The 131,253-nt window shown below is 43.1% G+C and overlaps 4 protein-coding genes and 89 non-coding genes across 95 annotated transcripts; 46 read left to right on the forward strand and 47 right to left on the reverse strand.

The window, feature by feature from the left end:
• The first annotated feature begins 2,525 nt into the window (after positions 1 to 2,525).
• Positions 2,526 to 16,687, forward strand: slc19a1 (solute carrier family 19 member 1). 2 transcript variants are annotated; one of them, XM_085347861.1, is made up of 6 exons: positions 2,526 to 2,569; positions 3,793 to 4,380; positions 8,135 to 8,915; positions 11,824 to 12,016; positions 12,634 to 12,775; positions 15,051 to 16,687. In XM_085347861.1, the coding sequence occupies exons 2-6, from the start codon at positions 4,096 to 4,098 to the stop codon at positions 15,240 to 15,242; spliced, it is 1,593 nt and encodes a 530-aa protein (XP_085203987.1). In that variant the 5' UTR covers positions 2,526 to 2,569; positions 3,793 to 4,095; the 3' UTR covers positions 15,243 to 16,687. The 2 variants fall into 2 exon arrangements, with proteins under 2 accessions (XP_085203987.1, XP_085203988.1); XM_085347862.1 differs by lacking the exon at positions 2,526 to 2,569 and adding an exon at positions 2,762 to 3,051.
• Positions 16,688 to 22,331: 5,644 nt separating this feature from the next.
• LOC146608873 (lymphocyte function-associated antigen 3-like) lies at positions 22,332 to 29,918 on the reverse strand. The gene is made up of 11 exons (XM_085348068.1): positions 29,693 to 29,918; positions 28,990 to 29,151; positions 28,782 to 28,907; positions 28,497 to 28,657; positions 28,307 to 28,415; positions 28,112 to 28,210; positions 25,761 to 25,781; positions 25,158 to 25,178; positions 24,969 to 24,995; positions 24,814 to 24,870; positions 22,332 to 24,413 (listed from the first exon to the last, which is right to left on the reverse strand). The coding sequence occupies exons 1-11, from the start codon at positions 29,769 to 29,771 to the stop codon at positions 24,388 to 24,390; spliced, it is 888 nt and encodes a 295-aa protein (XP_085204194.1). The 5' UTR covers positions 29,772 to 29,918; the 3' UTR covers positions 22,332 to 24,387.
• Positions 29,919 to 31,766: 1,848 nt separating this feature from the next.
• LOC146608874 (uncharacterized) lies at positions 31,767 to 33,301 on the forward strand. Its single transcript, XM_085348984.1, has 4 exons — positions 31,767 to 32,096; positions 32,200 to 32,265; positions 32,398 to 32,478; positions 32,903 to 33,301. Exons 1-4 carry the CDS (start codon positions 31,767 to 31,769, stop codon positions 33,263 to 33,265), a joined length of 840 nt encoding a protein of 279 aa, XP_085205110.1. The 3' UTR covers positions 33,266 to 33,301.
• Positions 33,302 to 35,049: 1,748 nt separating this feature from the next.
• Positions 35,050 to 35,168, reverse strand: LOC146608875 (5S ribosomal RNA). Its single transcript, XR_014905263.1, has one exon. It is a non-coding gene; the product is annotated as a 5S ribosomal RNA (ribosomal RNA).
• A 360-nt stretch (positions 35,169 to 35,528) lies between these two features.
• Positions 35,529 to 35,647, forward strand: LOC146608876 (5S ribosomal RNA). The gene has a single exon (XR_014905174.1). It is a non-coding gene; the product is annotated as a 5S ribosomal RNA (ribosomal RNA).
• Positions 35,648 to 36,493: 846 nt separating this feature from the next.
• Positions 36,494 to 36,612, reverse strand: LOC146608877 (5S ribosomal RNA). Its single transcript, XR_014905264.1, has one exon. It is a non-coding gene; the product is annotated as a 5S ribosomal RNA (ribosomal RNA).
• Positions 36,613 to 36,972: 360 nt separating this feature from the next.
• Positions 36,973 to 37,091, forward strand: LOC146608878 (5S ribosomal RNA). Its single transcript, XR_014905175.1, has one exon. It is a non-coding gene; the product is annotated as a 5S ribosomal RNA (ribosomal RNA).
• An 846-nt stretch (positions 37,092 to 37,937) lies between these two features.
• On the reverse strand, positions 37,938 to 38,056 carry LOC146608879 (5S ribosomal RNA). Its single transcript, XR_014905153.1, has one exon. It is a non-coding gene; the product is annotated as a 5S ribosomal RNA (ribosomal RNA).
• A 360-nt stretch (positions 38,057 to 38,416) lies between these two features.
• Positions 38,417 to 38,535, forward strand: LOC146608880 (5S ribosomal RNA). The gene has a single exon (XR_014905176.1). It is a non-coding gene; the product is annotated as a 5S ribosomal RNA (ribosomal RNA).
• Positions 38,536 to 39,381: 846 nt separating this feature from the next.
• LOC146608881 (5S ribosomal RNA) lies at positions 39,382 to 39,500 on the reverse strand. The gene has a single exon (XR_014905236.1). It is a non-coding gene; the product is annotated as a 5S ribosomal RNA (ribosomal RNA).
• A 360-nt stretch (positions 39,501 to 39,860) lies between these two features.
• Positions 39,861 to 39,979, forward strand: LOC146608882 (5S ribosomal RNA). The gene has a single exon (XR_014905177.1). It is a non-coding gene; the product is annotated as a 5S ribosomal RNA (ribosomal RNA).
• Positions 39,980 to 40,825: 846 nt separating this feature from the next.
• LOC146608883 (5S ribosomal RNA) lies at positions 40,826 to 40,944 on the reverse strand. The gene has a single exon (XR_014905154.1). It is a non-coding gene; the product is annotated as a 5S ribosomal RNA (ribosomal RNA).
• A 360-nt stretch (positions 40,945 to 41,304) lies between these two features.
• Positions 41,305 to 41,423, forward strand: LOC146608884 (5S ribosomal RNA). Its single transcript, XR_014905178.1, has one exon. It is a non-coding gene; the product is annotated as a 5S ribosomal RNA (ribosomal RNA).
• Positions 41,424 to 42,269: 846 nt separating this feature from the next.
• LOC146608885 (5S ribosomal RNA) lies at positions 42,270 to 42,388 on the reverse strand. The gene has a single exon (XR_014905237.1). It is a non-coding gene; the product is annotated as a 5S ribosomal RNA (ribosomal RNA).
• A 360-nt stretch (positions 42,389 to 42,748) lies between these two features.
• Positions 42,749 to 42,867, forward strand: LOC146608886 (5S ribosomal RNA). The gene has a single exon (XR_014905179.1). It is a non-coding gene; the product is annotated as a 5S ribosomal RNA (ribosomal RNA).
• Positions 42,868 to 43,713: 846 nt separating this feature from the next.
• On the reverse strand, positions 43,714 to 43,832 carry LOC146608887 (5S ribosomal RNA). Its single transcript, XR_014905238.1, has one exon. It is a non-coding gene; the product is annotated as a 5S ribosomal RNA (ribosomal RNA).
• A 360-nt stretch (positions 43,833 to 44,192) lies between these two features.
• Positions 44,193 to 44,311, forward strand: LOC146608888 (5S ribosomal RNA). Its single transcript, XR_014905180.1, has one exon. It is a non-coding gene; the product is annotated as a 5S ribosomal RNA (ribosomal RNA).
• An 846-nt stretch (positions 44,312 to 45,157) lies between these two features.
• On the reverse strand, positions 45,158 to 45,276 carry LOC146608889 (5S ribosomal RNA). Its single transcript, XR_014905239.1, has one exon. It is a non-coding gene; the product is annotated as a 5S ribosomal RNA (ribosomal RNA).
• A 360-nt stretch (positions 45,277 to 45,636) lies between these two features.
• Positions 45,637 to 45,755, forward strand: LOC146608890 (5S ribosomal RNA). The gene has a single exon (XR_014905181.1). It is a non-coding gene; the product is annotated as a 5S ribosomal RNA (ribosomal RNA).
• An 846-nt stretch (positions 45,756 to 46,601) lies between these two features.
• On the reverse strand, positions 46,602 to 46,720 carry LOC146608891 (5S ribosomal RNA). Its single transcript, XR_014905240.1, has one exon. It is a non-coding gene; the product is annotated as a 5S ribosomal RNA (ribosomal RNA).
• A 360-nt stretch (positions 46,721 to 47,080) lies between these two features.
• LOC146608892 (5S ribosomal RNA) lies at positions 47,081 to 47,199 on the forward strand. Its single transcript, XR_014905182.1, has one exon. It is a non-coding gene; the product is annotated as a 5S ribosomal RNA (ribosomal RNA).
• Positions 47,200 to 48,045: 846 nt separating this feature from the next.
• LOC146608893 (5S ribosomal RNA) lies at positions 48,046 to 48,164 on the reverse strand. The gene has a single exon (XR_014905156.1). It is a non-coding gene; the product is annotated as a 5S ribosomal RNA (ribosomal RNA).
• Positions 48,165 to 48,524: 360 nt separating this feature from the next.
• LOC146608894 (5S ribosomal RNA) lies at positions 48,525 to 48,643 on the forward strand. The gene has a single exon (XR_014905183.1). It is a non-coding gene; the product is annotated as a 5S ribosomal RNA (ribosomal RNA).
• An 846-nt stretch (positions 48,644 to 49,489) lies between these two features.
• LOC146608895 (5S ribosomal RNA) lies at positions 49,490 to 49,608 on the reverse strand. Its single transcript, XR_014905241.1, has one exon. It is a non-coding gene; the product is annotated as a 5S ribosomal RNA (ribosomal RNA).
• A 360-nt stretch (positions 49,609 to 49,968) lies between these two features.
• LOC146608896 (5S ribosomal RNA) lies at positions 49,969 to 50,087 on the forward strand. Its single transcript, XR_014905184.1, has one exon. It is a non-coding gene; the product is annotated as a 5S ribosomal RNA (ribosomal RNA).
• Positions 50,088 to 50,933: 846 nt separating this feature from the next.
• Positions 50,934 to 51,052, reverse strand: LOC146608897 (5S ribosomal RNA). Its single transcript, XR_014905242.1, has one exon. It is a non-coding gene; the product is annotated as a 5S ribosomal RNA (ribosomal RNA).
• A 360-nt stretch (positions 51,053 to 51,412) lies between these two features.
• On the forward strand, positions 51,413 to 51,531 carry LOC146608898 (5S ribosomal RNA). Its single transcript, XR_014905185.1, has one exon. It is a non-coding gene; the product is annotated as a 5S ribosomal RNA (ribosomal RNA).
• An 846-nt stretch (positions 51,532 to 52,377) lies between these two features.
• LOC146608899 (5S ribosomal RNA) lies at positions 52,378 to 52,496 on the reverse strand. The gene has a single exon (XR_014905243.1). It is a non-coding gene; the product is annotated as a 5S ribosomal RNA (ribosomal RNA).
• A 360-nt stretch (positions 52,497 to 52,856) lies between these two features.
• On the forward strand, positions 52,857 to 52,975 carry LOC146608900 (5S ribosomal RNA). The gene has a single exon (XR_014905186.1). It is a non-coding gene; the product is annotated as a 5S ribosomal RNA (ribosomal RNA).
• Positions 52,976 to 53,821: 846 nt separating this feature from the next.
• Positions 53,822 to 53,940, reverse strand: LOC146608901 (5S ribosomal RNA). Its single transcript, XR_014905244.1, has one exon. It is a non-coding gene; the product is annotated as a 5S ribosomal RNA (ribosomal RNA).
• Positions 53,941 to 54,300: 360 nt separating this feature from the next.
• Positions 54,301 to 54,419, forward strand: LOC146608902 (5S ribosomal RNA). The gene has a single exon (XR_014905188.1). It is a non-coding gene; the product is annotated as a 5S ribosomal RNA (ribosomal RNA).
• An 846-nt stretch (positions 54,420 to 55,265) lies between these two features.
• Positions 55,266 to 55,384, reverse strand: LOC146608903 (5S ribosomal RNA). Its single transcript, XR_014905245.1, has one exon. It is a non-coding gene; the product is annotated as a 5S ribosomal RNA (ribosomal RNA).
• Positions 55,385 to 55,744: 360 nt separating this feature from the next.
• LOC146608904 (5S ribosomal RNA) lies at positions 55,745 to 55,863 on the forward strand. The gene has a single exon (XR_014905189.1). It is a non-coding gene; the product is annotated as a 5S ribosomal RNA (ribosomal RNA).
• Positions 55,864 to 56,709: 846 nt separating this feature from the next.
• On the reverse strand, positions 56,710 to 56,828 carry LOC146608905 (5S ribosomal RNA). The gene has a single exon (XR_014905157.1). It is a non-coding gene; the product is annotated as a 5S ribosomal RNA (ribosomal RNA).
• A 360-nt stretch (positions 56,829 to 57,188) lies between these two features.
• Positions 57,189 to 57,307, forward strand: LOC146608906 (5S ribosomal RNA). The gene has a single exon (XR_014905190.1). It is a non-coding gene; the product is annotated as a 5S ribosomal RNA (ribosomal RNA).
• An 846-nt stretch (positions 57,308 to 58,153) lies between these two features.
• LOC146608907 (5S ribosomal RNA) lies at positions 58,154 to 58,272 on the reverse strand. Its single transcript, XR_014905246.1, has one exon. It is a non-coding gene; the product is annotated as a 5S ribosomal RNA (ribosomal RNA).
• A 360-nt stretch (positions 58,273 to 58,632) lies between these two features.
• LOC146608908 (5S ribosomal RNA) lies at positions 58,633 to 58,751 on the forward strand. Its single transcript, XR_014905191.1, has one exon. It is a non-coding gene; the product is annotated as a 5S ribosomal RNA (ribosomal RNA).
• An 846-nt stretch (positions 58,752 to 59,597) lies between these two features.
• LOC146608909 (5S ribosomal RNA) lies at positions 59,598 to 59,716 on the reverse strand. Its single transcript, XR_014905247.1, has one exon. It is a non-coding gene; the product is annotated as a 5S ribosomal RNA (ribosomal RNA).
• Positions 59,717 to 60,076: 360 nt separating this feature from the next.
• Positions 60,077 to 60,195, forward strand: LOC146608910 (5S ribosomal RNA). Its single transcript, XR_014905192.1, has one exon. It is a non-coding gene; the product is annotated as a 5S ribosomal RNA (ribosomal RNA).
• An 846-nt stretch (positions 60,196 to 61,041) lies between these two features.
• Positions 61,042 to 61,160, reverse strand: LOC146608911 (5S ribosomal RNA). Its single transcript, XR_014905158.1, has one exon. It is a non-coding gene; the product is annotated as a 5S ribosomal RNA (ribosomal RNA).
• Positions 61,161 to 61,520: 360 nt separating this feature from the next.
• On the forward strand, positions 61,521 to 61,639 carry LOC146608912 (5S ribosomal RNA). Its single transcript, XR_014905193.1, has one exon. It is a non-coding gene; the product is annotated as a 5S ribosomal RNA (ribosomal RNA).
• Positions 61,640 to 62,485: 846 nt separating this feature from the next.
• Positions 62,486 to 62,604, reverse strand: LOC146608913 (5S ribosomal RNA). Its single transcript, XR_014905248.1, has one exon. It is a non-coding gene; the product is annotated as a 5S ribosomal RNA (ribosomal RNA).
• Positions 62,605 to 62,964: 360 nt separating this feature from the next.
• On the forward strand, positions 62,965 to 63,083 carry LOC146608914 (5S ribosomal RNA). Its single transcript, XR_014905194.1, has one exon. It is a non-coding gene; the product is annotated as a 5S ribosomal RNA (ribosomal RNA).
• Positions 63,084 to 63,929: 846 nt separating this feature from the next.
• Positions 63,930 to 64,048, reverse strand: LOC146608915 (5S ribosomal RNA). The gene has a single exon (XR_014905159.1). It is a non-coding gene; the product is annotated as a 5S ribosomal RNA (ribosomal RNA).
• Positions 64,049 to 64,408: 360 nt separating this feature from the next.
• LOC146608916 (5S ribosomal RNA) lies at positions 64,409 to 64,527 on the forward strand. The gene has a single exon (XR_014905195.1). It is a non-coding gene; the product is annotated as a 5S ribosomal RNA (ribosomal RNA).
• An 846-nt stretch (positions 64,528 to 65,373) lies between these two features.
• Positions 65,374 to 65,492, reverse strand: LOC146608917 (5S ribosomal RNA). Its single transcript, XR_014905249.1, has one exon. It is a non-coding gene; the product is annotated as a 5S ribosomal RNA (ribosomal RNA).
• Positions 65,493 to 65,852: 360 nt separating this feature from the next.
• On the forward strand, positions 65,853 to 65,971 carry LOC146608918 (5S ribosomal RNA). Its single transcript, XR_014905196.1, has one exon. It is a non-coding gene; the product is annotated as a 5S ribosomal RNA (ribosomal RNA).
• Positions 65,972 to 66,817: 846 nt separating this feature from the next.
• LOC146608919 (5S ribosomal RNA) lies at positions 66,818 to 66,936 on the reverse strand. Its single transcript, XR_014905160.1, has one exon. It is a non-coding gene; the product is annotated as a 5S ribosomal RNA (ribosomal RNA).
• Positions 66,937 to 67,296: 360 nt separating this feature from the next.
• LOC146608920 (5S ribosomal RNA) lies at positions 67,297 to 67,415 on the forward strand. Its single transcript, XR_014905197.1, has one exon. It is a non-coding gene; the product is annotated as a 5S ribosomal RNA (ribosomal RNA).
• Positions 67,416 to 68,261: 846 nt separating this feature from the next.
• On the reverse strand, positions 68,262 to 68,380 carry LOC146608921 (5S ribosomal RNA). Its single transcript, XR_014905161.1, has one exon. It is a non-coding gene; the product is annotated as a 5S ribosomal RNA (ribosomal RNA).
• Positions 68,381 to 68,740: 360 nt separating this feature from the next.
• On the forward strand, positions 68,741 to 68,859 carry LOC146608922 (5S ribosomal RNA). The gene has a single exon (XR_014905199.1). It is a non-coding gene; the product is annotated as a 5S ribosomal RNA (ribosomal RNA).
• An 846-nt stretch (positions 68,860 to 69,705) lies between these two features.
• On the reverse strand, positions 69,706 to 69,824 carry LOC146608923 (5S ribosomal RNA). The gene has a single exon (XR_014905250.1). It is a non-coding gene; the product is annotated as a 5S ribosomal RNA (ribosomal RNA).
• Positions 69,825 to 70,184: 360 nt separating this feature from the next.
• LOC146608924 (5S ribosomal RNA) lies at positions 70,185 to 70,303 on the forward strand. Its single transcript, XR_014905200.1, has one exon. It is a non-coding gene; the product is annotated as a 5S ribosomal RNA (ribosomal RNA).
• Positions 70,304 to 71,149: 846 nt separating this feature from the next.
• Positions 71,150 to 71,268, reverse strand: LOC146608925 (5S ribosomal RNA). Its single transcript, XR_014905162.1, has one exon. It is a non-coding gene; the product is annotated as a 5S ribosomal RNA (ribosomal RNA).
• Positions 71,269 to 71,628: 360 nt separating this feature from the next.
• On the forward strand, positions 71,629 to 71,747 carry LOC146608926 (5S ribosomal RNA). The gene has a single exon (XR_014905201.1). It is a non-coding gene; the product is annotated as a 5S ribosomal RNA (ribosomal RNA).
• An 846-nt stretch (positions 71,748 to 72,593) lies between these two features.
• LOC146608927 (5S ribosomal RNA) lies at positions 72,594 to 72,712 on the reverse strand. Its single transcript, XR_014905251.1, has one exon. It is a non-coding gene; the product is annotated as a 5S ribosomal RNA (ribosomal RNA).
• A 360-nt stretch (positions 72,713 to 73,072) lies between these two features.
• LOC146608928 (5S ribosomal RNA) lies at positions 73,073 to 73,191 on the forward strand. The gene has a single exon (XR_014905202.1). It is a non-coding gene; the product is annotated as a 5S ribosomal RNA (ribosomal RNA).
• An 846-nt stretch (positions 73,192 to 74,037) lies between these two features.
• On the reverse strand, positions 74,038 to 74,156 carry LOC146608929 (5S ribosomal RNA). The gene has a single exon (XR_014905163.1). It is a non-coding gene; the product is annotated as a 5S ribosomal RNA (ribosomal RNA).
• Positions 74,157 to 74,516: 360 nt separating this feature from the next.
• On the forward strand, positions 74,517 to 74,635 carry LOC146608930 (5S ribosomal RNA). The gene has a single exon (XR_014905203.1). It is a non-coding gene; the product is annotated as a 5S ribosomal RNA (ribosomal RNA).
• Positions 74,636 to 75,481: 846 nt separating this feature from the next.
• Positions 75,482 to 75,600, reverse strand: LOC146608931 (5S ribosomal RNA). Its single transcript, XR_014905252.1, has one exon. It is a non-coding gene; the product is annotated as a 5S ribosomal RNA (ribosomal RNA).
• A 360-nt stretch (positions 75,601 to 75,960) lies between these two features.
• LOC146608932 (5S ribosomal RNA) lies at positions 75,961 to 76,079 on the forward strand. The gene has a single exon (XR_014905204.1). It is a non-coding gene; the product is annotated as a 5S ribosomal RNA (ribosomal RNA).
• An 846-nt stretch (positions 76,080 to 76,925) lies between these two features.
• LOC146608933 (5S ribosomal RNA) lies at positions 76,926 to 77,044 on the reverse strand. The gene has a single exon (XR_014905253.1). It is a non-coding gene; the product is annotated as a 5S ribosomal RNA (ribosomal RNA).
• A 360-nt stretch (positions 77,045 to 77,404) lies between these two features.
• Positions 77,405 to 77,523, forward strand: LOC146608934 (5S ribosomal RNA). Its single transcript, XR_014905205.1, has one exon. It is a non-coding gene; the product is annotated as a 5S ribosomal RNA (ribosomal RNA).
• Positions 77,524 to 78,369: 846 nt separating this feature from the next.
• On the reverse strand, positions 78,370 to 78,488 carry LOC146608935 (5S ribosomal RNA). Its single transcript, XR_014905254.1, has one exon. It is a non-coding gene; the product is annotated as a 5S ribosomal RNA (ribosomal RNA).
• Positions 78,489 to 78,848: 360 nt separating this feature from the next.
• Positions 78,849 to 78,967, forward strand: LOC146608936 (5S ribosomal RNA). The gene has a single exon (XR_014905206.1). It is a non-coding gene; the product is annotated as a 5S ribosomal RNA (ribosomal RNA).
• An 846-nt stretch (positions 78,968 to 79,813) lies between these two features.
• LOC146608937 (5S ribosomal RNA) lies at positions 79,814 to 79,932 on the reverse strand. Its single transcript, XR_014905164.1, has one exon. It is a non-coding gene; the product is annotated as a 5S ribosomal RNA (ribosomal RNA).
• Positions 79,933 to 80,292: 360 nt separating this feature from the next.
• On the forward strand, positions 80,293 to 80,411 carry LOC146608938 (5S ribosomal RNA). Its single transcript, XR_014905207.1, has one exon. It is a non-coding gene; the product is annotated as a 5S ribosomal RNA (ribosomal RNA).
• An 846-nt stretch (positions 80,412 to 81,257) lies between these two features.
• On the reverse strand, positions 81,258 to 81,376 carry LOC146608939 (5S ribosomal RNA). Its single transcript, XR_014905165.1, has one exon. It is a non-coding gene; the product is annotated as a 5S ribosomal RNA (ribosomal RNA).
• Positions 81,377 to 81,736: 360 nt separating this feature from the next.
• On the forward strand, positions 81,737 to 81,855 carry LOC146608940 (5S ribosomal RNA). The gene has a single exon (XR_014905208.1). It is a non-coding gene; the product is annotated as a 5S ribosomal RNA (ribosomal RNA).
• Positions 81,856 to 82,701: 846 nt separating this feature from the next.
• On the reverse strand, positions 82,702 to 82,820 carry LOC146608941 (5S ribosomal RNA). Its single transcript, XR_014905255.1, has one exon. It is a non-coding gene; the product is annotated as a 5S ribosomal RNA (ribosomal RNA).
• Positions 82,821 to 83,180: 360 nt separating this feature from the next.
• Positions 83,181 to 83,299, forward strand: LOC146608942 (5S ribosomal RNA). Its single transcript, XR_014905210.1, has one exon. It is a non-coding gene; the product is annotated as a 5S ribosomal RNA (ribosomal RNA).
• An 846-nt stretch (positions 83,300 to 84,145) lies between these two features.
• On the reverse strand, positions 84,146 to 84,264 carry LOC146608943 (5S ribosomal RNA). The gene has a single exon (XR_014905167.1). It is a non-coding gene; the product is annotated as a 5S ribosomal RNA (ribosomal RNA).
• A 360-nt stretch (positions 84,265 to 84,624) lies between these two features.
• LOC146608944 (5S ribosomal RNA) lies at positions 84,625 to 84,743 on the forward strand. The gene has a single exon (XR_014905211.1). It is a non-coding gene; the product is annotated as a 5S ribosomal RNA (ribosomal RNA).
• An 846-nt stretch (positions 84,744 to 85,589) lies between these two features.
• LOC146608945 (5S ribosomal RNA) lies at positions 85,590 to 85,708 on the reverse strand. The gene has a single exon (XR_014905256.1). It is a non-coding gene; the product is annotated as a 5S ribosomal RNA (ribosomal RNA).
• A 360-nt stretch (positions 85,709 to 86,068) lies between these two features.
• Positions 86,069 to 86,187, forward strand: LOC146608946 (5S ribosomal RNA). Its single transcript, XR_014905212.1, has one exon. It is a non-coding gene; the product is annotated as a 5S ribosomal RNA (ribosomal RNA).
• Positions 86,188 to 87,033: 846 nt separating this feature from the next.
• On the reverse strand, positions 87,034 to 87,152 carry LOC146608947 (5S ribosomal RNA). Its single transcript, XR_014905168.1, has one exon. It is a non-coding gene; the product is annotated as a 5S ribosomal RNA (ribosomal RNA).
• Positions 87,153 to 87,512: 360 nt separating this feature from the next.
• LOC146608948 (5S ribosomal RNA) lies at positions 87,513 to 87,631 on the forward strand. The gene has a single exon (XR_014905213.1). It is a non-coding gene; the product is annotated as a 5S ribosomal RNA (ribosomal RNA).
• An 846-nt stretch (positions 87,632 to 88,477) lies between these two features.
• Positions 88,478 to 88,596, reverse strand: LOC146608949 (5S ribosomal RNA). Its single transcript, XR_014905169.1, has one exon. It is a non-coding gene; the product is annotated as a 5S ribosomal RNA (ribosomal RNA).
• A 360-nt stretch (positions 88,597 to 88,956) lies between these two features.
• Positions 88,957 to 89,075, forward strand: LOC146608950 (5S ribosomal RNA). The gene has a single exon (XR_014905214.1). It is a non-coding gene; the product is annotated as a 5S ribosomal RNA (ribosomal RNA).
• An 846-nt stretch (positions 89,076 to 89,921) lies between these two features.
• Positions 89,922 to 90,040, reverse strand: LOC146608951 (5S ribosomal RNA). Its single transcript, XR_014905257.1, has one exon. It is a non-coding gene; the product is annotated as a 5S ribosomal RNA (ribosomal RNA).
• A 360-nt stretch (positions 90,041 to 90,400) lies between these two features.
• On the forward strand, positions 90,401 to 90,519 carry LOC146608952 (5S ribosomal RNA). Its single transcript, XR_014905215.1, has one exon. It is a non-coding gene; the product is annotated as a 5S ribosomal RNA (ribosomal RNA).
• Positions 90,520 to 91,365: 846 nt separating this feature from the next.
• LOC146608953 (5S ribosomal RNA) lies at positions 91,366 to 91,484 on the reverse strand. The gene has a single exon (XR_014905170.1). It is a non-coding gene; the product is annotated as a 5S ribosomal RNA (ribosomal RNA).
• Positions 91,485 to 91,844: 360 nt separating this feature from the next.
• On the forward strand, positions 91,845 to 91,963 carry LOC146608954 (5S ribosomal RNA). Its single transcript, XR_014905216.1, has one exon. It is a non-coding gene; the product is annotated as a 5S ribosomal RNA (ribosomal RNA).
• An 846-nt stretch (positions 91,964 to 92,809) lies between these two features.
• LOC146608955 (5S ribosomal RNA) lies at positions 92,810 to 92,928 on the reverse strand. The gene has a single exon (XR_014905171.1). It is a non-coding gene; the product is annotated as a 5S ribosomal RNA (ribosomal RNA).
• A 360-nt stretch (positions 92,929 to 93,288) lies between these two features.
• On the forward strand, positions 93,289 to 93,407 carry LOC146608956 (5S ribosomal RNA). Its single transcript, XR_014905217.1, has one exon. It is a non-coding gene; the product is annotated as a 5S ribosomal RNA (ribosomal RNA).
• An 846-nt stretch (positions 93,408 to 94,253) lies between these two features.
• Positions 94,254 to 94,372, reverse strand: LOC146608957 (5S ribosomal RNA). Its single transcript, XR_014905258.1, has one exon. It is a non-coding gene; the product is annotated as a 5S ribosomal RNA (ribosomal RNA).
• Positions 94,373 to 94,732: 360 nt separating this feature from the next.
• On the forward strand, positions 94,733 to 94,851 carry LOC146608958 (5S ribosomal RNA). Its single transcript, XR_014905218.1, has one exon. It is a non-coding gene; the product is annotated as a 5S ribosomal RNA (ribosomal RNA).
• An 846-nt stretch (positions 94,852 to 95,697) lies between these two features.
• LOC146608959 (5S ribosomal RNA) lies at positions 95,698 to 95,816 on the reverse strand. The gene has a single exon (XR_014905259.1). It is a non-coding gene; the product is annotated as a 5S ribosomal RNA (ribosomal RNA).
• A 360-nt stretch (positions 95,817 to 96,176) lies between these two features.
• Positions 96,177 to 96,295, forward strand: LOC146608960 (5S ribosomal RNA). The gene has a single exon (XR_014905219.1). It is a non-coding gene; the product is annotated as a 5S ribosomal RNA (ribosomal RNA).
• An 846-nt stretch (positions 96,296 to 97,141) lies between these two features.
• Positions 97,142 to 97,260, reverse strand: LOC146608961 (5S ribosomal RNA). The gene has a single exon (XR_014905260.1). It is a non-coding gene; the product is annotated as a 5S ribosomal RNA (ribosomal RNA).
• A 360-nt stretch (positions 97,261 to 97,620) lies between these two features.
• On the forward strand, positions 97,621 to 97,739 carry LOC146608962 (5S ribosomal RNA). Its single transcript, XR_014905221.1, has one exon. It is a non-coding gene; the product is annotated as a 5S ribosomal RNA (ribosomal RNA).
• Positions 97,740 to 98,585: 846 nt separating this feature from the next.
• LOC146608963 (5S ribosomal RNA) lies at positions 98,586 to 98,704 on the reverse strand. The gene has a single exon (XR_014905261.1). It is a non-coding gene; the product is annotated as a 5S ribosomal RNA (ribosomal RNA).
• A 3,344-nt stretch (positions 98,705 to 102,048) lies between these two features.
• On the reverse strand, positions 102,049 to 110,217 carry LOC146608964 (low-density lipoprotein receptor-related protein 11-like). Of its 2 annotated transcripts, none has more exons than XM_085348599.1 (9): positions 109,650 to 110,217; positions 108,722 to 108,879; positions 107,035 to 107,176; positions 106,761 to 106,886; positions 106,109 to 106,300; positions 102,609 to 102,776; positions 102,473 to 102,529; positions 102,292 to 102,384; positions 102,049 to 102,203 (listed from the first exon to the last, which is right to left on the reverse strand). In XM_085348599.1, the coding sequence occupies exons 1-9, from the start codon at positions 110,215 to 110,217 to the stop codon at positions 102,049 to 102,051; spliced, it is 1,659 nt and encodes a 552-aa protein (XP_085204725.1). The 2 variants fall into 2 exon arrangements, with proteins under 2 accessions (XP_085204725.1, XP_085204726.1); XM_085348600.1 differs by having other exon boundaries at positions 102,473 to 102,523; positions 102,603 to 102,776.
• Positions 110,218 to 131,253: the final 21,036 nt, after the last annotated feature.

Below are 131,253 nucleotides of genomic sequence, written 5' to 3' on the forward strand. Positions count from 1 at the left end.
TTCCTCTACCTGGATCAAGTCCATGTTCATTTTTACACACAACTGAATTCTGTGTCATTCTGTTTCAAATCAAATTAAATCTACTTGTTACAACTTGTATAAACATTTTATGGTATAAAGTTTGAACATATATAAAAAGTTTTCAAGATATATATTTTTCAAAAAGGCCCATTAAAGCACGTTGAATGTATATATACATGCATATATATACAGGGAGTGCAGAATTATTAGGCAAATGAGTATTTTGTCCACATCATCCTCTTCATGTATGTTGTCTTACTCCAAGCTGTATAGCAGGGGTGTCAAACTCAAATACACAGTGGGCCAAAATTCAAAACTGGAACAAAGTCGCGGGCTAACGTTAATATTTATTGAAAAAAAAATCTTCCTCCAGATATAAGAATGAATCTTTTCTTATGGACTCAAACAAGTTTTGCTGAAAAACTGAATATGGAACAAGCAAAGCTTAATACTAAACAATATATATATAATAGCAGTAGGCCAGCTCTAATAGTAATTGGGTATGGCTTCGTGGGCCAAATGTAATTAGGCTGTGGGCCAAATTTGGCCCGCGGGCCAGAGTTTGACACCTATGCTGTATAGGCTCGAAAGCCTACTACCAATTAAGCATATTAGGTGATGTGCATCTCTGTAATGAGAAGGGGTGTGGTCTAATGACATCAACATCCTATATCAGGTGTGCATAATTATTAGGCAACGTCCTTTCCTTTGGCAAAATGGGTCAAAAGAAGGACTTGACAGGCTCAGAAAAGTCAAAAATAGTGAGATATCTTGCAGAGGGATGCAGCAGTCTCAAAATTGCAAAGCTTCTGAAGCGTGATCATCGAACAATCAAGCGTTTCATTCAAAATAGTCAACAGGGTCGCAAGAAGCGTGTGGAAAAACCAAGGAGCAAAATAACTGCCCATGAACTGAGAAAAGTCAAGCGTGCAGCTGCCAAGATGCCACTTGCCACCAGTTTGGCCATATTTCAGAGCTGCAACATCACTGGAGTGCCCAAAAGCACAAGGTGTGCAATACTCAGAGACATGGCCAAGGTAAGAAAGGCTGAAAGACGACCGCCACTGAACAAGACACACAAGCTGAAACGTCAAGACTGGGCCAAGAAATATCTCAAGACTGGTTTTTCTAAGGTTTTATGGACTGATGAAATGAGAGTGAGTCTTGATGGGCCAGATGGATGGGCCCGTGGCTGGATTGGTAAAGGGCAGAGAGCTCCAGTCCGACTCAGACGCCAGCAAGGTGGAGGTGCAGTACTGGTTTGGGCTGGTATCATCAGAGATGAGCTTGTGGGGCCTTTTCGGGTTGAGGATGGAGTCAAGCTCAACTCCCAGTCCTACTGCCAGTTTCTGGAAGACACCTTCTTCAAGCAGTGGTACAGGAAGAAGTCTGCATCCTTCAAGAAAAACATGATTTCCATGCAGGACAATGCTCCATCACACGCGTCCAAGTACTCCACAGCGTGGCTGCAAGAAAGGGTATAAAAGAAGAAAAACTAATGACATGGCCTCCTTGTTCACCTGATCTGAACCCCATTGAGAACCTGTGGTCCATCATCAAATGTGAGATTTACAAGGAGGGAAAACAGTACACCTCTCTGAACAGTGTCTGGGAGGCTGTGGTTGCTGCTGCACGCAATGTTGATGGTGAACAGATCAAAACACTGACAGAATCCATGGATGGCAGGCTTTTGAGTGTCCTTGCAAAGAAAGGTGGCTATATTGGTCGCTGATTTGTTTTTGTTTTGTTTTTGAATGTCAGAAATGTATATTTGTGAATGTGGAGATGTTATATTGGTTTCACTGGTAAAAATAAATGATTGAAATGGGTATATATTTGTTTTTTGTTAAGTTGCCTAATAATAATGCACAGTAATAGTCACCTGCACACACAGATATCCCCCTAAAATAACTAAAACTAAAAACAAACTAAAAACTACTTCCAAAAACATTCAGCTTTGATATTAATGAGTTTTTTGGGTTCATTGAGAACATGGTTGTTGTTCAATAATAAAATTATTCCTCAAAAATACAACTTGCCTAATAATTCTGCACTCCCTGTAGTGTATAGTATTTTTTTTGTTTCCCAAGAGACGTTTTACTGTATTTGGAATTCGGGGGTGACTACTTATGTAAACATGCCTGGTCCATGACTGGTACAGGCGTAACTGGGACATAATAATGCCCCACTGTACCACTGATCAGTGGGCCTTGATCAGTGGTTGTTGATCACTGATCGGCAGAAGCAACAACTTCACAGCAGATGGCGATGAAGGCAAAGGAAGTTCTGCTCTCTTGTCTCAAGGGTTACCGCAGCTTCACACGGGATACCCTTCCTGGCGAATATGAGATATAAATAAAAATCAGAATTAGAAGAGACTCTTGTGCATGTATAGTACACAATCTACAATTTACGGGTTACTGTTGTATTAAAAATCCAACTCTATTGGCTTTAGTAAGCGACATGGTAGAGATCAAGGCTAAGACTACTTTTCCCAGAAGTCAGAGCGAAAGAAAGAAGGCGCTGCATCTCAAAAGGAACGCACAAGGTATGCCTTGTTCCTCTTCGTATTTACCAGGATTAGAGATATGTAAACTCCGCTTCATTAATGCAAAGTCTGTCTGATGGTGTGACACCAGATAGGTCAGCTAATAGCTTCAAACACTGTCATTTATTAGTGGCAGTGAAGGCGTCACGACGGCACTGTTTTTATGTCCATGTGCTATTAGCCAGTTGGCTAGCAGCCTCAGTTCGGGGTGATTGAGCTACAAACTGAAGTCGGCACGTCTCGGTCGTTGTTCCAGCAGCACAAACAAATCTCCTAAATACAGCCAGGTTTGGCAGCTAACGTAGGAATAAGTCGAGCTAATGTGAAACACTGACATGCTAACACACTTTGCTTCCCTGTGAAGTAGTTGTGTAACTTGTTGTTCCCTAAAATTTGGAAATGAGGCTGAAGTTCAGTCAGGAGAAAGCCAGATCACTCCTGGAGTTGTGCTGATGTATCACGCTAAAATAAATAAATAAGAGGTAAGAAAATTGTTTGGTAAATTTTGCCCAAAGTTTAGCAACATTAGCATATGTTAGGGCTGTTTTTGTTGTGCATCTGCACTTTATTGTTGTCAATGTCTACGCATGGGACAGTGTGAAACGTAATTTCAATTCCACCTGTATTTTCATTAATTTTACAGTTTTGCCTACTGATTGTACCTGATAGAAGCTATAGTTTCTGCTTGCCTACTCAGATGTGACACTGACACAGACTAAGAACTATAGTAGATTGTTTTTGTGGTAAGATGCCTCGTAAACACAGTGTATGGTTATCGCAAAGCACATGAATGAAAAACTTAAGTAGAAAATACAAAAATTAATTATAACTTGGATTTAAACATCGTGGAAGAACTGCTTGTTTTCTTTTTTGTTTTTTAAAAAAAGGCTTTCATGCCCCTCAGGCGTGCAAAAGTTGCACTGCCGTCACTGTTTTGGAAGGCGCAGCAGACCAGCATTGATAAGAGTTATTGATAAGTATGGAGACACACAGGTCAGGTGGATTGCAGTTCTAGGAAGTGTTTTTCAATATCTTCCAATATTCATGGAAACGCACAGAAACATTTGGTTTACTGCAACACGTGAAGAAAACTGTCAAATCAGGGGTGGCAGCGCTTTGCATGAAAATCTTGTTTGTCGCACAGATTAATAGTGAGAGTTAAAGCTAAGACCTGCTGTGTCAGAACAGACTGCGCAGCTCACATGATTGATTTTGTTTTTCAGGTGAACAATGACATTGGACTGAGCGGCTGGAAAGCTTTCTGTCTGACAATGTCAGAGAGAGGAATGGAGCAAAGGTCAACATTTTCTCTTACTCGCCAGCAGCAGCATGTAGCTTTTTAACCAGCTCGTCGGATGGTTCGTTCTCTCCAGTTCAGCCCTCTCTGACACAGAGAGGCAGAGGACTTGAGTTTGTTTTCTTCATAAATTCCAGGTGGAAAGTCGGCAGCTTTTCTTATCGAAAAGAATCCTCGCATGCTGATTTGATAGCGTGAGGGGGGGAAGAAAAAGTTACACGCCTGTGCAATGGTAGCAGAGGACACAGCAGGAAGTGGGGACAGATCAGATGGGGAGAAAGAGATGGATCAGAAAGCATCTGAAGACGCCGAGCGGCAGGAAGACGGGGATGTAGCGATGGCCGCCACTGCCGCAGAGTCTCCCTCTGGAGAGGATGAAGCCAGAGATCCCAGAAAGTGGAAGTGGTCTGTGATTTTCTTGTGTTTCTACGGGTTTATGTCATCCATAAAACCCGGGGAGCCCTTCATCACGCCATATCTGCTGAGCCCTGAGAAGAACTTCACCAGAGAGCAGGTGAGTGATGCACATTTCTCTGCGTAATTTGATGAAAGTTTGTGTTGACTGGTAACCTTCCCATTAGGGCTGGGCCATATCCTATCGTTCACGGTAATACTGGTATAATGTTAGGCAATGATAAGAAAATGAAATATTGCGATAAAATATGGGTAAAACACGCATTTGCAGTGCCTTTGTTTTCACACGCGCATAGCGGAAAAAGCACGGCGACAACAGAGAATGAGAAGGGCGAAAGCGGATGAAACAGATGAACCAGAACTGGTTTGTAAAAATGCTGCAGCTTCAGTGGTGTGGAACTGGTTTAGCTTTCGTCTGTCAGATACACAACAAAGCACATTATTTGGTAGAGCATGCTAGCGGGCCGTCGTTATTACCGAACCGATTTTATGTGCACGGCGCTTGAAAATCTGTTAACAATGTTTTAGTACGACTTTGCTAAGCTAAGAAGCCGCTTGGCTTGATGGATTGTCGGAGCATTACAGCTATCGTAGTCAGGAGCCTCGTGCAATAATACGTACTGTGCTTCAACATAATATTACCGTATTGTGTGTGTATAACCTCTTTTTAAGTTTTGTGTATATTATACATGGTTATGCTGAGGATATGTCGGCCAGTTTCCACTGGAAATGCCTTTTGGTTAAACTGTCAGCAAGGAATTTGCATTTGCACTGTTACATGTTTATATAACTTTAATGCAGATAAAAAACAGCTGCTTGTTTAAGTGAAAATACATTGATGGGGTTTTTTGCACTAATAAAGTTGTGGAGTTGTAAAGTATTTTGCCTCACGTCAATTATATCGTCAGTTATATCGTTATTGCAAATTTTCAAATGTATATTGTGATAAATATTTTTGGCCATATTGCCCATCAACATTACGAGAGACAAGACCTTCCAGTTACAGTCCTGCTTACAGGAGTTTTGCAGAGTTGAAAGTCATGAGCAGTCCAAAAAGTTAACCTCTGAGACTCTAACAAGCTCTGCAGTTAAGCATGTATTGCATAGAGCTGGGCGATATGAGATTTTTTCATATCACGATATGTTTTTTTCATTTCAGGCGATAACGATATCTATCACGATATAAGCCAAATAACTATATTTGTAAGATTTAAATGTGCTGTTGCTCACAAGTAAAATGTGAAATAATCAGCAGCTTGTTTTTATTTAAATATTTATTTCCCATAATAAGTTCAACAGGGTAGATGTACTTAAGGAACATGAGACTTTTTCAGATAAATAAAGGCAAATATTGCAAACTACACAAAAGACAGCCGCTAAAGCGTTTAAGTTTCAAAATAGAACAAACGAAACAGACTAAATTGTCAATTCCACTTAGAAACAAAATATTAATTCTAAAAATAAATCTTAGTTTGTTTTACAGAAGAACAGACAAAACTGACTAACTTTTGTCAATATCAAATAAACTGAGAACTAAAAGGAAATTCTCAATCTCTCCTTGTTGTATAGCTGAGCTTTTCAAACAGTTTTAACAGTTACTTTAGTCTGACAAAAGCCGAATGACGAATTAGCGCTTCCAGTCAGAGACTGAGGCTATGTCCACACGTACACGGGTATTTTTGAAAACGGAGATTTTCCGTTTTCGTTTTAAAAAAATAATCCCGTTCACACGTAAAGGCAGAAATGAAGGAAAACGGTGCTATGAACATGCCAAAGCAGCAGGTGGCGCTAGATTCCTAACCGTGCAGAAATATTGGCCAATCAGAAGTCTAGAAGCCTCGGTGGGAAAAAGTAAACAAAGCTGGGGCATAGAAGCAGAACCGAGTCGTATGTGTGGAGGGACAGTAACTGTGTGTATATGTAAGCATTTAAACACTGCAGAGAGTAGAATTAACAGTATTGTAGAAATTCATTTCACCGAAACAATAACGTGGCGCACAGTGTGACGCATGCACCAGTTCATTGTATTTCCAGACTTGCTTTCGGCACAATTTACAGTGCACGCTACTCTGTTTTTTGTCAGACTTGAAATAGCCGAAATACCTTCACACTACGGAACTTCTATGGCTCTTCCGTTCGACAATCTCTCCGGCGTTGGAACCATCATCTGTTTTCTCTTCGGTCACGCTCGGTTGATTTTTCTAGTCGGCACACTCATTTCCTCCATTACCCGCTGGCTGCTTCCCAAACAAACACACGTGCGGCTTGGCACTTGTGCTGTACGTAACAAGTCACGCGACGTGAAGCTGCGGCTGTGATTGGTTCGGCTCTGCGCTACTTAATTTGGATCGGCCGACCTTTTTTTTTTTTTTTTATTTTTTTTTTTAAGAGGACAAGAGCGGCGAGGTCTATCGCGATAGCTTAATTTCTCTATCGAGTAAAAGTTATATCGCGATAGATATCGTTATCGTTCTATCGCCCAGCTCTAGTATTGCACAATAGAATTAATGAGTTCCATGTGGGGAGTTTGCTGATCCATCTTACTGTGGTCAAAGTTCACATTCCTTCAGAGTGGGTCAGTGCATATGTGGAGTTAGACTTGTTTGTAGAGTGGGATCACTGGAAAGTGATCACTATTCTTGTTTTCCTATTGGCCTGGCCATAAGCACGAGGTGAGCTGCCAATGTGTCGACAGCATGTGGAAAAACACTTCCAAAGACCAGAATAGCAGGTTTACAGCAGAGCTGAACTCCGTGTAGAAATATCTGTTTACCTGTGAGGTTATTTAAGAGCTTTAGTCCATCGATTTTCCTGTTTTTGGGATTCCAGGGAACAAGCAGTTTATCTGTCATCAGTCCCAGTGAAGCTGGCATTTGTGAAACAAACATCAGTGCCAGACAGATGTCGATGCTTTAACCAGTTCCACTGTCATGAAGTCAGCTGTGATAGAAGTCAGTTAAACAGAAGGTGATTGGGGTGAATCTAGGGCTGGGCGATATGGCCTAAAATCCATATCGCGATATAATTTGAAGCACGTGCGGTAACGATATATATCGCGATATATTCTTTTCTTCTCTATAACGTGTTTTCCACACTATAAGGCACACTTAAAATCCTTTAATTTTCCCAAAAATCGAGAGTGTGCCTTATGTATGAATCCTGGTTGTGCTTACTGACCTCGAACCGATTTTTGGCGTGCAGAAATCTGTTAAATGTTTTAGTACAACTTTGGTAAGCCACTGCTTGATTGATGAAGAAACACAAAGGGTTTCTTTATTTTTTTCACATGACTGCACAAAGTCATGTGAAATTTCTCTTTTTCACCCCACTGAAGCCACAGCTGTTATTCATCAGTAAAAAAACCCTCCCCTTTATCTTGTACACTGTTACGACTGTTACTGTGACCAACAGTGTGTATAGTTAAGATAGAGGCTGGTATTTGCAAAATACTAAAGTGATGCAGAATTGTGTTTTGCATCAAAGCTCTTCAGCAACTACTCCGGCAAAAATGCAGAACATTTGCTTGATGAGGATGGTCAGGGGATTTTGAATTATTGGTTGGCCAAAACAAGTAATATTTGCATTTGCATTCGTGATCTTTGTCATATTTTAATTGTATCTTAGTTGTATCCTTACAGATGTGAAGAAGAATGCCAGCAATGTTGGTTTATATTTACAGCTTCGTTGAACTTTCTTTAAACCTTCTTTTAAAAGTAAATAAACTGTATATTTGAAGAAAAGTTGGCACTATTTAGGGTAGAAAGTGCACTGTCAGAAAGGTTCGTGTAAGACTCTAGCTTGATTTTGCTTTTTTTTTTTTTTCCCCACGCCTTATTTGATTGATTTATTTCCAGGTGACCAATGAGATCACTCCAGTGCTGACGTATTCCTACATGGCTGTGCTGGTACCAGCCTTCCTGCTAACGGATCTTCTGCGTTATAAGCCGGTCCTGATCATTCAGGGTGTCAGTCAGGTGGTCATCTGGATCATCCTGCTGCTTGGCGGTACGCTGCTTCAGATGCAGTTCATGGAGTTCTTCTACGGCATCACCATGGCCTGCCGTGTCGCCTACTCCTCCTACATCTTCTCCCTGGTCAACCCGGTCCTCTACCAGCGCGTGGCAGGCTACTCGCGCTCCTCAGTCCTCTTGGGGGTTTTCACCAGCTCTATCCTGGGCCAGCTGTGCATGTCCTTGGGAAACATCACCTTCTACACCCTCAACAGTATCTCTCTGGGGTTTGTCAGCTTTGGTTTGCTGCTCTCACTGTGCCTGCCCTGGCCTAAACGCTCCTTGTTTTTCAACCGGACGAATCAGGAGGAAAAGGAACTGGTAGAAGTAGCCACCAAATCTGAACTGGGCAAAATGAACCCAAAAGATGGAGGGCCATCCTTTGCTGCCCCCCCATGTCCTGCGTCAACCTGGAAGGATTCTGTGTTTATGCAGATGCTTCTGGAGGTTAGAAATGTGCTGAAGAGGCCAAACCTGAGGCTCTGGTCCCTGTGGTGGGTGTTCAACTCCACAGGGTATTACCTGGTGCTCTTCTACGTCCACATCCTGTGGAACAAAGTCTACCCTGCCACTGAGAACAAGAACGTTTACAATGGGGGAGTGGAAGCAGCTTCTACATTGCTCAGTGAGACATTTCCAGACATTTTAAAAAATAGCTTTACACAAATAGTGTTATTGAAATTTAATTTGTTTTGTATCCAGCTTGGTGTTGCTGCAGCTTGCTACATTTAGATACAAAAAATGTAACAACTCGTGCAAAGTATAAACTAAATCTCAGCCATTGTCTAATTTAAAGGCTGGCAGGATGTATTTAGCTTTGCAGTGATAGCATCAAACAACTACTTAATGTAGGACACAATCTGCAGGACTTTTATTTTTTAGGAAGAAAAATCTATGCTAATGACTCTGATAGACCCCCATCTTCATGAGAGACTCGGATCGAAGCAAAAGTGTGATAGGAGATAATTGGGTGTCTTTTTTCCAGGAACCAATTTGAGAGGGTCAGGAAGAGCTGAAGAATGATGATATGTGTTGTTATTTAAGACTAAAGTAAGGACTTGTCCACACATATACAAAAGTAGCTTTTGGAGTTTTAGGCTTTTATTCAAAGCAAATTCACTTTCAGATAGCTGAAAAAGGATGGTTTGGGTCCAGGCTAGATATAAAAGATTGACATAGCCAATGTAATGACACCCAGGCTGGTGTTTTTGCTCACCACATCTAGTGTTTTTTGTAATCAGAGGGTCTAGCTGGGGAGTAGCTCACTAGCTTTGTTAGAAAGATGGTCACATCCTCAAACTTAATTACACTTGTGTATTGAGTCTGTTATGTTCTCTGTGCAAGTGGCCAGTGTTGTTACCAGCATACTGATGTGTGGGGTTCTTGGGTTGCTGTAGTTGGTGAAGTTTCTGTCTTTGAGTCGATCCCAAATGGAGGCAGCAGTAGCATCAGGGAATACTCAAAAGGAAACAATGGTACTGAATGGGCCAATCAATGTGACTGTGCCGTTACTAGGGCTGGGTATCGTCACTGATTTCTAGAATCAATTCGATTCCGATTCACAAGGTCCCGAATCGATTTGATCCACGATTCGATTTGAATCGTGGAAATTTTGCCTCAGTCAGAAATATTCTAATTCTGATCACGTATCAGTACATTTCCATATTTTTACATCTGTAAAAAGCAAGCTGACACTTGCGAGACTTTATCAAAGGTGTGAGCATCACAGCTGATGCCTTTGTGTCAAAGTAATTGAGGATAAAACAGAAAAACATGAAGGTGGTTTTCCTGGCCTGGGATTTTATGAAAATATTCTGCACTAGATCAAAAACGAAAGAAAACCGTTAATCAACATATGAACATTACATGATGCTGCTGAAGTGAAGCAGCATCATGTAGCCCCCCCAGTCATTACTAGGGCTGGGGCACATTATACCGTTCACGTCATAATGTCAGGCAATGATAAGAAAATGAAATATCGCAATAGAATCTGGGTAAAACGTGCATGCGCAATGCCTTTATTTTCATACGCACATGGCAGAAAAAGCATGGCGGCGACAGAGAACGAGAAGGGCAAAAGCGGATCATTGAATGAAACCGATGAACCAGAATTGTTTTTTAAAAACGTGCTACTTCAGTGATGTGCAACTGGTTTCGTTTTTGTCCGTCAGATAGACACCAAAGCACTTTTTTTTGTAGAATATGCAAGCGGGCCGTCCTTACTACCGTATTTTTTGGACTATATAAGACAACCAAAAATGTGATGTCCACATATGTGGACGCCAGGTCCGAGGAGGTTAATGCACATAAAAAACAGCTGCTTGTTTAAGTGAAAATAAATTGATGGGTTTTTTGCACTAATAATGTTGTGGAGTATTTTGTCTCGCATCAGTTATATCGTTATCCCAAATTTTAAAATATATATCGTGATAAATATTTTTGGCCGTATTGCCCTGTCCTAGAATTACATTTCTGGGGTGATGCATCAGTCCTCCCCCAGAGCCATGTTCTGTTGGAAGGTTTTTCTCCTGTTAAAAGGGAGTTTTTCATCCGCAACACCTTAAAGGCCGGTCCGTGAAAATATTGTCGGGCATGAACCGGTCCGTGGCGCGAAAAAGGTTGGGGATCGCTGATATAAAGTGCCCTGAGGTGACTGTTGTTGGGATTTGGTGCTAATATAATAAATACAGTTGAATTGAGCTGTAACCACTTGAAAGCATGCTCTAAAGTTGGGCTTTTAAATATGGGAGTCTGTGGGGACAAACCTCAAGTTTTAAGACCATTAGAGGATCTGTAGTTCTTGGAAATTAGAAGGGTGACAATGAGCATTTGACTTAGGATATCATCTATCAGTGCTTTTGATTGGGTCATATTGTTGGTTGAAAATACTTGACAGTATTGAGTATTATTATTATTATTACAGGGAAACACAGATTCAAGTCTGCTTTCTTTTGAATCTTTTTTTTGGGCAAAATCAGATGAAATGAACTGTTGGATTTCTACCTATGATTCTGATGATTAGCTTTTTGAAATGATCTTTTAAATAATGTTTGTAAAAAAGGTATAGGCTCAAAATGGTTTTCTAAAAGTGTAGTCCTGAAACTGACGTGTGTGTTAACATAAACAGAAGAGCAACTGCAGTAAAGGGTGCGCTCAGCTGTTTGGGAGAAGCTTAATAATTGATTGGCCAGCCCTACTCTGTAAGGGATCACGTCAGCTTTAGACGGCAATAATTGCACTTTAAACAGTTGTAAAGATTAAAGGTAGCAGCTTCGATAATCTGGATGTCATGTGTAAGTAATGAGGTTTGATGACAAAAGTCTGATAATTGAACAGTGATTAGGAGACTTCTGTGCTGCTGCTGATATTTTTATGACAAGAACAGACTAACTTATGTCCAATATGAATAACTTTCATTTTATTGGTGACAGTAGTGCTTAGCCGACTGCTTACTCAGTCCCTCTCTACAGATTACTTGCTCTGTGCTTTAACTTAATCAGTTTAAAGACTATAACCTGTTTATTTTTCTGTAGGTGCTATAGCGTCCTTTACAGCAGGCTTTGTCAAAATTCGGTGGAACATCTGGTCAGAGCTGGTCATTGGTATCATCACAGCGGTGCAGGCCGGTCTGCTGCTTCTTATGAGAACCACAGACGACATCTGGGTCTGCTATGTTTGTTATGTACTCTTCCGAAGCTTCTACCAGTTTCTGGTGCCTATTGCCACGTAAGTGCCAAAAACAATGTATTATTTAAGATGCATCTGCTTACGATGATCTTAGTTGTAACTATGCTGGATTAAAGTTAAGTGCTATAGGAATGTGGCCAAAACTGTGGTGCTTATTATTGGAAGATTTAGGCCAGAAATATTTGGGGGGGAAAAGGATCAGAAGCTAAACCACAGCTGCCAATATCAACTGCCACGAGAAACTTCACTCTGAAACGACTTTTTTCTTCTTCTTTTTTTCAGTCTTTGCTCAAGCAGAATGAAGGATAACGATCTATTATAATGACATAAGCTGACATGTTTTGTGCTGTTGATCGTACAGAATAGGTCCTCTGGTGTACATTTTTTGTTGATGATTTATACCAAGTGATAACAGCATAATAATGAAGAAAATAAATGTAGCCCTCAGCTAAACTCGTAATGAAAACGTTAATGAGATAACACAGCGTTCGATCTGATAAGCCTCAGTACGTTGTGTCTGTCTACACTAGTATTTTATTGCTTTAACTTCATGTAATTTCAAATAACCTAAATACATCTACAGCGAGTAAGAACATACAGCGTATCATACATTTATACAAGACAGTTGCTCATGCTGGATGTTATTGTCTTGCCAGTTTCCAGATTGCATCGTCACTCACCAAGGAGCTCTGCGCTCTTGTGTTTGGTATCAACACCTTCTTTGGGACAGTGCTGAAGACCATTATCAGCCTGATCTTTACTGATAAGAGGGGCCTGGCCTTGGACGTGCACTCTCAGGTAAAACAGTCAAACAGCAGGGATGTTTCACACCAGTTGGATTTGAGAGTCCACATGCAGTAGTATAACTGGAGTTACAGTTGTCAGAAGTTTCGTGCTAATGGTGAATGTATGTAAAGTCCTGATAATTTTGGTCTATTAATATTTTTTTTAACTTAATGACTTGAAAAAAACAAGAATTGGGTGCACACGTTGGAATTTATTTTAAATTTTTTCTAATCCACAAAGGATGAAAAGTGTACGTACAGATTTCAGAAATATACATACACCCCCAATAATATTAGATTAAGTTTTAAATGTCTCTCAGTAAGTTGCACCTTGACCAGAGGTAGCTTTCAGTAAGCTGATCGCTCTTCTTGGCAGACTTGATATAGTTCAGTTAAACTAGTTGGTTTCCTGGAATGGGCGCAGCTTTTAAGTATAGTCCACAGATTTCTTTTCAGTAAGGTCGAGGTCGGGGCTTTGGGATCGTCATTCCAGGAGCTTAATGTTAGGCTGCTTTATCCATTCCAAAACCAGTTTTAATGTGTTTGGGATCATTGTTCTGGTAGAACACCCAACACTGACCAAGTTTCAACCACCTAGCTGTTGATCTGAGGTGAAGTTGAAGAGTTTGGAAGTAGTCCTTCATTATTCCATCCAATTTGTGCAATGTTCCAGTGCCACCGACAGCAAAACAGCCCCAGAGCATAATGCTACCACTACCATGCTTGACAGCTCATACACTGCTCTTAGGTTTTGAAGCCTCGCCTTTACTCCTCCAAACATACCTCTTGCCATTGTGGTCAAAGACCTTTGCAAAGTGGTGAAAAATTAGAATAATTCGTGGTTACATGCAGTTGGAATCTGCAGTTGTTTAGAAATGACTCCAAGAGACCTCCCCAAATTGTGTAACTTGACAATTCTCCCAAGTTGTTTACTGAGTTCATTGTCAAACAAATGCTGCTTATGCTGCATAGATAAACTCCCAGTTATAGTAAATCATGATCATTAATGAGAAGTTGGTAGGTAGCCATGTGAAATTAAGACATTGTAGAAACTTCAACACTTTATTAAAATATTCAAGTGAGGGTATGTCTATATCTGAGTCCGTATGTATAATTTCGACCCTCTGTGGGTTAGAGAAAGTCTAACATAAATTCAAACGTGTTTTCTGAAGATGTATGCTGCACAATCACTCCACCCTGGAAAAGGTTCAATGAAAAGCTCAAAATTATCATGACATTCATGCTCATGATGAGTTTTTGTAAACTTCTTACCACAACTGTATCCCTAATGTGGTCTATTGGTGTAGTTTTATGTTGTGCATCAGGGCTGTCAAACTCAAATACACAGTGGGCCAAAATTCAAAACTGGATCAAAGTCGCGGGCTAACGTTAATATTCATTGAAAAAATCTTCCTCCAAATATAACAAGGAATCTTTTCTTATGGACTCAAACAGTATGGAACAAGCAAAGCTTAATACTAAACAATATATTTAACTTATATAAATGTATATATAACTTAATATTGCACACATGCAAAATCAAAGTTCCAATTAAATAACACATCAGTGGAATTCATTTCTTAAATAAAAACTGTATTTGCAGCCTTCTGAATTAAATGTTATCATTCATCATATTTTCATCATATTCTCCCACCTGCTCCTGTTTTTATTCTTTTAGCCATTTTGGGATCGGTAGCATGGCAGTATTTGCATGGTTGCTATGACTATTGTCAACAGAGGAGAGGGAGCTAATAAGTCCTGTTGTGACTGATGCACCAAAACACCAACAGAGCATTCTGGGAATTGTAGTATTAGCAGTACATGACCTGTGTAATCGCAGCAGGCCAGCTCTAATAGTTTTGTATGGCTTCACGGGCCAAATGCAATTAGGCTGCGGGCCAGAGTTTGACAGCTGTGTTGTACGTTAAAACATCTGGACAGCTCCCTCAGTTGTATGTGGAAGAACCATACACATCCATGGGTGTAACCCACATGCTCAACTCTGCTGCTCAACCCACAGTGTAATCAACCAAGCAAAGACTTCCTTGCTTTTGGGGAAACTTGTTAGGAGACTCGTTTCTGCTCCCTCCTGACAGCTGTCAGTGGCCATATTTCCAAACCATTATTTTGCCATTTAACAGGTTCTTTACTTCATTATCGTATTCAAATGAGAATAGTGTTGTTGTTTTTTTGCCAGTTTAGTGGAAATTGGATTAAAATTTTGTTTGGGCTGGGATCTCATGAGGTGCAGGATAAAAAGCCTCATCCATTGCACATCTCTCTTACAGTTTCTGGTGTACTTCTTTTACTTCACTCTTCTTACTGTCGTCTACTTTGCCTGCGCTGCTGTGGTCATCTGCCGTCACTACCGAAACGAGCGGAGGGGAGGAGTAACCAGGGACCAGCCCACGCCCACGGAGCTCAGCCCTGTGGTGACAAACAAGGAGCTAGAAACTTTGTCTAATGGCAAAAGTGCCTAACCCTAAACACAAGAGGAGAAACGTGTAGTTCCATAACATTGTTAGACCAGTTTTACTAATAAGCTCGTGAGAGTCACTGAGATCAGTGTTTTAGCCCCTTCATACACTCAGGTGGGTTCAGTGATGCCTCTGAGCCTTAATCAGAAGTGCCTCATGTGCAGCGACTCCAAGAGTGCAGCAGCTTGTGTCTGAGGAGAGATTTTCTAGAGTAATTTGCTTTTAAAAAAGTCACTTTGGTGTTTTTGGACATTGCTAAAGCAGCCTGGGACCTTTAATATCACAACCAAGATTTCTTAGAAAACACGAAACAACCTTGTGACATGCTGGAGTGATTCTTTTCTATAGTCAAGGCTCACGAGACACGACCACACTTGTTTTTAACAAAACACTCCTATTGTACTTTGTTACAATTACTGTGTTAGTGGCATTTTTAAAGAACATGTGAGTATGAATGCACCTTAGTTATTGATGATGATTATCACAGTCTGACATCAGTGTTATGGGATCGGTAAGATCTTCACTGCCGATCATTTCAAGCAGCACACTGCAGATTTTGTGCAGTGTACTCTGCTCAATGCAATGTCGTCTGGTGTCTGTTTGTATTGCAGGAGCAGCACCACAGACGATTGCAATAATCTTCATTTGATACAATCATTTCTTTTTTCTTTTTTTAGGACTAATTAACATTTATACACATCTTTACAGAAAATTAAAACCTGTTCTCAATTTCAGTACCTCAGTCAACTGGAGCTGCTCGTGAGTTTGTCGATAAGTTCAGTAAACAACAAACCAAGTAAAATTTGTAAAACCTGATTTTATTTATTTTTGGTCAATGAATGGCTGTTTTTCTTTCTTTGCTTGTGTTTAACATTTAAACATGCTGGGTCAGTGCTGTAGAGCAGTGGCTCTCAAAGCTGGGTCTGTGATTCTTTGGAAAAGCAACATGTCAAGCTTTTTACTTCCACACTTAGTAACTTTGGCTCAATAGAAGAGCGTGTTACATATCAGAAGATTTAAACATTAATAGGAAACTTAATGAGGGGATTCCTTTGAAAGGCTCTCCCCTCTAAATGGCCACTGACCCCAGAGAATTTCAGAGCCCCTGCTCCGGAGAACACTAGAGGCAACAGGAAGTGCAGCGGAAATGTTAAGTAGGTTTTAAAATGACTTTGCTTGATCACTTAAACAGAAGATTGAGTTATTTCTTACAGCAGATGCAATGGTAGTTTGTGTTTACTGCATTGAGTATTCAGTGGGATGATACATTTACTGTATAGATTTGTTCTCTAGCTTCAGTTCAGTGTTAAGTGCATTTTCACTTGTGTTGTAAAATCAGGAGTATCTGCACTGCCATTGTGTCGTTTTAGTGTTTGAAGGCAGAATTTTGTGATTGACATCATTGCTGAAAAATGACTATGAACATGTCTGAGTGCTGTAACAAGGAAATGAGATGTTTGTTTTTTATTCACAAATAAATTACTGAGTGGATAAAAACATGCTGCCTCTGTCTTTTTTTGAGTGCAGTAAACCACATTTACAATTTGACACCATGTGATAGAGCTTTAGTGTCTTTAGTGTTTAGTGTTTTTTTAAAACCTCTTGTTTTATTGTCACAACAATCGCTTGCTCGGATCAGCTGGGGGTAAGTTTGGGCTTTCAAAGCTGTTGCCAACAAGCAAGATGCAGCATTTCCTCTGCTGGACAAACTTTACAACGTCAACACTGACTATGATTGAAAGGCATTTCTCCTCTTTCTACTTTAAAAACGTTCATTCATCTGACATTGTAAATGCTGATACCGATATCATTAAATACAATAGCCAATATATCAGTCTGACTCTAATTTATAACTTTTTGGAGCTAAGATTCGGTTGAGACCGAGCCACTCGGTGGGCAGGAAAGTTGATGGGAAAGCCGAGGGATGCATTTATCAAACGGGGCATTATCTCTGTGACACTATCCTCCTGTGTACGTCTGCAGCAAAAATATAAAATGTAGATGTAACTCAAAAAAATCTCTGTACTGATATGAGTTGATATTTTGTTGATTTTAGGCATTTAAATAGCCGATATTCTTGTAACCAAATTTGCAGATATGAATACAGTCGAGTGTTCAGTTTTAGTTGCTTCTAGTTACACTGTGTTAAATGACCAGATATACAGATGTTTGCTCAGCTGCAGTTGCTGCTCACAGCGTGATCACACAGAGCTCTTTGATTCTTATTTATTTTTTGTACATTTCTTAGCAGGAGGCCACTTATTAACTGGACTGTTTGTACAGCTGGTGTGATGATCCTCCCGTGTGATGAATGTTTAGCCTGAGAATCTGCACATCACCTGGTTTCTGCTTCTCTAAAAGTACAAAATAAATTCTGAAATAAATAATGTTGAAAAGTACACACTGAATCCCCCTTTTTCAAGTGATTATAACACAGTGGATTGTTACTGTAATATGAGTAAACAGGCCCAGATTCACATTTTTTGTGTTACCTTTATACTAAATTCATTGTCATTGTAGAGGCTAAGCCTACGCTTGAAGCCACTGAGGTGGTCGTTAACGGGGGTGACGCGATGTCACTGGTATGCATGAATTAAGTTCACAGTCCAATAACTCCAGCAGTATGTATCTTGTCCTTTTTGGTCTTTATTCCGTATCGACTTAGCATAACAGCGCAACGGTCACAAACTGTTTGCCTTCTCAATGACACACCTGACGCCGATTACGTGCGTCTACCTTAAATACCTTTACATTACATAATCAAAACAGAAAAAGGTGACCTCTAGTGACCACATAAGGTATTAACCCAAGAATGGCTCCTACAGTCATGTTGATGTTTAAAGGAAAGACTGATATTGTAAAAACACCTGGGGACAGATCATGGTCTCGGTAAATCTGCTTTAAGGAGTAAAACATAATCTGGAGCCTCGGGTGATGTTTCTTGGCCTGCTCGCAAAGAAAAATCCTTCTTTTGGAACTATGTATTCATGCGCCATAGTTTTCACATTTCTTTTACATAGTTGCCTTATGTGACACATTTGTGGTTAATTGGGTGAGTAGTTTTCATAGTCTTCGTGTGCTTTTCTTATCTGGTTCATTTATTGTGTCTATGGCCACTACGGAGAGTTTACACTGTACAGCACCGTGCTTCAGATGTGCTGTATTAGTAAAATATGGAGATCGAAGGCACCCTGACTTCAATCATTGGGTGAAAATCTTCTCTCAAAAAAGTTTGTGGATTTATTTATGTTTATTTATTGATGGCCGGATCATGATTCCTCATAACTAAATGAAGTGGTTTCCACATGTAACCGGCTGCTGTTTTCCATTAAATAAAAGCTTAATCAGAAGCTACAAGATGAATTATGTTCCTGTATTAATGAGACCATGTACGTTATTCTCTTGCATTTTTAACAAGGCATCCTGGTTATTCTACAAAGAAACTAGCAAACCGCTGTCATCGGTCAGACTGCACTGATTTGCTGCCCTCAAGTGATGTGTTTTTTTTTAGCAACACAAATTTTGAATTATTACCTTTACCAATAAACTCAGTGATTACTCTGTTTGTGTGTCTTTAAGTACAATTACAACAAAAGCTTATGGATAGCTTTGCGTGAGCAGCAGTGGAAGATGGAGACATTTGCACGTTTCACAAATAATCATCAAAGACAAAAAAATAGAATCATTACCTTGTTACTATGAAGAAAATACAAAGTGATCTACATCCACGTGTCCTTTTGGATCCAGTGATTGCATCGTATAGAGGAAATAATCAGTATTGTGTACAGACTGTTTTTGTTAAAGTGAAAACTGGTAAAAAAAAAAGGTTTTTATTAAACATAGCTCATAAAGACACATATGTTTACATTATTTGCATCCTCACACACTGCAGCTTATACTTGACTTCCAGTTAGTTTGTGCCTGACAAAAGTCTGACAGTACAGCTACAGTACATCCTCCGCACACACAGTAGGTTTGAATGAGACAAAACATTGTTACAAACAGAATTAAAGTTCAGTGAAACACAGAAGATGAGCTAAATAAGATCCACGGTCAAAGAAGGATTAATAGAAATAATAAGACATGTAAATAGAAAACCTGCAACTTCATCCAGGCTTCAATTTTATTAGTAGCACACACACATGCACGAACTGTACAAAGCACTGACTGTTGTTTGACCCTGCGGCCCAAACCAAACAATGGCGTTCCTTTCCCCTCCACACACACTGTCAGTTTAAGGTCCTCCTCACCTCGAATCACAGATCATCCCCCAGCGTTCCTCTTTAACGTGGTTGATGTGTCATTTGGTGTCAGGTATGCAGTCAATCACAGGAAATGGCACTTTGCTGAGTTTCCTACTATTGTTTAAATCTTTACCTCTTTGGAAACTCCTGGAACGAACCTCATGAAGATGTGAGATCTGCTTCAAGCCTGAAAACCTTTATGACTCCTGTTATATCTCATGTATGTGTTATTGTAGGGTCTGCTTTACAATACAACGCCACTTAAGGTGACTGTTGTTGTGATTTGGTGCTGTATAAACAAAGTTAAATTGAATTTTTAAGCTTTTTGGGGCAAGTTAAGTTTTTACATCTAACTACATCTATAGTGTTTTAAAGTAAAAGGAAAAGAAAGAGTTTATCTTCACTGCAACGATGCAGTGCAGAAGATGACCAAAGCTGATTCTTGATCAATATCCGATTATGGTTTCTGTTCAGTTCTTTGCATCAAAAACAATCAGAAAACAGCTTTAACTTCTTACAGTAGCCAAGGTCACATGACTTGTTTGCTTAGGTTTCTGCACAGATACAAACTGTTTAAGTGCATTTGTGTTGTTTGGATCCCACTGCTGCTCAACTTCCACGCCACGTCTGCACTTCCTGATTTTCTGAATCTAATTTTAGAAATCTTTCAGGTCATCTCAGTTCTCACCTGGCTGATATGATATGATAATTGTCTCCTCTTGCAGAACAACAGCAATTTTCTGTAACATGTACATTATTTATAAATAGTTTAACAGCGGTAAAGTATTTATATGATAAAAAATGTTGTTTTTTTACTGTACAATCAAAAATACTTCTACTCTTAAAGGTTTTCAAAAAAAACAGAGCTGGAAATAGGCTGAATGCTGTATGTCCTTGTTAACATTTTCTCTCAGATAGATTTACTGCTGTCAGTGGACAGAAGCTTAACTAGTTTGAAAGCGTCTCACCTTGAGCCTTTTTATGCTTTTGACGAGCAGAGGCGCCGTTATCCCCACAAGCTTCTCCTGTTGTTTCAATGACAGCTTTTTGATACCATGAAAAAACAGGAAAAAAAAGTAAGAATCCCAATGTGGCTGAAATCAAAGAATGATGAGATTAACAGAAAACACCGCACAGTACTGTGGACATTGTGAGACCCCTTCAGATGCTGTAAAAGATGACAGCAGCAGTAAGTGGCTTTTCAGAGTTGATGACGTGCAGCATCAAGGAGTTTGAAACGAATGCTTTGAAAGGAATGTACAGTTTCCACATCATTGATGCTGCCCCAATCCATTTGTCAATCTCATGCTCCACTCTCCCCATATTCGTGAAAAAGACCCCAAAATACTTGAACTACACCATCTGGGGTAGTGACTTGTCCTGGACCCGGACTGGGTACGTCAACCTTTTCCGGCTGAGAATCATGGTCTTGGCCTTGGATGTCCTTTCATTCCCGCCGCTTCACATTGGCGAACAGTGCACTGCTTCAGTGCAAGTAGGAGCCCACCACTCGATGAAGCCAACAGAAACACTGCAAAAAGCAAAGATAAAATCCTAAGGCCACCAAAGTGGAAACCATCCACCACCGGGACACGCCTGTTCTGTACAAAAAAACCCAACCAAACTGTACAGAATAGGCCTTTTCCGATTATTGTCTTCTCAAAGTCCACAAAACAAGTAGACTGCTTGTGCAAACTCCCATGCACTCTGGAATATCCTTGCGGGGATAAAGAGCTGATCCAGTGTTGAAAACAGCATTGTTGCTCCTGTGTCTAAGATTCGGATGGGCTCTGCTCTCTGGCAGACTTTCCTGAAGACGCTGATGAGTGCGATCCCCTTATAGTTCTAGAATACCCTCTGGTCCCCCTTCTTAAACCAGGAAACGCCAATCCAGCCTGCAAGTTAAGGGACACCGCCCCGGAGCTCCTCACAACGTTGCACAGATACGTCAACTAGCACACCCTACAACATTCAGAGCCTTAAGGAACAAATATCCACCCCAGGGACCGTCCACCATCTTGTTCTGGGATTACCGCCACAAGAAGAACAAGTGACTAGTTCCATTATGTCCCAAACATCCAGAACTGGGTCGACCCAAAACAATCAACTCACTGAACTCAGTTTTCTTCTTTTTGTCTGTAGGAATGTTTAGTAAAAAAAACCAAAATGTATAAATGTTTTGCATAAACAGGTTGTGCTTAGAACAATTTTCGGAGACATTCCTAACCACTGGAAGATGGAGGCATCTGCGCATTTCACAAATGAACATCAAAGACAAAAAGCTCCCTGAATCACAATCACGTTAATGCTGTGAAGAACATATAAACTAACCCAGATCCACATCACCTTTTGGATTCAGAGATTCATTTCTTGCATGGTATAGAGGAAATGATCAGAACTGCCAGAAGTGTACAGAGTGATGCATACATGTAAACACTGCAACCTGCATTTTTGTAGGTTTTATTAAACATAGTTCATAAAAACAACACATATATATTTACATTATTTGAGTCCTCAGACACTGAACCACAATAAATACAAATCCAAGGGAATAAAAACAAATATTAGTGCTTGTTGTATGAAGCAATGTGGAAACTTTAGTGTATCTGGAGATTGCTAAAGACCGATGGCAGCAGCACTGCAGCTCATACCTGACTTTCAGCTCGCTACTTGTGCCTGACAAAAGTCTAACGCTACAGCTACAGAACATCCTCTGCACACACAGTAGGTTGGAATGAGACAAAAAAAAAAAAAAAAACTGTAACAAAAATAATTCACTGTAACAGAGAAGACAAGCCAAATAAGATCTATGTTCGAAGATGAATTAATAGAAATAATAAGACACGTAAATAAAAAACCTGCAACTTTGTCCAAGCTTCAATTTTCCCAGAAGCGCACACATATGCATTAACTGTACAAAGCATTGACTGTTGTTTGACCCTGCGGCCCAAACCAAACAATGGCGTCCCTTTTGCCGCCAGAAGCTGCCAGTTTAACATCCTCCCCTCCACACTGCGAGGCTGCACCACACCTGGCTCTTATTATAAATCATCCCCCAGCGTACCTCTTTAACGTGGTCGACGTGCCATTCGGTGTCAGGTATGCAGTCAATCACAGGAAATGGCACTTTGCTGAGTTTCCTGCTATTGTTTAAAATGTTTTTTGCCTCTATGGAAAATCTTGGAGATCTGCTTTAAGCTTGACTCCTGTCACATCTCATTCAAGTTACCTTTTTACATCTAACTACATCTGTAGTGTTTTTAATAGTAAAAGCTAGTAATTAAAATACTTCAGCAGCTTTAAGCAGGACAGAAAACAAAACAATACTTTCATGTCAGATTAAACATCGGATTAAAGTGAACATGAAACACTACATTTATAAAGGCTGATTTACACTGTGGAGCCCTACTCTAATCTGTCATCCTGAAACGTCAGATCAGCCCCACCAACTGTGACTTAACAATCCAAGATGGCGGAAGTGAATGTAAACAGCAGTAAAAACGTAAAACTTATTAATCTGGACTGCCACTGCTGTGATTTCACAGATGAATCCTATAATCATACTCACAGCACTGAACAGGCTCTATCCACGAAGGGGCCACAGCTGTGTTCTTAATAAGCACCCCCCCCGAATGGTTGCATCCTGCTAAGAATCAAAATGAACCCGGTTTCTCTGGTTTTCCCAAATTTCCTACTGGAATGCAAGATTGCTGAGGTAACTGGAAAATGGCTTTAGTATATGTGAACTACTGAGTGACAGAACTGTTTTACAACAACAGTTACAAATATAACTATTTTTCTTACCAATGCACATGGAAATCCTGACGTCCATCAGCATGTCCACAGAGGAAAAAGTCTCCATGTTACGCTCTCCTTCACTTATATTAGGGTTTTGATTTTCCCCACTTCTAGTATGAAGTAATGCACTGACATCATCATCTCACTCACTCCAACGAGTGTAGCAACTTTCCCTCTGATGTTCCTGTTCTACACATCACTCTGTTCCCCCTGCAGAATCTCAGGATTCCTGATGTGTTTGAGATGGGCATGTAGTAACTTATGTTGTAAACTGGTTGGGCGTGTTTGAGGAAAGAAAGACTGTTTTACTGCATAAAACAACGCTTCACATCCTCTGAACATCTGCTCTGCCAGCTGATTGTGTGCCGTGTGTCTGCATCCAACCAAAGGAGGAAAAATCAAAGACAACGGGGACAGTGTCAGACTGAAGCTTCTCGTCCTTGTAAATCACTAGTCCACCTAACTCCAACAAGCTCTGCTCATTTATAAAGTGCTCTACAAACCCGAACAATACGGCTAACTGGTGGAGTCCCATATTTCAGTGCAGCTAGCCAATAATGAACGACCACTTCGTGCTGAAGAGACAGAGAGTGAAAGGGGACAATACATCCTTGGTACTTTAACATAAAACTCACTACAACATAAACTAATGTAAGTCTATTAGCACCAACCAACCACATAACATCACTTTCCATACTGGCACAAGATGGCACTAAAAACCTTATACACATATTATTATTAAATCCAGCTTCATAGCCATTTTTTAAAAGTGGGACTCGATGCTGTAAATCAGCCTGTATACATGTAGCACTTCCTGTCCGCTTTAAATGTGTTCACAGTAACAATGCAGGGCACACGAAGAACAAAGCGGAGTCTTCTTCTGATGGAAATGACTTCAAAATATTACATGATTCATTCATTTCAAGTCTCTAGACAAATTAAAACAACAACCAAGTAAAACTCGTTTTACTGGTGTGTGGTTTGGAGCCTCCCCCGGCGAACGTCCATTGTACGTCTGCACTTCTTGACATTCTTAAACATTTTCAGTTTCTGTTTGGATCTTTCAGATCATCTCAGTTTCCGCCTGACCCGTCCTTACTTGATGTTTAGCCGTTGGTCATTGGCGTCTCCTCTGACAGATTTCAAAAAGAAGACAAAGAAGAAAAAAGTTACACACAGCTGTTAAAAACCTGAAGGCCTTATAAATATGGCCAAAGTTTTAAATTAAATTAAACGCCGATTCAGGTGCCCGCAACTCTCAGCTCTGTATCATGTGACTAAACCATACATTTGTGAGAGGAGGACGAAAAGATGAAAGGTGGCTCACATGGAGCAGAAAAGGAAGTGAGAAAGGAAATGAACTGAGGGACAGTATATGATGAATAAGTATTTTTAAAGCTGTGAGTCAGTCGAAGCAGCTTCCACAGAGTCCAAGATCAAACCACAGAGCTGGAGATATGCTAAACACGTCCTTTATAAACTCTATACCCAGAGCGATTTACTGCTGTTTAAGTAGTTTGAGACAGTTTTACCTTCAGTTTGTTCATCGTTTCGTTGTTGAGCAGTGGTGCCGTTAGCTGCAGGAGCTCCTGTTATTTTAATGACAGAAATATACACATCAGCTTTTTAATCCCACACAAAGCCCCACTGTGAACATAAAAAAATACAATTTTGGGCTGAAACTTACTCTGATGTTCATCACTCCTCCAGAAATCTGAAGTGGATGAAAAACCCCAAAAACAAAACATAAAGAACAATGACATTAACAAGAAACAGCACACAGAAGAACCACGGGTGTTTCTGAGTTCTACTTTCTAATAGACACTGATTTAAAAAAAAAAAAAAAAAAAAGGGCTATAAATGATTTGTTACTGACCTCCTTCCCACGGCATGGACTCTGCAGAGAGAATTACAGCAAAGGACAGTTAAAGACACCAGTTTTTGTTTTATTGTTCGTGGTCATCACTGAGCTGCCAACACTTTGATATTTATATCATAAAAAAGGACAATATTTTCTTTACGATGCTGTTATTATGCTGCATTTCACTGCCTGATCAGAGAATCTGATTTTGAACTAAAAATACATCCACGTTCACTAAAACGCTGCAGCATTTCTTGAAGCCAGTCAGTTCTGTTAAAGCTTCAGCTGTGATGGTTTCAACATTAGAGCTGAAACTGAAGAGAAATGCTCCTTCAGTCACGTTCTGAGATCATTTATGTACAACACAAACTGTTTGCACGTCTCTCCATGTTGTTCGTGTTACCAAGATCCACCACGGGCACGTGGTTTGTAAAACTAACGCTCCAGTCTAAAGATGAATCACATGTCATGTATTCTTAAACTGACTGAAAATATCAGATAGCATTCACAACTAATTCACCATTTTAAAATAGAGAGTAACTGACAAAGCAAATCAAGTAAATGTTTACTTTTCAGCTTCAGATTTGTTTAGGAAGCACTTTGTTTTAGACTTCTTACCTTTTTCAAAAAACCACATTCCTGGAAGAAATCAAAAGAAAATTACAACATTAGATTAGCGATCCACCAGAAATGAAACTCAAATACAACCTCAAATAGACTTAAACGAAAAACCCTTATTCTGAAAGATCTGGGACAAACCCTACACTCACTAGCGACTTAATTTGTTACTCGCTAATATCGGGTTGAATCCCCTTTTGCCAAATGCACTAATTAATCAATCACCAGCAAATGTGAGCCCCTCTTTAAAATCAGAGGTTTTGACGGTGTGTCGGTCTGGAGCATTCAGGTGTCTTCCACCTGAACAAATTCACTCCAGTCAGACGTGAAATTCCAAAAAACCCAAGAGCTACATCTCAGACTCTACTGGTCTCAATTAGCAAAACACTGAACGCGTGTGTGTTGTTTGTATGAAAGTGTCTTCATTCTAAATGAACATGGCAGCGGGGATTAGGTTTGTAAAACTGCATCTGAATAAACCACAAGACATCAGAAAAACATACTTTGGATGGTTGGACTGAAGTGGACATGTTCGGCCATTAAGCACAGCACCACATTTGGTGAAAATTAAGCAAAGCAGATCAGCACACAAACCTCAACTGTCATCACGATAGTGGAAGAGTGATGGTTTGAGGTGGTTTTGTAGCCACATGATCTGGGTACCTTGTGGTTATCGAGTCGACAATGAACTCCTCTGTATACCAAAGTATTCTAGAGTCAAATGTGAGGCCATCTGTTGCCTTCAAAACTGTCTGAAAATTTTAATGGCACAAATTCAACAAGTTGCTGGAAACATTCAAGCATAATTTGGTTGTGAGAGGTTATTTGACTTGCTGTTATCTTCAGCTGGAAGCAGTCTGAGCACTGACAACAATGAGACATTTAGACACATAGAGCTCTGAAAACTTGAAAATCCAAGTAGATTACCAGCTTGTGAAAGACTCATCTGGCACCAATAACCACATCAAAGTCACTTTAGTCACCTTTCTTTCTCATTCAGCAGCCACCTTTGCCATATGTGTATATATAACGAGCAGCTGAGGAGGTGAACATGTGTATATGCTTTGTTTAAGCTCGATGCCAGCAATGCGTTTAAATAAATTACTACAGAGCATCTTTCCTAACATGTTGCATTAGCTTGTCTTTTAACAGCAAGCTGTAAGCATTAGCAAGCTGAGGAGACTGTTGTAGTTTTGAATTACATTGAGGTTCATTTCATGGTCAAGGTCATTTTTTAAAATATTCTGCTGGAATCTGAGTAGGGATGGGTACCGGTATCTGGTGCCATTATGGCATAAATGGTAGTAACCAGACCGAAAAGTAGCGCACATTTTGGTGCTTTATTTCTGTGCTTTTTCCCCCCCTGAGCTGTGATACACTTCAGATTCTAGCCAATCGTTTTACGTTTCCGAGGATAGTAGGCGGGGCCAGGTACGTACGTTCTTTTAGAGCAGAGCTACAGATTAAAAATGCCCAAGGCGAAGCTGTCAAAGTCTGGCTGTACTTCACAGCAAAAGATGCAAACTCAGCAGCAACAAGTGCTTTAAGCTGATACTGTGATACTGTCAAAGGAGGTAACACCTCGAATCCGATGAAACACCTGGCGACGCATAGCGTTTTTTTAAAAAGCCGAGAAATGCGCCGTATTTGATAGCTTGCTGCGAGACCTCACACCGAGCACATCTACTGCAGGTGTGGTGCCTGTTATCGGATTCGGAGTTAGCAACATCCCCTAAGAACCCGAAGAGGAGAGTCCTGGCCCCTAGCCCTGCCAGTGTAGCAGAAATGATGAGGATGATGATGCAGCAGCAGCCGTTCTTCTCTGCGTGAGTAGCTTAATGTTGTTCGTGTGTAATTTACGTTGAGTAGGCTAACCACGTTATTACATTAATGCAGTAAGGTGAACTAGCAAACATCATCATAGCTACATGCGGCTGTCTTCTTGTTTGATGGCAGATACTCCCTTCAACCTGGCCAAAAAGGCTAAAATGACCAAAGAAAAAGTGGAAAACAGCTGAACATGAGAGGTTTTTGGACAAAGTTTGTGTTTTTTCCATTGTTTAAGCTTCCAGCCAAGAGTGATACCATATATGCCCCATAGCTGCAGAAAAGGCTAACATTGTTATCTTTTTACAAAAAAAAACAGCTGAACATGAGAGGTTTTTGGACAAAGTTTGTGTTCTCCATTCTTTAAGCACCAGCACCGTTTCAAAAGTACTGGTTTGGTACTGGTATCGGATAAAACCTAAACACTACCCACCCCTACATCTGAGCCTATGAGTTTGGGGGACAGGGGGAATCACAATACTGAATATCAATATGCTGATAAAAGACTGTATTTATTTTGTCACCTGTTTTCCATTTATGAAAGGCAACCAGCAGTGTGACGACAACCAGCAGCACGATGAGCACTGTAAGTCCCATGTAAATGTTTGGACCTCCTCCAGGTGCTGTAAAATAATGACAGCAGCAGTAAGTGGCTTTTCAACGTTGATGACCTGTAGCATTAATAAGTTTGAAAGGAGTGTTTTACAGAAATAACTCACGAGATATCACAGAGAATGAGTCTGAAGAGATGGTGATCGGTTCACTTCTCTCCCGGCTGATTGGGTTTTCTATCTCACAGCTCAACTCATAACTGATTGAACTGTTCACCTGGAAATGCAGTGAAATTGTTAATATAATTGAAACCACAGAGAAGAAGTCTTCGCACCTTCTAAAGTCTACTTAAAATACCTTATGAACAGTATATTGTTTCCCAGATGAAACATGCTTCCCAGTATCATCTGACATCCACGTGTAGCTGACTGGAGTGGCTCTGGCTGTGGTTCCTTCACAGATCAACTCACATTTGCTCTCATCACAGGATTTGTTAACACTGGGTACAGGGACGGGAGCTGTTGTTAGAAAAGGAAACAGGAAAATTCATCATGTGATTCACTTTCATTAGTTTTGATGTAACATACTAAACACTTTCAGTTTTACTTGATAAGCTGAACACAGTTTGATTTATCCACTTACAGAGGACGACGAGGCTAACTGGAGTGAGTCGCCTGTTGTTGATCTCGGGTGTGTAGCTGTTGCTGTCATTATGTAACAGACCGCTGATCGTCATCACACCAGTGGAAGTGTCCAGGTGGCCACGATCTTCAAACATATATGATACTGTTACCTTTAACTCATCACTGATAATCAAAGATGGGACCACTGCACCACTAACACAGCTTACCACGAAACTGACGATAGCCTGTTGCATTCGTATCTCCTGTCTCCCACTCCATGGCTTTGTTAGAACCTTCTTTCCATGAGATTTGTGTGATGGGGCCAGACACAGAGTTGGCAGGTGGTTTTAGGACAGCTTCTCCTCCCACTTTTCCATAGACTGTAGTATCTGCCCAGATAAATGATCAGATTAAAAACTTTAAAGTTTATATTAGTGACTGGTCACATATTCAATAATGAAGATCAAACTGTTCTTTAGGAAAAAGTGACTAATTCTTTAAAGTAGTGTGAAAGTTTCATTCTGAATAAAGCTAAACTGCACACATACAACACGTTTCTATAAAAGTGCTTTGGCATTTCAAACATGCATCGTGCTGCTGTCTGTCTCATTGTATGCTAACTAATCCTGACTTATTTATCACCTGTTGTTTGACACATGCTGTTACAGCTGTAGCTTCCAGTTCACCTCCTCTATTCTGGAGTCCATAAGGACTCAGTCCTGGTGTGCTAGCTTTTGTTGACTGTAAGAAACTGGCTGAAAACACTATGTGAACGCCGGTTTGCACTGGGTGGGGTCACAAACAGGGAAAATCACTAAACTACGATTCAGCTTTCATAAAAACACCCACCCACTCCGCAAAAACACAATTTTCACTATGTGCTACAAAACGAGCTGCTTTAAGGATCCTTCAAGAGGACAGCAGACTTACCCGCATGTACTGAAGGAGACACGGCAGCTAGGACACACAAACAGCCGAGCGACACGATTAGCGTCTCTGAATGCCACATCTTCGTCACTTAAACGGTCATAAACAACGAAAACTCCAGGCTGGAAGTACCGAGAAACATGCCAGATAAACTCAAAGTCAAAAACTAAACGCACAGTAGTTCAGACGAGCTAGCCTAAACGGTTAAGCTAGCATAAACACCGAACAGCGCAGGGCGGAAAAAAACGATGAAATGAAAGCAGGGTGGGAGTCCCCACCGGAACCCGGACATGCCTCTGTAACTAACACCCAAACGTGGTTATATTGTTGGATAATCACCATAAAGCGTTTGATACCAATAAAACTAACTTTAAACGAGGTTAAGCAAAGTTAAAGTACTTTTTAGAAAGTAAATGGAAAGTTAAAAAAAAAACAAAAAAACAAACGTAGTTTTTCTCCCCCTGGCGACAATAATGTGTTACTGCAACCTAAGAAAAAGCTCCCCTCAATCTTATTTACGTCTTCAGAGATATGCATCCTGTGGTTATGAGATAAAAACTCATATTGCAGCACACTTACTAGTGACCAACATTTCTCATACCCACTCCAGTCAACTCTGATAAAGAGGAGTAATGCTTCCCTTTGCTGTACTACAGGTATTTGTTTTTTAATCTCAGGTCTTATTAAATTCAGAAAAGTGCTTTATTTAAATTACAGCATTCACTTTATTTACTTTGACTGTTGATTGTACAATATAAATGCTCTTTTGTGTCCCAGTGTCTTTTCTGTCATCGTTGTATTTTACTCAGTTGTATATAGTATTTGTATTTGTATTCTATTTTTATCTTATTGTATATTTATTTTATTGTATTCTACTGTATATAGTATTTTATTCTATTCTGTACAGTTGTGTACTGTATTTATTCTTATTGTATTCTAATTTTTGCCTCATAACTTTTGCACTGTCCACTTCCTGCTGTGACAAAACAAATTTCCCACGTGTGGGACTAATAAAGGTTATCTTATCTTATCTTATCTTATCTTATCTTATCTTATCTTAACCACTGAAATTAAAGTTAAAATAACTTCCCAAATAAATGGCAAAAGACATTTCATTTCATATAAGTAAAGAAGAATTAACAGTGAACCGAAAGACAAAAAGTAAATCTTAAAAATGCTGTCAAAAGTCAAATGAAAATATAACCAAGTAGATTGCACCCAAAAGAGTTTTCAAATAGTTTTTTCTTTCAATGTTTTAGGTTCTAGTGGTTATCACAAACACAATGAAATCCCTATGTGGTTCCTACCTGTTTTAATGAATCCTGGTGATAAAGAAAGGAGCTTTTCAAAAGGATGAAACTGAAACAGACTACACACGTTTCCTGAAAGAGTGGACACTGTAGTAATTATTTTAATCCTTTTGAAATATAACAGAGGGACTAGGGTGAAAATCAATATTTAACCACATTTCAGTGGTTGAGCTGTCAGTTTGTCCATTATTAGCAGTGTAAACTTGTCACACACACTGACTGGGAGCCCCTGTCAGAGAAAAGTGAAGGTATCACAAAGCTTCCTGCAGTATTTCCATCTGATCCTTAACCTCCTAAGACCCGAACTCTTCCATGGCATGTATTTTTAATTTGTCTTTGATATTTGGGCTGATTGGGACCTCATGAATGTAAAAACAAAGAATCACCAGATTTTTTTTACCCGATATTTGTTTCTAAGAAAAATACCGTAAGAGCCACATATGAAGACATTCATTTTAAATTTTGATAAAACAGAAGCAGTATAATGTCCTCGCAAGGGGATATCAGGCCCTTGTGGAGCTAAATTTAATATTTTGGTCTAGACAACCCAAAATGTGATTTATTTTAATAAATTAAAATACTTTAAACAAAACACAATCACATAATAATAATAATAATAATAATAATAATAATAATAATAATAATAATAATTTAAAAAAAAAACAGCGCGTATCGATGTTGATGACGCTAGACGTAGATCGAATGCTGATTGGTTGAAACACTGAGTTGACCCGGGAAAGAGAAAAGCTTCACGGAAGTGGACAAAAATGCAGGCGCTCGAAAGTTTCGAGGAACAGTTAGCTGAACAAATTGCGTTACACCACAACCTTTATGACCCTGGACACAAGTATTACAAGAACCCGCACGTTAGCATCAAGTCGTGGCAAGAAATAGCAGCCGCCCTCCAGACAGAGCCGGACAAATGCCGCGAGAAGTGGAAGCAACTTCGGGACAGGTATGTTCGGGCCAAGAAAAAGTTCAACAGCAAAAGCAGCCAGCCAGCGAGACCAGCGAGAACCCCTCCGCTGCTGAAGTCCCTGTCGTGGCTGGACGGGTACGTGAAACACAGGAATGCCGTGACGAGGTACACAATAGAGGTACGAGACGCAATAACTTCCAGCTGTGCAGAAAAATAAATAAATAAAAATAAACAAACTATAAGAAGGTTTGGGTTTTTTACAGTTCATGTGTCCTTAATAGAGTCCCGAAGACTTCTCATCCTCCCCCGCAGGGCCGGCCCAGGTGCTGGAAGACATGGCTAACCCTGTAAGTGTTCCTGTTTGTGTGTGATGTTTTGATGCCCTTCACCTGTATGTTTAGCTATGTACAGTCATAGCGGAAGTGTTTGGTGGTGTTACTGAATCTCAGTATTTTTACACTGGTGCTTTTTTCCTTTAGTATCCCGATAAATCCCAGAGTTCAGCTGCAGCATCCCCTGGACCGTCACCACACAACAGCAGCCAGGGAGGCGAAATACAAGTAAGAGCTTTTACAGGACTAGCCTGACTGGCACAGACATGTGTGGTTCATCTATTATGCTATTTTAAATATATTTGTTATAGCACTGTGTATAATCAGATGACAAAAACTTGGTTGCTTATAAACACTTAACAGAACCATATTTACATATGGAAAAAATGGGAATATACACATACACAAATGGAGAATGTAACATTACATTGACAAGGTGATGATGAAATAAACATAATATATGTGGAAATTAAAAGAATTATTTTTTGGAAAAAGTTATTAATAATTGCCTCATGTCAGATATGTTTCTGCAAATTCATCTTCACCCACTGAGGAGGAGATGTGGTCCATACAATGCAGTCATTATGGTAAGGTTAATAACTGCTTGATGATGCTTCCTTGACTAGTAATTTCCCATTCTGTTTCGTTGCAGTTGATGGAGTCGACTCTGCCGAGCCCCTCCAGGTCCGAGGGCAGCCCGACGCGGCGCTGCATCACCCCGACCCCACAAAGCCGGCCTAATAAAAGGAAGGAACACGATGAGGACCACGCCACCACCTCCATAAAAGACCTGCTAACGGACTGCTCCAAAATGGCAGCATTACGTGACATGTGTGCTGTGCAAGGGGATGAGCTGGACGAATCGCACTACTTTGGAATCGTGGTCGCAAAGGGGCTGCGGACATTGCCGGACAAAATGCGGGCAGATGCCATGGCACAGGTGATGGCGCTGTTGAGCAACTTCCGTCAACAAGCTTTCGAGCTGCAAACAACAAATGACAACAAGAAAACCTGATGACACGTCTTTGTTGTTCTTTTTTTTCATCCATTCTTACGCGTTGTTCTTAATATCATAAAATCTTTGCTTCCATCTTCTGCTTTTGTCTGTGAGGCTCGTAGAGAGAAGCTGAGAGTTTCTCTGACAGCATGCTGTGAAGTGTGCGCTCGCTACACTGTTGCTGACAGTTTCAGGACATTTTTATAGTTGTCAAGTGTTTAGTTTATACGTGTGCACATACATCCGCCAAGTCCCACAATAGCCTTATTACAAAAATACAGGAATTAGTATAGCACAAATGTATATATTATATGTTTATATTAAATATGTAGTGTATATTTATAAAATCTTTGAACTTTTATTTATAATTATGTGCTTTGTTTGTCTGGTACACTAGAAGACTGACTTTGATTTAGGAACTAATACTGTGACGATGATGAGAAGCAAGACAAGAGTTACCAGGATGTCGCAGCTCTTTGTAGTTTGCATAGACAACGGGAAAGAGCACTGTTACTACACTGTACACACCATAACACTGGCAAGTGTATCTTGATCATGGTCACTGGTGTTTTGCCACAGCGCCAGTCCGATAATAGCTGACTGCTCTGGCCCAACAAGTCGTCTTTAATGTCGAGACTTTGTTGAATGTACGTTTAAAGCCTAATGAAAATCAGGGTAGTATTGCTCGTATAAAGAAATTAGCTTCCCACTTTTCCTTTCAAGAAACTACAGAAAACAATTTGTTTACTGCAAAATTTTTAAATTTGAAACAGCCCGATTTCTTAGTAATTAGAGCAGTAATTTAACATGTGCACATCTCTGTGAAATTGCTAATGATTTATGTCTCATAATGTGAGAGCTAGCAGACAGCTGTTAGAAAAAGGAGAACAATGCACAGCTTATTTCTTTCTTTTTTTTTAAATCTGAAAAAGCAACAGGAACAGTTCAATTCCATTCATAAACCTATTGTTAATAGTGTGATTACATATCCTAAATTAATAGCAAAATACTGTTCTGCCTTTTACAATGAACTGTTCAAATCCAGCCAGTCATCTACATATAATGTAATGAATATTAAGATTTGTAGGAATCACTCAGCTGAATGGAAGAGTAGATGTGATGCTTTTCTCACTCTGGGAGAAACAAGAATAGCCATTTTGAAACTGAAGTCCCTAAAACTTCTTGTTTTAAAGTCTCGAATTATTACAGTTATTAGATATCGGTGTCGTTTCTGGATTCTGTTGTTTGAGACTACAAAGTCAAGTTTGCAGTTAAAACCCATGAGGCCTGCTGTTAAAATAGCTTTATTAAGCTGGTTTTAGTCTTGCAGTAGTCTGGATAGTAGCGTCACGGCCATACCAGCCTGTTCTCATCTGATCTCTGAAGCTAAGCAGGGGCGGTCCTGCATAGTAGCGTCACCTTCACCTTGCTCCGTGTTAGAAACTCCATGATATCGTGTTCCCTGCTCAGGGTAGCACACTGATGCGCATTTATTCAGTACTCTTCAGGACCGCAGTCGGCAGCCAATAAGAGTTCAAACTGGTTGCACATGGGTGTCAGGTTGACACTGCGCCCGCTGCAAACTACAAGGTTAACAAGTTCCTCTCGACTGAGGCCACAGAGATTTTGTACATTTACAGAATAAATAAGTTTGTGTATTTCCTAAATATTTGGTTGTTGTTGTTTTTTTGTTTTGCACAAAAGCGAAATGCAATGAGGAGCGTTGTCATGAAGCTTTTCCTGAAGCTGCCTCCACTGAGTGAGCAGCGGCGCCCTCTGCAGTTTGTGTGTGGAAGTGCAAAAGCTTACAGCACCTGGTATTCCCAGGCGGTGTCCCATCCAAGTACTGACCAGGCCCGACCCTGCTTAGCTTCCGAGATCAGACGAGATCGGGCGTGTTCAGGGTGGTATGGCCGTAAGCGAGAGAAGCCCGCTATAAAAGACCTTTTATACTTGGCAAATGTCACGCACTTTAAAATATAGTATTGTGCTAAGCTTCACATGTTACAGGGAAAACATGCAAACCTTTTTTGCGAACTGCAGCTTCAACGCTGAGCTGCAAAAATGCTTTTCCCGCGGTAACGTCACCATAATAACACATGTTCGTTTCTCACAGCACAGTGTTAAAGTGACACAGAGCACACAGTGTGTTAGGACCATTTGGAAGTGCAACATTTTTGTGCTTTGGACAATTCAACTTATATACAGGACATTAAAAAAACGTAAGCATGACTGTGTCATCACAGCATGTATAAAGAGGCTGTTTGTGAAGCAGTCCCTCGCTTACGGCCACGCCACCCTGAACACGCCCGATCTCGTCTGATCTCGGAAGCCAAGCTGGGTCGGGCCTGGTCAGTACTTGGATGGGAGACCCCCTGGGAATACCAGGTGCCGTAAGCTTTTGCACTTCAACACACAAATGACAGTTTAAATGTTGAAACGGATGTGAGGCACTCTTTAAGCTCATTTTCCAATAGGATGGTTAGTGAGTGTTGCGCAAAGAGCTCTTCCGCTCATGTAGTAATGTCAAATTCTTCAAGCGTTACATCAATATCACTGTACATGCACAGAGCACCTGTAGATGTTTTTGTGCAAAGACTCACAATTGTTTATGACGTGAATATTGCAGCATTAAGTATGCATTATAACTGTGTTGTCATGTGCAGCTATTAAAAAAAGTAGAAACTAATCAATATCCTTCACTCTAAATTGTTTTTTAAATCCCAATAAATGGGTTACAGTATGTACATGACCCCCGTTGTCGAGGAAGCCTCTCACTTATGGCCATACCAGCCTGTTCTCATCTGATCTCTGAAGCTAAGCAGGGGCGGTCCTGCATAGTAGCGTCACCTTCACCTTGCTCCGTGTTAGAAACTCCATGATATCGTGTTCCCTGCTCAGGGTAGCACACTGATGCGCATTTATTCAGTACTCTTCGGGACCGCAGTCGGCAGCCAATAAGAGTTCAAACTGGTTGCACATGGGTGTCAGGCTGACACTGCGCCCGCTGCAAACTACAAGGTTAACAAGTTCCTCTCGACTGAGGCCAGACGGACTAGCCACAGAGATTTTGTACATTTACAGAATAAATAAGTTTGTGTATTTCCTAAATATTTGGTTGTTGTTGTTTTTTTGTTTTGCACAAAAGCGAAATGCAATGAGGAGCGTTGTCATGAAGCTTTTCCTGAAGCTGCCTCCACTGAGTGAGCAGCGGCGCCCTCTGCAGTTTGTGTGTGGAAGTGCAAAAGCTTACAGCACCTGGTATTCCCAGGCGGTGTCCCATCCAAGTACTGACCAGGCCCGACCCTGCTTAGCTTCCGAGATCAGACGAGATCGGGCGTGTTCAGGGTGGTATGGCCGTAAGCGAGAGAAGCCCGCTATAAAAGACCTTTTATACTTGGCAAATGTCACGCACTTTAAAATATAGTATTGTGCTAAGCTTCACATGTTACAGGGAAAACATGCAAACCTTTTTTGCGAACTGCAGCTTCAACGCTGAGCTGCAAAAATGCTTTTCCCGCGGTAACGTCACCATAATAACACATGTTCGTTTCTCACAGCACAGTGTTAAAGTGACACAGAGCACACAGTGTGTTAGGACCATTTGGAAGTGCAACATTTTTGTGCTTTGGACAATTCAACTTATATACAGGACATTAAAAAAACGTAAGCATGACTGTGTCATCACAGCATGTATAAAGAGGCTGTTTGTGAAGCAGTCCCTCGCTTACGGCCACGCCACCCTGAACACGCCCGATCTCGTCTGATCTCGGAAGCCAAGCTGGGTCGGGCCTGGTCAGTACTTGGATGGGAGACCCCCTGGGAATACCAGGTGCCGTAAGCTTTTGCACTTCAACACACAAATGACAGTTTAAATGTTGAAACGGATGTGAGGCACTCTTTAAGCTCATTTTCCAATAGGATGGTTAGTGAGTGTTGCGCAAAGAGCTCTTCCGCTCATGTAGTAATGTCAAATTCTTCAAGCGTTACATCAATATCACTGTACATGCACAGAGCAACTGTAGATGTTTTTGTGCAAAGACTCACAATTGTTTATGACGTGAATATTGCAGCATTAAGTATGCATTATAACTGTGTTGCCATGTGCAGCTATTAAAAAAAGTAGAAACTAATCAATATCCTTCACTCTAAATTGTTTTTTAAATCCCAATAAATGGGTTACAGTATGTACATGACCCCCGTTGTCGAGGAAGCCTCTCACTTATGGCCATACCAGCCTGTTCTCATCTGATCTCTGAAGCTAAGCAGGGGCGGTCCTGCATAGTAGCGTCACCTTCACCTTGCTCCGTGTTAGAAACTCCATGCTATCGTGTTCCCTGCTCAGGGTAGCACACTGATGCGCATTTATTCAGTACTCTTCGGGACCGCAGTCGGCAGCCAATAAGAGTTCAAACTGGTTGCACATGGGTGTCAGGTTGACACTGCGCCCGCTGCAAACTACAAGGTTAACAAGTTCCTCTCGACTGAGGCCAGACGGACTAGCCACAGAGATTTTGTACATTTACAGAATAAATAAGTTTGTGTATTTCCTAAATATTTGGTTGTTGTTGTTTTTTTGTTTTGCACAAAAGCGAAATGCAATGAGGAGCGTTGTCATGAAGCTTTTCCTGAAGCTGCCTCCACTGAGTGAGCAGCGGCGCCCTCTGCAGTTTGTGTGTGGAAGTGCAAAAGCTTACAGCACCTGGTATTCCCAGGCGGTCTCCCATCCAAGTACTGACCAGGGCCGACCCTGCTTAGCTTCCGAGATCAGACGAGATCGGGCGTGTTCAGGGTGGTATGGCCGTAAGCGAGAGAAGCCCGCTATAAAAGACCTTTTATACTTGGCAAATGTCACGCACTTTAAAATATAGTATTGTGCTAAGCTTCACATGTTACAGGGAAAACATGCAAACCTTTTTTGCGAACTGCAGCTTCAACGCTGAGCTGCAAAAATGCTTTTCCCGCGGTAACGTCACCATAATAACACATGTTCGTTTCTCACAGCACAGTGTTAAAGTGACACAGAGCACACAGTGTGTTAGGACCATTTGGAAGTGCAACATTTTTGTGCTTTGGACAATTCAACTTATATACAGGACATTAAAAAAACGTAAGCATGACTGTGTCATCACAGCATGTATAAAGAGGCTGTTTGTGAAGCAGTCCCTCGCTTACGGCCACGCCACCCTGAACACGCCCGATCTCGTCTGATCTCGGAAGCCAAGCTGGGTCGGGCCTGGTCAGTACTTGGATGGGAGACCCCCTGGGAATACCAGGTGCCGTAAGCTTTTGCACTTCAACACACAAATGACAGTTTAAATGTTGAAACGGATGTGAGGCACTCTTTAAGCTCATTTTCCAATAGGATGGTTAGTGAGTGTTGCGCAAAGAGCTCTTCCGCTCATGTAGTAATGTCAAATTCTTCAAGCGTTACATCAATATCACTGTACATGCACAGAGCACCTGTAGATGTTTTTGTGCAAAGACTCACAATTGTTTATGACGTGAATATTGCAGCATTAAGTATGCATTATAACTGTGTTGTCATGTGCAGCTATTAAAAAAAGTAGAAACTAATCAATATCCTTCACTCTAAATTGTTTTTTAAATCCCAATAAATGGGTTACAGTATGTACATGACCCCCGTTGTCGAGGAAGCCTCTCACTTATGGCCATACCAGCCTGTTCTCATCTGATCTCTGAAGCTAAGCAGGGGCGGTCCTGCATAGTAGCGTCACCTTCACCTTGCTCCGTGTTAGAAACTCCATGATATCGTGTTCCCTGCTCAGGGTAGCACACTGATGCGCATTTATTCAGTACTCTTCGGGACCGCAGTCGGCAGCCAATAAGAGTTCAAACTGGTTGCACATGGGTGTCAGGCTGACACTGCGCCCGCTGCAAACTACAAGGTTAACAAGTTCCTCTCGACTGAGGCCAGACGGACTAGCCACAGAGATTTTGTACATTTACAGAATAAATAAGTTTGTGTATTTCCTAAATATTTGGTTGTTGTTGTTTTTTTGTTTTGCACAAAAGCGAAATGCAATGAGGAGCGTTGTCATGAAGCTTTTCCTGAAGCTGCCTCCACTGAGTGAGCAGCGGCGCCCTCTGCAGTTTGTGTGTGGAAGTGCAAAAGCTTACAGCACCTGGTATTCCCAGGCGGTCTCCCATCCAAGTACTGACCAGGCCCGACCCTGCTTAGCTTCCGAGATCAGACGAGATCGGGCGTGTTCAGGGTGGTATGGCCGTAAGCGAGAGAAGCCCGCTATAAAAGACCTTTTATACTTGGCAAATGTCACGCACTTTAAAATATAGTATTGTGCTAAGCTTCACATGTTACAGGGAAAACATGCAAACCTTTTTTGCGAACTGCAGCTTCAACGCTGAGCTGCAAAAATGCTTTTCCCGCGGTAACGTCACCATAATAACACATGTTCGTTTCTCACAGCACAGTGTTAAAGTGACACAGAGCACACAGTGTGTTAGGACCATTTGGAAGTGCAACATTTTTGTGCTTTGGACAATTCAACTTATATACAGGACATTAAAAAAACGTAAGCATGACTGTGTCATCACAGCATGTATAAAGAGGCTGTTTGTGAAGCAGTCCCTCGCTTACGGCCACGCCACCCTGAACACGCCCGATCTCGTCTGATCTCGGAAGCCAAGCTGGGTCGGGCCTGGTCAGTACTTGGATGGGAGACCCCCTGGGAATACCAGGTGCCGTAAGCTTTTGCACTTCAACACACAAATGACAGTTTAAATGTTGAAACGGATGTGAGGCACTCTTTAAGCTCATTTTCCAATAGGATGGTTAGTGAGTGTTGCGCAAAGAGCTCTTCCGCTCATGTAGTAATGTCAAATTCTTCAAGCGTTACATCAATATCACTGTACATGCACAGAGCAACTGTAGATGTTTTTGTGCAAAGACTCACAATTGTTTATGACGTGAATATTGCAGCATTAAGTATGCATTATAACTGTGTTGCCATGTGCAGCTATTAAAAAAAGTAGAAACTAATCAATATCCTTCACTCTAAATTGTTTTTTAAATCCCAATAAATGGGTTACAGTATGTACATGAACCCCGTTGTCGAGGAAGCCTCTCACTTATGGCCATACCAGCCTGTTCTCATCTGATCTCTGAAGCTAAGCAGGGGCGGTCCTGCATAGTAGCGTCACCTTCACCTTGCTCCGTGTTAGAAACTCCATGATATCGTGTTCCCTGCTCAGGGTAGCACACTGATGCGCATTTATTCAGTACTCTTCGGGACCGCAGTCGGCAGCCAATAAGAGTTCAAACTGGTTGCACATGGGTGTCAGGCTGACACTGCGCCCGCTGCAAACTACAAGGTTAACAAGTTCCTCTCGACTGAGGCCAGACGGACTAGCCACAGAGATTTTGTACATTTACAGAATAAATAAGTTTGTGTATTTCCTAAATATTTGGTTGTTGTTGTTTTTTTGTTTTGCACAAAAGCGAAATGCAATGAGGAGCGTTGTCATGAAGCTTTTCCTGAAGCTGCCTCCACTGAGTGAGCAGCGGCGCCCTCTGCAGTTTGTGTGTGGAAGTGCAAAAGCTTACAGCACCTGGTATTCCCAGGCGGTCTCCCATCCAAGTACTGACCAGGGCCGACCCTGCTTAGCTTCCGAGATCAGACGAGATCGGGCGTGTTCAGGGTGGTATGGCCGTAAGCGAGAGAAGCCCGCTATAAAAGACCTTTTATACTTGGCAAATGTCACGCACTTTAAAATATAGTATTGTGCTAAGCTTCACATGTTACAGGGAAAACATGCAAACCTTTTTTGCGAACTGCAGCTTCAACGCTGAGCTGCAAAAATGCTTTTCCCGCGGTAACGTCACCATAATAACACATGTTCGTTTCTCACAGCACAGTGTTAAAGTGACACAGAGCACACAGTGTGTTAGGACCATTTGGAAGTGCAACATTTTTGTGCTTTGGACAATTCAACTTATATACAGGACATTAAAAAAACGTAAGCATGACTGTGTCATCACAGCATGTATAAAGAGGCTGTTTGTGAAGCAGTCCCTCGCTTACGGCCACGCCACCCTGAACACGCCCGATCTCGTCTGATCTCGGAAGCCAAGCTGGGTCGGGCCTGGTCAGTACTTGGATGGGAGACCCCCTGGGAATACCAGGTGCCGTAAGCTTTTGCACTTCAACACACAAATGACAGTTTAAATGTTGAAACGGATGTGAGGCACTCTTTAAGCTCATTTTCCAATAGGATGGTTAGTGAGTGTTGCGCAAAGAGCTCTTCCGCTCATGTAGTAATGTCAAATTCTTCAAGCGTTACATCAATATCACTGTACATGCACAGAGCACCTGTAGATGTTTTTGTGCAAAGACTCACAATTGTTTATGACGTGAATATTGCAGCATTAAGTATGCATTATAACTGTGTTGTCATGTGCAGCTATTAAAAAAAGTAGAAACTAATCAATATCCTTCACTCTAAATTGTTTTTTAAATCCCAATAAATGGGTTACAGTATCTACATGAACCCCGTTGTCGAGGAAGCCTCTCACTTATGGCCATACCAGCCTGTTCTCATCTGATCTCTGAAGCTAAGCAGGGGCGGTCCTGCATAGTAGCGTCACCTTCACCTTGCTCCGTGTTAGAAACTCCATGCTATCGTGTTCCCTGCTCAGGGTAGCACACTGATGCGCATTTATTCAGTACTCTTCGGGACCGCAGTCGGCAGCCAATAAGAGTTCAAACTGGTTGCACATGGGTGTCAGGCTGACACTGCGCCCGCTGCAAACTACAAGGTTAACAAGTTCCTCTCGACTGAGGCCAGACGGACTAGCCACAGAGATTTTGTACATTTACAGAATAAATAAGTTTGTGTATTTCCTAAATATTTGGTTGTTGTTGTTTTTTTGTTTTGCACAAAAGCGAAATGCAATGAGGAGCGTTGTCATGAAGCTTTTCCTGAAGCTGCCTCCACTGAGTGAGCAGCGGCGCCCTCTGCAGTTTGTGTGTGGAAGTGCAAAAGCTTACAGCACCTGGTATTCCCAGGCGGTCTCCCATCCAAGTACTGACCAGGCCCGACCCTGCTTAGCTTCCGAGATCAGACGAGATCGGGCGTGTTCAGGGTGGTATGGCCGTAAGCGAGAGAAGCCCGCTATAAAAGACCTTTTATACTTGGCAAATGTCACGCACTTTAAAATATAGTATTGTGCTAAGCTTCACATGTTACAGGGAAAACATGCAAACCTTTTTTGCGAACTGCAGCTTCAACGCTGAGCTGCAAAAATGCTTTTCCCGCGGTAACGTCACCATAATAACACATGTTCGTTTCTCACAGCACAGTGTTAAAGTGACACAGAGCACACAGTGTGTTAGGACCATTTGGAAGTGCAACATTTTTGTGCTTTGGACAATTCAACTTATATACAGGACATTAAAAAAACGTAAGCATGACTGTGTCATCACAGCATGTATAAAGAGGCTGTTTGTGAAGCAGTCCCTCGCTTACGGCCACGCCACCCTGAACACGCCCGATCTCGTCTGATCTCGGAAGCCAAGCTGGGTCGGGCCTGGTCAGTACTTGGATGGGAGACCCCCTGGGAATACCAGGTGCCGTAAGCTTTTGCACTTCAACACACAAATGACAGTTTAAATGTTGAAACGGATGTGAGGCACTCTTTAAGCTCATTTTCCAATAGGATGGTTAGTGAGTGTTGCGCAAAGAGCTCTTCCGCTCATGTAGTAATGTCAAATTCTTCAAGCGTTACATCAATATCACTGTACATGCACAGAGCACCTGTAGATGTTTTTGTGCAAAGACTCACAATTGTTTATGACGTGAATATTGCAGCATTAAGTATGCATTATAACTGTGTTGTCATGTGCAGCTATTAAAAAAAGTAGAAACTAATCAATATCCTTCACTCTAAATTGTTTTTTAAATCCCAATAAATGGGTTACAGTATGTACATGACCCCCGTTGTCGAGGAAGCCTCTCACTTATGGCCATACCAGCCTGTTCTCATCTGATCTCTGAAGCTAAGCAGGGGCGGTCCTGCATAGTAGCGTCACCTTCACCTTGCTCCGTGTTAGAAACTCCATGATATCGTGTTCCCTGCTCAGGGTAGCACACTGATGCGCATTTATTCAGTACTCTTCGGGACCGCAGTCGGCAGCCAATAAGAGTTCAAACTGGTTGCACATGGGTGTCAGGCTGACACTGCGCCCGCTGCAAACTACAAGGTTAACAAGTTCCTCTCGACTGAGGCCAGACGGACTAGCCACAGAGATTTTGTACATTTACAGAATAAATAAGTTTGTGTATTTCCTAAATATTTGGTTGTTGTTGTTTTTTTGTTTTGCACAAAAGCGAAATGCAATGAGGAGCGTTGTCATGAAGCTTTTCCTGAAGCTGCCTCCACTGAGTGAGCAGCGGCGCCCTCTGCAGTTTGTGTGTGGAAGTGCAAAAGCTTACAGCACCTGGTATTCCCAGGCGGTCTCCCATCCAAGTACTGACCAGGCCCGACCCTGCTTAGCTTCCGAGATCAGACGAGATCGGGCGTGTTCAGGGTGGTATGGCCGTAAGCGAGAGAAGCCCGCTATAAAAGACCTTTTATACTTGGCAAATGTCACGCACTTTAAAATATAGTATTGTGCTAAGCTTCACATGTTACAGGGAAAACATGCAAACCTTTTTTGCGAACTGCAGCTTCAACGCTGAGCTGCAAAAATGCTTTTCCCGCGGTAACGTCACCATAATAACACATGTTCGTTTCTCACAGCACAGTGTTAAAGTGACACAGAGCACACAGTGTGTTAGGACCATTTGGAAGTGCAACATTTTTGTGCTTTGGACAATTCAACTTATATACAGGACATTAAAAAAACGTAAGCATGACTGTGTCATCACAGCATGTATAAAGAGGCTGTTTGTGAAGCAGTCCCTCGCTTACGGCCACGCCACCCTGAACACGCCCGATCTCGTCTGATCTCGGAAGCCAAGCTGGGTCGGGCCTGGTCAGTACTTGGATGGGAGACCCCCTGGGAATACCAGGTGCCGTAAGCTTTTGCACTTCAACACACAAATGACAGTTTAAATGTTGAAACGGATGTGAGGCACTCTTTAAGCTCATTTTCCAATAGGATGGTTAGTGAGTGTTGCGCAAAGAGCTCTTCCGCTCATGTAGTAATGTCAAATTCTTCAAGCGTTACATCAATATCACTGTACATGCACAGAGCAACTGTAGATGTTTTTGTGCAAAGACTCACAATTGTTTATGACGTGAATATTGCAGCATTAAGTATGCATTATAACTGTGTTGCCATGTGCAGCTATTAAAAAAAGTAGAAACTAATCAATATCCTTCACTCTAAATTGTTTTTTAAATCCCAATAAATGGGTTACAGTATGTACATGACCCCCGTTGTCGAGGAAGCCTCTCACTTATGGCCATACCAGCCTGTTCTCATCTGATCTCTGAAGCTAAGCAGGGGCGGTCCTGCATAGTAGCGTCACCTTCACCTTGCTCCGTGTTAGAAACTCCATGATATCGTGTTCCCTGCTCAGGGTAGCACACTGATGCGCATTTATTCAGTACTCTTCGGGACCGCAGTCGGCAGCCAATAAGAGTTCAAACTGGTTGCACATGGGTGTCAGGCTGACACTGCGCCCGCTGCAAACTACAAGGTTAACAAGTTCCTCTCGACTGAGGCCAGACGGACTAGCCACAGAGATTTTGTACATTTACAGAATAAATAAGTTTGTGTATTTCCTAAATATTTGGTTGTTGTTGTTTTTTTGTTTTGCACAAAAGCGAAATGCAATGAGGAGCGTTGTCATGAAGCTTTTCCTGAAGCTGCCTCCACTGAGTGAGCAGCGGCGCCCTCTGCAGTTTGTGTGTGGAAGTGCAAAAGCTTACAGCACCTGGTATTCCCAGGCGGTCTCCCATCCAAGTACTGACCAGGCCCGACCCTGCTTAGCTTCCGAGATCAGACGAGATCGGGCGTGTTCAGGGTGGTATGGCCGTAAGCGAGAGAAGCCCGCTATAAAAGACCTTTTATACTTGGCAAATGTCACGCACTTTAAAATATAGTATTGTGCTAAGCTTCACATGTTACAGGGAAAACATGCAAACCTTTTTTGCGAACTGCAGCTTCAACGCTGAGCTGCAAAAATGCTTTTCCCGCGGTAACGTCACCATAATAACACATGTTCGTTTCTCACAGCACAGTGTTAAAGTGACACAGAGCACACAGTGTGTTAGGACCATTTGGAAGTGCAACATTTTTGTGCTTTGGACAATTCAACTTATATACAGGACATTAAAAAAACGTAAGCATGACTGTGTCATCACAGCATGTATAAAGAGGCTGTTTGTGAAGCAGTCCCTCGCTTACGGCCACGCCACCCTGAACACGCCCGATCTCGTCTGATCTCGGAAGCCAAGCTGGGTCGGGCCTGGTCAGTACTTGGATGGGAGACCCCCTGGGAATACCAGGTGCCGTAAGCTTTTGCACTTCAACACACAAATGACAGTTTAAATGTTGAAACGGATGTGAGGCACTCTTTAAGCTCATTTTCCAATAGGATGGTTAGTGAGTGTTGCGCAAAGAGCTCTTCCGCTCATGTAGTAATGTCAAATTCTTCAAGCGTTACATCAATATCACTGTACATGCACAGAGCACCTGTAGATGTTTTTGTGCAAAGACTCACAATTGTTTATGACGTGAATATTGCAGCATTAAGTATGCATTATAACTGTGTTGTCATGTGCAGCTATTAAAAAAAGTAGAAACTAATCAATATCCTTCACTCTAAATTGTTTTTTAAATCCCAATAAATGGGTTACAGTATGTACATGACCCCCGTTGTCGAGGAAGCCTCTCACTTATGGCCATACCAGCCTGTTCTCATCTGATCTCTGAAGCTAAGCAGGGGCGGTCCTGCATAGTAGCGTCACCTTCACCTTGCTCCGTGTTAGAAACTCCATGATATCGTGTTCCCTGCTCAGGGTAGCACACTGATGCGCATTTATTCAGTACTCTTCGGGACCGCAGTCGGCAGCCAATAAGAGTTCAAACTGGTTGCACATGGGTGTCAGGCTGACACTGCGCCCGCTGCAAACTACAAGGTTAACAAGTTCCTCTCGACTGAGGCCAGACGGACTAGCCACAGAGATTTTGTACATTTACAGAATAAATAAGTTTGTGTATTTCCTAAATATTTGGTTGTTGTTGTTTTTTTGTTTTGCACAAAAGCGAAATGCAATGAGGAGCGTTGTCATGAAGCTTTTCCTGAAGCTGCCTCCACTGAGTGAGCAGCGGCGCCCTCTGCAGTTTGTGTGTGGAAGTGCAAAAGCTTACAGCACCTGGTATTCCCAGGCGGTCTCCCATCCAAGTACTGACCAGGCCCGACCCTGCTTAGCTTCCGAGATCAGACGAGATCGGGCGTGTTCAGGGTGGTATGGCCGTAAGCGAGAGAAGCCCGCTATAAAAGACCTTTTATACTTGGCAAATGTCACGCACTTTAAAATATAGTATTGTGCTAAGCTTCACATGTTACAGGGAAAACATGCAAACCTTTTTTGCGAACTGCAGCTTCAACGCTGAGCTGCAAAAATGCTTTTCCCGCGGTAACGTCACCATAATAACACATGTTCGTTTCTCACAGCACAGTGTTAAAGTGACACAGAGCACACAGTGTGTTAGGACCATTTGGAAGTGCAACATTTTTGTGCTTTGGACAATTCAACTTATATACAGGACATTAAAAAAACGTAAGCATGACTGTGTCATCACAGCATGTATAAAGAGGCTGTTTGTGAAGCAGTCCCTCGCTTACGGCCACGCCACCCTGAACACGCCCGATCTCGTCTGATCTCGGAAGCCAAGCTGGGTCGGGCCTGGTCAGTACTTGGATGGGAGACCCCCTGGGAATACCAGGTGCCGTAAGCTTTTGCACTTCAACACACAAATGACAGTTTAAATGTTGAAACGGATGTGAGGCACTCTTTAAGCTCATTTTCCAATAGGATGGTTAGTGAGTGTTGCGCAAAGAGCTCTTCCGCTCATGTAGTAATGTCAAATTCTTCAAGCGTTACATCAATATCACTGTACATGCACAGAGCAACTGTAGATGTTTTTGTGCAAAGACTCACAATTGTTTATGACGTGAATATTGCAGCATTAAGTATGCATTATAACTGTGTTGCCATGTGCAGCTATTAAAAAAAGTAGAAACTAATCAATATCCTTCACTCTAAATTGTTTTTTAAATCCCAATAAATGGGTTACAGTATGTACATGAACCCCGTTGTCGAGGAAGCCTCTCACTTATGGCCATACCAGCCTGTTCTCATCTGATCTCTGAAGCTAAGCAGGGGCGGTCCTGCATAGTAGCGTCACCTTCACCTTGCTCCGTGTTAGAAACTCCATGATATCGTGTTCCCTGCTCAGGGTAGCACACTGATGCGCATTTATTCAGTACTCTTCGGGACCGCAGTCGGCAGCCAATAAGAGTTCAAACTGGTTGCACATGGGTGTCAGGCTGACACTGCGCCCGCTGCAAACTACAAGGTTAACAAGTTCCTCTCGACTGAGGCCAGACGGACTAGCCACAGAGATTTTGTACATTTACAGAATAAATAAGTTTGTGTATTTCCTAAATATTTGGTTGTTGTTGTTTTTTTGTTTTGCACAAAAGCGAAATGCAATGAGGAGCGTTGTCATGAAGCTTTTCCTGAAGCTGCCTCCACTGAGTGAGCAGCGGCGCCCTCTGCAGTTTGTGTGTGGAAGTGCAAAAGCTTACAGCACCTGGTATTCCCAGGCGGTCTCCCATCCAAGTACTGACCAGGGCCGACCCTGCTTAGCTTCCGAGATCAGACGAGATCGGGCGTGTTCAGGGTGGTATGGCCGTAAGCGAGAGAAGCCCGCTATAAAAGACCTTTTATACTTGGCAAATGTCACGCACTTTAAAATATAGTATTGTGCTAAGCTTCACATGTTACAGGGAAAACATGCAAACCTTTTTTGCGAACTGCAGCTTCAACGCTGAGCTGCAAAAATGCTTTTCCCGCGGTAACGTCACCATAATAACACATGTTCGTTTCTCACAGCACAGTGTTAAAGTGACACAGAGCACACAGTGTGTTAGGACCATTTGGAAGTGCAACATTTTTGTGCTTTGGACAATTCAACTTATATACAGGACATTAAAAAAACGTAAGCATGACTGTGTCATCACAGCATGTATAAAGAGGCTGTTTGTGAAGCAGTCCCTCGCTTACGGCCACGCCACCCTGAACACGCCCGATCTCGTCTGATCTCGGAAGCCAAGCTGGGTCGGGCCTGGTCAGTACTTGGATGGGAGACCCCCTGGGAATACCAGGTGCCGTAAGCTTTTGCACTTCAACACACAAATGACAGTTTAAATGTTGAAACGGATGTGAGGCACTCTTTAAGCTCATTTTCCAATAGGATGGTTAGTGAGTGTTGCGCAAAGAGCTCTTCCGCTCATGTAGTAATGTCAAATTCTTCAAGCGTTACATCAATATCACTGTACATGCACAGAGCACCTGTAGATGTTTTTGTGCAAAGACTCACAATTGTTTATGACGTGAATATTGCAGCATTAAGTATGCATTATAACTGTGTTGTCATGTGCAGCTATTAAAAAAAGTAGAAACTAATCAATATCCTTCACTCTAAATTGTTTTTTAAATCCCAATAAATGGGTTACAGTATCTACATGAACCCCGTTGTCGAGGAAGCCTCTCACTTATGGCCATACCAGCCTGTTCTCATCTGATCTCTGAAGCTAAGCAGGGGCGGTCCTGCATAGTAGCGTCACCTTCACCTTGCTCCGTGTTAGAAACTCCATGCTATCGTGTTCCCTGCTCAGGGTAGCACACTGATGCGCATTTATTCAGTACTCTTCGGGACCGCAGTCGGCAGCCAATAAGAGTTCAAACTGGTTGCACATGGGTGTCAGGCTGACACTGCGCCCGCTGCAAACTACAAGGTTAACAAGTTCCTCTCGACTGAGGCCAGACGGACTAGCCACAGAGATTTTGTACATTTACAGAATAAATAAGTTTGTGTATTTCCTAAATATTTGGTTGTTGTTGTTTTTTTGTTTTGCACAAAAGCGAAATGCAATGAGGAGCGTTGTCATGAAGCTTTTCCTGAAGCTGCCTCCACTGAGTGAGCAGCGGCGCCCTCTGCAGTTTGTGTGTGGAAGTGCAAAAGCTTACAGCACCTGGTATTCCCAGGCGGTCTCCCATCCAAGTACTGACCAGGCCCGACCCTGCTTAGCTTCCGAGATCAGACGAGATCGGGCGTGTTCAGGGTGGTATGGCCGTAAGCGAGAGAAGCCCGCTATAAAAGACCTTTTATACTTGGCAAATGTCACGCACTTTAAAATATAGTATTGTGCTAAGCTTCACATGTTACAGGGAAAACATGCAAACCTTTTTTGCGAACTGCAGCTTCAACGCTGAGCTGCAAAAATGCTTTTCCCGCGGTAACGTCACCATAATAACACATGTTCGTTTCTCACAGCACAGTGTTAAAGTGACACAGAGCACACAGTGTGTTAGGACCATTTGGAAGTGCAACATTTTTGTGCTTTGGACAATTCAACTTATATACAGGACATTAAAAAAACGTAAGCATGACTGTGTCATCACAGCATGTATAAAGAGGCTGTTTGTGAAGCAGTCCCTCGCTTACGGCCACGCCACCCTGAACACGCCCGATCTCGTCTGATCTCGGAAGCCAAGCTGGGTCGGGCCTGGTCAGTACTTGGATGGGAGACCCCCTGGGAATACCAGGTGCCGTAAGCTTTTGCACTTCAACACACAAATGACAGTTTAAATGTTGAAACGGATGTGAGGCACTCTTTAAGCTCATTTTCCAATAGGATGGTTAGTGAGTGTTGCGCAAAGAGCTCTTCCGCTCATGTAGTAATGTCAAATTCTTCAAGCGTTACATCAATATCACTGTACATGCACAGAGCACCTGTAGATGTTTTTGTGCAAAGACTCACAATTGTTTATGACGTGAATATTGCAGCATTAAGTATGCATTATAACTGTGTTGTCATGTGCAGCTATTAAAAAAAGTAGAAACTAATCAATATCCTTCACTCTAAATTGTTTTTTAAATCCCAATAAATGGGTTACAGTATGTACATGACCCCCGTTGTCGAGGAAGCCTCTCACTTATGGCCATACCAGCCTGTTCTCATCTGATCTCTGAAGCTAAGCAGGGGCGGTCCTGCATAGTAGCGTCACCTTCACCTTGCTCCGTGTTAGAAACTCCATGATATCGTGTTCCCTGCTCAGGGTAGCACACTGATGCGCATTTATTCAGTACTCTTCGGGACCGCAGTCGGCAGCCAATAAGAGTTCAAACTGGTTGCACATGGGTGTCAGGCTGACACTGCGCCCGCTGCAAACTACAAGGTTAACAAGTTCCTCTCGACTGAGGCCAGACGGACTAGCCACAGAGATTTTGTACATTTACAGAATAAATAAGTTTGTGTATTTCCTAAATATTTGGTTGTTGTTGTTTTTTTGTTTTGCACAAAAGCGAAATGCAATGAGGAGCGTTGTCATGAAGCTTTTCCTGAAGCTGCCTCCACTGAGTGAGCAGCGGCGCCCTCTGCAGTTTGTGTGTGGAAGTGCAAAAGCTTACAGCACCTGGTATTCCCAGGCGGTCTCCCATCCAAGTACTGACCAGGCCCGACCCTGCTTAGCTTCCGAGATCAGACGAGATCGGGCGTGTTCAGGGTGGTATGGCCGTAAGCGAGAGAAGCCCGCTATAAAAGACCTTTTATACTTGGCAAATGTCACGCACTTTAAAATATAGTATTGTGCTAAGCTTCACATGTTACAGGGAAAACATGCAAACCTTTTTTGCGAACTGCAGCTTCAACGCTGAGCTGCAAAAATGCTTTTCCCGCGGTAACGTCACCATAATAACACATGTTCGTTTCTCACAGCACAGTGTTAAAGTGACACAGAGCACACAGTGTGTTAGGACCATTTGGAAGTGCAACATTTTTGTGCTTTGGACAATTCAACTTATATACAGGACATTAAAAAAACGTAAGCATGACTGTGTCATCACAGCATGTATAAAGAGGCTGTTTGTGAAGCAGTCCCTCGCTTACGGCCACGCCACCCTGAACACGCCCGATCTCGTCTGATCTCGGAAGCCAAGCTGGGTCGGGCCTGGTCAGTACTTGGATGGGAGACCCCCTGGGAATACCAGGTGCCGTAAGCTTTTGCACTTCAACACACAAATGACAGTTTAAATGTTGAAACGGATGTGAGGCACTCTTTAAGCTCATTTTCCAATAGGATGGTTAGTGAGTGTTGCGCAAAGAGCTCTTCCGCTCATGTAGTAATGTCAAATTCTTCAAGCGTTACATCAATATCACTGTACATGCACAGAGCAACTGTAGATGTTTTTGTGCAAAGACTCACAATTGTTTATGACGTGAATATTGCAGCATTAAGTATGCATTATAACTGTGTTGCCATGTGCAGCTATTAAAAAAAGTAGAAACTAATCAATATCCTTCACTCTAAATTGTTTTTTAAATCCCAATAAATGGGTTACAGTATGTACATGACCCCCGTTGTCGAGGAAGCCTCTCACTTATGGCCATACCAGCCTGTTCTCATCTGATCTCTGAAGCTAAGCAGGGGCGGTCCTGCATAGTAGCGTCACCTTCACCTTGCTCCGTGTTAGAAACTCCATGATATCGTGTTCCCTGCTCAGGGTAGCACACTGATGCGCATTTATTCAGTACTCTTCGGGACCGCAGTCGGCAGCCAATAAGAGTTCAAACTGGTTGCACATGGGTGTCAGGCTGACACTGCGCCCGCTGCAAACTACAAGGTTAACAAGTTCCTCTCGACTGAGGCCAGACGGACTAGCCACAGAGATTTTGTACATTTACAGAATAAATAAGTTTGTGTATTTCCTAAATATTTGGTTGTTGTTGTTTTTTTGTTTTGCACAAAAGCGAAATGCAATGAGGAGCGTTGTCATGAAGCTTTTCCTGAAGCTGCCTCCACTGAGTGAGCAGCGGCGCCCTCTGCAGTTTGTGTGTGGAAGTGCAAAAGCTTACAGCACCTGGTATTCCCAGGCGGTCTCCCATCCAAGTACTGACCAGGCCCGACCCTGCTTAGCTTCCGAGATCAGACGAGATCGGGCGTGTTCAGGGTGGTATGGCCGTAAGCGAGAGAAGCCCGCTATAAAAGACCTTTTATACTTGGCAAATGTCACGCACTTTAAAATATAGTATTGTGCTAAGCTTCACATGTTACAGGGAAAACATGCAAACCTTTTTTGCGAACTGCAGCTTCAACGCTGAGCTGCAAAAATGCTTTTCCCGCGGTAACGTCACCATAATAACACATGTTCGTTTCTCACAGCACAGTGTTAAAGTGACACAGAGCACACAGTGTGTTAGGACCATTTGGAAGTGCAACATTTTTGTGCTTTGGACAATTCAACTTATATACAGGACATTAAAAAAACGTAAGCATGACTGTGTCATCACAGCATGTATAAAGAGGCTGTTTGTGAAGCAGTCCCTCGCTTACGGCCACGCCACCCTGAACACGCCCGATCTCGTCTGATCTCGGAAGCCAAGCTGGGTCGGGCCTGGTCAGTACTTGGATGGGAGACCCCCTGGGAATACCAGGTGCCGTAAGCTTTTGCACTTCAACACACAAATGACAGTTTAAATGTTGAAACGGATGTGAGGCACTCTTTAAGCTCATTTTCCAATAGGATGGTTAGTGAGTGTTGCGCAAAGAGCTCTTCCGCTCATGTAGTAATGTCAAATTCTTCAAGCGTTACATCAATATCACTGTACATGCACAGAGCACCTGTAGATGTTTTTGTGCAAAGACTCACAATTGTTTATGACGTGAATATTGCAGCATTAAGTATGCATTATAACTGTGTTGTCATGTGCAGCTATTAAAAAAAGTAGAAACTAATCAATATCCTTCACTCTAAATTGTTTTTTAAATCCCAATAAATGGGTTACAGTATCTACATGAACCCCGTTGTCGAGGAAGCCTCTCACTTATGGCCATACCAGCCTGTTCTCATCTGATCTCTGAAGCTAAGCAGGGGCGGTCCTGCATAGTAGCGTCACCTTCACCTTGCTCCGTGTTAGAAACTCCATGCTATCGTGTTCCCTGCTCAGGGTAGCACACTGATGCGCATTTATTCAGTACTCTTCGGGACCGCAGTCGGCAGCCAATAAGAGTTCAAACTGGTTGCACATGGGTGTCAGGCTGACACTGCGCCCGCTGCAAACTACAAGGTTAACAAGTTCCTCTCGACTGAGGCCAGACGGACTAGCCACAGAGATTTTGTACATTTACAGAATAAATAAGTTTGTGTATTTCCTAAATATTTGGTTGTTGTTGTTTTTTTGTTTTGCACAAAAGCGAAATGCAATGAGGAGCGTTGTCATGAAGCTTTTCCTGAAGCTGCCTCCACTGAGTGAGCAGCGGCGCCCTCTGCAGTTTGTGTGTGGAAGTGCAAAAGCTTACAGCACCTGGTATTCCCAGGCGGTCTCCCATCCAAGTACTGACCAGGCCCGACCCTGCTTAGCTTCCGAGATCAGACGAGATCGGGCGTGTTCAGGGTGGTATGGCCGTAAGCGAGAGAAGCCCGCTATAAAAGACCTTTTATACTTGGCAAATGTCACGCACTTTAAAATATAGTATTGTGCTAAGCTTCACATGTTACAGGGAAAACATGCAAACCTTTTTTGCGAACTGCAGCTTCAACGCTGAGCTGCAAAAATGCTTTTCCCGCGGTAACGTCACCATAATAACACATGTTCGTTTCTCACAGCACAGTGTTAAAGTGACACAGAGCACACAGTGTGTTAGGACCATTTGGAAGTGCAACATTTTTGTGCTTTGGACAATTCAACTTATATACAGGACATTAAAAAAACGTAAGCATGACTGTGTCATCACAGCATGTATAAAGAGGCTGTTTGTGAAGCAGTCCCTCGCTTACGGCCACGCCACCCTGAACACGCCCGATCTCGTCTGATCTCGGAAGCCAAGCTGGGTCGGGCCTGGTCAGTACTTGGATGGGAGACCCCCTGGGAATACCAGGTGCCGTAAGCTTTTGCACTTCAACACACAAATGACAGTTTAAATGTTGAAACGGATGTGAGGCACTCTTTAAGCTCATTTTCCAATAGGATGGTTAGTGAGTGTTGCGCAAAGAGCTCTTCCGCTCATGTAGTAATGTCAAATTCTTCAAGCGTTACATCAATATCACTGTACATGCACAGAGCACCTGTAGATGTTTTTGTGCAAAGACTCACAATTGTTTATGACGTGAATATTGCAGCATTAAGTATGCATTATAACTGTGTTGTCATGTGCAGCTATTAAAAAAAGTAGAAACTAATCAATATCCTTCACTCTAAATTGTTTTTTAAATCCCAATAAATGGGTTACAGTATGTACATGACCCCCGTTGTCGAGGAAGCCTCTCACTTATGGCCATACCAGCCTGTTCTCATCTGATCTCTGAAGCTAAGCAGGGGCGGTCCTGCATAGTAGCGTCACCTTCACCTTGCTCCGTGTTAGAAACTCCATGATATCGTGTTCCCTGCTCAGGGTAGCACACTGATGCGCATTTATTCAGTACTCTTCGGGACCGCAGTCGGCAGCCAATAAGAGTTCAAACTGGTTGCACATGGGTGTCAGGCTGACACTGCGCCCGCTGCAAACTACAAGGTTAACAAGTTCCTCTCGACTGAGGCCAGACGGACTAGCCACAGAGATTTTGTACATTTACAGAATAAATAAGTTTGTGTATTTCCTAAATATTTGGTTGTTGTTGTTTTTTTGTTTTGCACAAAAGCGAAATGCAATGAGGAGCGTTGTCATGAAGCTTTTCCTGAAGCTGCCTCCACTGAGTGAGCAGCGGCGCCCTCTGCAGTTTGTGTGTGGAAGTGCAAAAGCTTACAGCACCTGGTATTCCCAGGCGGTCTCCCATCCAAGTACTGACCAGGCCCGACCCTGCTTAGCTTCCGAGATCAGACGAGATCGGGCGTGTTCAGGGTGGTATGGCCGTAAGCGAGAGAAGCCCGCTATAAAAGACCTTTTATACTTGGCAAATGTCACGCACTTTAAAATATAGTATTGTGCTAAGCTTCACATGTTACAGGGAAAACATGCAAACCTTTTTTGCGAACTGCAGCTTCAACGCTGAGCTGCAAAAATGCTTTTCCCGCGGTAACGTCACCATAATAACACATGTTCGTTTCTCACAGCACAGTGTTAAAGTGACACAGAGCACACAGTGTGTTAGGACCATTTGGAAGTGCAACATTTTTGTGCTTTGGACAATTCAACTTATATACAGGACATTAAAAAAACGTAAGCATGACTGTGTCATCACAGCATGTATAAAGAGGCTGTTTGTGAAGCAGTCCCTCGCTTACGGCCACGCCACCCTGAACACGCCCGATCTCGTCTGATCTCGGAAGCCAAGCTGGGTCGGGCCTGGTCAGTACTTGGATGGGAGACCCCCTGGGAATACCAGGTGCCGTAAGCTTTTGCACTTCAACACACAAATGACAGTTTAAATGTTGAAACGGATGTGAGGCACTCTTTAAGCTCATTTTCCAATAGGATGGTTAGTGAGTGTTGCGCAAAGAGCTCTTCCGCTCATGTAGTAATGTCAAATTCTTCAAGCGTTACATCAATATCACTGTACATGCACAGAGCAACTGTAGATGTTTTTGTGCAAAGACTCACAATTGTTTATGACGTGAATATTGCAGCATTAAGTATGCATTATAACTGTGTTGCCATGTGCAGCTATTAAAAAAAGTAGAAACTAATCAATATCCTTCACTCTAAATTGTTTTTTAAATCCCAATAAATGGGTTACAGTATGTACATGACCCCCGTTGTCGAGGAAGCCTCTCACTTATGGCCATACCAGCCTGTTCTCATCTGATCTCTGAAGCTAAGCAGGGGCGGTCCTGCATAGTAGCGTCACCTTCACCTTGCTCCGTGTTAGAAACTCCATGATATCGTGTTCCCTGCTCAGGGTAGCACACTGATGCGCATTTATTCAGTACTCTTCGGGACCGCAGTCGGCAGCCAATAAGAGTTCAAACTGGTTGCACATGGGTGTCAGGCTGACACTGCGCCCGCTGCAAACTACAAGGTTAACAAGTTCCTCTCGACTGAGGCCAGACGGACTAGCCACAGAGATTTTGTACATTTACAGAATAAATAAGTTTGTGTATTTCCTAAATATTTGGTTGTTGTTGTTTTTTTGTTTTGCACAAAAGCGAAATGCAATGAGGAGCGTTGTCATGAAGCTTTTCCTGAAGCTGCCTCCACTGAGTGAGCAGCGGCGCCCTCTGCAGTTTGTGTGTGGAAGTGCAAAAGCTTACAGCACCTGGTATTCCCAGGCGGTCTCCCATCCAAGTACTGACCAGGGCCGACCCTGCTTAGCTTCCGAGATCAGACGAGATCGGGCGTGTTCAGGGTGGTATGGCCGTAAGCGAGAGAAGCCCGCTATAAAAGACCTTTTATACTTGGCAAATGTCACGCACTTTAAAATATAGTATTGTGCTAAGCTTCACATGTTACAGGGAAAACATGCAAACCTTTTTTGCGAACTGCAGCTTCAACGCTGAGCTGCAAAAATGCTTTTCCCGCGGTAACGTCACCATAATAACACATGTTCGTTTCTCACAGCACAGTGTTAAAGTGACACAGAGCACACAGTGTGTTAGGACCATTTGGAAGTGCAACATTTTTGTGCTTTGGACAATTCAACTTATATACAGGACATTAAAAAAACGTAAGCATGACTGTGTCATCACAGCATGTATAAAGAGGCTGTTTGTGAAGCAGTCCCTCGCTTACGGCCACGCCACCCTGAACACGCCCGATCTCGTCTGATCTCGGAAGCCAAGCTGGGTCGGGCCTGGTCAGTACTTGGATGGGAGACCCCCTGGGAATACCAGGTGCCGTAAGCTTTTGCACTTCAACACACAAATGACAGTTTAAATGTTGAAACGGATGTGAGGCACTCTTTAAGCTCATTTTCCAATAGGATGGTTAGTGAGTGTTGCGCAAAGAGCTCTTCCGCTCATGTAGTAATGTCAAATTCTTCAAGCGTTACATCAATATCACTGTACATGCACAGAGCACCTGTAGATGTTTTTGTGCAAAGACTCACAATTGTTTATGACGTGAATATTGCAGCATTAAGTATGCATTATAACTGTGTTGTCATGTGCAGCTATTAAAAAAAGTAGAAACTAATCAATATCCTTCACTCTAAATTGTTTTTTAAATCCCAATAAATGGGTTACAGTATGTACATGACCCCCGTTGTCGAGGAAGCCTCTCACTTATGGCCATACCAGCCTGTTCTCATCTGATCTCTGAAGCTAAGCAGGGGCGGTCCTGCATAGTAGCGTCACCTTCACCTTGCTCCGTGTTAGAAACTCCATGATATCGTGTTCCCTGCTCAGGGTAGCACACTGATGCGCATTTATTCAGTACTCTTCGGGACCGCAGTCGGCAGCCAATAAGAGTTCAAACTGGTTGCACATGGGTGTCAGGCTGACACTGCGCCCGCTGCAAACTACAAGGTTAACAAGTTCCTCTCGACTGAGGCCAGACGGACTAGCCACAGAGATTTTGTACATTTACAGAATAAATAAGTTTGTGTATTTCCTAAATATTTGGTTGTTGTTGTTTTTTTGTTTTGCACAAAAGCGAAATGCAATGAGGAGCGTTGTCATGAAGCTTTTCCTGAAGCTGCCTCCACTGAGTGAGCAGCGGCGCCCTCTGCAGTTTGTGTGTGGAAGTGCAAAAGCTTACAGCACCTGGTATTCCCAGGCGGTCTCCCATCCAAGTACTGACCAGGCCCGACCCTGCTTAGCTTCCGAGATCAGACGAGATCGGGCGTGTTCAGGGTGGTATGGCCGTAAGCGAGAGAAGCCCGCTATAAAAGACCTTTTATACTTGGCAAATGTCACGCACTTTAAAATATAGTATTGTGCTAAGCTTCACATGTTACAGGGAAAACATGCAAACCTTTTTTGCGAACTGCAGCTTCAACGCTGAGCTGCAAAAATGCTTTTCCCGCGGTAACGTCACCATAATAACACATGTTCGTTTCTCACAGCACAGTGTTAAAGTGACACAGAGCACACAGTGTGTTAGGACCATTTGGAAGTGCAACATTTTTGTGCTTTGGACAATTCAACTTATATACAGGACATTAAAAAAACGTAAGCATGACTGTGTCATCACAGCATGTATAAAGAGGCTGTTTGTGAAGCAGTCCCTCGCTTACGGCCACGCCACCCTGAACACGCCCGATCTCGTCTGATCTCGGAAGCCAAGCTGGGTCGGGCCTGGTCAGTACTTGGATGGGAGACCCCCTGGGAATACCAGGTGCCGTAAGCTTTTGCACTTCAACACACAAATGACAGTTTAAATGTTGAAACGGATGTGAGGCACTCTTTAAGCTCATTTTCCAATAGGATGGTTAGTGAGTGTTGCGCAAAGAGCTCTTCCGCTCATGTAGTAATGTCAAATTCTTCAAGCGTTACATCAATATCACTGTACATGCACAGAGCACCTGTAGATGTTTTTGTGCAAAGACTCACAATTGTTTATGACGTGAATATTGCAGCATTAAGTATGCATTATAACTGTGTTGTCATGTGCAGCTATTAAAAAAAGTAGAAACTAATCAATATCCTTCACTCTAAATTGTTTTTTAAATCCCAATAAATGGGTTACAGTATGTACATGACCCCCGTTGTCGAGGAAGCCTCTCACTTATGGCCATACCAGCCTGTTCTCATCTGATCTCTGAAGCTAAGCAGGGGCGGTCCTGCATAGTAGCGTCACCTTCACCTTGCTCCGTGTTAGAAACTCCATGATATCGTGTTCCCTGCTCAGGGTAGCACACTGATGCGCATTTATTCAGTACTCTTCGGGACCGCAGTCGGCAGCCAATAAGAGTTCAAACTGGTTGCACATGGGTGTCAGGCTGACACTGCGCCCGCTGCAAACTACAAGGTTAACAAGTTCCTCTCGACTGAGGCCAGACGGACTAGCCACAGAGATTTTGTACATTTACAGAATAAATAAGTTTGTGTATTTCCTAAATATTTGGTTGTTGTTGTTTTTTTGTTTTGCACAAAAGCGAAATGCAATGAGGAGCGTTGTCATGAAGCTTTTCCTGAAGCTGCCTCCACTGAGTGAGCAGCGGCGCCCTCTGCAGTTTGTGTGTGGAAGTGCAAAAGCTTACAGCACCTGGTATTCCCAGGCGGTCTCCCATCCAAGTACTGACCAGGCCCGACCCTGCTTAGCTTCCGAGATCAGACGAGATCGGGCGTGTTCAGGGTGGTATGGCCGTAAGCGAGAGAAGCCCGCTATAAAAGACCTTTTATACTTGGCAAATGTCACGCACTTTAAAATATAGTATTGTGCTAAGCTTCACATGTTACAGGGAAAACATGCAAACCTTTTTTGCGAACTGCAGCTTCAACGCTGAGCTGCAAAAATGCTTTTCCCGCGGTAACGTCACCATAATAACACATGTTCGTTTCTCACAGCACAGTGTTAAAGTGACACAGAGCACACAGTGTGTTAGGACCATTTGGAAGTGCAACATTTTTGTGCTTTGGACAATTCAACTTATATACAGGACATTAAAAAAACGTAAGCATGACTGTGTCATCACAGCATGTATAAAGAGGCTGTTTGTGAAGCAGTCCCTCGCTTACGGCCACGCCACCCTGAACACGCCCGATCTCGTCTGATCTCGGAAGCCAAGCTGGGTCGGGCCTGGTCAGTACTTGGATGGGAGACCCCCTGGGAATACCAGGTGCCGTAAGCTTTTGCACTTCAACACACAAATGACAGTTTAAATGTTGAAACGGATGTGAGGCACTCTTTAAGCTCATTTTCCAATAGGATGGTTAGTGAGTGTTGCGCAAAGAGCTCTTCCGCTCATGTAGTAATGTCAAATTCTTCAAGCGTTACATCAATATCACTGTACATGCACAGAGCAACTGTAGATGTTTTTGTGCAAAGACTCACAATTGTTTATGACGTGAATATTGCAGCATTAAGTATGCATTATAACTGTGTTGCCATGTGCAGCTATTAAAAAAAGTAGAAACTAATCAATATCCTTCACTCTAAATTGTTTTTTAAATCCCAATAAATGGGTTACAGTATGTACATGACCCCCGTTGTCGAGGAAGCCTCTCACTTATGGCCATACCAGCCTGTTCTCATCTGATCTCTGAAGCTAAGCAGGGGCGGTCCTGCATAGTAGCGTCACCTTCACCTTGCTCCGTGTTAGAAACTCCATGATATCGTGTTCCCTGCTCAGGGTAGCACACTGATGCGCATTTATTCAGTACTCTTCGGGACCGCAGTCGGCAGCCAATAAGAGTTCAAACTGGTTGCACATGGGTGTCAGGCTGACACTGCGCCCGCTGCAAACTACAAGGTTAACAAGTTCCTCTCGACTGAGGCCAGACGGACTAGCCACAGAGATTTTGTACATTTACAGAATAAATAAGTTTGTGTATTTCCTAAATATTTGGTTGTTGTTGTTTTTTTGTTTTGCACAAAAGCGAAATGCAATGAGGAGCGTTGTCATGAAGCTTTTCCTGAAGCTGCCTCCACTGAGTGAGCAGCGGCGCCCTCTGCAGTTTGTGTGTGGAAGTGCAAAAGCTTACAGCACCTGGTATTCCCAGGCGGTCTCCCATCCAAGTACTGACCAGGGCCGACCCTGCTTAGCTTCCGAGATCAGACGAGATCGGGCGTGTTCAGGGTGGTATGGCCGTAAGCGAGAGAAGCCCGCTATAAAAGACCTTTTATACTTGGCAAATGTCACGCACTTTAAAATATAGTATTGTGCTAAGCTTCACATGTTACAGGGAAAACATGCAAACCTTTTTTGCGAACTGCAGCTTCAACGCTGAGCTGCAAAAATGCTTTTCCCGCGGTAACGTCACCATAATAACACATGTTCGTTTCTCACAGCACAGTGTTAAAGTGACACAGAGCACACAGTGTGTTAGGACCATTTGGAAGTGCAACATTTTTGTGCTTTGGACAATTCAACTTATATACAGGACATTAAAAAAACGTAAGCATGACTGTGTCATCACAGCATGTATAAAGAGGCTGTTTGTGAAGCAGTCCCTCGCTTACGGCCACGCCACCCTGAACACGCCCGATCTCGTCTGATCTCGGAAGCCAAGCTGGGTCGGGCCTGGTCAGTACTTGGATGGGAGACCCCCTGGGAATACCAGGTGCCGTAAGCTTTTGCACTTCAACACACAAATGACAGTTTAAATGTTGAAACGGATGTGAGGCACTCTTTAAGCTCATTTTCCAATAGGATGGTTAGTGAGTGTTGCGCAAAGAGCTCTTCCGCTCATGTAGTAATGTCAAATTCTTCAAGCGTTACATCAATATCACTGTACATGCACAGAGCACCTGTAGATGTTTTTGTGCAAAGACTCACAATTGTTTATGACGTGAATATTGCAGCATTAAGTATGCATTATAACTGTGTTGTCATGTGCAGCTATTAAAAAAAGTAGAAACTAATCAATATCCTTCACTCTAAATTGTTTTTTAAATCCCAATAAATGGGTTACAGTATGTACATGACCCCCGTTGTCGAGGAAGCCTCTCACTTATGGCCATACCAGCCTGTTCTCATCTGATCTCTGAAGCTAAGCAGGGGCGGTCCTGCATAGTAGCGTCACCTTCACCTTGCTCCGTGTTAGAAACTCCATGATATCGTGTTCCCTGCTCAGGGTAGCACACTGATGCGCATTTATTCAGTACTCTTCGGGACCGCAGTCGGCAGCCAATAAGAGTTCAAACTGGTTGCACATGGGTGTCAGGCTGACACTGCGCCCGCTGCAAACTACAAGGTTAACAAGTTCCTCTCGACTGAGGCCAGACGGACTAGCCACAGAGATTTTGTACATTTACAGAATAAATAAGTTTGTGTATTTCCTAAATATTTGGTTGTTGTTGTTTTTTTGTTTTGCACAAAAGCGAAATGCAATGAGGAGCGTTGTCATGAAGCTTTTCCTGAAGCTGCCTCCACTGAGTGAGCAGCGGCGCCCTCTGCAGTTTGTGTGTGGAAGTGCAAAAGCTTACAGCACCTGGTATTCCCAGGCGGTCTCCCATCCAAGTACTGACCAGGCCCGACCCTGCTTAGCTTCCGAGATCAGACGAGATCGGGCGTGTTCAGGGTGGTATGGCCGTAAGCGAGAGAAGCCCGCTATAAAAGACCTTTTATACTTGGCAAATGTCACGCACTTTAAAATATAGTATTGTGCTAAGCTTCACATGTTACAGGGAAAACATGCAAACCTTTTTTGCGAACTGCAGCTTCAACGCTGAGCTGCAAAAATGCTTTTCCCGCGGTAACGTCACCATAATAACACATGTTCGTTTCTCACAGCACAGTGTTAAAGTGACACAGAGCACACAGTGTGTTAGGACCATTTGGAAGTGCAACATTTTTGTGCTTTGGACAATTCAACTTATATACAGGACATTAAAAAAACGTAAGCATGACTGTGTCATCACAGCATGTATAAAGAGGCTGTTTGTGAAGCAGTCCCTCGCTTACGGCCACGCCACCCTGAACACGCCCGATCTCGTCTGATCTCGGAAGCCAAGCTGGGTCGGGCCTGGTCAGTACTTGGATGGGAGACCCCCTGGGAATACCAGGTGCCGTAAGCTTTTGCACTTCAACACACAAATGACAGTTTAAATGTTGAAACGGATGTGAGGCACTCTTTAAGCTCATTTTCCAATAGGATGGTTAGTGAGTGTTGCGCAAAGAGCTCTTCCGCTCATGTAGTAATGTCAAATTCTTCAAGCGTTACATCAATATCACTGTACATGCACAGAGCACCTGTAGATGTTTTTGTGCAAAGACTCACAATTGTTTATGACGTGAATATTGCAGCATTAAGTATGCATTATAACTGTGTTGCCATGTGCAGCTATTAAAAAAAGTAGAAACTAATCAATATCCTTCACTCTAAATTGTTTTTTAAATCCCAATAAATGGGTTACAGTATGTACATGACCCCCGTTGTCGAGGAAGCCTCTCACTTATGGCCATACCAGCCTGTTCTCATCTGATCTCTGAAGCTAAGCAGGGGCGGTCCTGCATAGTAGCGTCACCTTCACCTTGCTCCGTGTTAGAAACTCCATGATATCGTGTTCCCTGCTCAGGGTAGCACACTGATGCGCATTTATTCAGTACTCTTCGGGACCGCAGTCGGCAGCCAATAAGAGTTCAAACTGGTTGCACATGGGTGTCAGGCTGACACTGCGCCCGCTGCAAACTACAAGGTTAACAAGTTCCTCTCGACTGAGGCCAGACGGACTAGCCACAGAGATTTTGTACATTTACAGAATAAATAAGTTTGTGTATTTCCTAAATATTTGGTTGTTGTTGTTTTTTTGTTTTGCACAAAAGCGAAATGCAATGAGGAGCGTTGTCATGAAGCTTTTCCTGAAGCTGCCTCCACTGAGTGAGCAGCGGCGCCCTCTGCAGTTTGTGTGTGGAAGTGCAAAAGCTTACAGCACCTGGTATTCCCAGGCGGTCTCCCATCCAAGTACTGACCAGGGCCGACCCTGCTTAGCTTCCGAGATCAGACGAGATCGGGCGTGTTCAGGGTGGTATGGCCGTAAGCGAGAGAAGCCCGCTATAAAAGACCTTTTATACTTGGCAAATGTCACGCACTTTAAAATATAGTATTGTGCTAAGCTTCACATGTTACAGGGAAAACATGCAAACCTTTTTTGCGAACTGCAGCTTCAACGCTGAGCTGCAAAAATGCTTTTCCCGCGGTAACGTCACCATAATAACACATGTTCGTTTCTCACAGCACAGTGTTAAAGTGACACAGAGCACACAGTGTGTTAGGACCATTTGGAAGTGCAACATTTTTGTGCTTTGGACAATTCAACTTATATACAGGACATTAAAAAAACGTAAGCATGACTGTGTCATCACAGCATGTATAAAGAGGCTGTTTGTGAAGCAGTCCCTCGCTTACGGCCACGCCACCCTGAACACGCCCGATCTCGTCTGATCTCGGAAGCCAAGCTGGGTCGGGCCTGGTCAGTACTTGGATGGGAGACCCCCTGGGAATACCAGGTGCCGTAAGCTTTTGCACTTCAACACACAAATGACAGTTTAAATGTTGAAACGGATGTGAGGCACTCTTTAAGCTCATTTTCCAATAGGATGGTTAGTGAGTGTTGCGCAAAGAGCTCTTCCGCTCATGTAGTAATGTCAAATTCTTCAAGCGTTACATCAATATCACTGTACATGCACAGAGCACCTGTAGATGTTTTTGTGCAAAGACTCACAATTGTTTATGACGTGAATATTGCAGCATTAAGTATGCATTATAACTGTGTTGTCATGTGCAGCTATTAAAAAAAGTAGAAACTAATCAATATCCTTCACTCTAAATTGTTTTTTAAATCCCAATAAATGGGTTACAGTATGTACATGACCCCCGTTGTCGAGGAAGCCTCTCACTTATGGCCATACCAGCCTGTTCTCATCTGATCTCTGAAGCTAAGCAGGGGCGGTCCTGCATAGTAGCGTCACCTTCACCTTGCTCCGTGTTAGAAACTCCATGATATCGTGTTCCCTGCTCAGGGTAGCACACTGATGCGCATTTATTCAGTACTCTTCGGGACCGCAGTCGGCAGCCAATAAGAGTTCAAACTGGTTGCACATGGGTGTCAGGCTGACACTGCGCCCGCTGCAAACTACAAGGTTAACAAGTTCCTCTCGACTGAGGCCAGACGGACTAGCCACAGAGATTTTGTACATTTACAGAATAAATAAGTTTGTGTATTTCCTAAATATTTGGTTGTTGTTGTTTTTTTGTTTTGCACAAAAGCGAAATGCAATGAGGAGCGTTGTCATGAAGCTTTTCCTGAAGCTGCCTCCACTGAGTGAGCAGCGGCGCCCTCTGCAGTTTGTGTGTGGAAGTGCAAAAGCTTACAGCACCTGGTATTCCCAGGCGGTCTCCCATCCAAGTACTGACCAGGCCCGACCCTGCTTAGCTTCCGAGATCAGACGAGATCGGGCGTGTTCAGGGTGGTATGGCCGTAAGCGAGAGAAGCCCGCTATAAAAGACCTTTTATACTTGGCAAATGTCACGCACTTTAAAATATAGTATTGTGCTAAGCTTCACATGTTACAGGGAAAACATGCAAACCTTTTTTGCGAACTGCAGCTTCAACGCTGAGCTGCAAAAATGCTTTTCCCGCGGTAACGTCACCATAATAACACATGTTCGTTTCTCACAGCACAGTGTTAAAGTGACACAGAGCACACAGTGTGTTAGGACCATTTGGAAGTGCAACATTTTTGTGCTTTGGACAATTCAACTTATATACAGGACATTAAAAAAACGTAAGCATGACTGTGTCATCACAGCATGTATAAAGAGGCTGTTTGTGAAGCAGTCCCTCGCTTACGGCCACGCCACCCTGAACACGCCCGATCTCGTCTGATCTCGGAAGCCAAGCTGGGTCGGGCCTGGTCAGTACTTGGATGGGAGACCCCCTGGGAATACCAGGTGCCGTAAGCTTTTGCACTTCAACACACAAATGACAGTTTAAATGTTGAAACGGATGTGAGGCACTCTTTAAGCTCATTTTCCAATAGGATGGTTAGTGAGTGTTGCGCAAAGAGCTCTTCCGCTCATGTAGTAATGTCAAATTCTTCAAGCGTTACATCAATATCACTGTACATGCACAGAGCAACTGTAGATGTTTTTGTGCAAAGACTCACAATTGTTTATGACGTGAATATTGCAGCATTAAGTATGCATTATAACTGTGTTGCCATGTGCAGCTATTAAAAAAAGTAGAAACTAATCAATATCCTTCACTCTAAATTGTTTTTTAAATCCCAATAAATGGGTTACAGTATGTACATGACCCCCGTTGTCGAGGAAGCCTCTCACTTATGGCCATACCAGCCTGTTCTCATCTGATCTCTGAAGCTAAGCAGGGGCGGTCCTGCATAGTAGCGTCACCTTCACCTTGCTCCGTGTTAGAAACTCCATGATATCGTGTTCCCTGCTCAGGGTAGCACACTGATGCGCATTTATTCAGTACTCTTCGGGACCGCAGTCGGCAGCCAATAAGAGTTCAAACTGGTTGCACATGGGTGTCAGGCTGACACTGCGCCCGCTGCAAACTACAAGGTTAACAAGTTCCTCTCGACTGAGGCCAGACGGACTAGCCACAGAGATTTTGTACATTTACAGAATAAATAAGTTTGTGTATTTCCTAAATATTTGGTTGTTGTTGTTTTTTTGTTTTGCACAAAAGCGAAATGCAATGAGGAGCGTTGTCATGAAGCTTTTCCTGAAGCTGCCTCCACTGAGTGAGCAGCGGCGCCCTCTGCAGTTTGTGTGTGGAAGTGCAAAAGCTTACAGCACCTGGTATTCCCAGGCGGTCTCCCATCCAAGTACTGACCAGGGCCGACCCTGCTTAGCTTCCGAGATCAGACGAGATCGGGCGTGTTCAGGGTGGTATGGCCGTAAGCGAGAGAAGCCCGCTATAAAAGACCTTTTATACTTGGCAAATGTCACGCACTTTAAAATATAGTATTGTGCTAAGCTTCACATGTTACAGGGAAAACATGCAAACCTTTTTTGCGAACTGCAGCTTCAACGCTGAGCTGCAAAAATGCTTTTCCCGCGGTAACGTCACCATAATAACACATGTTCGTTTCTCACAGCACAGTGTTAAAGTGACACAGAGCACACAGTGTGTTAGGACCATTTGGAAGTGCAACATTTTTGTGCTTTGGACAATTCAACTTATATACAGGACATTAAAAAAACGTAAGCATGACTGTGTCATCACAGCATGTATAAAGAGGCTGTTTGTGAAGCAGTCCCTCGCTTACGGCCACGCCACCCTGAACACGCCCGATCTCGTCTGATCTCGGAAGCCAAGCTGGGTCGGGCCTGGTCAGTACTTGGATGGGAGACCCCCTGGGAATACCAGGTGCCGTAAGCTTTTGCACTTCAACACACAAATGACAGTTTAAATGTTGAAACGGATGTGAGGCACTCTTTAAGCTCATTTTCCAATAGGATGGTTAGTGAGTGTTGCGCAAAGAGCTCTTCCGCTCATCTAGTAATGTCAAATTCTTCAAGCGTTACATCAATATCACTGTACATGCACAGAGCAACTGTAGATGTTTTTGTGCAAAGACTCACAATTGTTTATGACGTGAATATTGCAGCATTAAGTATGCATTATAACTGTGTTGTCATGTGCAGCTATTAAAAAAAGTAGAAACTAATCAATATCCTTCACTCTAAATTGTTTTTTAAATCCCAATAAATGGGTTACAGTATGTACATGACCCCCGTTGTCGAGGAAGCCTCTCACTTATGGCCATACCAGCCTGTTCTCATCTGATCTCTGAAGCTAAGCAGGGGCGGTCCTGCATAGTAGCGTCACCTTCACCTTGCTCCGTGTTAGAAACTCCATGATATCGTGTTCCCTGCTCAGGGTAGCACACTGATGCGCATTTATTCAGTACTCTTCGGGACCGCAGTCGGCAGCCAATAAGAGTTCAAACTGGTTGCACATGGGTGTCAGGCTGACACTGCGCCCGCTGCAAACTACAAGGTTAACAAGTTCCTCTCGACTGAGGCCAGACGGACTAGCCACAGAGATTTTGTACATTTACAGAATAAATAAGTTTGTGTATTTCCTAAATATTTGGTTGTTGTTGTTTTTTTGTTTTGCACAAAAGCGAAATGCAATGAGGAGCGTTGTCATGAAGCTTTTCCTGAAGCTGCCTCCACTGAGTGAGCAGCGGCGCCCTCTGCAGTTTGTGTGTGGAAGTGCAAAAGCTTACAGCACCTGGTATTCCCAGGCGGTCTCCCATCCAAGTACTGACCAGGGCCGACCCTGCTTAGCTTCCGAGATCAGACGAGATCGGGCGTGTTCAGGGTGGTATGGCCGTAAGCGAGAGAAGCCCGCTATAAAAGACCTTTTATACTTGGCAAATGTCACGCACTTTAAAATATAGTATTGTGCTAAGCTTCACATGTTACAGGGAAAACATGCAAACCTTTTTTGCGAACTGCAGCTTCAACGCTGAGCTGCAAAAATGCTTTTCCCGCGGTAACGTCACCATAATAACACATGTTCGTTTCTCACAGCACAGTGTTAAAGTGACACAGAGCACACAGTGTGTTAGGACCATTTGGAAGTGCAACATTTTTGTGCTTTGGACAATTCAACTTATATACAGGACATTAAAAAAACGTAAGCATGACTGTGTCATCACAGCATGTATAAAGAGGCTGTTTGTGAAGCAGTCCCTCGCTTACGGCCACGCCACCCTGAACACGCCCGATCTCGTCTGATCTCGGAAGCCAAGCTGGGTCGGGCCTGGTCAGTACTTGGATGGGAGACCCCCTGGGAATACCAGGTGCCGTAAGCTTTTGCACTTCAACACACAAATGACAGTTTAAATGTTGAAACGGATGTGAGGCACTCTTTAAGCTCATTTTCCAATAGGATGGTTAGTGAGTGTTGCGCAAAGAGCTCTTCCGCTCATGTAGTAATGTCAAATTCTTCAAGCGTTACATCAATATCACTGTACATGCACAGAGCAACTGTAGATGTTTTTGTGCAAAGACTCACAATTGTTTATGACGTGAATATTGCAGCATTAAGTATGCATTATAACTGTGTTGTCATGTGCAGCTATTAAAAAAAGTAGAAACTAATCAATATCCTTCACTCTAAATTGTTTTTTAAATCCCAATAAATGGGTTACAGTATGTACATGAACCCCGTTGTCGAGGAAGCCTCACACTTATGGCCATACCAGCCTGTTCTCATCTGATCTCTGAAGCTGAGCAGGGGCGGTCCTGCATAGTAGCGTCACCTTCACCTTGCTCCGTGTTAGAAACTCCATGATATCGTGTTCCCTGCTCAGGGTAGCACACTGATGCGCATTTATTCAGTACTCTTCGGGACCGCAGTCGGCAGCCAATAAGAGTTCAAACTGGTTGCACATGGGTGTCAGGTTGACACTGCGCCCGCTGCAAACTACAAGGTTAACAAGTTCCTCTCGACTGAGGCCAGACGGACTAGCCACAGAGATTTTGTACATTTACAGAATAAATAAGTTTGTGTATTTCCTAAATATTTGGTTGTTGTTGTTTTTTTGTTTTGCACAAAAGCGAAATGCAATGAGGAGCGTTGTCATGAAGCTTTTCCTGAAGCTGCCTCCACTGAGTGAGCAGCGGCGCCCTCTGCAGTTTGTGTGTGGAAGTGCAAAAGCTTACAGCACCTGGTATTCCCAGGCGGTCTCCCATCCAAGTACTGACCAGGCCCGACCCTGCTTAGCTTCCGAGATCAGACGAGATCGGGCGTGTTCAGGGTGGTATGGCCGTAAGCGAGAGAAGCCCGCTATAAAAGACCTTTTATACTTGGCAAATGTCACGCACTTTAAAATATAGTATTGTGCTAAGCTTCACATGTTACAGGGAAAACATGCAAACCTTTTTTGCGAACTGCAGCTTCAACGCTGAGCTGCAAAAATGCTTTTCCCGCGGTAACGTCACCATAATAACACATGTTCGTTTCTCACAGCACAGTGTTAAAGTGACACAGAGCACACAGTGTGTTAGGACCATTTGGAAGTGCAACATTTTTGTGCTTTGGACAATTCAACTTATATACAGGACATTAAAAAAACGTAAGCATGACTGTGTCATCACAGCATGTATAAAGAGGCTGTTTGTGAAGCAGTCCCTCGCTTACGGCCACGCCACCCTGAACACGCCCGATCTCGTCTGATCTCGGAAGCCAAGCTGGGTCGGGCCTGGTCAGTACTTGGATGGGAGACCCCCTGGGAATACCAGGTGCCGTAAGCTTTTGCACTTCAACACACAAATGACAGTTTAAATGTTGAAACGGATGTGAGGCACTCTTTAAGCTCATTTTCCAATAGGATGGTTAGTGAGTGTTGCGCAAAGAGCTCTTCCGCTCATGTAGTAATGTCAAATTCTTCAAGCGTTACATCAATATCACTGTACATGCACAGAGCACCTGTAGATGTTTTTGTGCAAAGACTCACAATTGTTTATGACGTGAATATTGCAGCATTAAGTATGCATTATAACTGTGTTGTCATGTGCAGCTATTAAAAAAAGTAGAAACTAATCAATATCCTTCACTCTAAATTGTTTTTTAAATCCCAATAAATGGGTTACAGTATGTACATGACCCCCGTTGTCGAGGAAGCCTCTCACTTATGGCCATACCAGCCTGTTCTCATCTGATCTCTGAAGCTAAGCAGGGGCGGTCCTGCATAGTAGCGTCACCTTCACCTTGCTCCGTGTTAGAAACTCCATGATATCGTGTTCCCTGCTCAGGGTAGCACACTGATGCGCATTTATTCAGTACTCTTCGGGACCGCAGTCGGCAGCCAATAAGAGTTCAAACTGGTTGCACATGGGTGTCAGGCTGACACTGCGCCCGCTGCAAACTACAAGGTTAACAAGTTCCTCTCGACTGAGGCCAGACGGACTAGCCACAGAGATTTTGTACATTTACAGAATAAATAAGTTTGTGTATTTCCTAAATATTTGGTTGTTGTTGTTTTTTTGTTTTGCACAAAAGCGAAATGCAATGAGGAGCGTTGTCATGAAGCTTTTCCTGAAGCTGCCTCCACTGAGTGAGCAGCGGCGCCCTCTGCAGTTTGTGTGTGGAAGTGCAAAAGCTTACAGCACCTGGTATTCCCAGGCGGTCTCCCATCCAAGTACTGACCAGGGCCGACCCTGCTTAGCTTCCGAGATCAGACGAGATCGGGCGTGTTCAGGGTGGTATGGCCGTAAGCGAGAGAAGCCCGCTATAAAAGACCTTTTATACTTGGCAAATGTCACGCACTTTAAAATATAGTATTGTGCTAAGCTTCACATGTTACAGGGAAAACATGCAAACCTTTTTTGCGAACTGCAGCTTCAACGCTGAGCTGCAAAAATGCTTTTCCCGCGGTAACGTCACCATAATAACACATGTTCGTTTCTCACAGCACAGTGTTAAAGTGACACAGAGCACACAGTGTGTTAGGACCATTTGGAAGTGCAACATTTTTGTGCTTTGGACAATTCAACTTATATACAGGACATTAAAAAAACGTAAGCATGACTGTGTCATCACAGCATGTATAAAGAGGCTGTTTGTGAAGCAGTCCCTCGCTTACGGCCACGCCACCCTGAACACGCCCGATCTCGTCTGATCTCGGAAGCCAAGCTGGGTCGGGCCTGGTCAGTACTTGGATGGGAGACCCCCTGGGAATACCAGGTGCCGTAAGCTTTTGCACTTCAACACACAAATGACAGTTTAAATGTTGAAACGGATGTGAGGCACTCTTTAAGCTCATTTTCCAATAGGATGGTTAGTGAGTGTTGCGCAAAGAGCTCTTCCGCTCATGTAGTAATGTCAAATTCTTCAAGCGTTACATCAATATCACTGTACATGCACAGAGCACCTGTAGATGTTTTTGTGCAAAGACTCACAATTGTTTATGACGTGAATATTGCAGCATTAAGTATGCATTATAACTGTGTTGTCATGTGCAGCTATTAAAAAAAGTAGAAACTAATCAATATCCTTCACTCTAAATTGTTTTTTAAATCCCAATAAATGGGTTACAGTATGTACATGACCCCCGTTGTCGAGGAAGCCTCTCACTTATGGCCATACCAGCCTGTTCTCATCTGATCTCTGAAGCTAAGCAGGGGCGGTCCTGCATAGTAGCGTCACCTTCACCTTGCTCCGTGTTAGAAACTCCATGATATCGTGTTCCCTGCTCAGGGTAGCACACTGATGCGCATTTATTCAGTACTCTTCGGGACCGCAGTCGGCAGCCAATAAGAGTTCAAACTGGTTGCACATGGGTGTCAGGCTGACACTGCGCCCGCTGCAAACTACAAGGTTAACAAGTTCCTCTCGACTGAGGCCAGACGGACTAGCCACAGAGATTTTGTACATTTACAGAATAAATAAGTTTGTGTATTTCCTAAATATTTGGTTGTTGTTGTTTTTTTGTTTTGCACAAAAGCGAAATGCAATGAGGAGCGTTGTCATGAAGCTTTTCCTGAAGCTGCCTCCACTGAGTGAGCAGCGGCGCCCTCTGCAGTTTGTGTGTGGAAGTGCAAAAGCTTACAGCACCTGGTATTCCCAGGCGGTCTCCCATCCAAGTACTGACCAGGCCCGACCCTGCTTAGCTTCCGAGATCAGACGAGATCGGGCGTGTTCAGGGTGGTATGGCCGTAAGCGAGAGAAGCCCGCTATAAAAGACCTTTTATACTTGGCAAATGTCACGCACTTTAAAATATAGTATTGTGCTAAGCTTCACATGTTACAGGGAAAACATGCAAACCTTTTTTGCGAACTGCAGCTTCAACGCTGAGCTGCAAAAATGCTTTTCCCGCGGTAACGTCACCATAATAACACATGTTCGTTTCTCACAGCACAGTGTTAAAGTGACACAGAGCACACAGTGTGTTAGGACCATTTGGAAGTGCAACATTTTTGTGCTTTGGACAATTCAACTTATATACAGGACATTAAAAAAACGTAAGCATGACTGTGTCATCACAGCATGTATAAAGAGGCTGTTTGTGAAGCAGTCCCTCGCTTACGGCCACGCCACCCTGAACACGCCCGATCTCGTCTGATCTCGGAAGCCAAGCTGGGTCGGGCCTGGTCAGTACTTGGATGGGAGACCCCCTGGGAATACCAGGTGCCGTAAGCTTTTGCACTTCAACACACAAATGACAGTTTAAATGTTGAAACGGATGTGAGGCACTCTTTAAGCTCATTTTCCAATAGGATGGTTAGTGAGTGTTGCGCAAAGAGCTCTTCCGCTCATGTAGTAATGTCAAATTCTTCAAGCGTTACATCAATATCACTGTACATGCACAGAGCACCTGTAGATGTTTTTGTGCAAAGACTCACAATTGTTTATGACGTGAATATTGCAGCATTAAGTATGCATTATAACTGTGTTGTCATGTGCAGCTATTAAAAAAAGTAGAAACTAATCAATATCCTTCACTCTAAATTGTTTTTTAAATCCCAATAAATGGGTTACAGTATCTACATGAACCCCGTTGTCGAGGAAGCCTCTCACTTATGGCCATACCAGCCTGTTCTCATCTGATCTCTGAAGCTAAGCAGGGGCGGTCCTGCATAGTAGCGTCACCTTCACCTTGCTCCGTGTTAGAAACTCCATGCTATCGTGTTCCCTGCTCAGGGTAGCACACTGATGCGCATTTATTCAGTACTCTTCGGGACCGCAGTCGGCAGCCAATAAGAGTTCAAACTGGTTGCACATGGGTGTCAGGCTGACACTGCGCCCGCTGCAAACTACAAGGTTAACAAGTTCCTCTCGACTGAGGCCAGACGGACTAGCCACAGAGATTTTGTACATTTACAGAATAAATAAGTTTGTGTATTTCCTAAATATTTGGTTGTTGTTGTTTTTTTGTTTTGCACAAAAGCGAAATGCAATGAGGAGCGTTGTCATGAAGCTTTTCCTGAAGCTGCCTCCACTGAGTGAGCAGCGGCGCCCTCTGCAGTTTGTGTGTGGAAGTGCAAAAGCTTACAGCACCTGGTATTCCCAGGCGGTCTCCCATCCAAGTACTGACCAGGGCCGACCCTGCTTAGCTTCCGAGATCAGACGAGATCGGGCGTGTTCAGGGTGGTATGGCCGTAAGCGAGAGAAGCCCGCTATAAAAGACCTTTTATACTTGGCAAATGTCACGCACTTTAAAATATAGTATTGTGCTAAGCTTCACATGTTACAGGGAAAACATGCAAACCTTTTTTGCGAACTGCAGCTTCAACGCTGAGCTGCAAAAATGCTTTTCCCGCGGTAACGTCACCATAATAACACATGTTCGTTTCTCACAGCACAGTGTTAAAGTGACACAGAGCACACAGTGTGTTAGGACCATTTGGAAGTGCAACATTTTTGTGCTTTGGACAATTCAACTTATATACAGGACATTAAAAAAACGTAAGCATGACTGTGTCATCACAGCATGTATAAAGAGGCTGTTTGTGAAGCAGTCCCTCGCTTACGGCCACGCCACCCTGAACACGCCCGATCTCGTCTGATCTCGGAAGCCAAGCTGGGTCGGGCCTGGTCAGTACTTGGATGGGAGACCCCCTGGGAATACCAGGTGCCGTAAGCTTTTGCACTTCAACACACAAATGACAGTTTAAATGTTGAAACGGATGTGAGGCACTCTTTAAGCTCATTTTCCAATAGGATGGTTAGTGAGTGTTGCGCAAAGAGCTCTTCCGCTCATGTAGTAATGTCAAATTCTTCAAGCGTTACATCAATATCACTGTACATGCACAGAGCAACTGTAGATGTTTTTGTGCAAAGACTCACAATTGTTTATGACGTGAATATTGCAGCATTAAGTATGCATTATAACTGTGTTGTCATGTGCAGCTATTAAAAAAAGTAGAAACTAATCAATATCCTTCACTCTAAATTGTTTTTTAAATCCCAATAAATGGGTTACAGTATGTACATGAACCCCGTTGTCGAGGAAGCCTCACACTTATGGCCATACCAGCCTGTTCTCATCTGATCTCTGAAGCTGAGCAGGGGCGGTCCTGCATAGTAGCGTCACCTTCACCTTGCTCCGTGTTAGAAACTCCATGATATCGTGTTCCCTGCTCAGGGTAGCACACTGATGCGCATTTATTCAGTACTCTTCGGGACCGCAGTCGGCAGCCAATAAGAGTTCAAACTGGTTGCACATGGGTGTCAGGTTGACACTGCGCCCGCTGCAAACTACAAGGTTAACAAGTTCCTCTCGACTGAGGCCAGACGGACTAGCCACAGAGATTTTGTACATTTACAGAATAAATAAGTTTGTGTATTTCCTAAATATTTGGTTGTTGTTGTTTTTTTGTTTTGCACAAAAGCGAAATGCAATGAGGAGCGTTGTCATGAAGCTTTTCCTGAAGCTGCCTCCACTGAGTGAGCAGCGGCGCCCTCTGCAGTTTGTGTGTGGAAGTGCAAAAGCTTACAGCACCTGGTATTCCCAGGCGGTCTCCCATCCAAGTACTGACCAGGCCCGACCCTGCTTAGCTTCCGAGATCAGACGAGATCGGGCGTGTTCAGGGTGGTATGGCCGTAAGCGAGAGAAGCCCGCTATAAAAGACCTTTTATACTTGGCAAATGTCACGCACTTTAAAATATAGTATTGTGCTAAGCTTCACATGTTACAGGGAAAACATGCAAACCTTTTTTGCGAACTGCAGCTTCAACGCTGAGCTGCAAAAATGCTTTTCCCGCGGTAACGTCACCATAATAACACATGTTCGTTTCTCACAGCACAGTGTTAAAGTGACACAGAGCACACAGTGTGTTAGGACCATTTGGAAGTGCAACATTTTTGTGCTTTGGACAATTCAACTTATATACAGGACATTAAAAAAACGTAAGCATGACTGTGTCATCACAGCATGTATAAAGAGGCTGTTTGTGAAGCAGTCCCTCGCTTACGGCCACGCCACCCTGAACACGCCCGATCTCGTCTGATCTCGGAAGCCAAGCTGGGTCGGGCCTGGTCAGTACTTGGATGGGAGACCCCCTGGGAATACCAGGTGCCGTAAGCTTTTGCACTTCAACACACAAATGACAGTTTAAATGTTGAAACGGATGTGAGGCACTCTTTAAGCTCATTTTCCAATAGGATGGTTAGTGAGTGTTGCGCAAAGAGCTCTTCCGCTCATGTAGTAATGTCAAATTCTTCAAGCGTTACATCAATATCACTGTACATGCACAGAGCACCTGTAGATGTTTTTGTGCAAAGACTCACAATTGTTTATGACGTGAATATTGCAGCATTAAGTATGCATTATAACTGTGTTGTCATGTGCAGCTATTAAAAAAAGTAGAAACTAATCAATATCCTTCACTCTAAATTGTTTTTTAAATCCCAATAAATGGGTTACAGTATGTACATGACCCCCGTTGTCGAGGAAGCCTCTCACTTATGGCCATACCAGCCTGTTCTCATCTGATCTCTGAAGCTAAGCAGGGGCGGTCCTGCATAGTAGCGTCACCTTCACCTTGCTCCGTGTTAGAAACTCCATGATATCGTGTTCCCTGCTCAGGGTAGCACACTGATGCGCATTTATTCAGTACTCTTCGGGACCGCAGTCGGCAGCCAATAAGAGTTCAAACTGGTTGCACATGGGTGTCAGGCTGACACTGCGCCCGCTGCAAACTACAAGGTTAACAAGTTCCTCTCGACTGAGGCCAGACGGACTAGCCACAGAGATTTTGTACATTTACAGAATAAATAAGTTTGTGTATTTCCTAAATATTTGGTTGTTGTTGTTTTTTTGTTTTGCACAAAAGCGAAATGCAATGAGGAGCGTTGTCATGAAGCTTTTCCTGAAGCTGCCTCCACTGAGTGAGCAGCGGCGCCCTCTGCAGTTTGTGTGTGGAAGTGCAAAAGCTTACAGCACCTGGTATTCCCAGGCGGTCTCCCATCCAAGTACTGACCAGGCCCGACCCTGCTTAGCTTCCGAGATCAGACGAGATCGGGCGTGTTCAGGGTGGTATGGCCGTAAGCGAGAGAAGCCCGCTATAAAAGACCTTTTATACTTGGCAAATGTCACGCACTTTAAAATATAGTATTGTGCTAAGCTTCACATGTTACAGGGAAAACATGCAAACCTTTTTTGCGAACTGCAGCTTCAACGCTGAGCTGCAAAAATGCTTTTCCCGCGGTAACGTCACCATAATAACACATGTTCGTTTCTCACAGCACAGTGTTAAAGTGACACAGAGCACACAGTGTGTTAGGACCATTTGGAAGTGCAACATTTTTGTGCTTTGGACAATTCAACTTATATACAGGACATTAAAAAAACGTAAGCATGACTGTGTCATCACAGCATGTATAAAGAGGCTGTTTGTGAAGCAGTCCCTCGCTTACGGCCACGCCACCCTGAACACGCCCGATCTCGTCTGATCTCGGAAGCCAAGCTGGGTCGGGCCTGGTCAGTACTTGGATGGGAGACCCCCTGGGAATACCAGGTGCCGTAAGCTTTTGCACTTCAACACACAAATGACAGTTTAAATGTTGAAACGGATGTGAGGCACTCTTTAAGCTCATTTTCCAATAGGATGGTTAGTGAGTGTTGCGCAAAGAGCTCTTCCGCTCATGTAGTAATGTCAAATTCTTCAAGCGTTACATCAATATCACTGTACATGCACAGAGCACCTGTAGATGTTTTTGTGCAAAGACTCACAATTGTTTATGACGTGAATATTGCAGCATTAAGTATGCATTATAACTGTGTTGTCATGTGCAGCTATTAAAAAAAGTAGAAACTAATCAATATCCTTCACTCTAAATTGTTTTTTAAATCCCAATAAATGGGTTACAGTATCTACATGAACCCCGTTGTCGAGGAAGCCTCTCACTTATGGCCATACCAGCCTGTTCTCATCTGATCTCTGAAGCTAAGCAGGGGCGGTCCTGCATAGTAGCGTCACCTTCACCTTGCTCCGTGTTAGAAACTCCATGCTATCGTGTTCCCTGCTCAGGGTAGCACACTGATGCGCATTTATTCAGTACTCTTCGGGACCGCAGTCGGCAGCCAATAAGAGTTCAAACTGGTTGCACATGGGTGTCAGGCTGACACTGCGCCCGCTGCAAACTACAAGGTTAACAAGTTCCTCTCGACTGAGGCCAGACGGACTAGCCACAGAGATTTTGTACATTTACAGAATAAATAAGTTTGTGTATTTCCTAAATATTTGGTTGTTGTTGTTTTTTTGTTTTGCACAAAAGCGAAATGCAATGAGGAGCGTTGTCATGAAGCTTTTCCTGAAGCTGCCTCCACTGAGTGAGCAGCGGCGCCCTCTGCAGTTTGTGTGTGGAAGTGCAAAAGCTTACAGCACCTGGTATTCCCAGGCGGTCTCCCATCCAAGTACTGACCAGGCCCGACCCTGCTTAGCTTCCGAGATCAGACGAGATCGGGCGTGTTCAGGGTGGTATGGCCGTAAGCGAGAGAAGCCCGCTATAAAAGACCTTTTATACTTGGCAAATGTCACGCACTTTAAAATATAGTATTGTGCTAAGCTTCACATGTTACAGGGAAAACATGCAAACCTTTTTTGCGAACTGCAGCTTCAACGCTGAGCTGCAAAAATGCTTTTCCCGCGGTAACGTCACCATAATAACACATGTTCGTTTCTCACAGCACAGTGTTAAAGTGACACAGAGCACACAGTGTGTTAGGACCATTTGGAAGTGCAACATTTTTGTGCTTTGGACAATTCAACTTATATACAGGACATTAAAAAAACGTAAGCATGACTGTGTCATCACAGCATGTATAAAGAGGCTGTTTGTGAAGCAGTCCCTCGCTTACGGCCACGCCACCCTGAACACGCCCGATCTCGTCTGATCTCGGAAGCCAAGCTGGGTCGGGCCTGGTCAGTACTTGGATGGGAGACCCCCTGGGAATACCAGGTGCCGTAAGCTTTTGCACTTCAACACACAAATGACAGTTTAAATGTTGAAACGGATGTGAGGCACTCTTTAAGCTCATTTTCCAATAGGATGGTTAGTGAGTGTTGCGCAAAGAGCTCTTCCGCTCATCTAGTAATGTCAAATTCTTCAAGCGTTACATCAATATCACTGTACATGCACAGAGCAACTGTAGATGTTTTTGTGCAAAGACTCACAATTGTTTATGACGTGAATATTGCAGCATTAAGTATGCATTATAACTGTGTTGTCATGTGCAGCTATTAAAAAAAGTAGAAACTAATCAATATCCTTCACTCTAAATTGTTTTTTAAATCCCAATAAATGGGTTACAGTATGTACATGACCCCCGTTGTCGAGGAAGCCTCTCACTTATGGCCATACCAGCCTGTTCTCATCTGATCTCTGAAGCTAAGCAGGGGCGGTCCTGCATAGTAGCGTCACCTTCACCTTGCTCCGTGTTAGAAACTCCATGATATCGTGTTCCCTGCTCAGGGTAGCACACTGATGCGCATTTATTCAGTACTCTTCGGGACCGCAGTCGGCAGCCAATAAGAGTTCAAACTGGTTGCACATGGGTGTCAGGCTGACACTGCGCCCGCTGCAAACTACAAGGTTAACAAGTTCCTCTCGACTGAGGCCAGACGGACTAGCCACAGAGATTTTGTACATTTACAGAATAAATAAGTTTGTGTATTTCCTAAATATTTGGTTGTTGTTGTTTTTTTGTTTTGCACAAAAGCGAAATGCAATGAGGAGCGTTGTCATGAAGCTTTTCCTGAAGCTGCCTCCACTGAGTGAGCAGCGGCGCCCTCTGCAGTTTGTGTGTGGAAGTGCAAAAGCTTACAGCACCTGGTATTCCCAGGCGGTCTCCCATCCAAGTACTGACCAGGGCCGACCCTGCTTAGCTTCCGAGATCAGACGAGATCGGGCGTGTTCAGGGTGGTATGGCCGTAAGCGAGAGAAGCCCGCTATAAAAGACCTTTTATACTTGGCAAATGTCACGCACTTTAAAATATAGTATTGTGCTAAGCTTCACATGTTACAGGGAAAACATGCAAACCTTTTTTGCGAACTGCAGCTTCAACGCTGAGCTGCAAAAATGCTTTTCCCGCGGTAACGTCACCATAATAACACATTTTCGTTTCTCACAGCACAGTGTTAAAGTGACACAGAGCACACAGTGTGTTAGGACCATTTGGAAGTGCAACATTTTTGTGCTTTGGACAATTCAACTTATATACAGGACATTAAAAAAACGTAAGCATGACTGTGTCATCACAGCATGTATAAAGAGGCTGTTTGTGAAGCAGTCCCTCGCTTACGGCCACGCCACCCTGAACACGCCCGATCTCGTCTGATCTCGGAAGCCAAGCTGGGTCGGGCCTGGTCAGTACTTGGATGGGAGACCCCCTGGGAATACCAGGTGCCGTAAGCTTTTGCACTTCAACACACAAATGACAGTTTAAATGTTGAAACGGATGTGAGGCACTCTTTAAGCTCATTTTCCAATAGGATGGTTAGTGAGTGTTGCGCAAAGAGCTCTTCCGCTCATGTAGTAATGTCAAATTCTTCAAGCGTTACATCAATATCACTGTACATGCACAGAGCACCTGTAGATGTTTTTGTGCAAAGACTCACAATTGTTTATGACGTGAATATTGCAGCATTAAGTATGCATTATAACTGTGTTGTCATGTGCAGCTATTAAAAAAAGTAGAAACTAATCAATATCCTTCACTCTAAATTGTTTTTTAAATCCCAATAAATGGGTTACAGTATCTACATGAACCCCGTTGTCGAGGAAGCCTCTCACTTATGGCCATACCAGCCTGTTCTCATCTGATCTCTGAAGCTAAGCAGGGGCGGTCCTGCATAGTAGCGTCACCTTCACCTTGCTCCGTGTTAGAAACTCCATGATATCGTGTTCCCTGCTCAGGGTAGCACACTGATGCGCATTTATTCAGTACTCTTCGGGACCGCAGTCGGCAGCCAATAAGAGTTCAAACTGGTTGCACATGGGTGTCAGGCTGACACTGCGCCCGCTGCAAACTACAAGGTTAACAAGTTCCTCTCGACTGAGGCCAGACGGACTAGCCACAGAGATTTTGTACATTTACAGAATAAATAAGTTTGTGTATTTCCTAAATATTTGGTTGTTGTTGTTTTTTTGTTTTGCACAAAAGCGAAATGCAATGAGGAGCGTTGTCATGAAGCTTTTCCTGAAGCTGCCTCCACTGAGTGAGCAGCGGCGCCCTCTGCAGTTTGTGTGTGGAAGTGCAAAAGCTTACAGCACCTGGTATTCCCAGGCGGTCTCCCATCCAAGTACTGACCAGGGCCGACCCTGCTTAGCTTCCGAGATCAGACGAGATCGGGCGTGTTCAGGGTGGTATGGCCGTAAGCGAGAGAAGCCCGCTATAAAAGACCTTTTATACTTGGCAAATGTCACGCACTTTAAAATATAGTATTGTGCTAAGCTTCACATGTTACAGGGAAAACATGCAAACCTTTTTTGCGAACTGCAGCTTCAACGCTGAGCTGCAAAAATGCTTTTCCCGCGGTAACGTCACCATAATAACACATTTTCGTTTCTCACAGCACAGTGTTAAAGTGACACAGAGCACACAGTGTGTTAGGACCATTTGGAAGTGCAACATTTTTGTGCTTTGGACAATTCAACTTATATACAGGACATTAAAAAAACGTAAGCATGACTGTGTCATCACAGCATGTATAAAGAGGCTGTTTGTGAAGCAGTCCCTCGCTTACGGCCACGCCACCCTGAACACGCCCGATCTCGTCTGATCTCGGAAGCCAAGCTGGGTCGGGCCTGGTCAGTACTTGGATGGGAGACCCCCTGGGAATACCAGGTGCCGTAAGCTTTTGCACTTCAACACACAAATGACAGTTTAAATGTTGAAACGGATGTGAGGCACTCTTTAAGCTCATTTTCCAATAGGATGGTTAGTGAGTGTTGCGCAAAGAGCTCTTCCGCTCATGTAGTAATGTCAAATTCTTCAAGCGTTACATCAATATCACTGTACATGCACAGAGCACCTGTAGATGTTTTTGTGCAAAGACTCACAATTGTTTATGACGTGAATATTGCAGCATTAAGTATGCATTATAACTGTGTTGTCATGTGCAGCTATTAAAAAAAGTAGAAACTAATCAATATCCTTCACTCTAAATTGTTTTTTAAATCCCAATAAATGGGTTACAGTATCTACATGAACCCCGTTGTCGAGGAAGCCTCTCACTTATGGCCATACCAGCCTGTTCTCATCTGATCTCTGAAGCTAAGCAGGGGCGGTCCTGCATAGTAGCGTCACCTTCACCTTGCTCCGTGTTAGAAACTCCATGATATCGTGTTCCCTGCTCAGGGTAGCACACTGATGCGCATTTATTCAGTACTCTTCGGGACCGCAGTCGGCAGCCAATAAGAGTTCAAACTGGTTGCACATGGGTGTCAGGCTGACACTGCGCCCGCTGCAAACTACAAGGTTAACAAGTTCCTCTCGACTGAGGCCAGACGGACTAGCCACAGAGATTTTGTACATTTACAGAATAAATAAGTTTGTGTATTTCCTAAATATTTGGTTGTTGTTGTTTTTTTGTTTTGCACAAAAGCGAAATGCAATGAGGAGCGTTGTCATGAAGCTTTTCCTGAAGCTGCCTCCACTGAGTGAGCAGCGGCGCCCTCTGCAGTTTGTGTGTGGAAGTGCAAAAGCTTACAGCACCTGGTATTCCCAGGCGGTCTCCCATCCAAGTACTGACCAGGCCCGACCCTGCTTAGCTTCCGAGATCAGACGAGATCGGGCGTGTTCAGGGTGGTATGGCCGTAAGCGAGAGAAGCCCGCTATAAAAGACCTTTTATACTTGGCAAATGTCACGCACTTTAAAATATAGTATTGTGCTAAGCTTCACATGTTACAGGGAAAACATGCAAACCTTTTTTGCGAACTGCAGCTTCAACGCTGAGCTGCAAAAATGCTTTTCCCGCGGTAACGTCACCATAATAACACATGTTCGTTTCTCACAGCACAGTGTTAAAGTGACACAGAGCACACAGTGTGTTAGGACCATTTGGAAGTGCAACATTTTTGTGCTTTGGACAATTCAACTTATATACAGGACATTAAAAAAACGTAAGCATGACTGTGTCATCACAGCATGTATAAAGAGGCTGTTTGTGAAGCAGTCCCTCGCTTACGGCCACGCCACCCTGAACACGCCCGATCTCGTCTGATCTCGGAAGCCAAGCTGGGTCGGGCCTGGTCAGTACTTGGATGGGAGACCCCCTGGGAATACCAGGTGCCGTAAGCTTTTGCACTTCAACACACAAATGACAGTTTAAATGTTGAAACGGATGTGAGGCACTCTTTAAGCTCATTTTCCAATAGGATGGTTAGTGAGTGTTGCGCAAAGAGCTCTTCCGCTCATGTAGTAATGTCAAATTCTTCAAGCGTTACATCAATATCACTGTACATGCACAGAGCACCTGTAGATGTTTTTGTGCAAAGACTCACAATTGTTTATGACGTGAATATTGCAGCATTAAGTATGCATTATAACTGTGTTGTCATGTGCAGCTATTAAAAAAAGTAGAAACTAATCAATATCCTTCACTCTAAATTGTTTTTTAAATCCCAATAAATGGGTTACAGTATCTACATGAACCCCGTTGTCGAGGAAGCCTCTCACTTATGGCCATACCAGCCTGTTCTCATCTGATCTCTGAAGCTAAGCAGGGGCGGTCCTGCATAGTAGCGTCACCTTCACCTTGCTCCGTGTTAGAAACTCCATGCTATCGTGTTCCCTGCTCAGGGTAGCACACTGATGCGCATTTATTCAGTACTCTTCGGGACCGCAGTCGGCAGCCAATAAGAGTTCAAACTGGTTGCACATGGGTGTCAGGCTGACACTGCGCCCGCTGCAAACTACAAGGTTAACAAGTTCCTCTCGACTGAGGCCAGACGGACTAGCCACAGAGATTTTGTACATTTACAGAATAAATAAGTTTGTGTATTTCCTAAATATTTGGTTGTTGTTGTTTTTTTGTTTTGCACAAAAGCGAAATGCAATGAGGAGCGTTGTCATGAAGCTTTTCCTGAAGCTGCCTCCACTGAGTGAGCAGCGGCGCCCTCTGCAGTTTGTGTGTGGAAGTGCAAAAGCTTACAGCACCTGGTATTCCCAGGCGGTCTCCCATCCAAGTACTGACCAGGGCCGACCCTGCTTAGCTTCCGAGATCAGACGAGATCGGGCGTGTTCAGGGTGGTATGGCCGTAAGCGAGAGAAGCCCGCTATAAAAGACCTTTTATACTTGGCAAATGTCACGCACTTTAAAATATAGTATTGTGCTAAGCTTCACATGTTACAGGGAAAACATGCAAACCTTTTTTGCGAACTGCAGCTTCAACGCTGAGCTGCAAAAATGCTTTTCCCGCGGTAACGTCACCATAATAACACATGTTCGTTTCTCACAGCACAGTGTTAAAGTGACACAGAGCACACAGTGTGTTAGGACCATTTGGAAGTGCAACATTTTTGTGCTTTGGACAATTCAACTTATATACAGGACATTAAAAAAACGTAAGCATGACTGTGTCATCACAGCATGTATAAAGAGGCTGTTTGTGAAGCAGTCCCTCGCTTACGGCCACGCCACCCTGAACACGCCCGATCTCGTCTGATCTCGGAAGCCAAGCTGGGTCGGGCCTGGTCAGTACTTGGATGGGAGACCCCCTGGGAATACCAGGTGCCGTAAGCTTTTGCACTTCAACACACAAATGACAGTTTAAATGTTGAAACGGATGTGAGGCACTCTTTAAGCTCATTTTCCAATAGGATGGTTAGTGAGTGTTGCGCAAAGAGCTCTTCCGCTCATCTAGTAATGTCAAATTCTTCAAGCGTTACATCAATATCACTGTACATGCACAGAGCAACTGTAGATGTTTTTGTGCAAAGACTCACAATTGTTTATGACGTGAATATTGCAGCATTAAGTATGCATTATAACTGTGTTGTCATGTGCAGCTATTAAAAAAAGTAGAAACTAATCAATATCCTTCACTCTAAATTGTTTTTTAAATCCCAATAAATGGGTTACAGTATGTACATGACCCCCGTTGTCGAGGAAGCCTCTCACTTATGGCCATACCAGCCTGTTCTCATCTGATCTCTGAAGCTAAGCAGGGGCGGTCCTGCATAGTAGCGTCACCTTCACCTTGCTCCGTGTTAGAAACTCCATGATATCGTGTTCCCTGCTCAGGGTAGCACACTGATGCGCATTTATTCAGTACTCTTCGGGACCGCAGTCGGCAGCCAATAAGAGTTCAAACTGGTTGCACATGGGTGTCAGGCTGACACTGCGCCCGCTGCAAACTACAAGGTTAACAAGTTCCTCTCGACTGAGGCCAGACGGACTAGCCACAGAGATTTTGTACATTTACAGAATAAATAAGTTTGTGTATTTCCTAAATATTTGGTTGTTGTTGTTTTTTTGTTTTGCACAAAAGCGAAATGCAATGAGGAGCGTTGTCATGAAGCTTTTCCTGAAGCTGCCTCCACTGAGTGAGCAGCGGCGCCCTCTGCAGTTTGTGTGTGGAAGTGCAAAAGCTTACAGCACCTGGTATTCCCAGGCGGTCTCCCATCCAAGTACTGACCAGGCCCGACCCTGCTTAGCTTCCGAGATCAGACGAGATCGGGCGTGTTCAGGGTGGTATGGCCGTAAGCGAGAGAAGCCCGCTATAAAAGACCTTTTATACTTGGCAAATGTCACGCACTTTAAAATATAGTATTGTGCTAAGCTTCACATGTTACAGGGAAAACATGCAAACCTTTTTTGCGAACTGCAGCTTCAACGCTGAGCTGCAAAAATGCTTTTCCCGCGGTAACGTCACCATAATAACACATGTTCGTTTCTCACAGCACAGTGTTAAAGTGACACAGAGCACACAGTGTGTTAGGACCATTTGGAAGTGCAACATTTTTGTGCTTTGGACAATTCAACTTATATACAGGACATTAAAAAAACGTAAGCATGACTGTGTCATCACAGCATGTATAAAGAGGCTGTTTGTGAAGCAGTCCCTCGCTTACGGCCACGCCACCCTGAACACGCCCGATCTCGTCTGATCTCGGAAGCCAAGCTGGGTCGGGCCTGGTCAGTACTTGGATGGGAGACCCCCTGGGAATACCAGGTGCCGTAAGCTTTTGCACTTCAACACACAAATGACAGTTTAAATGTTGAAACGGATGTGAGGCACTCTTTAAGCTCATTTTCCAATAGGATGGTTAGTGAGTGTTGCGCAAAGAGCTCTTCCGCTCATGTAGTAATGTCAAATTCTTCAAGCGTTACATCAATATCACTGTACATGCACAGAGCAACTGTAGATGTTTTTGTGCAAAGACTCACAATTGTTTATGACGTGAATATTGCAGCATTAAGTATGCATTATAACTGTGTTGTCATGTGCAGCTATTAAAAAAAGTAGAAACTAATCAATATCCTTCACTCTAAATTGTTTTTTAAATCCCAATAAATGGGTTACAGTATGTACATGAACCCCGTTGTCGAGGAAGCCTCACACTTATGGCCATACCAGCCTGTTCTCATCTGATCTCTGAAGCTGAGCAGGGGCGGTCCTGCATAGTAGCGTCACCTTCACCTTGCTCCGTGTTAGAAACTCCATGATATCGTGTTCCCTGCTCAGGGTAGCACACTGATGCGCATTTATTCAGTACTCTTCGGGACCGCAGTCGGCAGCCAATAAGAGTTCAAACTGGTTGCACATGGGTGTCAGGTTGACACTGCGCCCGCTGCAAACTACAAGGTTAACAAGTTCCTCTCGACTGAGGCCAGACGGACTAGCCACAGAGATTTTGTACATTTACAGAATAAATAAGTTTGTGTATTTCCTAAATATTTGGTTGTTGTTGTTTTTTTGTTTTGCACAAAAGCGAAATGCAATGAGGAGCGTTGTCATGAAGCTTTTCCTGAAGCTGCCTCCACTGAGTGAGCAGCGGCGCCCTCTGCAGTTTGTGTGTGGAAGTGCAAAAGCTTACAGCACCTGGTATTCCCAGGCGGTCTCCCATCCAAGTACTGACCAGGGCCGACCCTGCTTAGCTTCCGAGATCAGACGAGATCGGGCGTGTTCAGGGTGGTATGGCCGTAAGCGAGAGAAGCCCGCTATAAAAGACCTTTTATACTTGGCAAATGTCACGCACTTTAAAATATAGTATTGTGCTAAGCTTCACATGTTACAGGGAAAACATGCAAACCTTTTTTGCGAACTGCAGCTTCAACGCTGAGCTGCAAAAATGCTTTTCCCGCGGTAACGTCACCATAATAACACATGTTCGTTTCTCACAGCACAGTGTTAAAGTGACACAGAGCACACAGTGTGTTAGGACCATTTGGAAGTGCAACATTTTTGTGCTTTGGACAATTCAACTTATATACAGGACATTAAAAAAACGTAAGCATGACTGTGTCATCACAGCATGTATAAAGAGGCTGTTTGTGAAGCAGTCCCTCGCTTACGGCCACGCCACCCTGAACACGCCCGATCTCGTCTGATCTCGGAAGCCAAGCTGGGTCGGGCCTGGTCAGTACTTGGATGGGAGACCCCCTGGGAATACCAGGTGCCGTAAGCTTTTGCACTTCAACACACAAATGACAGTTTAAATGTTGAAACGGATGTGAGGCACTCTTTAAGCTCATTTTCCAATAGGATGGTTAGTGAGTGTTGCGCAAAGAGCTCTTCCGCTCATGTAGTAATGTCAAATTCTTCAAGCGTTACATCAATATCACTGTACATGCACAGAGCACCTGTAGATGTTTTTGTGCAAAGACTCACAATTGTTTATGACGTGAATATTGCAGCATTAAGTATGCATTATAACTGTGTTGTCATGTGCAGCTATTAAAAAAAGTAGAAACTAATCAATATCCTTCACTCTAAATTGTTTTTTAAATCCCAATAAATGGGTTACAGTATGTACATGAACCCCGTTGTCGAGGAAGCCTCTCACTTATGGCCATACCAGCCTGTTCTCATCTGATCTCTGAAGCTAAGCAGGGGCGGTCCTGCATAGTAGCGTCACCTTCACCTTGCTCCGTGTTAGAAACTCCATGCTATCGTGTTCCCTGCTCAGGGTAGCACACTGATGCGCATTTATTCAGTACTCTTCGGGACCGCAGTCGGCAGCCAATAAGAGTTCAAACTGGTTGCACATGGGTGTCAGGCTGACACTGCGCCCGCTGCAAACTACAAGGTTAACAAGTTCCTCTCGACTGAGGCCAGACGGACTAGCCACAGAGATTTTGTACATTTACAGAATAAATAAGTTTGTGTATTTCCTAAATATTTGGTTGTTGTTGTTTTTTTGTTTTGCACAAAAGCGAAATGCAATGAGGAGCGTTGTCATGAAGCTTTTCCTGAAGCTGCCTCCACTGAGTGAGCAGCGGCGCCCTCTGCAGTTTGTGTGTGGAAGTGCAAAAGCTTACAGCACCTGGTATTCCCAGGCGGTCTCCCATCCAAGTACTGACCAGGGCCGACCCTGCTTAGCTTCCGAGATCAGACGAGATCGGGCGTGTTCAGGGTGGTATGGCCGTAAGCGAGAGAAGCCCGCTATAAAAGACCTTTTATACTTGGCAAATGTCACGCACTTTAAAATATAGTATTGTGCTAAGCTTCACATGTTACAGGGAAAACATGCAAACCTTTTTTGCGAACTGCAGCTTCAACGCTGAGCTGCAAAAATGCTTTTCCCGCGGTAACGTCACCATAATAACACATGTTCGTTTCTCACAGCACAGTGTTAAAGTGACACAGAGCACACAGTGTGTTAGGACCATTTGGAAGTGCAACATTTTTGTGCTTTGGACAATTCAACTTATATACAGGACATTAAAAAAACGTAAGCATGACTGTGTCATCACAGCATGTATAAAGAGGCTGTTTGTGAAGCAGTCCCTCGCTTACGGCCACGCCACCCTGAACACGCCCGATCTCGTCTGATCTCGGAAGCCAAGCTGGGTCGGGCCTGGTCAGTACTTGGATGGGAGACCCCCTGGGAATACCAGGTGCCGTAAGCTTTTGCACTTCAACACACAAATGACAGTTTAAATGTTGAAACGGATGTGAGGCACTCTTTAAGCTCATTTTCCAATAGGATGGTTAGTGAGTGTTGCGCAAAGAGCTCTTCCGCTCATCTAGTAATGTCAAATTCTTCAAGCGTTACATCAATATCACTGTACATGCACAGAGCACCTGTAGATGTTTTTGTGCAAAGACTCACAATTGTTTATGACGTGAATATTGCAGCATTAAGTATGCATTATAACTGTGTTGTCATGTGCAGCTATTAAAAAAAGTAGAAACTAATCAATATCCTTCACTCTAAATTGTTTTTTAAATCCCAATAAATGGGTTACAGTATCTACATGAACCCCGTTGTCGAGGAAGCCTCTCACTTATGGCCATACCAGCCTGTTCTCATCTGATCTCTGAAGCTAAGCAGGGGCGGTCCTGCATAGTAGCGTCACCTTCACCTTGCTCCGTGTTAGAAACTCCATGCTATCGTGTTCCCTGCTCAGGGTAGCACACTGATGCGCATTTATTCAGTACTCTTCGGGACCGCAGTCGGCAGCCAATAAGAGTTCAAACTGGTTGCACATGGGTGTCAGGCTGACACTGCGCCCGCTGCAAACTACAAGGTTAACAAGTTCCTCTCGACTGAGGCCAGACGGACTAGCCACAGAGATTTTGTACATTTACAGAATAAATAAGTTTGTGTATTTCCTAAATATTTGGTTGTTGTTGTTTTTTTGTTTTGCACAAAAGCGAAATGCAATGAGGAGCGTTGTCATGAAGCTTTTCCTGAAGCTGCCTCCACTGAGTGAGCAGCGGCGCCCTCTGCAGTTTGTGTGTGGAAGTGCAAAAGCTTACAGCACCTGGTATTCCCAGGCGGTCTCCCATCCAAGTACTGACCAGGCCCGACCCTGCTTAGCTTCCGAGATCAGACGAGATCGGGCGTGTTCAGGGTGGTATGGCCGTAAGCGAGAGAAGCCCGCTATAAAAGACCTTTTATACTTGGCAAATGTCACGCACTTTAAAATATAGTATTGTGCTAAGCTTCACATGTTACAGGGAAAACATGCAAACCTTTTTTGCGAACTGCAGCTTCAACGCTGAGCTGCAAAAATGCTTTTCCCGCGGTAACGTCACCATAATAACACATGTTCGTTTCTCACAGCACAGTGTTAAAGTGACACAGAGCACACAGTGTGTTAGGACCATTTGGAAGTGCAACATTTTTGTGCTTTGGACAATTCAACTTATATACAGGACATTAAAAAAACGTAAGCATGACTGTGTCATCACAGCATGTATAAAGAGGCTGTTTGTGAAGCAGTCCCTCGCTTACGGCCACGCCACCCTGAACACGCCCGATCTCGTCTGATCTCGGAAGCCAAGCTGGGTCGGGCCTGGTCAGTACTTGGATGGGAGACCCCCTGGGAATACCAGGTGCCGTAAGCTTTTGCACTTCAACACACAAATGACAGTTTAAATGTTGAAACGGATGTGAGGCACTCTTTAAGCTCATTTTCCAATAGGATGGTTAGTGAGTGTTGCGCAAAGAGCTCTTCCGCTCATGTAGTAATGTCAAATTCTTCAAGCGTTACATCAATATCACTGTACATGCACAGAGCAACTGTAGATGTTTTTGTGCAAAGACTCACAATTGTTTATGACGTGAATATTGCAGCATTAAGTATGCATTATAACTGTGTTGTCATGTGCAGCTATTAAAAAAAGTAGAAACTAATCAATATCCTTCACTCTAAATTGTTTTTTAAATCCCAATAAATGGGTTACAGTATGTACATGACCCCCGTTGTCGAGGAAGCCTCTCACTTATGGCCATACCAGCCTGTTCTCATCTGATCTCTGAAGCTAAGCAGGGGCGGTCCTGCATAGTAGCGTCACCTTCACCTTGCTCCGTGTTAGAAACTCCATGATATCGTGTTCCCTGCTCAGGGTAGCACACTGATGCGCATTTATTCAGTACTCTTCGGGACCGCAGTCGGCAGCCAATAAGAGTTCAAACTGGTTGCACATGGGTGTCAGGCTGACACTGCGCCCGCTGCAAACTACAAGGTTAACAAGTTCCTCTCGACTGAGGCCAGACGGACTAGCCACAGAGATTTTGTACATTTACAGAATAAATAAGTTTGTGTATTTCCTAAATATTTGGTTGTTGTTGTTTTTTTGTTTTGCACAAAAGCGAAATGCAATGAGGAGCGTTGTCATGAAGCTTTTCCTGAAGCTGCCTCCACTGAGTGAGCAGCGGCGCCCTCTGCAGTTTGTGTGTGGAAGTGCAAAAGCTTACAGCACCTGGTATTCCCAGGCGGTCTCCCATCCAAGTACTGACCAGGGCCGACCCTGCTTAGCTTCCGAGATCAGACGAGATCGGGCGTGTTCAGGGTGGTATGGCCGTAAGCGAGAGAAGCCCGCTATAAAAGACCTTTTATACTTGGCAAATGTCACGCACTTTAAAATATAGTATTGTGCTAAGCTTCACATGTTACAGGGAAAACATGCAAACCTTTTTTGCGAACTGCAGCTTCAACGCTGAGCTGCAAAAATGCTTTTCCCGCGGTAACGTCACCATAATAACACATGTTCGTTTCTCACAGCACAGTGTTAAAGTGACACAGAGCACACAGTGTGTTAGGACCATTTGGAAGTGCAACATTTTTGTGCTTTGGACAATTCAACTTATATACAGGACATTAAAAAAACGTAAGCATGACTGTGTCATCACAGCATGTATAAAGAGGCTGTTTGTGAAGCAGTCCCTCGCTTACGGCCACGCCACCCTGAACACGCCCGATCTCGTCTGATCTCGGAAGCCAAGCTGGGTCGGGCCTGGTCAGTACTTGGATGGGAGACCCCCTGGGAATACCAGGTGCCGTAAGCTTTTGCACTTCAACACACAAATGACAGTTTAAATGTTGAAACGGATGTGAGGCACTCTTTAAGCTCATTTTCCAATAGGATGGTTAGTGAGTGTTGCGCAAAGAGCTCTTCCGCTCATGTAGTAATGTCAAATTCTTCAAGCGTTACATCAATATCACTGTACATGCACAGAGCAACTGTAGATGTTTTTGTGCAAAGACTCACAATTGTTTATGACGTGAATATTGCAGCATTAAGTATGCATTATAACTGTGTTGTCATGTGCAGCTATTAAAAAAAGTAGAAACTAATCAATATCCTTCACTCTAAATTGTTTTTTAAATCCCAATAAATGGGTTACAGTATGTACATGACCCCCGTTGTCGAGGAAGCCTCTCACTTATGGCCATACCAGCCTGTTCTCATCTGATCTCTGAAGCTAAGCAGGGGCGGTCCTGCATAGTAGCGTCACCTTCACCTTGCTCCGTGTTAGAAACTCCATGATATCGTGTTCCCTGCTCAGGGTAGCACACTGATGCGCATTTATTCAGTACTCTTCGGGACCGCAGTCGGCAGCCAATAAGAGTTCAAACTGGTTGCACATGGGTGTCAGGCTGACACTGCGCCCGCTGCAAACTACAAGGTTAACAAGTTCCTCTCGACTGAGGCCAGACGGACTAGCCACAGAGATTTTGTACATTTACAGAATAAATAAGTTTGTGTATTTCCTAAATATTTGGTTGTTGTTGTTTTTTTGTTTTGCACAAAAGCGAAATGCAATGAGGAGCGTTGTCATGAAGCTTTTCCTGAAGCTGCCTCCACTGAGTGAGCAGCGGCGCCCTCTGCAGTTTGTGTGTGGAAGTGCAAAAGCTTACAGCACCTGGTATTCCCAGGCGGTCTCCCATCCAAGTACTGACCAGGGCCGACCCTGCTTAGCTTCCGAGATCAGACGAGATCGGGCGTGTTCAGGGTGGTATGGCCGTAAGCGAGAGAAGCCCGCTATAAAAGACCTTTTATACTTGGCAAATGTCACGCACTTTAAAATATAGTATTGTGCTAAGCTTCACATGTTACAGGGAAAACATGCAAACCTTTTTTGCGAACTGCAGCTTCAACGCTGAGCTGCAAAAATGCTTTTCCCGCGGTAACGTCACCATAATAACACATGTTCGTTTCTCACAGCACAGTGTTAAAGTGACACAGAGCACACAGTGTGTTAGGACCATTTGGAAGTGCAACATTTTTGTGCTTTGGACAATTCAACTTATATACAGGACATTAAAAAAACGTAAGCATGACTGTGTCATCACAGCATGTATAAAGAGGCTGTTTGTGAAGCAGTCCCTCGCTTACGGCCACGCCACCCTGAACACGCCCGATCTCGTCTGATCTCGGAAGCCAAGCTGGGTCGGGCCTGGTCAGTACTTGGATGGGAGACCCCCTGGGAATACCAGGTGCCGTAAGCTTTTGCACTTCAACACACAAATGACAGTTTAAATGTTGAAACGGATGTGAGGCACTCTTTAAGCTCATTTTCCAATAGGATGGTTAGTGAGTGTTGCGCAAAGAGCTCTTCCGCTCATGTAGTAATGTCAAATTCTTCAAGCGTTACATCAATATCACTGTACATGCACAGAGCACCTGTAGATGTTTTTGTGCAAAGACTCACAATTGTTTATGACGTGAATATTGCAGCATTAAGTATGCATTATAACTGTGTTGTCATGTGCAGCTATTAAAAAAAGTAGAAACTAATCAATATCCTTCACTCTAAATTGTTTTTTAAATCCCAATAAATGGGTTACAGTATCTACATGAACCCCGTTGTCGAGGAAGCCTCTCACTTATGGCCATACCAGCCTGTTCTCATCTGATCTCTGAAGCTAAGCAGGGGCGGTCCTGCATAGTAGCGTCACCTTCACCTTGCTCCGTGTTAGAAACTCCATGCTATCGTGTTCCCTGCTCAGGGTAGCACACTGATGCGCATTTATTCAGTACTCTTCGGGACCGCAGTCGGCAGCCAATAAGAGTTCAAACTGGTTGCACATGGGTGTCAGGCTGACACTGCGCCCGCTGCAAACTACAAGGTTAACAAGTTCCTCTCGACTGAGGCCAGACGGACTAGCCACAGAGATTTTGTACATTTACAGAATAAATAAGTTTGTGTATTTCCTAAATATTTGGTTGTTGTTGTTTTTTTGTTTTGCACAAAAGCGAAATGCAATGAGGAGCGTTGTCATGAAGCTTTTCCTGAAGCTGCCTCCACTGAGTGAGCAGCGGCGCCCTCTGCAGTTTGTGTGTGGAAGTGCAAAAGCTTACAGCACCTGGTATTCCCAGGCGGTCTCCCATCCAAGTACTGACCAGGCCCGACCCTGCTTAGCTTCCGAGATCAGACGAGATCGGGCGTGTTCAGGGTGGTATGGCCGTAAGCGAGAGAAGCCCGCTATAAAAGACCTTTTATACTTGGCAAATGTCACGCACTTTAAAATATAGTATTGTGCTAAGCTTCACATGTTACAGGGAAAACATGCAAACCTTTTTTGCGAACTGCAGCTTCAACGCTGAGCTGCAAAAATGCTTTTCCCGCGGTAACGTCACCATAATAACACATGTTCGTTTCTCACAGCACAGTGTTAAAGTGACACAGAGCACACAGTGTGTTAGGACCATTTGGAAGTGCAACATTTTTGTGCTTTGGACAATTCAACTTATATACAGGACATTAAAAAAACGTAAGCATGACTGTGTCATCACAGCATGTATAAAGAGGCTGTTTGTGAAGCAGTCCCTCGCTTACGGCCACGCCACCCTGAACACGCCCGATCTCGTCTGATCTCGGAAGCCAAGCTGGGTCGGGCCTGGTCAGTACTTGGATGGGAGACCCCCTGGGAATACCAGGTGCCGTAAGCTTTTGCACTTCAACACACAAATGACAGTTTAAATGTTGAAACGGATGTGAGGCACTCTTTAAGCTCATTTTCCAATAGGATGGTTAGTGAGTGTTGCGCAAAGAGCTCTTCCGCTCATGTAGTAATGTCAAATTCTTCAAGCGTTACATCAATATCACTGTACATGCACAGAGCAACTGTAGATGTTTTTGTGCAAAGACTCACAATTGTTTATGACGTGAATATTGCAGCATTAAGTATGCATTATAACTGTGTTGTCATGTGCAGCTATTAAAAAAAGTAGAAACTAATCAATATCCTTCACTCTAAATTGTTTTTTAAATCCCAATAAATGGGTTACAGTATGTACATGACCCCCGTTGTCGAGGAAGCCTCTCACTTATGGCCATACCAGCCTGTTCTCATCTGATCTCTGAAGCTAAGCAGGGGCGGTCCTGCATAGTAGCGTCACCTTCACCTTGCTCCGTGTTAGAAACTCCATGATATCGTGTTCCCTGCTCAGGGTAGCACACTGATGCGCATTTATTCAGTACTCTTCGGGACCGCAGTCGGCAGCCAATAAGAGTTCAAACTGGTTGCACATGGGTGTCAGGCTGACACTGCGCCCGCTGCAAACTACAAGGTTAACAAGTTCCTCTCGACTGAGGCCAGACGGACTAGCCACAGAGATTTTGTACATTTACAGAATAAATAAGTTTGTGTATTTCCTAAATATTTGGTTGTTGTTGTTTTTTTGTTTTGCACAAAAGCGAAATGCAATGAGGAGCGTTGTCATGAAGCTTTTCCTGAAGCTGCCTCCACTGAGTGAGCAGCGGCGCCCTCTGCAGTTTGTGTGTGGAAGTGCAAAAGCTTACAGCACCTGGTATTCCCAGGCGGTCTCCCATCCAAGTACTGACCAGGCCCGACCCTGCTTAGCTTCCGAGATCAGACGAGATCGGGCGTGTTCAGGGTGGTATGGCCGTAAGCGAGAGAAGCCCGCTATAAAAGACCTTTTATACTTGGCAAATGTCACGCACTTTAAAATATAGTATTGTGCTAAGCTTCACATGTTACAGGGAAAACATGCAAACCTTTTTTGCGAACTGCAGCTTCAACGCTGAGCTGCAAAAATGCTTTTCCCGCGGTAACGTCACCATAATAACACATTTTCGTTTCTCACAGCACAGTGTTAAAGTGACACAGAGCACACAGTGTGTTAGGACCATTTGGAAGTGCAACATTTTTGTGCTTTGGACAATTCAACTTATATACAGGACATTAAAAAAACGTAAGCATGACTGTGTCATCACAGCATGTATAAAGAGGCTGTTTGTGAAGCAGTCCCTCGCTTACGGCCACGCCACCCTGAACACGCCCGATCTCGTCTGATCTCGGAAGCCAAGCTGGGTCGGGCCTGGTCAGTACTTGGATGGGAGACCCCCTGGGAATACCAGGTGCCGTAAGCTTTTGCACTTCAACACACAAATGACAGTTTAAATGTTGAAACGGATGTGAGGCACTCTTTAAGCTCATTTTCCAATAGGATGGTTAGTGAGTGTTGCGCAAAGAGCTCTTCCGCTCATGTAGTAATGTCAAATTCTTCAAGCGTTACATCAATATCACTGTACATGCACAGAGCACCTGTAGATGTTTTTGTGCAAAGACTCACAATTGTTTATGACGTGAATATTGCAGCATTAAGTATGCATTATAACTGTGTTGTCATGTGCAGCTATTAAAAAAAGTAGAAACTAATCAATATCCTTCACTCTAAATTGTTTTTTAAATCCCAATAAATGGGTTACAGTATCTACATGAACCCCGTTGTCGAGGAAGCCTCTCACTTATGGCCATACCAGCCTGTTCTCATCTGATCTCTGAAGCTAAGCAGGGGCGGTCCTGCATAGTAGCGTCACCTTCACCTTGCTCCGTGTTAGAAACTCCATGCTATCGTGTTCCCTGCTCAGGGTAGCACACTGATGCGCATTTATTCAGTACTCTTCGGGACCGCAGTCGGCAGCCAATAAGAGTTCAAACTGGTTGCACATGGGTGTCAGGCTGACACTGCGCCCGCTGCAAACTACAAGGTTAACAAGTTCCTCTCGACTGAGGCCAGACGGACTAGCCACAGAGATTTTGTACATTTACAGAATAAATAAGTTTGTGTATTTCCTAAATATTTGGTTGTTGTTGTTTTTTTGTTTTGCACAAAAGCGAAATGCAATGAGGAGCGTTGTCATGAAGCTTTTCCTGAAGCTGCCTCCACTGAGTGAGCAGCGGCGCCCTCTGCAGTTTGTGTGTGGAAGTGCAAAAGCTTACAGCACCTGGTATTCCCAGGCGGTCTCCCATCCAAGTACTGACCAGGCCCGACCCTGCTTAGCTTCCGAGATCAGACGAGATCGGGCGTGTTCAGGGTGGTATGGCCGTAAGCGAGAGAAGCCCGCTATAAAAGACCTTTTATACTTGGCAAATGTCACGCACTTTAAAATATAGTATTGTGCTAAGCTTCACATGTTACAGGGAAAACATGCAAACCTTTTTTGCGAACTGCAGCTTCAACGCTGAGCTGCAAAAATGCTTTTCCCGCGGTAACGTCACCATAATAACACATGTTCGTTTCTCACAGCACAGTGTTAAAGTGACACAGAGCACACAGTGTGTTAGGACCATTTGGAAGTGCAACATTTTTGTGCTTTGGACAATTCAACTTATATACAGGACATTAAAAAAACGTAAGCATGACTGTGTCATCACAGCATGTATAAAGAGGCTGTTTGTGAAGCAGTCCCTCGCTTACGGCCACGCCACCCTGAACACGCCCGATCTCGTCTGATCTCGGAAGCCAAGCTGGGTCGGGCCTGGTCAGTACTTGGATGGGAGACCCCCTGGGAATACCAGGTGCCGTAAGCTTTTGCACTTCAACACACAAATGACAGTTTAAATGTTGAAACGGATGTGAGGCACTCTTTAAGCTCATTTTCCAATAGGATGGTTAGTGAGTGTTGCGCAAAGAGCTCTTCCGCTCATGTAGTAATGTCAAATTCTTCAAGCGTTACATCAATATCACTGTACATGCACAGAGCACCTGTAGATGTTTTTGTGCAAAGACTCACAATTGTTTATGACGTGAATATTGCAGCATTAAGTATGCATTATAACTGTGTTGTCATGTGCAGCTATTAAAAAAAGTAGAAACTAATCAATATCCTTCACTCTAAATTGTTTTTTAAATCCCAATAAATGGGTTACAGTATGTACATGACCCCCGTTGTCGAGGAAGCCTCTCACTTATGGCCATACCAGCCTGTTCTCATCTGATCTCTGAAGCTGAGCAGGGGCGGTCCTGCATAGTAGCGTCACCTTCACCTTGCTCCGTGTTAGAAACTCCATGCTATCGTGTTCCCTGCTCAGGGTAGCACACTGATGCGCATTTATTCAGTACTCTTCGGGACCGCAGTCGGCAGCCAATAAGAGTTCAAACTGGTTGCACATGGGTGTCAGGTTGACACTGCGCCCGCTGCAAACTACAAGGTTAACAAGTTCCTCTCGACTGAGGCCAGACGGACTAGCCACAGAGATTTTGTACATTTACAGAATAAATAAGTTTGTGTATTTCCTAAATATTTGGTTGTTGTTGTTTTTTTGTTTTGCACAAAAGCGAAATGCAATGAGGAGCGTTGTCATGAAGCTTTTCCTGAAGCTGCCTCCACTGAGTGAGCAGCGGCGCCCTCTGCAGTTTGTGTGTGGAAGTGCAAAAGCTTACAGCACCTGGTATTCCCAGGCGGTCTCCCATCCAAGTACTGACCAGGCCCGACCCTGCTTAGCTTCCGAGATCAGACGAGATCGGGCGTGTTCAGGGTGGTATGGCCGTAAGCGAGAGAAGCCCGCTATAAAAGACCTTTTATACTTGGCAAATGTCACGCACTTTAAAATATAGTATTGTGCTAAGCTTCACATGTTACAGGGAAAACATGCAAACCTTTTTTGCGAACTGCAGCTTCAACGCTGAGCTGCAAAAATGCTTTTCCCGCGGTAACGTCACCATAATAACACATGTTCGTTTCTCACAGCACAGTGTTAAAGTGACACAGAGCACACAGTGTGTTAGTCAAATTCTTCAAGCGTTACATCAATATCTCTGTACATGCACAGAGCACCTGTAGATGTTTTTGTGTAAAGACTCACAAAGAGCCTTTTGTTATTGAATCTGTTTTGTACAAGTCTTATTTGCACTTGCTAGACACAGTGTTAGGTACACCTTACTAATCCTGGGTTTTCCTTCAGAGATAACTTAATTCTTTGGATTCAACGAGGTGCTGGAAACACTAATCAAAGATTTTAAACTGATAGCATCGCACGGTCACGCATCCATGGTGTGAATCACCTGTTTCACCACATATCAAAGGTGTTCTATTGGATTAGGAACTGGTGACTATTGAGGACATGCAAATCATGTTCAAGAAACCAGTTTGAGATGATTTGTGACACGGTGTGTTATTCTGCTTGAAGGAGGTGGTTCAAAGGGATGAAGATGATCACAAACCATATTCGGGTATGCTGTGGTGTTTGAATAGAAGAACCTTAATAGAAGAAAACATCTTCAACATCATTACGCCACCACCAGCAGCCTGAAGCTTTGATACGAGGCAGGATAGAGCCATGCTTTCATTCAAATGTGACGGCAGTAATCAAGACTCATCACATCTATTCAATACGATTTATTCATACAGCGCCAAATCACAACAACAGTTGCCTCAAGGCACTTTATATTGTAAGGTAGACCCTACAATATTACATAAAGCACTGGTGAGCATCAGGTATGCTTTTAGAGTATTCTATTGACTAATTGTGATGAGTCTCTGCCAACTGTAGCATCAGTTTTCTGTTCTTAGCTGACAGTAGTGGCACCCAGAATGGTCTGCTGATATAGTCCATTTGCTTCAATGTGTGATTCAGAGATACCGGGGGTGTAATGAGTGGTTATTGGAGTTGCTATTGCCTTCTTTTCAGGTCAAAGCAGTCTGGCCATTCTCTGATATCACAATGCATTTCTACCCAGAGAATTGCTGCTCACTGGATAGTTTGTTTTTCAGACCATTCTCTAAACCCTAGAGATGGTGGTTTGGGGAAACTCCCAGATCAGCAGTTCCTGAAATACTTGGATGAGCCCATCAGTCACCAGCAAACATGCTACATTCAAAGTCACTTTAATGGCCTTTCTTCCCCGTTGTGATGCTCAGTTTGAACCTCAGAAGTGTTGTCCTGACCACATCAAAATTCCTAAATCCACTGAGTTGCTTGCAGTGATTGGCTGATTTGCAATAAGGAGCAGCTGAACAGGTGTACCTAATAACGGAGCAGATGAGTGAGTAAGTTGGTACTAAATCTAGAATCAGTTCCATGTACAGCCACAATAGAAGACACAAAATGGCTGGGCATACCTCGATAGAAAAAAAAGATTAACAGATTCAGCCTTCAAGTTCTCTTCTCCATCAACAGTCGAGTCACTATACTTGTTGAAATATATGCTGATTCTCTAAAAGAACCAAGGTGGAACTGGCTCGGCACACCATCAGTAAAAAAGACAGGGCTGTGATAGAAATCCAGTTTTCTTCACGCCAAACCCTACACTGCGACAAAGTAATGAAAAGTTGGTTGTAAAGCAAAATGATTTTAAACGATTTTTTCTTGACACGATGGACTAAATGTTTGATTATCAAAATTCCAGAAATACAAGAGGGAGAGACGAATCTCTACAGATATGATGATCATCTCTAAATAAAATCGTTTTGGCAAATCCTGTTGTTAACATATATAACCCCGGTACTTTTTAATTATATAATAAACTTTAATATGTTACATGAAAGACAGCACTTTGGGGGAATACATTTATCAAAATAAATATATATATAGATATATGGAATACACTCCAATTATGTTGCCTTATTAGAGAAAAATACGCAACAAAATCATACAGGACTAGAAATTCACCAAAAGACTTTGCTATAGTTTTATATGATTCTGGCAAACTTTAAAGGAAACATATCATAATTTCCAGCCGCATAATATAACATTTTTGACTTAGCAAGAGTAGCTTCATATGATTCATAGTTCAAAATAATGCTTATTATTTTTATTTGGCATACTTGGCTTTAAAACAGACTATGCTTAAATTCAGGGGACTAAAGGTCAGCAGAAAAGCTCATGAGCAAAGCTTCGAGTGTTTAATTTTTCATTAAAAAAATAATGTTCATTAAACTTCACACTTTACCAAACTCACTCACACCCCACCTACTGTGACTCTATGCTCTACAGTCTGAGAAACACTGCTTTATTTTTCTGTTTATGCAAATATTTTATTACAGGCTGTGTTGAATATTTTGGCTGCCTGACCTTTGGGGACAAATTAAGTACACTCTGTTTTTCTGAATAGCTACAGGCCATAAACAGAAGGTTTGACAGGTGGGTTGGGTTTCTGTCCTCAGACCCATGAATGTCCGTGTGGCTGATGTGACCAAATTTGGAATATCTGCTCTCACTGACATCCTAAAGAACCAGCAGGAAGAAAAAAGGACCTGAAACAGCATTTAACAGAGTCTGAAGCCTTCTCGCTCACATATGCTGACCACATGATTAGACTCTGATTATGTTTGACATGAACATCCACCATTGCAAAAGTGTGTATATGTGTTTATGTACATGAAAAAAATCAGGTCCTATAGGACTGTAACAGGCACTCGATGCTTTTTGTGTCTGCCTTACGGCAATTTAATGGGATTAAAACACACAGCAAAAATATGGCACATTAAAGTCGCACAGAGGCAGAAATAGCGCATGTTTTGTGCAGTAAAATGAACATGTTTGTCTCAAAGTAACCAGTGTTTAATTAATCAGTTGTAATAGATAAGACAAGTGTCTATTTTAGTATCTGTATCAGAAGTAAAGGAGAAACGCTGATATTCCATCAGTGATTTTCTTAGGACACAAGTATGAATTCACAAGCATCTCAGTATGTTCGCTGAATCTATCAGCAGCTGATATACAGTGCCAGTCAGAGGGGATCGGTGTGGAGGCGTTCGGCAACGTTCACGGCAGCAGAGCTTTGGATCTTTCTAACAGGAAACGAGGATAAATTAAGAGACATCGAAGAAATGCAGAGTGCAAATTCAGAACGTCCTGGATCGGGCTCTGATGGTTCTTTTCTCGGGTCTCTGATTGGCTACAGGTACATGCCATTAATGAGGTAATCTGACTCCTCTGTAGTGAGGGGACGCGCTTTCTTCAGTTTGTGGCGGACGAGCCTGAGACGACAGCTGATCATGAGCAGCAGCAGGGCAGTGATGATTAGGCCAAGTGCCAGAGGAAGGATGGCACCTGGAGAAAGAAATGCGCCCCATTCAGAAAAGGTCATCGGATAGAGAGGGAAGAGCCACAAAAAGCAGACAGAAGCTCTGGGTCTCACCTGACTCTGGGACTGGGTGTCCTCCCATGACTGGAAATGGTTTGGAGATGGGGGCGTCACTCACTGCTTGGCTCTGGGTGGCTTTAGGGGAAGCTTAAAAAATAAAACCGCTTAGATGAGAAAACGGCTGACTCACAACACTGAATTATTGACATGTGTTTGATTCTTTGGATGAATATACCTATCTCAGTCTGCTTGGTGACTGGAGGAGCCACACTGGCAGGTCTGAAAGCTGGACCTAAAAGGTGTTCGTACATAATAAAGTCAATCTTACTACAAAATAAATCAATCAAAATGAATGTAAGGTGGGCTCTCACTTTTTTGTATGCATTCACTGACACAGTCCAACTCCTGGAGGAAGTTGTTGTGGTTTCCCTGGCAGCCTCCATACAGGAAGTGTTTGCACTCTCCCACATTTTGGTCGTAGTACCACCGTGGGAAGGTGCCTTTACAGGGTCCCACAACTGGAGCAGCAGCACATGGGTCTAAAGGAACAAGACACGGCCTTTATATTTAACACATTTAAATGATTCTTGCACAGCAATGACACCTGTTCAGAGACAGTAGTAAAAAAGCAATATCCTCTTTAGTGGCCAGCATGGGGAGACTCCTCCGGCTGGCAGAAGACTTCCAGTTGTGTAGAAGTCAGTGGTAACAGTCCTATGTGCCCTTGATCTGTGACCTCAGTAAACAATTTTATGGGCTCAGTCACCAGCTTCAGATCATAATGAATACAACAAAATGAGTTTATTTTGGAATGTATGCTAATTATTAGAGACAGGAAGGCTAACAGTAGTGTCCTCAGTTTCACTGTGCTGATCCCTCATTTGTCACATCGAGTTGAAAAAAATCAACAGCTCAAAGTTGAACACTCAGGTCGAGGCAGGAAGATGAAGTACATATTTAATACAGCTTTTCGTAGCTGGTGTTACAATTTTAATATCAAACTCTTCAACATTTGTCCTACAAATGGATTCAGGTAAATTGATTTTAGCATTGAATAATCAATATTAAATACTATTATGTAATAAAGAGATACTGTTACAGTATTAAACATACTGCCATATTAATAGAATGGCACACCACTCGAATAACCCTGACTTGACATCTTTGGGTGAATTCGGAAACAGCGAAAATGACTGTATCTGACTATTTTCAGTGTATTTTCTACTTAAACAACTTAATACTGACATATTAATAATTAAGCATAGAGGGGCACTACTACTGTTCACTGAGCCTCATCAGAAATGGTCTCAGTGCTAAGGTAGCTGTGAAGAAGCCATTCTTAAGGAAGGGAAACAGGGAGAAAAGGCTGATGTATCCCATATTACACAGAAACTGGGATAAAAGTCAGTGGCAACATTTCTGATGGAGTGATAAATCCAAAATGAAAGTATTTAGATTCAGTCTTTTTACTGCCAATTCAATAAAAGCGTAGCTTGACAGAAAAACACACAATGGAACACCATCAGTTATGACTTGGTCTTCACAGTGCCCGGACCTCAACATCATTGAAGCAGCGTGGGATTATCTTGACAGAGAACAGAACAAAAGAGGGTCAACATCCAAAAAATAGCTTTGGATGTCCTTCATGAAGCTTAGAGAACTACTCCTGAAGACTATTTACAGAAATTACAATAAAGTTTATCTAAGGGAGTTTGAGCTGTGTAGAAGAATAAAGGTACGAACTCTGTTTTGCTTTATATACTGTATTTCCATGTGTGCATGCATTTCTTGTTTTTCTAGCAAAAGATAAAGAAATGAAGGGTGACCAAAAGACTGCTGTTGACAATCTGCAGCTTTTCTATGTTTGATATCGGACATCAAACAAGCTTGGCTGTAGGACTGTTGCTTGGACTTTGTGTCTAAATAAAGAGATAAAGTGATACGGACATCTAAGATTACTTCGAGCCCTTCTACCAGCGACTTAAGATATCATCCAATGTCATCATCCACCTTGAGTGCAAAGGTCAAAGCCCTCTACACAACAGTGGATTAACTATTTTTCCTTTTGACTTTGAGCACTAAACAATGAGGTATCATCTTAGTTTCCTAAGAACTTGGACGTGCATTTGTCAAATGAAGAAAAGACTCCTGAGAATCCACCTTGAGCACAAAATATCTATAGTAAAACAGCAGTGTGGTCAGTGACATTCAGGGATCGGATGGCAGAGCGGACAGAGGAGCTTTGTTCCAGCACTCAGAGTGGATGCAGGCAAAGAGCTGCTTTCCCAGGGACCGCAGAGTGGCCCTGTGGCTTTGCCAGCATTTTGAGCTCCGTGCCATGACTCAGTGGCTGCCTACAGGCTCCATCTGCTTCAGTACCCAGACACACCAAACCCTCTTGGTCTCTTCACAAAGGGGATTCTGCACCAATGACACAAATTCCTGTATCCTACATTTTCATATTCTTCTGTTTCTCCTTTCCTAAACAGACTGCAATGAAGAAATGCTCCAAAGTGTGACTAAAGTGCTTTAAACACAGTTAACATCACCATTTTATATTAATTGCCTAAATCTGTCTAATAATGCGATAGCTGAGTACACTGTAGACATGGGCTTTCATCTATAAAGGTTTTGGCTGCACACTGTCTCAGTCGTGGCGTTGCCTCGTTGGAGGCTGGGACTACGCCATAAAACGACCTCTGTGATAACACATGCCAACCTATTTCTTCAGAAAATAGGTTGTACTTTATATTTCCTCCAAAATAAGCTTTATAGTCCATATGCTTTTTATTTCAGTGTCTAGCCCTGGACAACAAAGGTTGCCTTCCTTTCTGCTGTCCATGCTGCTAAGAATAGCTTCTTTATTTTGCTAAAAAAAAAAAAGCTTCATTATTGTAAAAATAGAAAGAAAAGAAATAACTATTAGTATTTTGTTGACCCTGCTTGCTTTACAGGTGAACTAATAACTTCAGCATCACTTTTAAGAACAGGCTAGCAGTTGGCCAATCAAACTTGGCTTACATACTGTTTTACTGGAGCCAGACCGCTGGCTGTGACAAACGACTGGCTCTAGTTTTAGTGCAGACGTCCAGCCCAACCAGTATTAATGCTAAATATTCCTGAAACTCTTAACTAATTACTAACATGAACTCTGTACAGATGTTGTGTTAACAGTTGATTAATTTTTGCTTTAATGGAATTTCTTATGTTGGACTTGCGGCACCATCTTGTGGTTTACAGTGGTTATCATGATGGAGCGAACCCTGTCCCTATTTCAACTTCACTTTATATCTCTGCATCTTGTACAAAGGCTCCTTTTAAATAAGTGTTTTTCCAAGTACCTTGGAGCATGAACACCACCAGAGACGTTATAGGAGAGAGCCAAGGCACTCAAAGAACCCCGAATAGAAATTTATGGGAGAACTACGGCCTTCCTTGAGAGCCAATCAACAGGCAGTCTGGTGATTTATGAGCCAATTGAATTGTACTGAGGCATGTCCGCAAAAGACTTTCACAGTATGTTAACCGTGTGCTGGCAGGCATATCTGAACGTCATAGTAAAGATGTAGGAAAGCATCCTTATCATTGGTCTGGTGGGGTGAACCAAGATGTCGATCATGTTGGCACTGTGGACTGAGCCATCAATCAAGCCACACTCCTGTGAAACTTTGAGTTGGTGCTGCCGAAGTACAAGTTGTGGGAGAAAACATCTTTTTAAACCTCACTTTAATTTAAGTGCTTTTAAAAAAATCTTATCTGAGTAGTGATTCTATATTTGCTGCTTTTATATCCCCGAGAACATTAAAATGACAATTTTAAGATGCCTTCAGAGTGGTTTTACATGCTTTTACAAGGACTTTGACCTCTCTACCTTGACTGACTGAAGCTTCCTGCTCACTGGCACTTTGAGAAGGAGCCGCCTTGCTTGTGTCTTGCGGTGTGATGGTCTTTCTGGCTCCAGTCGGGAGCATGGAGTCGTCTTCAGCTTTCTTTGTCTGAGCGACAGGCCGCTGAGGGCTGGGCAGGTCCACAGCGTGGGTCACTGACTTTCGGCTGCCATCGACTAGAAAAAAACAAAAGAAGCCATCGCTTAAGGGAAGGTATGTTTATGGATTTTTGCTAGCATTTATATTGATGAAATGACTCAAATAATTTCAGCCTTACAAAAGACTTCTATTATCCACTCATCACATAAATATAATAACAGCTATTTTACTCACTGGTTGTAAATTTGATCTTTTAAGACAGCTGTACATTAGCATAACACATACTTTTTACAGGTTAATTGACCAACGGCTGTCTTTTTAGTCATGCTGGCTTCAGCTGAAACCTGAGTGAGTTCGGGCTTGTTCAGAAGCACACTGCCATATAAGAAAGTGTCGTTCTTGATTTATAAGAGAAAAGAGTTTTGTACTGAAATTAATTAATTTTATCTAGTATGCATAATCATTAAAAACTTTAATAGAAATGAAAATTGGATTCGTCTTCCAGCTCCAACAAAGTGAGTACTAGGTGTTTCCTACAGTTTGGGCAGAAGTCTTCGTCTGAGCGGTCTGGACAGTGCTGCTTCCCATCGCAGGCATAGGTGATGTCAATACAGCAACCGTCATCACACTTAAATTGGTAGTTTGAGCAGTGACCGGTACATACTGTGGGCACAGATAAGAATACAGTAACTACACATCTTCTCTCTTAAATGGTAAAGGAATATGTCACAAGTCACGCACCCTTTAGCGGTAATCAGTGCAGCACAAAGGAAGTTGCAGAACATAGATGGAAGTTTTGGTGATTCATTACCTTCTGCTTGGTGTTTTGGAGCCAGTACGGTGACAGAGATGTTATCGGAGCTCTTCTGTCCCGCAGTGTCAGTGACTGTCATCTGAAACGTGTAGACTCCTTCCTGGAGGCCACTGATCTTCAGCAAACCTGGATGTGTTGACTTTAGAGCACAAACAAAAAATACATCTCTGAAGCAATCAACTTCTAGACTTTTGTTTTGCCAAATTAAAAAAACACCTAGTGAGGACTTCTGTAAAACCGCACTGGGTTTTAAACATGTAGCAGTATATGCATCATGGATCATACATCCATCCTACTTACTTCTCTGACAGACTGGCTCAGCTCCACTGGCACAAGAACAGATACAGGAAATGTTCCATACCACATGCAATCAATCCTAGCAATGCACCACATCTGTGTAGCAGAGAAAATCTACTCTCTCATGCTAACGCTTTATTTTATCTTTGCACAATCACAACACTTACAGTCATACTGACGCCATCTGATCTTTACTATGCTGTTTATATTACATGTTTTTTTTGGCTTCCTACATGTTTTTAGCATTTTGCATTTTTGAATTGGACATATTTTTTGTTGTTAGATCTTACAACATTACATATTAAATGTAATTATTTCACTTTATTGAATTTATTTTTATTTGATTTTGACAAAATTTATTTTCTACTTTTCTACTTTAAGCTAATAAGGTCTACGTAAGGTCTATCTATTATCTTATCAATAAAAATCTGTACCAGGGCAGGATATACAATACATATACATAGTAATAAGTGTTGTGTTGTTTCTCCTTAGCCTTGATGATTTTGATTTTGTGTGTTATTTTTAGCTGCAGAGTTTTGTATCTGACATCATTTGATATTTCTGTACTATTGTTATTTTTATGCCATTGTGCTGCAGTCAGAATCACTCTCCCCCCCCCCCCCCCCCCCCAAGCATTAAAAGCAAAATTAGCAGAGCAGAATAACCTATAAAATGCTGAGACTGGACATCTTCTGACAGCATCACCCACTAGTTTATCTTCCAATTGTTTCATTTTCCCCATACCTAGGTTCTTAGATTTCATATTAGATTATACTGCAGAGATTTTTAGACCAAATAATATTTTCCATAACTTGGCCCATGAGTTTTATATTATATTACATTATATTATATTACATTATATTATATTACTGTTGCCATACATAATTTTTAAGAGTTGTGCAACCTGCTATGAACAGAGAGTTGCTCTGTAATGAGCACTGTGTCAACATGGTTCTGTACTTTCCTGCCAATTGTTTTCATTGGGAGCTATTTTCTGTTAAAGGTAGAAAATACAGAAAATTAGTGGTTTTAATATTTACATAAGAACAGGAAAAGCTGTGCAGGGTGTTTAAAATCTCTTTAATGTTATAACCACAGGACAGTGTCTTGTATTGCTGCTTACCTAAGGGCAGTTTAGAAATAATAAGCTCTTTATTTGTGTTGATCTCTGCACACAAGCCACTCTGTTGACTTAACTAATGAAAATACCCAAACGCATTTAGCTTTCTGGGTATTCATATTGCAAATGAAAACATCAGAGACACCTGAAGGAGAGAACAATAGAGATGTATATATGTGGATCTTTAGTCTAATCCTTTGTCACCACCATAGTTAGAGGCTTTCATCTACACCTGTATAGACTGTATTGACTAAGGCACATGCTGACCTTCATATTGATGGCTGTGTCTCCTTTAATCAGACTCCACTCATAGCGGCGGATCCCGTGGTCGTCCACGCTGTCACGGCCATCCAGCACAGCCCAATCTGTGGGCAGCTGGATAACCACATCCTGTCCAGCGTCACTGCGAGGAGGCTCATCCACGTCTGCAACATCAAGCACAGGTAGATGGAAAGTGTCCTCTACATGCCTCTTTATTTACTCTCTTCATCCAATTTTCACATTAAATCATGTTTGATTCTATCGCAGGCTAAAACATGATTAGATATTTTTTGTTTTTTATTCACATATATCCTTTTAATTCCATTGCTCATGCCCAAAGCCCCTCACAAAAACATCTGCTTCTATTCTCAGGAGGGCAAGGCTACAAACCTATGAGGCAAATCATTAATCCTCTCTACTGCATTATCTGGATAAGAAGCAGGTGCTAAAGGCTGGTTCTGCTGTTAAAGTCAGTTTCTGTCAGCTGTTACAAAGCTGACAGAAAAGTTTTTATCCTGTTTTAACAGCAGGGTTTCCTGGTGGGATTAAATAAAAAAATACAGTAAAGTGACAGAAAATTACCCAAATAAGGTTTTTGCCACAAACCTGAGGAAAATTAATAAATTACTTTTGGTATCTTAGCTTATAACACCTCATATAGAAGATTACAAAAGCCCATCCAATATGATCATCGGTGATCTAATTATAACATCATAATTCAAGAAATAATTGCTGTCATAACAGGAAAAACATCCTAATGAATAATAACTTTTTCAGCAACCATTAGCAAACATGCTATTTTCTATTGCTCCATCAATTTTACTTAAACATACATGAAGGCATGGACATCCTATCATTTTCTAAATAACCTATCAGTTATAAAACAGTTCTTAACCCAGTAACTAACACTGCGTGTGTCTGCAGGGTCTCCCACCTGCATCATCCTCATCAGGAGCTTCTTCTCCGGGCCTCCGGGCTGAGTCGCTAGATGAAACAGGGAGGTGTCCCTGCGTTGTGTTGGGAGTCCGGCTGTATGTCGTGAAGCCTTTCTGAGCCGAGAAGGCGCACACATTCTTACTCCTGTAGGTGCAGTTAAACAGGTAGCAGCGGAGACTGTCCCCGGGCTGCCTTTGGTCCTCGTGAAGCACCGCAACTGTGCAGTGAGGCTGGGAGCAGCAGGCGTGCACACAGTCCTTCCTGGTGTACACCCTGTCCGGGGCCAGCAGGAAGGTGGCTCCTTGCTCGATGGAGTCCTTGGCCCGGATGATGCGATCCCCCGCGGCACTGAAGTCGCCCACGCAGGAGTCCATCACTTCACCTGTCCTGTAGGTCTGGTCCTGCTGCAGCTGTTTGCGGAATTCCTCCAAGAGCTCCTCCACCCCGGATATTTTGGATTTCAAGTCCGATATAGGCGAAGATCGAGCGTCGATGCTGCCAAAGGTGAGCAGCAGCAGCAGCCCTACACAGGCGAGCAGCAGCCGGGGATGCTGAAGCAGAGCCATGTTGTTGATCACACAGTCAGACGGCGTCTCCCTCTGCCTCCGGCTGGCCTTCCGCTCATGAAACTCCTTCCCGGCACAGACGGCCTTCCTACATTAAATATATCCCTGTTAATATCGTTTAACGCCACTGCTAGGCTGAACAACCAGCTGTAACCGTAGAGCCGCGGAGCTTACAGTTCGTCCTTCGACTGTGCTGGAAATCTGCTGTTGTCATGGTGAGGGGGAGTCGGCGATGGCTGCTGACGTCACGGGGATGAATAAACAGGACGAAAAGCAGCTCACCTGTTAACTGCTCTCATCCACCGGCGGGGGCTGTTTGAGTCAGTGTCGTATATTTTTAATTAATCTATCATGTTAAAATAGTTTTAAAATCTAAAAATCTTTTAAAATCTTAACTAATGATGATTTGAATAAAATAAAAGACATAACATATAAATAAATTCAACAAATACATGGAAATAAGACTTCCCATCTCTCCTAAACATTGATTAAATCTTTACTATCCCATACTGCAATACCTGCATTTATTTATTTTATATTTTTGCTCATTAAAATTTTAATTGAATTATGAATGTAACTGTTAGATTTTATATTTTCATGAGTTTTTCCTTTGTTGAATTATCAAGTGCTACTAGACTCTCCCTGATATTATTAATAGTGAGTGATAGTAAGTGTAGCCTTGTTATGGATTGTTGGAAATAGTATTTGTATTCTGTACTTAGTCTGTGGGGGGGGGGGGGGGGGGGGGGGATCACACAAGATTTAAGGCCAACTTCAAATTATACCTGTTAACTTTTTAAATATCTTTAATTCTACAGTCTGGTGTTTATTTGCTTTCCTATATTTGCATATCTGTGTATAAACCTAGTTTAATAGGCAGTGCTTGGTAGCAATGTCCCCTTCAAAACTGTTTATTAACATATTACGATGACTACTTTGTACCTTATTGCATAATATTAGATAATTTAATCCAAACCAATGCATTGTGCAATAGAGTTTTGGTATTTTAACTGTTCCTAAAATGAGATCCAAGTGTGCTCCTCAGGGTGCTACTAAGATAAGATAAGATAACCTTTATTAGTCCCACACGTGGGAAATTTGTTTTGTCACAGCAGGAAGTGGACAGTGCAAAAGTTATGAGGCAAAAATTAGAATACAATAAGAATAAATACAGTACACAACTGTACAGAATAGAATAAAATAAAATACTATATACAGTAGAATAAAATAAAATAAATATACAATAAGATAAAAATAGAATACAAAAACAAATACTATATACAACTGAGTAAAAATACAACGATGACAGAAAGGATTATTGCACTTAGTATTATTGCATATGTATGGATGTGTGTGCTTGATCAGTTAAAGTCTTTATTATGGAGTCTGACAGCAGTGGGGAGGAAAGACCTGCGAAATCTCTCCGTCCCACACCGTGGGTGCCGCAGTCTCCCACTGAAGGAGCTGCTCAGTGCTGTCACAGTCTGCTGCATGGGGTGGGAGATGTTGTCCATCAGGGATGACAGCTTAGCCGCCGTTCTCCTGTCACTCACCACCTCCACTGGGTCCAGAGGGCATCCTAGAACAGAGCTGGCCCTTCGGATCACCCTGTTCAGTCTCTTCCTGTCCCCAGCAGAGATGCTGCCGCCCCAGCAGACCACGCCATAAAAGATAGCAGAAGCCACAACAGAGTCATAGAATTTCTTCAGGAGTGGGCCCTCCACTCCAAACGACCTGAGTCTCCGCAGCAGGTACAGCCTGCTCTGCCCTTTCCTGTAGAGGGCGTCTGAGTTATGAGTCCAGTCCAGTCTATTGTTCAGATGAACACCAAGGTACCTGTAGCTGTCCACAGCCTCAATGTCCATACCTTGGATGTTCAGTGGTTACTAGTTACTGTGTTGCTGTTATTTGGAACAAGCTGCCGAAATAGCATTGAAAGAGTTTTATTCTCACAGTCTTACAGTTAACGATGCTCTCCGAGTGTGTGTTAAGTTTTGTTTTCATTTCATTCAAGCTAACAGTAGCCATTGTCGGGCTACAGTTTATTTCTTTTGTTAATCTTTTAATAACATTGAGTTAACATGTAATAAACTATTCTATAAAGATAAAATTGACACTGGCATACGAAGGCCATAAAAACATGCAAAGCTTTGAAAATGATCTCTGTAACATATTAAGTAGTGGAGTAAACATACAATAATGGTGAAATGTAAGGTAAACACAATACGGAAATAAGCAGAGAAATACAGGGAGTAATAATACTACTAATAATAATGGATTGGATTTATATAGCGCTTTTCATGGATCCATGGATTCTGTCCGTGTTTTGATCTGTTCACCATCAACATTGCGTGCAGCAGCAACCACAGCCTCCCAGACACTGTTCAGAGAGGTGTACTGTTTTCCCTCCTTGTAAATCTCACATTTGATGATGGACCACAGGTTCTCAATGGGGTTCAGATCAGGTGAACAAGGTGGCCATGTCATTAGTTTTTCTTCTTTTATACCCTTTCTTGCCAGCCACGCTGTGGAGTACTTGGACGCGTGTGATGGAGCATTGTCCTGCATGAAAATCATGTTTTTCTTGAAGGATGCAGACTTCTTCCTGTACCATTGCTTGAAGAAGGTGTCTTCCAGAAACTGGCAGTAGGACTGGGAGTTGAGCTTGACTCCCAGTCCTACTGCCCGAAAAGGCCCCACAAGCTCATCTTTGATGATACCAGCTCAAACCAGTACTCCACCTCCACCTTGCTGGCGTCTGAGTGGGACTGGAGCTCTCTGCCCTTTACCAATCCAGCCACGGGCCCATCCATCTGGCCCATCAAGACTCACTCTCATTTCATCAGTCCATAAAACCTTAGAAAAACCAGTCTTGAGATATTTCTTGGCCCAGTCTTGACGTTTCAGCTTGTGTGTCTTGTTCAGTGGTGGTCGTCTTTCAGCCTTTCTTACCTTGGCCATGTCTCTGAGTATTGCACACCTTGTGCTTTTGGGCACTCCAGTGATGTTGCAGCTCTGAAATATGGCCAAACTGGTGGCAAGTGGCATCTTGGCAGCTGCACGCTTGACTTTTCTCAGTTCATGGGCAGTTATTTTGCACCTTGGTTTTTCCACACGCTTCTTGCGACCCTGTTGACTATTTTGAATGAAACGCTTGATTGTTCGATGATCACGCTTCAGAAGCTTTGCAATTTTGAGACTGCTGCATCCCTCTGCAAGATATCTCACTATTTTTGACTTTTCTGAGCCTGTCAAGTCCTTCTTTTGACCCATTTTGCCAAAGGAAAGGACGTTGCCTAATAATTATGCACACCTGATATAGGGTGTTGATGTCATTAGACCACACCCCTTCTCATTACAGAGATGCACATTACCTAATATGCTTAATTGGTAGTAGGCTTTCAAACCTATACAGCTTGGAGTAAGACAACATGCATGAAGAGGATGATGTGGACAAAATACTCATTTGCCTAATAATTCTGCACTCCCTGTATATGATTCATATAGTAAGTCCTAACTTTTTATTGTTAACATTTTGTTTTTCTAAATGAACGACCTTTCCTCTAGATGATAAGTGCAGAAATTACTCTTTTGGAACAGAGGCAGTGCCTTTTTTATTCATTTTGAAAAAAACAAAACAGTTATTTGTGTTTAATTTACTATGGAGAACAACTTTCATTATCAGCCCCCTGCTCCCACATTTAGAGTGAATTGTTGAAGAACACTTCTAACACAGTTCCTTCACAGCTTCAAGATGAAAAGTTTTATTTTAACAATATATCACAACAATCTTGAATCAGATCTGAAACAAAACAGACACAAGGCTCACCGATTCCCCCCCAATTTCTGATGTTATGGTTTAAAATATTAATAAAAAAGTACATCAAGGTTCTTCCATATGAAGTTTGTTTGCATGTCAGATTTTTCATTACAACTTATATATTTGACTGAATGAAGCTGACACAACACAAGCAAGATAAACACAATTTTGTCAATTAAATGAGTATGATCTATGATTTGTGATACTAGAAAATACAATAATAGAGAATTAATTTTTCACATGTGCTCATTGCAAACTTGGTCCAATCTACATGGAGATTTGACTGTGTTTAGAGATGTCTTTTTCAAAGTACATAAATGTCATCCACATAGAATTATATAACACTATATTTACATAATATATTTCTTAAAAATAAAATTGTAGATTCATATTATAAAAGGAAAAGTGGAAAAAAAAAGCATGGACAATTTAAATAAGTCTCAGTTTGAAAAACAAAAACAAATTAAAGCTGCAAGCAGCGTTATGAGGGCCCTCGCACCCCATCGCGTCGAGCCACGCCCAACACCTACAACCAGCACCTCCAATCTGATGTCACATTGATGGAATTCATGCATTTAACCACCAGCTAACATTTCATCTCATTCAATCATCATTATAGTCGTCCCACTAGGTGGCGCTCTAACCATTACTGACAAATGGCATAACAAACATTTCCTAGCTCGAGTCTCATCACGCCTGCGACCTTTGGGAGAGTTTGGACATTTTGATTTTGAGTGACAGCAGATTACTGCTTTTTGGCGAGTGATTGAAACTCCACGTGCCGCCATGACAACCCCGTTTCCCTGAACGTAAAAAGCTTCGCAATTTAACATCACAAAGGTCTTTAGATTCCACAAACTGCAGATCGGTCCAATCTGATGAAATCCCTTGGAGGAGTTCGTCAAAGTACGGTGCCTGAAAAGATGGGAAAATGTCGCCAAAATTACACATTAACTTTAAAATGGCTGACTTCCTGTTGGATTTGGGATATTGCTCCAAGAGACTTTTTTGTACATCTTAAGATCTTCCATAAGCTTACCAGGTTTCAGACTCATACATAAAACACAGAGCAGGGGCTGTGGTTTTGAAATTTTGTAGGGGGCGCTGTGGAGCCATTTTGGGATATTCAATGAAAATGATCACATAACAACAAAGCCTTAAGCACATTGGAGGTGTGGGCCAAATTTCAAGACTTTTTAAACTTTCCAAGCCCCTCAAAAACCACTTCATTTTTCATGGTGAACAGCGTTGCCACCAGGGTGCACCGTTCAGTATAAAGTCACAATTTTCGCACTGCAGCATCATGAAGGACTGACGGTGACATTCACCGCTTTTGAGGTATCCACAATGAACCTGTGAAAATCAGTACAACAAAGTGTAAGACATGACATTTCCTGTTCCCACTAGGTGGCGCTCTTCATATTCCTGACAATGGGCACATCAATTTGTTCAGGGCGGGTCTGATATCATGCCTGTAAAGTCTGGTACTAATCAGACTGGATTTCATGGAGTTATACTAATTTGTTTCTTCATGGCGAGATATCAAAGTTCGCCATGCTGCTGAGGTCACACCCTTTCGTGAAAAGTCACAGTTTTCACTGTACCCCAAGACCAACTCCTTACACCTTTCCTGGAGAAATTTGAGGCTGCAGATGTCACCCATCACAATACTGTACCCCAAAGTGTAAAACATGACATTTCCTGTTCCCACTAGGTGGCGCTGTCGCTGACGTCAAATATGGCAGTTGAAATATGTTCAGGGCTGGAGCCTTATCATATGTGTGCTCTTTGGTCCAGATCGGACAATGTATGACAGAATGAGAGGCAATAAGATTTTCATGGCGAGTCATCGAAATTCGCCGTGGCGCCACGGCCTCATGGTATTGTGAAAACTCAAAAGCTCCGCAATTTAACATGGCACAAGGGTGTAGTTGGCACTGACCAAATATGAAGCTTATACGACCAATTTCCAAGGAGGAGTTCGTTAAAGTTCGAGGCATGGAAACGACAAAATTAGAGCCAAAATGTCACCTTCACTTCTAAATTGCGGACTTCCTGTTGGGTTTGCATCAATGGGCCCACTGACTTTTTTGTTCGGCTCGTCATGATACACATGTGTGCCAAATTTCATACATGTAGCTCAAACTATGTGGTCGTAGGGCTGCATTTAACAAGGCATAGGTGGCGCTCTAGAGCCATTTCCCAATGCTCATAAGTAAAACCATTAAAATACAAAATTTTTCACCAGACCTGGCATGTGTGCAAAATTTCATGAGTTTTTGAGCATGTTTAGGCCCTCAAAAAGGCCCTTGTTTGGGGTGAATAATAATAATAATTAAAGCTGCAAGCAGCGTTATGAGGGCCCTCGCACCCCCGGCGCGTCGAGCCACGCCCAACACCTAAAACCAGCACCTCCGATCTGATGTCACATTGATGGAATTCATGCATTTAACCACCAGCTAACAATTCATCTCATTCAATCATGATTATAGTTGTCCCACTAGGTGGAGCTCTAACCATTACTGACAAATGGCATAACAAACATTTCCTAGCTCGAGTCTCATCACGCCTGAGACGTTTGGGAGAGATTGGACATTGTGTTTTTGAGTGACAGCAGATTACTGCTTTTTGGCGAGTGATTCAAACTCTAAGTGCCACCATAACCACCCCGTTTCACTGAACGTAAAAAGCTTCGCAATTTAACATCACAAAGGTCTTTAGATTCCACACACTGGAGATTGGTTCAATATGATGAAATCCCTTGGAGGAGTTCGTCAAAGAACGGTGCCTGGAAAGAGGGGAAAATGTTGCCAAAATTACACATTAATATTAAAATGGCTGACTTCCTGTTGGATTTGGGATATTGCACCAAGAGACTTTTTTGTACATCTTGATATCTCCTATAAGCTTACCAGGTTTCAGAATCATACATAGAACACAGAGCAGGGGCTGTGGTTTTGAAATATTGTAGGGGGCGCTGTGGAGCCATTTTGGGATATTCAATGAAAATGATCACATGACAACAAAGCCTTCATCCATTTGGAGGTGTGTGCCAAATTTCAAGCCTCTATAAACTTTCCAAGCCCCTCAAAAGCCACTTCATCTTTCATGGTGAACAGCGTTGCCACCAGGGTGCGCCGTTCAGTTTAAAGTCACAATCTTTGCACCGAAGCATCACGAGGGACTGATGGTGATATTCACCGCTTTTGAGGTGGCCACGATGAACCTGTGAAAATCAGTACAACAAAATTAAAGCCATGACATTTCCTGTTGCCACTAGGTGGCGCTGTCCGTATTTCCGACAATGGGCACATCAATCTGTTCAGGGCGGGTCTGACATCATGACTGTAAAGTCTGGTACTGATCAGACTGGATTTCATTGAGTTATACTAATTTGTTTCTTCATGGCGTGACATCAAAGTTCGCCATGCTGCTGGGGTCACACCCTTTGGCGAAAAGTCACAGCTTTCACTGTAACCCAAGACCAACTCCTTAAGGCTTTCCTGGAGAAATTTGAGGCTGCAGATGTCACCCATCACTATACTGTACCCCAAAGTGTAAAACATGACATTTCCTGTTCCCACTAGGTGGCGCTGTCCTTGATGTCAAATATGGCAGTTGAAATATGTTCAGGGGTGGAGCCTTATCATATGTGTTCACTTTGGTCAAGGTCAGAAAATGTATGACAAAATGAGATGCAATAAGATTTTCATGGCGAGTCATCGAAATTCGCCATGGCGCCACGGCCTCATAGTATTGTGAAAACTCAAAAGCTCCGTAATTTAACATGGCACAACGGTGTAGTTGACACTGTCCAAATTTGAAGTATATAGGACCAAATCCCAAGGAGGAGTTCGTTAAAGTACAAGGCATGGAAACGGTAAAATCAGACCCAAAATGTCACCTTCAATCCAAAATGGCGGACTTCCTGTTGGGTTTAGGACATTGCCATAATAGACTTTTTTGTTCGACTCTGAACGTTATAACGGTGTACCGACTTTCAAACTTGTAGGCCATACCCATACCGGGGGCTCGCGTTTTTCAATTTTCTAGGTGGCGCTACTGAGCTAATTTTCCCTGGCCATGTCTGAGAACATTAAAATACGTAAATTTTCACCAGACCTGACGCGTGTGCAAAATTTCATGAGTTTTCGAGCATGTTTAGGCCCTCAAACGGCCAATTCATTTGCCGGAATAATAATAATAATAATAATTAAAGCTGCAAGCAGCGTTATGAGGGCCCTCGCACCCCGGCGTGTCGAGCCACGCCCAACACCTAAAACCAGCACGTCCGATGTGATGTCACATTGATGGAATTCATGCATTTAACCAACAGCTAACATTTCATCTCATTGAACCATGATTATAGTCGTCCCAATAGGTGGCGCTCTAACTATTACCGACAAATGGCATACCAAACATTTCCGAGCTCCAGTCTCATCACACCTGAGACGTTTGGGAGAGATTGGACATTGTGTTTTTGAGTGACAGCAGATTACTGCTTTGTGGCGAGTTATTCAAACTCTAAGTGCCGCCATAACCACCCTGTTTCGCTGAACGTAAAAAGCTTCGCAATTTAACATCACAAAGGTCTTTAGATTCTACAAGCTGCAGATCGGTCCAATCTGATGAAATCCCTTGGAGGAGTTCGTCAAAGTACGGTGCCTGAAAATATGGGAAAATGTTGCCAAAATTACACATTAATTTTAAAATGGCTGACTTCCTGTTGGATTTGGGATATTGCTCTAAGAGACTTTTTTGTACTTCTTGATATCTCCTATAAGCTTACCAGGTTTCAGACTCATACATAAAACACAGAGAAGGGGCTGTGGTTTTGAATGTTTGTAGGGGGCGCTGTGGAGCCATTTTGGGATATTCAATGAAAATGATCACATAACAACAAAGCCTTCGTCACATTGGAGGTGTGTGCCAAATTTCAAGCCTCTATAAACTTGCCAAGACCCTCAAAAGCCACTTCATCTTTCATCGTGAACAGCGTTGCCACCAGGGTGCGCCGTTCAGTTTAAAGTCACAATTTTTGCACTGAAGCATCACGAGGGACTGATGGTGATATTCACCGCTTTTGAGGTGGCCAAGATGAACCTGTGAAAATCAGTACAACAAAATTAAAGCCATGACATTTCCTGTTGCCACTAGGTGGCGCTGTCCGTATTTCCGACAATGGGCACATCAATCTGTTCAGGGCGGGTCTGACATCATGCCTGTAAAGTCTGGTACTGATCAGACTGGATTTCATTGAGTTATACTAATTTGTTTCTTCATGGCGTGACATCAAAGTTCGCCACGCCGCTGGGGTCACACCCTTTTGCGAAAAGTCACAGTTTTCACTGTAACCCAAGACCAACTCCTTAAGGCTTTCCTGGAGAAATTTGAGGCTGCAGATGTCACCCATCACTATACTGTACCCCAAAGTGTAAAACATGACATTTCCTGTTCCCACTAGGTGGCGCTGTCCTTGATGTCAAATATGGCAGTTGAAATATGTTCAGGGGTGGAGCCTTATCATATGTGTGCTCTTTGGTCCAGATCGGAACATGTATGACAGAATGAGAGGCAATAAGATTTTCATGGCGAGTCATCAAAATTCGCCATGGCGCCACGGCCTCATACTATTGTGAAAACTCAAAAGCTCCGCAATTTAACATGGCACAAGGGTGTAGTTGACACTGTCCAAATTTGAAGTTTATAGGACCAAATCCCAAGGAGGAGTTCGTTAAAGTACAAGGCATGGAAACGGTAAAATCAGAGCCAAAATGTCACCTTCAATCCAAAATGGCGGACTTCCTGTTGGGTTTAGGACATTGCCATAATAGACTTTTTTGTTCGACTCTGAACGTTATATAGGTGTACCGACTTTCAAACATGTAGGTCATACCCATACCGGGGGCTCGCGTTTTTCATTTTTCTAGGTGGCGCTACTGAGCTAATTTTCCCTGGCCATGTCTGAGAACATTAAAATACGTAAATTTTCACCAGACCTGACGCGTGTGCGAAATTTCATGAGTTTTCGAGCATGTTTAGGTCCTCAAAAGGCCGATTCATTTGCCGAAATAATAATAATAATAATAATTAAAGCTGCAAGCAGCGTTATGAGGGCCCTCGCACCCCCGGCGCGTCGAGCCACGCCCAACACCTAAAACCAGCACGTCCGATCTGATGTCACATTGATGGAATTCATGCATTTAACCACCAGCTAACATTTCAACTCATTCATTCATGATTAGTTAGTCGTTCCACTAGGTGGCGCTCTAACCATTATGTACAAATGGCATAACAAACACTTCCAAGCTCGAGTCTCATCACACCTGAGACGTTTGGGAGAGATTGGACATTGTGTTTTTGAGTGACAGCAGATTACTGCTTTTTGGCGAGTGATTGAAACTCCACGTGCCGCCATAACCACCCCGTTTCCCTGGACGTAAAAAGCTTCGCAATTTAACATCACAAAGGTCTTTAGATTCCACAAACTGCAGATCGGTCCAATCTGATGAAATCCCTTGGAGGAGTTCGTCAAAGAACGATGCCTGAAAAGAGGGGAAAATGTTGCCAAAATTGCACATTAATTTTAAAATGGCTGACTTCCTGTTGGATTTGGGATATTGCTCCAAGAGACTTTTTTGTACATCTTGATATCTCCTATAAGCTTACCAGGTTTCAGACTCATACATAAAACACAGAGCAGGGGCTGTGATTTTGAAATTTTGTAGGGGGCGCTGTGGAGCCATTTTGGGATATTCAATGAAAATGATCACATAACAACAAAGCCTTAACCACATTGGAGGTGTGCGCCAAATTTCAAGACTTTTTAAACTTTCCAAGCCCCTCAAAAGCCACTTCATCTTTCATGGTGAACCGCGTTGCCACCAGGGTGCGGCGTTCAGTTTAAAGTCACAATTTTTGCACTGAAGCATCACAAGGGACTGATGGTGATATTCACCGCTTTTGAGGTGGCCACGATGAACCTGTGAAAATCAGTACAACAAAATTAAAGCCATGACATTTCCTGTTCCCACTAGGTGGCGCTGTCCGTATTCCCGACAATGGGCACATCAGGGCGGGTCTGTCATCATGCCTGTAAAGTCTGGTACTGATCAGACTGGATTTCATTGAGTTATACTAATTTGTTTCTTCATGGCGTGACATCAAAGTTCGCCATGCTGCTGGGGTCACACCCTTTTGCGAAAAGTCACAGTTTTCACTGTAACCCAAGACCAACTCCTTAAGGCTTTTCTGGAGAAATTTGAGGCTGCAGATGTCACCCATCACTATACTGTACCCCAAAGTGTAAAACATGACATTTCCTGTTCCCACTAGGTGGCGCTGTCCTTGATGTCAAATATGGCAGTTGAAATATGTTTAGGGGTGGAGCCTTATCATATGTGTTCACTTTGGTCAAGGTCAGAAAATGTATGACAAAATGAGAGGCAATAAGATTTTCATGGCGAGTCATCGAAATTCGCCATGGCGCCACGGCCTCATAGTATTGTGAAAACTCAAAAGCTCCGCAATTTAACATGGCACAAGGGTGTAGTTGACACTGACCAAATATGAAGGTTATGAAATCAAACCCCAAGGAGGAGTTCGCAAAAGTTCGAGGCATGGAAATGGCAAAATTAGAGCCAAAATGTCACCTTCTCTTCCAAATGGCGGACTTCCTGTTGGGTTTGCGTCAATGGGCCCACTGACTTTTTTGTTCGTCTTGGCATGATACACATGTGTGCCAAATTTCATACATGTAGCTCAAACCATGTGGTCGTAGGGCTGCATTTAACAAGGCATAGGTGGCGCTCTAGAGCCATTTCCCAGTGCTCATATGTAAAACCATTAAAATACAAAATTTTTCACCAGACCTGGCATGTGTGCAAAATTTCATGAGTTTTTGAGCATGTTTAGGCCCTCAAAAAGGCCCTTGTTTGGGGTGAATAATAATAATAATAATAATAATTAAAGCTGCAAGCAGCGTTATGAGGGCCCTCGCACCCCGGCGTGTCGAGCCACACCCAACACCTAAAACCAGCACGTCCGATCTGATGTCACATTGATGGAATTCATGCATTTAATCAACAGCTAACATTTCATCTCATTCAATCATGATTATAGTCGTCCCACTAGGTGGCGCTCTAACCATTAATGACAAATGGCATAACAAACATTTCCGAGCTTGAGTCCCATCATGCCTGCGACCTTTGGGAGAGATTGGACATTGTGTTTTTGAGTGACAGCAGATTACTGCTTTTTGGCGAGTGATTCAAACTCCACGTGGCGCCATGACCATCCCGTTTCCCTGAACGTAAAAAGCTTCGCAATTTAACATCACAAAGGTCTTTAGATTCCACACACTGGAGAATGGTTCAATATGATGAAATCCCTTGGAGGAGTTCGTCAAAGTATGAAGCCTGAAAAGAGGGGAAAATGTCGCCAAAATTGCACATTCATTTTAAAATGGCTGACTTCCTGTTGGATTTGGGATATTGCTCCAAGAGACTTTTTTGTACATCTTGATATTTTCCATAAGCTTACCAGGTTTCAGACTCATAGATGAAACACAGAGCTGGGGCTGTTGTTTTGAAATTTTGTAGGGGGCGCTGTGGAGCAATTTCGCGCTATTCAATGAAAATGATCACATGACAACAAAGCCTACATCCATTTGGAGGTGTGTGCCAAATTTCAAGCCTCTATAAACTTTCCAAGCCCCTCAAAAGCCACTTCATCTTTCATGGTGAACAGCGTTGCTACCAGGGTGCACCGTTCAGTATAAAGTCACAATTTTCGCACTGCAGCATCATGAAGGACTGACGGTGACATTCACCGCTTTTGAGGTATCCACAATGAACCTGTGAAAATCAGTACAACAAAGTGTAAGACATGACATTTCCTGTTGCCACTAGGTGGCGCTCTTCATATTCCTGACAATGGGCACATCAATTTGTTCAGGGCGGGTCTGACATCATGCCTGTAAAGTCTGGTACTAATCAGACTGGATTTCATGGAGTTATACTAATTTGTTTCTTCATGGCGAGATATCAAAGTTCGCCATGCTGCTGAGGTCAAACCCTTTCGTGAAAAGTCACAGTTTTCACTGTACCCCAAGACCAACTCCTTACGCCTTTCCTGGAGAAATTTGAGGCTGCAGATGTCACCCATCACAATACTGTACCCCAAAGTGTAAAACATGACATTTCCTGTTCCCACTAGGTGGCGCTGTTGCTGACGTCAAATATGGCAGTTGAAATATGTTCAGGGCTGGAGCCTTATCATATGTGTGCTCTTTGGTCCAGATCGGACAATGTATGACAGAATGAGAGGCAATAAGATTTTCATGGCGAGTCATCGAAATTCGCCGTGGCGCCACGGCCTCATGGTATTGTGAAAACTCAAAAGCTCCGCAATTTAACATGGCACAAGGGTGTAGTTGGCACTGACCAAATATGAAGCTTATACGACCAATTTCCAAGGAGGAGTTCGTTAAAGTTCGAGGCATGGAAATGGCAAAATTAGAGCCAAAATGTCACCTTCTCTTCCAAATGGCGGACTTCCTGTTGGGTTTGCGTCAATGGGCCCACAGACTTTTTTGTTCGTCTTGGCATGATACACATGTGTGCCAAATTTCATACATGTAGCTCAAACGATGTGGTCGTAGGGCTGCATTTAACAAGGCATAGGTGGCGCTGTAGAGCCATTTCCCAGTGCTCATATGTAAAACCATTAAAATACAAAATTTTTCACCAGACCTGGCATGTGTGCAAAATTTCATGAGTTTTTGAGCATGTTTAGGCCCTCAAAAAGGCCCTTGTTTGGGGTGAATAATAATAATAATAATAATAATAAGAAACGGAGCAGATACAATAGGGCCTTCGCACTCTCAGTGCTCGGGCCCTAATTAAAGCTGCAAGCAGCGTTATGAGGGCCCTCGCACCCCCGGCACGTCGAGCCACTGCCAACACCTCAAACCGGCACGTCCGATGTGATGTCACATTGATGGATTTCATGCTTTTAATCACCAGCTAACATTTCATCTTATTCAACCAGGATTATAGTCATGCCACTAGGTGGCGCTCTAACCATTATTGACAAATAGCATAACAAACATTTCCAAGCTCGAGTCTCATCACACCTGCGACCTTTGGGAGAGATTGGACATTGTGTTTTTTAGTGACAGCAGATTACTGCTTTTTGCGAGTGATTGAAACTCTACGTGCCGCCATGACCACCCCGTTTCCCTGAACGGAAAAAGCTTCGCAATTTAACATCACAAAGGTCTTTAGATTCTACACACTGAAGAATGCTTCAATATGATGAAATCCCTTGGAGGAGTTCGTCAAAGTATGAGGCCTGAAAAGGGGGGAAAATGTCATCAAAATTACACATTAATTTTAAAATGGCTGACTTCCTGTTGGATTTGGGATATTGCTCCAAGAGACTTTTTTGTACATCTTGATATCTTACACAAGCTTACCAAGTGTCAGACTCATAGATGAAACACAGAGCAGGGGCTGATGTTTTGAAATATTGTAGGGGGCGCTGTGGAGCCATTTTGCGCTATTCAAGGAAAATGGTTACATAACAACAATGCCTTCATGCATTTGGAGGTGTGTGCCAAATTTCAAGCCTCTATAAACTTTCCAAGCCCCTCAAAAGCCACTTCATCTTTCATGATGAACCGCGTTGCCACCAGGGTGCGCCGTTCAGTTTAAAGTCACAATTTTTGCACTGAAGCATCACGAGGGACTGATGTTGATATTCACCGCTTTTGAGGTGGCCACGATGAACCTGTGAAAATCAGTACAACAAAATTAAAGCCATGACATTTCCTGTTGCCACTAGGTGGCGCTGTACGTATTCCCGACAATGGGCACATCAATCTGTTCAGGGCGGGTCTGACATCATGCCTGTAAAGTCTGGTACTGAACAGACTGGATTTCATTGAGTTATACTAATTTGTTTCTTCATGGCGTGACATCAAAGTTCGCCATGCTGCTGGGGTCACACCCTTTTGCGAAAAGTCACAGTTTTCACTGTAACCCAAGACCAACTCCTTAAGGCTTTCCTGGAGAAATTTGAGGCTGCAGGTGTCACCCATCACTATACTGTACCCCAAAGTGTAAAACATGACATTTCCTGTTCCCACTAGGTGGCGCTGTCCCTGGTGTCAAATATGGCAGTTGAAATATGTTCAGGGGTGGAGCCTTATCATATGTGTTCACTTTGGTCAAGGTCAGAAAATGTATGACAAAATGAGAGGCAATAAGATTTTCATGGCGAGTCATCGAAATTCGCCATGGCGCCACGGCCTCATAGTATTGTGAAAACTCAAAAGCTCCGCAATTTAACATGGCACAAGGGTGTAGTTGACACTGTCCAAATTTGAAGGTTATGAAATGAAACCCCAAGGAGGAGTTCGCAAAAGTTCGAGGCATGGAAATGGCAAAATTAGAGCCAAAATGTCACCTTCTCTTCCAAATGGCGGACTTCCTGTTGGGTTTGCGTCAATGGGCCCACAGACTTTTTTGTTCGTCTTGGCATGATACACATGTGTGCCAAATTTCATACATGTAGCTCAAACGATGTGGTCGTAGGGCTGCATTTAACAAGGCATAGGTGGCGCTCTAGAGCCATTTCCCAGTGCTCATATGTAAAACCATTAAAATACAAAATTTTTCACCAGACCTGGCATGTGTGCAAAATTTCATGAGTTTTTGAGCATGTTTAGGCCCTCAAAAAGGCCCTTGTTTGGGGTGAATAATAATAATAATAATAATTAAAGCTGCAAGCAGCGTTATGAGGGCCCTCGCACCCCCGGCGCGTCGAGCCACGCCCAACACCTAAAACCAGCACCTCCGATCTGATGTCACATTGATGGAATTCATGCATTTAACCACCAGCTAACAATTCATCTCATTCGATCATGATTATAGTTGTCCCACTAGGTGGCGCTCTAACCATTACTGACAAATGGCATAACAAACATTTCCTAGCTCGAGTCTCATCACGTCTGCGACCTTTGGGAGAGATTGAACATTTTGATTTTGAGTGACAGCAGATTACTGCTTTTTGGCGAGTGATTGAAACTCCACGTGCCGCCATGACCACCCCATTTCCCTGAATGTAAAAAGCTTCGCAATTTAACATCACAAAGGTCTTTAGATTCCACACACAGGAGATTGCATCAATCTGATGAAATCCCTTGGAGGAGTACGTCAAAGCACGGTGCCTGAAAAGAGGGGACAATGTTGCCAAAATTGCACATTAATTTTAAAATGGCTGACTTCCTGTTAGATTTGGGATATTGCTCCAAGAGACTTTTTTGTACATCTTGATATCTCCTATAAGCTTACCAGGTTTCAGATTCATACATAAAACACAGAGCTGGGGCTGTGGTTTTGAAATTTTGTAGGGGGCGCTGTGGAGCCATTTCGCGCTATTCAATGAAAATGATCACATGATAACAAAGCGTTCATCCATTTGGAGTTGTGTGCCAAATTTCAAGCCTCTATAAACTTGCCAAGACCCTCAAAAGCCACTTCATCTTTCATGTTGAACAGCGTTGCCACCAGGGTGCGCCGTTCAGTTTAAAGTCACAATTTTTGCACTGAAGCATCACGAGGGACTGATGGTGATATTCACCGCTTTTGAGGTGGCCAAGATGAACCTGTGAAAATCAGTACAACAAAATTAAAGCCATGACATTTCCTGTTGCCACTAGGTGGCGCTGTCCGTATTTCCGACAATGGGCACATCAATCTGTTCAGGGCGGGTGTGACATCATGCCTGTAAAGTCTGGTACTGATCAGACTGGATTTCATTGAGTTATACTAATTTGTTTCTTCATGGCGTGACATCAAAGTTCGCCATGCTGCTGGGGTCACACCCTTTCGCGAAAACTCACAGTTTTCACTGTAACCCAAGACCAACTCCTTAAGGCTTTCCTGGAGAAATTTGAGGCTGCAGATGTCACCCATCACTATACTGTACCCCAAAGTGTAAAACATGACATTTCCTGTTCCCACTAGGTGGCGCTGTCCTTGATGTCAAATATGGCAGTTGAAATAGGTTCAGGGGTGGAGCCTTATCATATGTGTGCTCTTTGGTCCAGATCGGAACATGTATGACAGAATGAGAGGCAATAAGATTTTCATGGCGAGTCATCGAAATTCGCCATGGCGCCACGGCCTCATAGTATTGTGAAAACTCAAAAGCTCCGCAATTTAACATGGCACAAGGGTGTAGTTGACACTGTCCAAATTTGAAGTTTATAGGACCAAATCCCAAGGAGGAGTTCGTTAAAGTACAAGGCATGGAAACGGTAAAATCAGACCCAAAATGTCACCTTCAATCCAAAATGGCGGACTTCCTGTTGGGTTTACGACATTGCCATAATAGACTTTTTTGTTCGACTCTGAACGTTATATAGGTGTACCGACTTTCAAACGTGTAGGTCATACCCATACCGGGGGCTCGCGTTTTTAATTTTTCTAGGTGGCGCTACTGAGCTAATTTTCCCTGGCCATGTCTGGGAACATTAAAATACGTAAATTTTCACCAGACCTGACGCGTGTGCAAAATTTCATGAGTTTTCGAGCATGTTTAGGCCCTCAAACGGCCAATTCATTTGCCGGAATAATAATAATAATAATAATAATAATAATAATAATAATAATAATAATAATAATAATAAACAGAGCAATTACAATAGGGCCTTCGCACTGTCAGTGCTCGGGCCCTAATAATAATAATAATAATAATAATAATAAGAAACGGAGCAGATACAATAGGGCCTTCGCACTCTCGGTGCTCGGGCCCTAATTAAAGCTGCAAGCAGCGTTACGAGGGCCCTCGCACCCCCGGCACGTCGAGCCAAGCCCAACACCTAAAACCAGCACCTCCGATCTGATGTCACATTGATGGAATTCATGCATTTAACCACCAGCTAACATTTCAACTCATTCATTCATGATTAGTTAGTCGTTCCACTAGGTGGCGCTCTAACCATTATGTACAAATGGCATAACAAACATTTCCGAGCTCGAGTCTCATCACGCCTATGAGCTTTGGGAGAGATTGGACATTGTGTTTTTGAGTGACAGCAGATTACTGCTTTTTGGCGAGTTATTCAAACTCTAAGTGCCACCATAACCACCCCGTTTCACTGAACGTAAAAAGCTTCGCAATTTAACATCACAAAGGTCTTTAGATTCCACACACTGGAGATTGGTTCAATATGATGAAATCCCTTGGAGGAGTTCGTCAAAGAACGGTGCCTGGAAAGAGGGGAAAATGTTGCCAAAATTACACATTAATTTTAAAATGGCTGACTTCCTGTTGGATTTGGGATATTGCACAAAGAGACTTTTTTGTACATCTTGATATCTCCTATAAGCTTACCAGGTTTCAGAATCATACATAGAACACAGAGCAGGGGCTGTGGTTTTGAAATTTTGTAGGGGGCGCTGTGGAGCAATTTCGCGCTATTCAATGAAAATGATCACATGCCAACAAAGCCTTCATCCATTTGGAGGTGTGTGCCAAATTTCAAGCCTCTATAAACTTGCCAAGACCCTCAAAAGCCACTTCATCTTTCATGTTGAACAGCGTTGCCACCAGGGTGCGCCGTTCAGTTTAAAGTCACAATTTTTGCACTGAAGCATCACGAGGGACTGATGGTGATATTCACCGCTTTTGAGGTGGCCAAGATGAACCTGTGAAAATCAGTACAACAAAATTAAAGCCATGACATTTCCTGTTGCCACTAGGTGGCGCTGTCCGTATTTCCGACAATGGGCACATCAATCTGTTCAGGGCGGGTCTGACATCATGCCTGTAAAGTCTGGTACTGATCAGACTGGATTTCATTGAGTTATACTAATTTGTTTCTTCATGGCGTGACATCAAAGTTCGCCACGCCGCTGGGGTCACACCCTTTCGCGAAAACTCACAGTTTTCACTGTAACCCAAGACCAACTCCTTAAGGCTTTCCTGGAGAAATTTGAGGCTGCAGATGTCACCCATCACTATACTGTACCCCAAAGTGTAAAACATGACATTTCCTGTTCCCACTAGGTGGCGCTGTCCTTGATGTCAAATATGGCAGTTGAAATATGTTCAGGGGTGGAGCCTTATCATATGTGTGCTCTTTGGTCCAGATCGGAACATGTATGACAGAATGAGAGGCAATAAGATTTTCATGGCGAGTCATCGAAATTCGCCATGGCACCACGGCCTCATAGTATTGTGAAAACTCAAAAGCTCCGCAATTTAACATGGCACAAGGGTGTAGTTGACACTGTCCAAATTTGAAGTTTATAGGACCAAATCCCAAGGAGGAGTTCGTTAAAGTACAAGGCATGGAAACGGTAAAATCAGAGCCAAAATGTCACCTTCAATCCAAAATGGCGGACTTCCTGTTGGGTTTAGGACATTGCCATAATAGACTTTTTTGTTCGACTCTGAACGTTATATAGGTGTACCGACTTTCAAACATGTAGGTCATACCCATACCGGGGGCTCGCGTTTTTCATTTTTCTAGGTGGCGCTACTGAGCTAATTTTCCCTGGCCATGTCTGAGAACATTAAAATACGTAAATTTTCACCAGACCTGACGCGTGTGCAAAATTTCATGAGTTTTCGAGCATGTTTAGGCCCTCAAACGGCCAATTCATTTGCCGGAATAATAATAATAATAATAATAATAAACAGAGCAATTACAATAGGGCCTTCGCACTGTCAGTGCTCGGGCCCTAATTAAAGCTGCAAGCAGCGTTATGAGGGCCCTCGCACCCCCGGCACGTCGAGCCACGCCCAACACCTAAAACCAGCACCTCCGATCTGATGTCACATTGATGGAATTCATGCATTTAACCACCAGCTAACATTTCAACTCATTCATTCATGATTTGTTAGTCGTTCCACTAGGTGGCGCTCTAACCATTATGTACAAATGGCATAACAAACATTTCCGAGCTCGAGTCTCATCACGCCTGCGACCTTTGGGAGAGATTGGATATTGTGTTTTTGAGTGACAGCAGATTACTGCTTTTTGGCGAGTGATTCAAACTCTAAGTGCCGCCATAACCACCCCTTTTCCCTGAACGTAAAAAGCTTCGCAATTTAACATCACAAAGGTCTTTAGATTCCACAAACTTCAGATCGGTCCAATCTGATGAAATCCCTTGGAGGAGTTCGTCAAAGTACGGTGCCTGAAAAGAGGGGAAAATGTCGCCAAAATTACACATTAATTTTAAAATGGCTGACTTCCTGTTGGATTTGGGATATTGCTCCAAGAGACTTTTTTGTACATCTTAATATCTTCCATAAGCTTACCAGGTTTCAGACTCATAGATAAAACACAGAGCAAGGGCTGATGTTTTGAAATATTGTAGGGGGCGCTGTGGAGCCATTTCGCGCTATTCAATGAAAATGATCACATGACAACAAAGCCTTCATCCATTTGGAGGGGTGTGCTAAATTTAAAGCCTCTATAGACTTTCCAAGCCCCTCAAAAGCCACTTCATCTTTCATGGTGGACCGCGTTGCCACCAGGGTGCGCCGTTCAGTTTAAAGTCACAATTTTTGCACTGAAGCATCACGAGGGACTGATGGTGATATTCACCGCTTTTGAGGTGGCCACGATGAACCTGTGAAAATCAGTACAACAAAGTGTAAGACATGACATTTCCTGTTCCCACTAGGTGGCGCTGTCCGTATTCCCGACAATGGGCACATCAATCTGTTCAGGGCGGGTCTGACATCATGCCTGTAAAGTCTGGTACTGATCAGACTGGATTTCATTGAGTTATACTAATTTGTTTCTTCATGGCGAGACATCAAAGTTCGCCATGCTGCTGGGGTCACACCCTTTCGCGAAAACTCACAGTTTTCACTGTACCCCAAGACCAACTCCTTAAGGCTTTCCTGGAGAAATATGAGGCTGCAGATGTCACCCATCACAATACTGTACCCCAAAGTGTAAAACATGACATTTCCTGTTCCCACTAGGTGGCGCTGGCCCTTATGTCAAATATGGCAGTTGAAATATGTTCAGGGGTGGAGCCTTATCATATGTGTTCACTTTGGTCAAGGTCAGAAAATGTATGACAAAATGAGAGGCAATAAGATTTTCATGGCGAGTCATCGAAATTCGCCATGGCGCCACGGCCTCATAGTATTGTGAAAACTCAAAAGCTCCGCAATTTAACATG

The sequence above is a fragment of the Diplotaxodon limnothrissa genome, linkage group LG23 (genome assembly GCF_057381915.1).
Source record: "Diplotaxodon limnothrissa isolate DT_005_m linkage group LG23, D_limnothrissa_male_GT1.1, whole genome shotgun sequence".
NCBI classification, from domain to species: Eukaryota; Metazoa; Chordata; class Actinopteri; order Cichliformes; family Cichlidae; genus Diplotaxodon; species Diplotaxodon limnothrissa.

What these genes read in the sequence shown, in the direction of transcription:
- slc19a1 (XM_085347861.1), top strand. Translation starts at nt 4,096, where the DNA reads ATGGTAGCAGAGGACACAGCAGGAAGTGGGGACAGATCAGATGGGGAG. An exon ending in AGAACTTCACCAGAGAGCAG is followed by an intron (nt 4,381 to 8,134) that starts GTGAGTGATGCA and finishes ATTTATTTCCAG; the next exon opens with GTGACCAATGAGATCACTCC. An exon ending in TTTCTGGTGCCTATTGCCAC is followed by an intron (nt 12,017 to 12,633) that starts GTAAGTGCCAAA and finishes TTGTCTTGCCAG; the next exon opens with TTTCCAGATTGCATCGTCAC.
- LOC146608873 (XM_085348068.1), bottom strand. Translation starts at nt 29,771, where the DNA reads ATGTGGCATTCAGAGACGCTAATCGTGTCGCTCGGCTGTTTGTGTGTC. An exon ending in AACAATATACTGTTCATAAG is followed by an intron (nt 28,416 to 28,496) that starts GTATTTTAAGTA and finishes CTGCATTTCCAG; the next exon opens with GTGAACAGTTCAATCAGTTA. An exon ending in CTTTCATAAATGGAAAACAG is followed by an intron (nt 25,782 to 28,111) that starts GTGACAAAATAA and finishes GATTTCTTCCAG; the next exon opens with GAATGTGGTTTTTTGAAAAA.
- LOC146608874 (XM_085348984.1), top strand. Translation starts at nt 31,767, where the DNA reads ATGCAGGCGCTCGAAAGTTTCGAGGAACAGTTAGCTGAACAAATTGCG. An exon ending in TGACGAGGTACACAATAGAG is followed by an intron (nt 32,097 to 32,199) that starts GTACGAGACGCA and finishes TGTCCTTAATAG; the next exon opens with AGTCCCGAAGACTTCTCATC. An exon ending in GCCAGGGAGGCGAAATACAA is followed by an intron (nt 32,479 to 32,902) that starts GTAAGAGCTTTT and finishes GTTTCGTTGCAG; the next exon opens with TTGATGGAGTCGACTCTGCC.
- LOC146608964 (XM_085348599.1), bottom strand. Translation starts at nt 110,217, where the DNA reads ATGGCTCTGCTTCAGCATCCCCGGCTGCTGCTCGCCTGTGTAGGGCTG. An exon ending in CGAAGACTTCTGCCCAAACT is followed by an intron (nt 106,301 to 106,760) that starts GTAGGAAACACC and finishes GTTTTTTTCTAG; the next exon opens with TCGATGGCAGCCGAAAGTCA. An exon ending in GGAAGCTTCAGTCAGTCAAG is followed by an intron (nt 102,777 to 106,108) that starts GTAGAGAGGTCA and finishes TTGTTCCTTTAG; the next exon opens with ACCCATGTGCTGCTGCTCCA.